This window comes from Furipterus horrens, unplaced genomic scaffold (assembly GCF_987537825.1).
Source record: "Furipterus horrens unplaced genomic scaffold, mFurHor1.1.pri manual_scaffold_4, whole genome shotgun sequence".
NCBI lineage: Eukaryota > Metazoa > Chordata > Mammalia > Chiroptera > Furipteridae > Furipterus > Furipterus horrens.
Window position 1 is genome coordinate 62,294,971 of NW_028327174.1, and position 144,179 is coordinate 62,439,149.

Consider the following 144,179-nt stretch of genomic DNA (forward strand, 5'->3'; position numbering starts at 1 on the left):
ATTATAATAATCCTGCCTAGGTTGGTGTGGCTCAGTGGATTGAGCACTGGCCTGTGAATCAAAAGGTTGCTGGTTCGAGTCCCAGTCAGGGCACATGCCTGGGTTGCAGGCCGGCCAGGTTCCCATATGGGGGCAAGTGAGAGGCAACTGGTCAATGTATCTCTTACACATGGATGCTTCTCTTCCTCTCTTCCCGTTTCTCTAAAAATAAATAAATAAAATATTTAAAAAAATTTAATATCCTTCTCTTCGTAAGTGTTCAACTTTTGCTTTTTTTTCTATTTAACTTACTTTGCCATCATTTTTCCTAGGCTTTCTATTCATCCCTCTCCCCCTTTTCCTATCTAGTCATTTGAATTTTTTTAGTTTAGTGGGTGATGGAATTTTGCTTGACTGTTTTTGACAACAACAGTCAGTGATAATAAAGTTCAAGGATTTGAAGCTATGTTTCCCAATGTCCAACCAACAATCATCCTCTGCACTTCTGAGTCCCTCACAAAACCACAGGAAGTTTCACAAGCAATGATGGTCAAGCTTGTTTGTCTGCTTCTCTCAGCTGTGTTACAACACAGTCCCCCTCCCCCCAACATTCTTCTTTCTGTCATACCCTGCCTGGTAGTTCCCAAATTTTGGACATTCGGTTCATATTTTGATGCATTATTCCTAGATTTGTTAATTGCCTAGTCACAGTCTGTAATTATGTAATTGTTCCATGGGGTATGTTCTCTCACTAAGTACATGAAAAGCTTTTGGGAAGCAGGGAGCCTAACACTTCTTTCATACCTTACCGGGTTTCCATGGTACTACACGTAATGAGTACTCACTGTAACTAAAGACTGGAGGTTGCAGAGTACCCAGGGAGAGCAAGGGAGCTCCAACTCTCCCTCAGAAGTCTCTCCATCGGCAATCCTCTTCTTGGATGTGGACAATGGGTGCAGCTCAGTTTAAGCTACCATTAAGACCTCCTCCACAGACGTTGTGAACCCACCATTAGGCCTCTATTTTCATCTATTAATAAAAACTCCAATCTCCCTGGAATGCCTTTTCTGAACAACAACAAGAAAAGCATTTCTGTTGGCCCAAAGCTGTCATCCTAAGACACAGATTTCAAAGTCAGTTATCTTGCTTGAGCTCTAGTACAGGTACTGTCTATTGATAAAGTCATCAGATCTCTGCCTTGCATTTGTGGTAAACGTTCCATATTTAACCACGGCCCCTCTCTCCTTCTCCATTCCTCCCTCTACCTCTCAGCCCCTCTAAGATTAGGGTTTAAATCTCAAGCAAAAATGGAGGAGAATGTCCTTTTATTCTTCATAGGTTACAAAATAAACATGTTCTCAGTGGGGAGCCACTTGATAAACAGACCCAGTAGTGGGTAGTGACTCCTGACTTTGAAGACAGCAATAATCTCCCAGTCACATCTCTGCTTCTAGAGACCCCTGTGTGCAATAATGACAGTGTGAATGGGGCACAATAATGGCGACTACTTTATGGCAAAATGAATACAGGTTCTCCCTATCCCCACTTAAAATAGGAGCCAGAGCCCTGGCTGGTGTGGCTCAGTGGATTGAGTGCTGGTCTCTGAACCAAAAAGTTGCTGGTTCAATTCCCAATCAGAGCACACACCTGGGATGCTGGCCAGGTCCCTTGTTTGTTGGGGGCATGTTAGAGGTGGCCACACATTGATGTTTCTCTCCCTTTCTCCCTCCCTTCCCTTCTCTCTAAAAATAAATAAATAAAATCTTTTTTAAAAATAAAAGAAAATAAGAAACAGAGAGCTAAAAGCCTTAGCAGAGGCACGGGGGTGTGGGGGTGTGGTGGGGACTTAAATTAGTCAGAAGGATTGATCAGAATAAATACTGGAAAGTTCAAGGTCCTGGTCAATTGGAAATAATCTTTTCTTGTTTAAAAACTTGAAATAGCAAATGTATCTCACACAAATACACTCTGTTATAAGCATTTCAAATCAATTCACTGCATATCTTTTCTGACCGATGAAATCTGGTTTTTCTTTGAGGCAGTCTGACTCTGCTCTCACCCCCAGGTGGGCTGGATTCAAAAGGCTGTGTAGTACAGTGGTTAGGAGGGTGACTTTAGTAACAAGTGGCTTCACAATGAGGTGGCTGTAACGGTTACCTATGCTTCTCTTTCATCAGGGGGACATTAGAGCTGTTGCGAGGATTAAATGAGTTAATACAGACCAAACCTTCAGAATAGTGCCCAGCATATAGTAAGAACTCAATAAATGTTCAATAATTTATTTTTTTCTTATCTGAGGGAGCCTCTTTAGGAATAGCTTCAAAATTAAAAAACACAATACCAGTTGCTTCCACTTTTCTATTTTTTCTATAGGATTTCTTTCATTGGGCATGAATAAACTAGTACTTTAATGAAGGCAAACAAAGTGTGTTTACTCAGTACAATTTCCAGCTATTCGAAGGACAACCCACCTAATTAAGCTTTAGTTTTACATGCTCTTTGGAAGTTCTGTATCTTTGCCAAAATGATTCATTTTTTTATTTTTTAACTCATTTGAGGGAAGCTAGAATTCTCTGCTGTTTTTTGTTGCCATGTATACATTCATCTTTTTAGCTTGGCTTGTAATATTAATTTTTAATTGACCTATGTGTAGTTAACAATAAGTGGAAATTACCAATGAACATCTTAAAGCCCAGTGGTGTTGTGTGATGTTTGTCGTATTTTTTAAATTTATGAAGCTACAACTTAAAACTACTTGGTTTCTCAACCGTAAACTGATTTTTGCTCTGGAATATTTTTTATTGTTTTTTGTTTTTATTTCCATGAAGAAGAAAATTTTAGATGCAGAAGTACTAACTTTTTTTCTTCCTGTCTTCACAATCTTCAGTTAATACAATTGCAACCCCCCAAGTGCCTAAAGGATCATATTAGATTTTTCTCCACCTAGGCTTTATTGAAACTATTCTAGTAGTCATTGCCATTTTAAAATAAAATATTTTTCAAAAGATCATAGTGAGATAGTCTGTTTTACTCTCATGACTTACATTTCCAGCTATTTTAGGGCTGAGGCCTCCTACTCTTTCTACAACCTATGGATGAAGTTCATTGGACTGTTAAAATGTTATTGTTTAAAAAATTGCAGTTATTATTTGTACTTTAGTTTCCTTCTAATTTTATAAAATTAAGAAATATTCCAGGCATACAAAAATACAGATAATACAATTTTTAAAATCTGTGTTTCCAATACCCAGATAAAACACCCATTAACATTTTGGCATATTTGCTTGAGTCTTTTTCTGTTTAAAGAAATAAAATGCCACAGCCACAATTAGAGACTGCTCTCCATTCTCCTTGGCGTAGCCTTCCCATCTCTCCTTTTTATTTCTTTATCTTTCAAAGGAGATAAGTAATTATCACTTGGTGAGAGTTAGTATTAATGTCAACAGCTTTGAGGATCTGAAATAGAAGGTAACATAATTAAGTATCATAATGATGAAGGAGTTTTTCATCAGATTCGTGCTTTCCCTTGGTCAGTTCTTATCAGGGTAATGAGGAAATGCAGAAGCTAAGATGAAATCTACTGAGACACAGACACCAAACTATGGGGTTCATGGAATTCTCACACTAGGCAGTATCCCTTGCACTAACTACATACTTTGGGTTGACAAGTCTAGTTATGGGAAAGGAAGTAATTTTTGTCCTCCATCTAGTCCTATACGCCTGAGTAATCTCCAGGCTCACAGATAGCATATCATTTTCTTGGGTACTGAGGATGTGCCCAAATATGGAACTATTATTCGTATATGTAATCACATAATTTTATTTGATTTAATCCCTGTAAGAACTCTTCAAGGTAAGTATTATTGTCCCCCATTTTTCAGATATGGAACTGAGGCCTATCCAGATGTGGGTCCTACCATCATAGCCTGCATTTCAAATTGGCAGTCTGACTTCTAAGCCCACAAACTTAACCACCAACCTCACTGCCTTTTAGTTATTATATCATTTATTTCTATTGTTGTCATGGACAAAATGGAAGTAACCAGAGTCATAGTCAATGCTGAGGCACTGTCTCTGTCAAAACAGAAGAGACAGGTTGTGCTGGTGCAGCTTCCCCACCGCACATCCTCTGAAATACCACCCTGGAATAACCAACGCCCATCATCTTAGAGTCTGAGTTCAGAGAATTTTTCAGAGAAATGACAGCCCATCTCCTTTTCTTTTTTTTAAAGCTATTTTAAAAACCAAACTTTGGGACAGTTTCTATTTGTCTCAATGTAAGAGAATGCCCTTTCTAAATTATTGTAACAGGAACAATTCAATTATCATTTTGAAAATCTTATTTGTGATTCTCTCTCTGTCTCTATTGAGTCTACCCAATGTTGACAGAGAACAAAAGTTGGCAGAAATATAATGAGAGGGACTTTTCCAGCAGAAAATACATACATATATAGTATACATGCATACATACATAAACATAGAAGTAAATAAATAATGGGAATACCAGTTAGGATAATATGGGCTGACTCAACTGGCTTCAACAACAAAGAAAATATGTTAACTGACATAAAGAGGAGTCCTATAATTAGGGCAGCCTCAAAGTTGGTTAATTCAAGGACCCATGCTGGTTTTTTGCATTATTATTATGCTTTGCCATTTTTGCCTGTCAGTTTTGTCTATACAATGGCTACAGAATTCCCAGGTACCATATTCAGGCAAGACAAGATCCAGTAGAAGAAGAGACGGTAATTTTTTTGTCACTTTTAAGGTGAGTACATTTTTCCCAAAAGCAGCCCAGCAGACTTCCCTTAGGTCTCCAATCTCAGTGGCCAGGTCTGTGAGACCTGTTCATGCTGGAAGCACTGCCTAGCAGTGGGGATGTAATCTCTGCAGCAGATGGCTGAAAATGAGGCCTTGCTGCTGGGATTGAACCTCCTTCCCCCAGAGGAGAGGATTCCTGAACCAAGTCCTTGTTTGGTTAACAAGGAAATGGGTTATGGATATTTTGTATGCAACAAGGTCTAATATTTGGGGCAAGAAAGACTAATCTTTTTTTGGTCTTTTTCTATGCCAAAGGCTTTACATGGATTTTCTTGCTTAACCTTATCGAAAACTAATGAGGGTAAATAGGGACATTGTTATTCCCATTTTACTCATCATGAACCTGAGGAACAGAGATGCTAATTAAATTGTTGCAGGTCACATGAGAGTAAGTCTCATTCTATGTCAGGTCTGCCTGACTTCCAAGGCCATTTTTTTCCCCATATGACATAGATATCAAAGTAACAATTGTCTGTTAACATGACCTTTTTTATAATATTCCTGATAATTTGTCTTATTTCCTCATACATCATGAGACTATTACCTACGATTATAATGTAGTTACACATATGTAATCACAGTATGCATGCTGTTTTATGACCTACCTTAAAGAATGCTTGCCAATCTCACAATGAAAAATGTACCTTGTTTTCATTTGCTACTTTTCATAAGCCTTAATAATCTATTCTCTACTAGCAATGAAAGGGTCCTTTAAAAATGTAAGTCAAATCATGTAATTCTTTTGTTCAAAATTTCCAGTGGTTTCTCATCTCAGAGTAAAAGGCAAAATCAAAGTTCTTATAACTGCTTTTGAGGCACTATAGGAACAGTAACCTCTCTGTTCCTGTTACCTTTCTGATGGCACTTCCTACCACTCTTTCACTCTCACCCACTTCAGACACACTGCCTTCTTATTTGAATATAATAGCACACTCCTGCCTCAGGGCCTTTGCACTTGCTGTTTACTCTGCCTGAAATGCTTTCCCCAAAGATATTTGCATGGCCAGCTCTGCTACCTCCTATACATCTTTGAAAAGTCACCTTCTCAATTAGAGCTTCAATAAGCAATCTATATAAAACATTCTTTATCTTTTTTCCATGATTTATGTAAGAATACTTATTACCTTCCAACATACTATTTAATTCCCTTATTCATTTTTCCTGTCTCCCTCTAATCCACACTGAAATATATGCCAAGGATTTTTCTTTATTTTATTCAGTGATGTGTCCTTTGTGCTGAAATCAGTGTCTGGTAGTTAGTATGTGTTCAATAACTATTTGTTGATTGAGTGACTGTTTTAATGCATAAGTGACTGATAAGTTATTTGTATTTCTCCTTTTATGAACTGATTTCATGTCCTTTGGTTATGTTTCTATTAGGTGTTCAAAGTTTTTATTGATTTGTATGAACTCTATATTTTAAGGGTATCAGTTTTATGGCAAATATTTTCCCGTATTATTTTCCTTATCTTCTACCACTGTGTGTATGTATGTGTGTTAAAAATATCTAACCTTTTACATAGTCAAATCTAGAAATATTTTCCTTTTTGATACTGTGTTTTATAAGAGCAAGTTGACAAAAGAAACACTTTACATCTAAATATATTTAATCAAAGGCTCAGCAGTGCCTAATTTTTTCTACATTTTTATATTCAAATTTTTACTATTTGTAGATATGTAGCACTTAAAAAATCTGAACAATGATTTAAACTTTTTGATATGTAATCACACTTATACAATTATATTTTTTCCTGGTTTTATCTGGTAAGCAAGAAGGGTAAACTGTTACTAAAGCCTCTCCTTTTACATTAATTTAAGGGAAATAATTTGATGTACAAGATGATTGAAATTATAAAACATTTATGCTTATAATAGTTGCATATATTTATTGTTTTAAATGTATTCTCCATTCAAAGAAAAGTTTAGCAGGCTATAAATCTAAATCATTAGGCTTTTGTGTCACTGGAACATTTATGATAATAGAGCCCACTTAGAAATTCTATTTTGTGTTTGACAGTAAGTCCTTTCAAAACTGAACTTGGTTGCATGCATTTATTTATTCCACCCCTTCAGTGAATTTCAAATGTTAAAAATGTCTAGTTGTTTAATGACATTTTGGATTTTTAAAGACAAATATTAATTTCATGAACCAAATTTTAAATTCATAATTTTTATATATTTATTTATTTACTCAAAAGAGAGAAAGAAACATCGACTTGTTGTTCCACCTAGCTCTCCATTCATTAGTTGATTCCTGTATGTACCCCATCTGGGGATCAGACCTGCAACCAACTTAGCCAACAGGCCAGGGCTAATAACATCAACATTTAAAAAATTAAGAATACTATGAGGCCCTGGCTGGTGTGGCTCAGTGGATTGAGCACTAGCCTGCAAACTGAAAGGTCACCGCTTTGATTCTCGGTCAGGGTACATGCCTGGGTTGGGGGCCAGGTTCCCAACTGAGGGCGTGTGTGGGATTGTGCGAGAGGCAATGGATGGATGTTTCTCTCCTTTTTCTCCCTCCCTTCCCCTCTATCTAAAAAAAAAAGAATAAAATCTTAAAAAAATATATGGAAATATGATTATGATACTGCTTTTAAGAAACAATACCAATTCTTCATTCCTTTATGGTGTTTGCTTTTTGTTGTTTAAAATCAGTGTTTCTACTTAGTTGTTCAATTATTACTTTTTTTTGTAACTGACTCTGATGATGCATTGACAGATACAAAAATTAATTAAATCCTATGGAACTTAAAAAATACCATGAAAAAATCCTTTTTATCAAGTGGTGGATCATAAAGCACTTTAATGTATTTCTGATTCTAATATTTTTCTTCAAAGTATGTAGAAACTGTTTAAAATAATGTGTTCTGGGTGGGGTTATTTCCCCCTTTTCATCTACAATAGAACATGTTATTTAAATTCTTTAACCTACACATTACTCTTGAATTCAATTATTTAATAAGAATTATGTTAATAAAATAATGGAAACCAAATAACAAAAATCTATTGTAAGTAAGCAAATTGTCCTATCCACTTACAGTAGGTTATGTGCATGGCATACACAGGGATCCACTTAGACTGTGCAAAACAATATGGAATTAGAATTCCTGGTTTCTGATTATTCAGTAGCTGTGTGGCTGGTATGGGGAAGGAAAAATAACTTCCCTTCTACCCTTCTAATTTTTTCTGGCTGGACTAAAAATCAAATTAACATGAGACAGATTAATAGGAGAAAATGACCAAATTTATTGCATATGTACATACAAAGGTTCCATAAGAATAGGGAACAGGACAGATTGGGCAGTTAAGGCTTATATGACATAATGAGCTAAGAGAAAGGGGAGTTACGGTTGGTACTTTAAAGGGGAGGAAGGCAATTCACGTGGAGATGGAAAGGCAAATGTTTCGTAAAATAGTGTTTGATGGGCCATCTTTAACCAAGGGACATAGAGAGGACTTTGACCAAAGGGGACTTGCTAGGCTCCTCCCTATGACACCTAATTCATATTAAACTAGTTATCTATGATAATTGCTCCTTTCCTGGAGCAGATCCTTTATCTAAACATTATCCTTTAAGCAGTTAGGGAGAAGGTTGAAGGTCTTCCCTGAGTCATTAAAAAAAATAACCAGCTTAAAATAATATCTAAAAAAAGTTCTATTTTGGGTTGGCAAACTTCACTTCCCCTCACCGGGAGGAGGCTTTAATGTTGCAGGACCTTTAAAACCGGCTATATCTACAAGGCCTGCCTCATGGAGTTGTATGAATCACTTGGTGTCATTCCCTAGTTTACAAACTGGATGTGTGAGTCGTCGTCGGCAGCCGTCCGTCTCGAGAGACGATGGTGTAGCTTCTTAAGTGTCCATCTGCACCGCCGAGAATGGCTGTGCAGTCCGACACGGGAGTGACACGCCATCTGTCTCCTCCCGTGTTGAATTGACATCTTGCGATGACGCTGGAGTGTCCTCTCCAGTGGAGCTGAAGCTACAGAGCCTGGGCAGGGTGATATGGAGGGTCTGCTGTTGCCCATGCAGCAGACCCCCCCTCTCTTCGCAGCTGAAGGATCCAAGGGAAAGACGGAGTCGATACAGCTTGGCTTCAGGTGCGCCGCAGGAGTTGCCGGTGTTGACTACAACGTCAAACCGCCTTAGGGACTCCGGCTCCGGATTTTCTGTCGGGGTTTACTCCCCTAGCCTTTCCCCAGAAGAGGTATGCCGCAAGGCAGCGGAGGTTTTTTGGAGTCAGAGTTTTCCTTCTCTGCTGTACCCTGACTGGAAGATCGAACCAGCGACACTTAGCTCGCAGGCCGACGCTCAATCCACTGAGCTAAACCAGCCAGGGCTAGATGTGTGAGTAAGTCTGAAGGAAGGGAGAGCAGGTTTGCAAGCCTTCTTTCTGCTGGGGCTAGGATGACTCATGAGCCAAGTCCTTCCTTCCCATCATCTCCAGACCAGCTCCCCCTCCCACTAGTCCACAAATGACCACGGCTGACCAGGGACCAAGCCAAGAACCCAGAAGGGTATCTGAAGAACTTCAGATCAGAATGGGCCCAGCTCTGCCACCTACAGCTACTTTTCTTTCTTTAAGCCTCAGGTGCTCTAGGTGTAAATTTAGCATAAAACAGTACTATCTACTTTATAAAGTTGTTTTGAGGATTAGAGACAATGCAAGAAAGTTTAGCTATAATGGGTGAAAAATTTGTTTCCTAATCCCTCTTTCCCTCCTAATGAAACCTCTCCAATCGCCTGCTTAAACATAGCAGTGCTGAAACTTCAAGAAACCTCCATTCAATCAGGATCTCGGCAAGGAAACTAGCGTTATTTAAATCAATTCAATAACAGAAAGGCGTGATTGACAGGTACCTACAGGTGGCTTGGAGGAAATGTTTGCATTTTAAAAGAGGATTACCCGACTGGAAGGATTTCAGAAAATATGGAACCTTTATTTATTCTTGGTTAGGGATGAATAGAAATCCCTGAACCCTACACTCCCGTCATTGAATGGTCGGTTTAAAGAGGATTGTGGGAGGGGACATTTAAAAAGCATCTTTAATTATTAAACTTGAACTACAGAACTAGTTCACGGCCTAACCACACCCGTACCTCCATTTGCACCAAATGGACTCTACAATCATAACGACCTTGGCTGTCCTAATCTGGGAATGAACCCTTGCTAAAGAGAAGGGCGACAGGGAAAGACCAAAGCTCAACTGAATTAACAGGATGTTTTCATTTGAATAAACTCAACCCAGTTGTTAGCTCCCCACTCAACACTGCTAACTTCCAACCCTCCAGGAGGGGCGAGCTGCGGGAGTTCGGCACAGGGCGAAACCGCTGCAGGACGCCCGAGGGTCTGGGGGCCCCTTGGCCGGGCATTCTCCACCGCCACCCGCTGGACCCCGGGAGGGGGCAGTGGGCTGAGCACAGAGGAATTAGCAGTTTCCGGGAGGTTGGGGAAACAACCCCCAACACAAGCACTCATTGAACCTGGCTTCCCAGGTTTTATAACGCTAGTAGGGCGGGGACTCAGTCCCCACCTGCGGCCGCACGGGGGAGTGTCCCGATCCCCAACGGGAGGAGTTCGCGGGGAGGGGGCGGGGCGCTTCAAGGTCCGGGCGGCGCCAGGAGCCCGGCGGGGAGGAGGTGGGAGGGGCCAGGACGTCCGGATTGAGCGGCGGTCACAGCTGCAGTGGGGCTGCTGGTCGGCGGCTCTGGGCCGCGCGCCGGGAACCTCACTGGGCGGGCGGGCGCGGCACCCCCTGCCTGGCCACCTGCGCCCCGGGGAGGCGGCCCGCGCGTGACGGGACCAGCAGCATGAGCAGCGGTTACAGCAGCCTGGAGGAGGACTCCGAGGACTTCTTTTTCACCGCCAGGACCTCCTTCTTCAGGAGAGCGCCCCAGGGCAAGCCCCGTGCCGGCCAGCAAGTGAGTGGTGTGCGCGGCGGGTGCTGCAGCCCGGGTCCCGTCGCACTCGGTGGTCCGTGGGCGGCGGGACCCCAAGAAGCCACGTGTCCGCGCGGGGCGGGGATGCTCGCTGGGAGCAAGGAGGGGGCTGCGGAGAAGTGGTTTCTGTCTTTTTGGGTCCTAGGGTCTTGCCTTGAGTTTGTGCATGTGGGCGTGCCGGCTTGCGCTGGGGGCGCCGGGGGCGAGGGAAGGAGGAGGAAGGGCGGGGAGGCTGAGGGCCGGCTCCTGCCTTCCGCGCCAGATGGCCTCTGCGGCTCCGCTTCGGGCTGCCGGCTGCGGGGAAGCACTTTTCAGCGAGGAGGCGTCTCCTGGCCACTCCCGGAGTTTTCCCTGCGACCCGGGACGCCCTTAGCGCCCACGCAGAGTCAGCGGTCGGGTCCCCTCTGTGTTGGTCAGTTCAGCGGCCTGTGGCCCCCTGAGCAGCTTGGAAGGCAGTGTAATAGCCTGGGTGGCGGTGGTGACCCAATCTCTCCTGTCTTCCCGGTCCCCGCGCCTCTGGTGGGGAGGGGGCGCTAAGAGAAACTCGGGGCCTGACGATAGTAGGCGCTCACTAGATAATTAGTTGCGGGAATCAAGGTTGTGCATTTCCTGTAAAGTTAAGTTTATAGGTGCTTCGAAGCCCTTTTGCAAACAAGCTCCTGTGATAGGTAAATGCTAGCGGGCGAGAGCTGATCCTTAGGCCGTTTTCTTCCTTTTTTGGAGGAAGCATGCCGTGGGAAGCATGACTTGGGAAAAGATGGTCGGGGAACTTGGGCCAGTTTCGCCGACCGTGGCCGCGTTTTGCAGCGAGGCTTTCCTCAAACGGGGCACTTGGGCTGCACCTCTTAAGTCTGGCGCTTGAGCCCGCGGCCTCCTGGTCCTGGAGTCGCACCAGGAAGCCCTGCCAACCCAGCCAGGCTCACATCAGATTAGAGAAGCCTGTAATGGAACAAATTGGTTGCTCTTAAAAAAACAACAGGCGTACACACCAAACATTGCTATCAAACTTAGTTCTGGAGAATAGAAGCAGAAAAAATCGTTCAGGGCTGGATGTGTCATGGGACGGGAGAGGACCGCGTAATATACAAAGGTTTCCTTGCCAGACCTTTTAAGTTTCTTTAACCACTTCTGAGGCCAGATTTCTCTTTATGATTCGGAATTCCTAATCTTTTCAACCTCTTACTCCCAAACCAGAAGAAGGGGGAGAAGGGCCCATGAAGGGCAAGAGTGAAGTCATATGCCTAACTTATTGAGTAGCAGGTGACCCTGAGTGAAGTCCTGGTGCAGTAGTTGCCCCCTCTTTATTTCTAAGGTTCAAGGCCACACTGTTTTGTAGTCACTTGGAGCGAAGTCTTAGTAATCTCGGGCTGCTGTAACAAACACCATGGACTAGGTAACTTAAACAAATACTTGTTTCTCACAGTTCTGGAGGCCGGAAGTTGGAGATCTGGGTGCTCCCATGATTGGGTCCCTGGACTTCCTGACTTGTAGACAGCTGACTTCTTGCATTGTCCTCACATGGCGAAAGGGCTTTCTTTCTTCCTCTTATGAGGACACTAATCCTGTCATGGGAGCCACTCTCATGACCTAATTACCTCCCAAAGGCACCCCCCTCCAAATGCTTTCACATTAGGGTTTCTCCGTATAAATTTTGAAGGGTCACAAACATTCACTCCATAGCACGTGATCTCTTGTTTTCAGTAGAGTTTCTTATAATTATGAGAATTTGCTATGAAGTTTGGGAATCAAATACCCTCTATTCCCCCCATGGGTTATGGAAGAATTGCCATTTCCTGGTCCTTTTTTTTTTCCAGTTCGATTTTCTTTCTTTCTTGGCTTCCTCCTTCATTTTGTCCTCCACTTTGTATTTTCTCCTTCCACTTAATGTTGCTCTCACCATTTGACACTTTGACTAGAGTTTGTCAGAGATGGTGCTGGTTTGAAGTCTATTCCAGATTGGTGGCTACTAATCTCCAGAAAACTTGCTGATTCTTGGATTCTCCAGGTGTAAGATGCTCCTTCACAAGGGCCAAGAGTATCCAGGTTGGAATAGTGTGAGAAGGCTTTAGTACTTTAAAAATAAAAACATCTAGCCCTCGCTGGTGTGGCTCAGTGAATTGAGTGCAGGCCTTCAAACCGAAAGATTGCTGGTTCAATTCCCAGTCAGGGCACGTGCCTTTGTTGTGCGTCAGGTCCCCTTTGGGTGTGCAAGAGGCAACTGGTTGTTTCTCTTACACATTGATGTTTCTCTCCCTCTCTTATCTCTCTTTTCCCCTCTTTCTAAAAACAAGTAAATAAAAATCTTTTAAACATCTATGTTTTTTGGTTTATACAGGTACAGTACAGTATTTGTTATGCTCATTAATTTAATATTCATCTAGCATATGTTATGCTCATATGTTACTTATTTAGCATTTAGAATTTGTCTAACATTATATGTATTTTGAAGTGTTTTGCTGAAGATCAGGACAGTAAGACCTAGTTCTTTGCTTGAAGAATTTAATATGTGTATTCTAAAGCCTGTGTGTTTTCCCTTCTAACGCAGCACATGCAAAGTGCCAAGTTGTAGGGCTTATTTGCTGGGTGGAGAAAATGTCCTAAACTCTGAATTTTCGTAGGTATTTTAGTTTATTTAAATAATTGATTGAATCTGTTAAATTCCTGGTAAGATTTGTGAGTTAAGGAAGTAAGCTTTATAAATATAAAGCAAGGCACTCTTAATACAGGACATTTTTACCTAAGGTTAGATAAATCTTTTTCATTTTAGTATGCTGCTGATTATAAGAATAAGGTAGGCACTGTGACATAAAATGTAGTAGTGAAAATTTATCTTTTCTCTAGAGAGGTATTGCCATAAGGATCTATTATCCATAATAGTGATTTTTTTTGTGTGTGTGCGCTGAATCACCTGGTAGAAAAACCAGGAACATAGAAACATGTAGTTTTAAAACTCTTGAAAATAACCAGAGAAAGCAAGATGTTTGTGGTAAATGCAGGATGGGGAGAAAGGGGGAGGGGGTGAGAAATGTCTTTCTTCTTTTGCCAGGCAAAGGAGCATAGCCCAACAATTTTCTGTCTCTAACAATAACAAAAATTTTACAGATATAAAGCAACTGTTACCATTTTCTTTCTTATTTTTATGTTGGTATTCTCTCTCTCTCTCTCTTTTTATTTCTTTTTTTTAAGTAAAAGGGTTAAAACCAGTATGGCAAATGTAAAGGGAATGGACATATAGCCTCTTTGTGGCAGCTTGAATGTGATGTTTATTGCTGTATTCACAGGGTTGTAGTCAGTACCTGACACAGTGGCTGGTCATTGAATACAGTATTAGTTGGATGAATGAATGAATGCTTTCCTCCTTTGTTTGTTAATGGGCTCTTTGCAGGTTTTAAAATGTAGCATATCTTAAGATTTTTCCAAAGAACCCTCTGGGGTATTAATGTGTTGAAAGGTAAGGCCTTATTAAGTGCTTTGACTAAGGGGCACACTTAGGGGAAAGGCTGGAACTCAAGTTTTCTGACACAAATGCCACTTTCCTTTTTGTTACTTCTGGTTATAAAAATAATTTAAAAAATTTAATTTCCCTTTAAAAATATGGACATCTGTAATTTAGGAGTTTCTTAAAATGTTGATCCCCTCCTTTTCTGCATGCATCTTCGTTACAGTGTAATTCATACTTGTGGGTTCACTGTATTGTTTCAGGCAGAACCAAGAATGTGGGCAGTTCCATAATTAGTCATTTTCTGAGTTTCTAACAGAATCAAACTACCTATAAATATAAACTTCCAAGAGTAGAAATTGATCAAAATTATTAATCTGTTGGAGTATATCTTACTCCATATCTGAGGTGATCACTTTTCTTCTGAACCTTTGGTGGTAAATAGGTATAAGGAGATGAGACATTTATTTTTGCTTAGAATAGCCAAGAGTTTTTTTGTTTGTTTATGGCATAATTGAATTAAAAATTTATTTCCAAATTATATTACTAAAATTTAATTGAATTTATTGGAGTGACGTTGGTTAAAATAAAATTATATAGGTTTCAAATGTGTACTGTTCTATGACACATCACCTGTATACTGTATTGTGTGTTCACCACCCAAAGTCATCTCCTTTTGTCACCATTTATCCCCCCTTTACCCTGTGCTACCTCCCTCCATCCAAGAGGTCTTGAAAATCTTGAAATTATCTTCTGAACCACTTAAAATTTTTTATTTTTTATTTTTATTATTCCACTTACATTTTAAAAGTTATACCAAAGAATGGTTTAATAAGGCAGGTCTGTGAGACTCCACATAACAGGCTTCAAGTTTGCCCTATGGTCTCTCCCCTTAGTATAATTTAAATATTTTTGTGGCTCTCTGGTTCTGTGTCTTTTTTTTTTTTTTTTTTTTCATTTCTACTGCATTTATTACTAATATAAAATGTTAAAAAGAAAAATTCACTTTTAGTTCTTCAACAGCTCTCATCCCTCGCTCTTGCCCAAACAAATCCTGACACAGTTCCTCAGGGCCAGTTCAAAACTGAGCCTGTTCACTGTTGTTTTCACAGAAAACAACCAGTGCCAGAGATATAGGGGACAGAGGCTGAGTGAGGATGACAGTACTGTCCAGGTTCCACCCAAAGATAGGTCAGGTGGAGATTCACAGAATTCAAACAAGGAGGCCTAATGGCCTCACAATGATGCAGTCTAACTAAAATGGGCTGTGGAAGGGATAGGGCAGGCCCACCAGAGGCTTTAGAGGACATCTCAAGAGGCCAGGAAAGTAGTCATCCTGTTGTACATCCTGTGTTGGGAGGTGGGGAAAGTCTAGAGGGCACCAAGAGCCTCACTCATTTTGGCAGAAATACTCCAGTGTTGGGAAGCCACAGAAATGCCATGGACACTGAGAAAGGCTATGAGGGGATGCACATTTCACAAAGCACAGTGATCACAGACCACAGCAGTGGAGGCTATGCTACTGATGGCGAAACTACAAAGTCCAAAAGCAAGGAGAATAGCTTTTCAGGGAGTGACTCTGTACCAGTCATTCAATATTAACCCCAGGTCAGACAACCTAGGATGTTTCACAGAGCAGCTGCCAATATTGGGGGTAGGAGGTATCACATAAAAAGGACTTAAAACAAGCAGCTAGAAGAAGGGAATGCTCCAGTGCTCAGGAATTGAGGGCAATACTGGGGGCTGGATGGACAATTGCACAAGAAACAGCACCAAATAAATTTCCTGTTCAGCAGTCAGCTGGTGAGGGAGAGAGGATCCAGGACGCAGTTGAAGGGAGCAAAGATGGGATCCTGAAGACAAGGCTCTGGAGGCTGATCAGAATAGTGCACACTATGCACCAGTGATGAAACACAACTCTGGACTCCAAATGCGAGAGGTGGTGGACAGGGGTGGGTGTCACTGGCTGGGGGTGGTGGGTGGAACAGCATCACAGTAGCTGTCACAGGGCCACAGGGAAATATGTGGCTGCTAGGTCACAGAGAGCTCCTTCCAGCTTGGATGGAAAGGCAGTCTCACAGAGGAGGTCCATTGACGCCTGGGTGGTAGAAGGCACAGAGGTCCTCATATCGACAGTGGCCCTTTTTGGCAAAGTGTCGGCAAACAGGGCGATCAGATTTGTCTTCCACAACCTGGGGTTCATCCTTGGGCGGACAGGTATCCTTGACAAGCGACCAGCTTTTGAGCCTTCGAGGATGTCTCTGTTCTTTGTGAAAGCCTCCCCTGGAGGGACTACTATGCCCTGACTTGGGGTCTCCAGGCTTTCCATTGGCCATGGGGGGAGGGCCCAGAAGGCTGGGTTGTCCCGTAGGACTCCCATCGTGTTCGTTTCTGGTCTCTTCCCGCTTTGGCACTTGGGGGTCCAGCGGCGGCGGCGGCTGCTGATTCTGCTTCTTTCGTTTGGGCATCGTGGTTGCTGCAATGGCTGCAGCGGGATTTGGAGGGCTGTCTGGTTCTGTGTCTTATTGCTAGAATCAACAGTAATGAGTTACCCTGTTGTTTTCAGCATTCCTTCTAGAAGTTTTAGTGACATTTTTGATGTTTTACAACATTGAAAGTATTTTGGCTATATGTACTAACTTTTTAATCCGTATATTGTTATTATTTTTCCCCATTTCCGATTTTGTTTATTTGGGTCCTCTTTTTTTCTTGATGACTCTGGTTAAAGGTTTATCAATTTTGTTTGTGTTTTCAAAGAACCAGCTTTTGGTTTGTTGATCTTTTGTGTATATACTTTTGGCTCTGTTTATTTTTGCTCTGATCTTTATTTCCTTCCTTCTGCTCACTTAGGGCTTTGTTTGTTCTTTTTCTAGTTCCTTTAGGTGTAGGGATAGATTGTTTATTTGAGATTTTTCTTATTTTTTGAGGTAGGCTATGAATTTCCCTCTTAGAATTGCTTTGGCTGTATCCCATAAATTTTTGGGTGGTTGTGTGTTCATTTGTCTCAAGGTATCTTTTGATTTCTTCCTTGATCTCATTGTTAATCCATCGATCTTTTAGTATCATGTTATTTAGCCTCCATGTGTATGTGTTTTTCAGTTTTTTTCTTGTAATCGATCTCTAGTTATATACCATTGTAATTGCAGAAGGTGCTTGATATAATTTCAGTCTTCTTAAATGTGTTAATACTACTTGTTTTGTGGCCTAACATGTGGTCTATCCTGGAAGATGTTCCATGTGTGCTTGAAAAGAATGCATATTCTGTTGTTTTGGAATAAAATGTTCTAAAAATATGAATTAAATCTGTCTGATCTAATGTATCATTTAAGGCCACTGTTTCCATGTTGGTTTTCTATCCAGATGACCTATCTGTTGATGTCATTGGTGTGTTAAAGTTCCTTACTGTGACTCTTACTGTTGATCTTTCCCTTTATGTCCATCAATATTTGCTTTATATATTGAGGTGCATAAGTGTTTACAAGTGTTACAGCCTCTTGTTAGGTTGATACCTTTATCATTATGAATTTTTTTTTTAATCTCTTGTTACATATAGCCTGTGTTTTAAAGCCTTATTTTTGTCTAATATAAGTATTGCTACTCCAGTTGTTTTTGTTGTTGTTTCCATTTGCATGATAGGTCTTTTTCCATCCTTTTACTTTCAGTCTGTGTCTTTCGAGTTGAAGTGGGTTAATCTCTATTATTGAATGTAAACAGTCCCAACAATCCTTTTGCGTGGTGCATAGTGATTTGCACCTCTCATCTCCATGTCTGATTTATTGTATTCTTTTTAAAAAATTGTCACTTTTTGCAGATGACCTTACATTATTTTAGGTATTTATTTATTTATTTATTTATAGAGAGAGGGAAGGGAGGCAGAAAGAGAGTAAGAGAAACATGGATGTGCAAGAGCTACATTGATCGGTTGCCTCTCACACATGCCCCAACTGGGGACCCAGCCTGCAACCCAGGCATGTGCTCTGGTCAGGAATTGAACTGACGACCTTTTGCTTTGAGGGACAGTGCTCAAGGAACTGAGCCACAGGTCAGGGCTATTGTGTTCTTACATAGTATTATTGATCCATTGGAGTTTTGTATTTGTGTGAGCAGGACTCTCAAAGAGTCATTTTTTAAACTGAATTTCAAAAGCAGATTAGTCACCAATGTCAGATATTCTCAGGCGTGAACAATACACTCTTTACTCCATTTTTTCTTCCAGTTAACTCAGAAGATGTGGAATTATTTGGAAAGCAGTGACACAAAATATTTATGAAAGGAAAAGCTAAAAATATCTAATAATGTGGTTATTCTTTTTAGACTTCCTTTGGCAGTCAGTGCATGTTATAAATGTAAACATTCATTTTCTGGGAGAAAAAAAATGAGGTTGACCAACTACTTTGTGCTGTGGCTTGATCACCAACTCTTCTTAGCCCTGAGCAAGCAGCTCTTGCTTATCCCAACTTCCCACATAAAGTAGCTGTCTTAATACAGACCCCAGTCTGAGGCTTGCTTTTTACTGCTAATTTGGCCCAAGGCCATTAGCTAGCCTGGCCCCTCTTCAGAAGGGATGGTAAAAAGACTCAATGGGATGCATGATGGATGCATGCAGAGGAACTACTGATTTAATTAAAGGACATGTCTTAGCTAACAGCCTGTTTGTGTCCTTGTCTCATTGAAGAGCTAATACACAGCTGTGGGCAAAAGTAGGTTTACAGTTGTAAGTACACGAAACAGTTTATTCTTGTATTGTTTATTTATTGTATTATTTTCCATGTGAACAACTGTAAAGCTACTTTTGCCCACCCCCGTATGTTGCCTTGTAATACAGGCAGTGTATTACAAGGCCCAGCTCTCAGATGCAACAACTTTTAAATAATAGCATGTAACTAGGACTCGAGTCATGCTCACTTTCTCCCGGTTCCTTTCCGGACCCAACTTATTACCCAACACAGAATTTGAACCTGAAATAGCTTCCTTCACTTTTTCTTCACATGTTGACTTCCATGACATCTTCTCAGAGAAGTCTTCCTGAACCATGCCTTCTGCTCTTTTCCTTCGTAGCAAAAATTATAATTTTTTGTTATATTTAATGAGGATTGAGACTAGCATGTTTATCAACACATAAAATAAATGCCTGGTACTTAGTAGGCAAATGAAAGCCTACTCTTTATGGATGGATAACCCAGTACTTGGTACTCTTAATTTTCCTTTATATGCAAATTAAACAAATTCTTGCCCTCACCCAAGTAGACCCTAAGTCTCCACAGTATCTTACATGTAGTAGTCATTTAAAAAAGGACGATATTGGTGATGTTATCACTAGTTAGATATAAATCACTCTGTAGCTCTGCTTGGTGTGGTTCAGTTGGTTGGCGTCTCATCCTGTGAACTGAAAGGTTGTGGGTTTGATCACTGGTCAGGGCACATACCTAGGTTGCGGGTTCCACCCCAAGTCAGGCACCTGTGGGAGGCAACCAGTCGATGTTTTTTTCTCTCTCCCTTCCTCTCTCTAAAAGCAATGAAAAAAATGTCCTTGGGTGAGGATTTTAAAAATCACTTTATATATTTCCCCTTTATTTATTCCATTGTTCATTTGCACATTCAACAATTTATTGAGTTCTTACTCTCTGCCCCACACACGTAAGTTTGGTTCTGGGGATAGAGCAGTAAACAAAATTAAGTTCTTGGCCTCATTTAGTAATACTTTTTAAAGGCTTATTAAATAGACAACGCATCTTTCTAATTTTCCTTTAAAGAGCTTGTTCCTTCAATGTAAAGGAATCTTTTCACTGTTCACAGCTTTTCAGGAGCACACCCATTGTGTAAAGAGTGGGTGGAAATGTTGACTGAGAAGTGTATCCCTGAAAAACTAATCACGTTTCCCTGCTGACACCTGTTCTGAAATTGTAGATGACAGTGCTCCAACAGAAATATAGTCATGCTGAATGACATAAAATGCATTAAACAGAGTTAATAGTCTAACCGGAGTTTACCAAACTCTTGAATGAGGTGCATTTTCCAGGTTTCTCATCATTGTTCAGTTCTGGTTTGGCTAGAAGTGGCTAGTCAAAAAGTTTTTGTTTACTTGTTAATTTTTTTTTTTTTTTTTTTTTTTAGTGGAGAGGGACAGAGATGCATTAAGAAGGATGTCGGAATTCATAAAAAATGATTAAAATGTGAAATACATGTAAAAATGTTACCAGTGATTCAGAAGTAGGAGTGACCATCATGCTAAAGCTATGCTATCCAATAGGGCGGGTACTGGCCACCCTTGGTGATTGCGCGCTTGAAGCGTGGCTGGTTTCCAGTACAAAGGAAAGAGACTATGCAATATATCACAGTCATTTAAAAATATTGATTACCTGTTGAAATGATAAATTTTGGATATATGAGTTAAATAAAATTCATTTTTACCTGTTTATTTTTTTAACACGGCTATCGGAAAACTGGAAGTTGCATAGGTGCTCACACTGCATTTCTGCTGGGCAACAGTTTGCTAAAGCAGAGCTGCTACCTCTTGCTAGTAGGGGTTTGAATCTCCATCATCTTGATGTCTGCAGGTGGGTGGCCGGAGGGCGTGCCAGCCAGGCGTGTTGGGTTGCCTTTTCTTTGTGAACAGGAACTTGACCTTTACTCTTGGGAATAGTTTCTTCTTAGCCTAGCTTGGGACACACATACTAGCATTTTGGGATTGTGAAACTTGTGTGTGGGAGTTTCCCTTTTTCACCTTGAGCTGATAGGATAAAACTCTCCTGTATTCAAACTGCAACTTCGTTCGCAGTTGACAGAGAAGAGGGCTAATTACGTCCTAGAGTAGTATTAAAACAGCAAGAGGAATATGCATTTGATGGCCTGTAATTGCTTACTGCTGCTACATGATTCAGTCAGCTAAGAATAATTTACTAATTATATATTGCAGCACTCAGTTCCAGATGCTAAACAAAGTGAGATAATTAGAGGACGAAAAAGGATGAATTTGGGAATTGGAGGCCAGAAGAATAGATTAAGAAGCTCTTGGATTTAAGAGATTTAGAATATAATCAGCGACTGTTTTCATGAAATTAATGCCAGTGGGGCAAAGTTTGTTTGTGTGTTACGATTGTGAAGGTAGTTTTCTAAATTTATTTCCCAAGTGTTTTATTGAATACAACAATGCAAACTGGTGAACAAAATGGATTGAAACCTGCTCTCATGGAATTTAGTTAGTAGTCTGTGTAGACCATCTCTCATCGGTTGTAAAGAGGAAGACCTTAGTTAAAAATTTGGCTTCCATCTTTTTTGCTAAAAATGTGAGTAATTTCTCAGAAGCATGCTTTTTTTTTTTTTTATTCTTTTTTCCTCTCTTTTCTTTCTGGAAGGACTTTAAGCTTTATGGATAGTTAGAGCAATATGTTCTTAAAATTTTTTTTAGTAACAAGATTGCTGTAAAAATCACATCGCAGTTTGGGGGACAGTGGTTCATTATCTTAGTATCCTAATCCAAATATAATTTTGCAGAATTGTTTCCTAGTTTTCTTCCTTTGTCTGTTAATCCTACTGTACTGGTATATACATAACAGAATATACATAATGAAATTTGCCATCTTAACCATTTGTAAGTGTACAGTTCACTAGGGTTAAGAATATTTACATTGCTTTGCATCCAATCTCCAGAACCTTTTTCATCTTGGAAAACCTCAAACTACCCATTAAACAATTCCCCATTTCTCTCTTACCCTGCAACTACCATCCTGCTTTTTGTTTCTATGATTTTGATTAGCCTAGATATCTAATATAAGTGAAATCGTACAGTATTGGTCTTTTTGCAACGGGCTTATTTCACTCAAGGTTCGTCCATGTTTTAGTATATGTCATAATTTCCTTCCTTTGAGTGTGAGTAATATTCCATTGTATGCATATAACACATTTTGTTTATCCATTTGTCAGTCAGTGGACATTTGAGTTGCTTCCACCTCTTGGCAACTGTGAATAATGCCCCTGTGAACATGGTGTATATGTACAATTATCTTTTAGAGACCTTGCTTTCAGTTCTTTCAGCACCTAGCCAGGGCTGAATCCTGCTATTTAAACTTAGAATTATGTATGAGGTGTTGCTGCATGATGTCAGCTCTCATTTTCAGGTGCACATTGTGTTTTCTTGAGTAGGCATTCATCAAATATTGGAAAAGTTGGATAGTTCTAATTTTTGCTACTGTGCATAACACTGTAGTGAACATCTCAGATTAAAATTTTAGGATAGATGTACAAAATGGAATTTTACTGAGCATGAGGGTGAGACCATTTTTATGGCTCTGAGGCTATATTTTTAACTAGTTCATGCATCCTTAGCTCCATTGGATATAGTCATTAAAATAGAGGGGAAAACTGTGTAAAGGTACCTCGTTGTTATTTAATTTGCACTCCTTTAATTAACAGGGAATTTAATATTTTGTATTTCTAAGTGGATCTTCCTCTTGGTGTGAACAGTTTATGCATGGCCTTGACCATGTGTCTGTTAGGTAAGTGGAAATCTTCAGAGCGTTGCTCTTGAGTCCTCTGCATACGTACTTTAGATGCTTCCCCTTTTCTGCGGTCAGCTGAACTTCAGGTTATTTTTTTGCTTACTTTGTTTGTACCTCAGGGACATTACATATTCTGGCATTTTGAAATACCTTACAGCGTGTTTCAGACTGACATCACTGAAACAAGGAGCAAAATACTTGTTCCTCCTGTAATTATATGACACAGGGATAATCGCTAAGAGAGCATCCGTGTCCTGTGCAATACACCATGGGATACGGAGGGTGGGGAGCTGCATGGTGTGTCTCTTACTAAGCGTGTAAGAAAGGGGTGACTGGAAGTGGCTGTTTGTCTTTCATTTATTTAGTGCCACTTTTTCAGCCACTGTGGTAGAATTTGGAGAAACCTAAGTTACCTTATAAATAGACTAGGGTGGGAGGACAAACAACTACAAACAGCACCTACTGAAGAGCATATTTATACTATTTACTTAGAAGCTTATTTTTTTGTTGAAAAATTGCAAGTAGATGGACTCTGGCATCCCTGTCTACTTTAGGCTTGCCTCTGATGAAAGTTGTTGCCTAATATCATACTCTGATTAACTCCTGTTTGCTCTGATTTAATTTGTTCTTCTTATAGAGTCATTTAAGTGGGCCTTTTAAAAGGATGTGAAGAGTTATTTCTGGCTTTAGACAGATTATGAACGCCCTTATCAATGACTCTTAGACAAGTTTACTCTGAAAATTTACCACAAATGTTTGTTTTGAGGAATATTTTTTGATATTTTGCCAGTTAAGGAATAGAAATTGATGTGTATATGATATAGTTCTCAAACAGCAAAACAAACAGAAACTGAAAATATCTTGTGAAAACAGAAAACAACATAGCTACATGCATTACGGAGGAGGAAAATACCACTAAAATGAAGTTGACATTCCATAGCGTTTTACAGTTAATAGAGCATTCCAAGGGCATTAAAATGCACTTGATTTCTTGGACTCTAATATCAGTGAAACGTTGAAATGAGAGATGAAGCTAACAAGTTATTTTTTTTTAAGTATATTTTATTGATTATGCTATTATACTTGTTCCAATTTTTTCCCCTTTGTCTCCCTACCCAGTACCCACCTTCCCTCTAGCAAACCCCCTCCCCCAGCCTTAATTCATGTCCATGGATTGTGCATATAAGTTCTTTGGCTTCTCCATTTACTTTACTATTCTTAACATCCCCTTGTCTTATTTTGTACCTACCCATTATGCTTCTTAACCTGCGCCATTTCCCTCTTTCGCCCCCTTTCCCCTCCCAGCTGATACCCCTCCATATGATCTCCATTTCTCTGATTCTGTTCCGCTCTAGTTGTTTGCTTAGTTTGTTTTTGCTTTTTAGTTTCAGTTGATAGTTGTGAGATTGTTGTCGTTTTACTGTTCATAGTTTTGATCTTCTTCTTTTTCTTAAATAAGTCCCTTTAACATTTTATATAATTAGGGCTTGGTGATGATTAACTCCTTTAGCTTTACCTTGTCTGGGAAGCAGTTTATCTGCTCTTCCATTCTAAATGACAGCTTGCTGGATAGAGTAATCTTGGTTGTAGGTCCTTGCTTTTCATCACTTTGAATACTTCTTGCCAGTCCCTTCTTGCTTGCAAAGTTTCTTTTGAGAAATCAGCTGATAGTCATATGGGAACTCCTTGGTTGGTAACGCTCTGCTTTTCTCTTCTGCTTTTAAGATTCTCTCTTTATCTTGAACTTTTGGCATTTTAATTACAGTGTGTCTTGTGTGGTCCTCTTTGGGTCCAACTTGTTTGGGACACTGTGCTTCCTGGACTTGTATGTCTGTGTCCTTCACCAAATTAGGAACATTTTCTTTTGTTGTTTTTTCAGATAAGTTTTCGACTTTTTGCTTTTCCTCTTCTTCTTCTGGCATCTCTATGATTTGGATGCTGGCACTTTTGGAGATGTTCCAGAGTCTTCTTACTCTCTCGTTTTTTTGAATTCTTGTTTCTTCATTCTGTACTGGTTGACTGTTTATTTCTTCCTTATGTTCCAATTCATTGATATGAGCCCCAGCTTCCTTCTCTTCAATATTGGTTCCCTGTGGATTTTTTTTTATTTAACTCAGTGTAGCCTTCATTTCTTCCCTTATGTGTTTGCCTTATCAGTGAGTTCTCTGAGCATCCATAGACCCAGTGTTTTGAACTCTGCATCTAATAGGTTGGCTATTTCTGTTTCATTTACTTCTTTTTATGGGATCTTGTTCTGTTCTTTCATTTGAGCCATATTTTTTTTTCCTTAATTTGGCAGCCTCCCTGTGTTTGCTTCTGTGTATTAGGTAGAGCTGCTTTGACTCCCTGTCTCTGGGCACCTGTTACGTTGTAAGGGGTGGAGCCTTAGGTATTTGTCAGTGCTAGGTGACCCATTTCACCACGTTGTGGTGCTGTATGTGAGGGAGGGGTCAGAGGGGGAACAATGCTGCTTGCTCAGACTTGCCCCTTTTCCAGTCACTTCACCCACTTCCCATATGTGACAGGCGCCCTCTAGCTGTTGCCCTGGTTGTGGTTCCCAGAGTGGGTGGGTCTGTGGACATTCTAGGACCATGGGGGCCCCTTTAACAGACTCTCCTGAGAGACAGGCAGTTTATTCCGCTGCCCCAACCCCCACTGGTTTTCACAGCCAGAAGCTATAAGGCTTTATTTTCCTGGAGCTGGAACCCTGGGCTGCCTGGTCTGGCCTCAGGCTGGGATCACTCCCCAGGTGTCTCTCCCAGTTTTTATCTGCCACGTGAATGTGGGATCACGTGTTCTGCTGGCTGCCGCCACACCATGTCCTCTCCACCCCTCCTACCCATCTGGATGAATATTTTTTCTTTAAATCCTTGGTTGTCGGCCTTCCATAGAGTTCAATTTCTGGCAGTTCTGGTTGTTTTTTGTTTTGAAGTGAGTTGTGATCCTTCTTATGGTTTTTCAAGGAGGTGAATCATGTCTATCCACGCCTCCATCTTGGCTGCAAGTCCGAAACTAACAAGTTTTAAATGGTTTAGGCCTTAAGCAGATCCAGGTTCACTGACCTCGCAAAGGTGAATTCAGGGGTACTTGACTGTAGTCACTGATTCCCTTAAGGTCTGTTTCTGTTTATTTTAAACAGGCTTGTGGGTTGCTTTTTTTTTTTTGGCCAGTTTTCCTTTGGGAGGAAGGTACGCCCTTTTAGATCTCTCTGAAGTTTGAAAGTGGCTTTCCTGCTTTCCCTGATGACCGGAGGTGGTGATGTGTGACATGGTGCAGTTGGAATGAGTATGGTGGTGCTGCTGTGCCAGGTGCGGCTCGATCCTTGGCTGTCCTGTTGGCCATTGCTAGAGGACATTTGTACTATAAACTGTACCTAAAGCATGATCATTCCTGCCATTTGATGGAGAGGATTTGGAGGTGGGGCATGTAGGGAAACGGGGGTATCCTTTCAGAAAGGCACACCTAGCATCACTATCATCAACTCAACTTACAATTCATTCCCGCCCAGCTGGTGTGGCTCAGCTGGTTGGCGCATCATCCTGTAACTGAAAGGTTACGGGTTTGATCCCTGATCCAGGTTCATATGGGAGGCAACCAATCGATGCTTCTCTCTCACACTGATAGTTCTCTCTCTCCTTGCCTTTCTCCCTTACCCTCTCTAAAAGCAATGAAGAAAAGTATCCTTGGGTGCGGATTAAAAAAGAAAAATGTTTTCCCAGCATAGGTAGTTCTGTACAGTTTCAAAATTAACATTACAATGAATCTTGCTTTCTTGAGGTGAGGACTCGTCGTCGTCGGCAGCCGTCTGTCTCGAGAGACGATGGTGTAGCTTCTTAAGAGTCTATCTGCACCGCCGAGAATGGTTGTGCAGTCCGACTCGGGAGTGACATGGTATCTGTCTCCTCCCGTGTTGAATTGACATCTTGCAATGACGCTGAAGCTACAGAGCCTGGGCAGGGTAATATGGAGGGTCTGCTGTTGCCCATGCAGCAGACCCCCCCCTCTCTTCGCAGCTGAAGGGTCCAAGGGAAAGACGGAGTCGATACAGCTTGGGTTCAGGTGCGCCGCAGGAGTTGCCGGTGTTGACCACAACATCAAACCGCCTTAGGGACTCCGGCTCCGGATTTTCTGTCGGGGTTTACTCCCTTAGCCTTTCCCCTGAAGAGGTATGCCGCAAGGCAGCGGAGGTTTTTTGGAGTCAGAGTTTTCCTTCTCTGATGTACCCTGACTGGAAGATCGAACCAGCGACACTTAGCTCGCAGGCCGACGCTCAATCCACTGAGCTAAACCAGCCAGGGGTTGGTGAGGACTAAAAACTCTCTTACTATTGAGAAAAAGAAAGGGAAGTGGATTTTATCATGGACTAACGGATGCATATCCTTAATTAATTGACAATTGACTGCAAGTAGCTGTCCTGATATCAGGCAGCTGTGTTATGTCAGTGCTGTTATTGTGGGCCAGTCGTTTCACCCCTTTAAGTCTCAATTTCCTCATGTGTAGAGTAGCAGCATGCCTGTCAAATAATAAGCAGTAATAAATATTAATAATTGTTATTTTTTAAAAGATTCTACTAGAAATGATCACATACTTTTCATTACAGGGTGCTAGGCTGAATTGAGAGCTGACAGTGGTTCAGAGAATTGAAGGGAGCTCATAATCCATTAAAGAACAAAAGATGGCAGGAAATTAGGTTGTATCTCTGACTTAAGTGACCAAAATGAATTGGGAATCTCAAGGTAATTGATCCAGAAAGAACTTCTGTCAGTCCTGGATGCTTAATTTTCTGTCTCTCTCTGTCTCTGTCTGCCTTGTCTCTGTGCGTCTGTCTCTCTGCCTCTCATGTCTCTGTGGTGCCTGTTTTTTGATAAAGGGGCTTTTGCCTTCTGACCAAGCCTGAGGCCACCTATCAAAGTCTTCACCAACTTCTGAATGAGCAGGCTTATTGAAAGTGTGGTTCTTTTTGCCCAACCCAATAGTTTATGTATTGAATATAAGTTAATACATTGTATTTTTTTTTTTTTAACTTCCTCTGTTTTCTCTCTTTATCTGCCTCTGGCTGCAGTTTTGCTCGAGGCTGCTGGCTTGACCCCTGACAACTTTTCTCCAGAAGGTTTAGATCACCGTGTGCTCATTATTTAGGGACTTAGTCACTATCTTGTTTCTGGTTTTTCTAAGATCAGATCGAGTGAGGTAATTTATGTGAACTATGTAACGCAGTGCAAAGGGAGACGCTGTGGCTGTCCGAGCCCAGTTCCCGCGCAGTGGCTGGCTTCCCGGCCTCTGGTCTCCCACCCAGTGTCCTGTCTCCTCTCTAAAGAATCTCAGCCTCGTTGGACACATCCACAGTTTGGAAACAAGCTTGCTTATGCAAAATTTGAATGCAGGCAAAGAAGCAGCTCAGTGAGTCATGTGACCTGCTTGGCTAACTCTTCGGAGTTCATTTATACTCTGTAAAACTGGCATGAGTGTTGGGATCTGGTGGGAAACCTCTTCCTTAAAGCCACGTGAGCCTCCTGGGATTTGCTCTTCCCTCTTCACTGCTATCCTCCCTTTCCTTTGGCTCTGTGTCTTACAATAAATTGGCTGTCTAAAACTGGCTTTATATTCTGAATGTCATTATGAATATTTTTATCACTTAAAATATTTTAAAATTTGAGCTGTAATATTACTGATATACTCTTATGTAAATGGTTATCATTAATTCATATAAAGGACTTGGAACATTATCTAGCATATGAGTGCATATTCAGTAAAGGTTAACTATTATTATTTCTAGTGGTATTAGCATTATTAATTAAAAGCAGTTTGGAAGGAGCTTTTTTCCCCTTCATTTTAACAGTTTTTAATGAAATTTGTATATAAGATTACTTTACTCCTGCATCTTCTCAACAGTTTCTTCCTTGTATTTGCCCCTTTCCTCTCCTACTTGGTGAGATTTGACTTTACGTTCAAGGACCACTTTGTGGTCTTTGTTCAGCGTTAGTCCAGCGATAACCACCTTGCTGGGGTGGAAGTCCACGTGGACAGGCGCACCATTAGCTTTCTCCCACTGCACTCGTTCGGCATCGATGACAGATTGCTTCCTGTGAACCTGGGCTGCTTTGCCCGTTCGCCGGCCTTTGCCGTGTCCTCCGCAACCTAAACTTCATCATCCTTTCGGATGGGCGTGGGTGGAACACTGCACGTCTGTCTCAGCTCTTTGGAAAGAGGAGACACAAGGTTTGCGAATGTGGGAAGGTACGATGAAATGCCTTTTACAGTTCTTGCCCCGGGCAGAAGTCACAAAAGACTGAACTTTATTTTGGCCTCTGGTGCTTCAGCGATGGTGGCAAAAAGGGAAGAGTTGTCAGGAGCTTTTTATTTACCAAGAGAATGTGGTTCAGTAGAAAAGCCTAGGGATCTATAAATGGGAGACTGTCTTGGTTTTGGGTCTATCAGTTACCAGTTCTGGGAGCTGGAGCAAGTTCTTTAACTTCTTTGAGTTAAAAAACTTCATTTTTAAAATCTTTATAACAGGTACAGGGGGGTTAAATGAGAGAGACAGTGTGTGTGGAAAGTATTCCGAGATTATAAATGGTTGCGTATACAAGCGTGACCGCCTCACAGGTGTGTTTATTTAGAGCCTCTGCTATAAAATATTCTACTTTTTAAAAATATTTTTTAAAAGATTTTATTTATTTATTTTTAGAGAGAGGGGAAGGGAGGAAGAAGGCGAGGGAGAGAAACATCCATGTGTGAGAGAAATATCAATTGGCTGCCTCCCACATGCCCCCACCTGGGGTCCTGGCCTGCAGCCCAGGCTTTGCCCTGAGAACTGGGGACCTTTTGCTGTTTGCAAGATGACGTCCAACTCACTGTCTCTTGTAACTTGATTACAAATTCTCAGTGATATTGGGGCTGACCCTTATTTGATAAATAATTGTTGAAAACGAGTTATTCCCCAAGCTCATTCATGTATGTTTATTTCTATATGCATAGTAGTGATTTGTGTTTGGGAACCTGAACAATTATACCTAAGCAGCAAGTTTAAATTACTTTATGAATTGATTGTGCTGTTGATTAAGCCCTCAGATGCTTTGGAGAAAGATGACAATCCAGCTCATAGGTGGATGCATCAGAGGACTTGAGCAAATTTCATTTGAAGCCTTCCAGGTTATCCTGTCTGTGAGCTTCACGAGGGCTGGCTACATCTGTCTTGCTCACCCCGGTATCCTCATTGCTAGTGTGCCTGGTGCAGGGCACAGGAGGGAGCCCATCAATATTTGTTATTGATCACGTGATTTCCGTTTGATCAGACTTGCATCGGAATTATAGTAAAAAAGTTGGTTCAGGGCAGTGAAGCAGATTTCTTTTGCTTTAAGGGGAGTAATAATAAAATAAAACAATGGTAATAGATTCTGTATTATATGAAAGTGGGAAATTCAGGTGAAATGGAAAGTGTTTTGGGCTGGGGATGTGGAGACCTGGGTCCTAGGCCTGCTCCTTTATTAACTAGCAGCGGTAACTCAGGAGAATTACTTAACCACTGGGGCTTGTTTCTTCCTCAAGGGCCCCTTCCAGTTCTGTGGCAGATTTATTCTAGATGTGAATTCCTGATTTGGGGGGAAAGTAACAGAGATAAGGCTTTGAAAGGGATTCCATGAAAAGTATTAAGATGCCACATGAATTTGTTTGGGAACAGCTATCTTAGGTCATAGCTGGTTGGATGGGGTTGAACTTAACTGAATCGATTAGTCATTAGTGTTTGAGAATAAGTACTGTATATGTAGTATATAAAATTATCTCTTTTCCTAAAGATGGAATGTCTTGGGAAAGAAACCAAAGGGGCATGAGTGGTGTATGTGCCAACAAGAATGGGTTTCATGCAAGCCAGAGGGAACACTTAATTGTTCTGAACTTGTATATTGCAGGAGTTACTAATCTAATGTCAAGGGGTATTTAAGAAAGCCCACCAGCAGTGTGACATTCCTCAAGGACAGGGCAGGATGAATGTTACCAGAGTCATCTGCTTACTGGGAATGCTAGCAGTTTAGTCACTGTCTCCTGGAAGGTTCAGTGCTTGTGGGTTGGTGCAGCATTTGGGAGTAAAGAATTATTCATTTCCTTTGGAAGATTTAAATTATTTTTTTTCTTTCAGTGTTTCCTTTGTTCCAGCTGGTTTGTACATACCCTTGCCCAGTAATTGTTCTTAGAAAACTTCTTTAGCAAATTAAATTCTATTATAAAACATCAGAGCCTATTGTCTAATACAACATATCCAGATGTGAGGCTTCCAGAGGCTGCTGCCCTCCTGCCCACATTCTGTAGAGTGCCTTACTTAGCCTCTCTATTCCCTGATTCTACGATATCCACCCAATTTAAGGCTCATTTCTTACCATGTCTTGTCCTGTGATTGCTACAGGTAAATTTTAGTATTGCCTTCCTGATATAAGTGAAAATTCTTAGGCGTTATAATTATAAGGACCTTTGCTTTATAGAGGCCATGTCAAATGATTCTTGAGTGTGATGATTAATTTTAATTCATCATTGAGACATTGTCTTTTCCGAGAAGAATTATTTTTAATCTGAGCCATTTATTTAGAACTTTCATATGTTTTAAATTTCCTTTATACTTCAGGGGTTGTTTCAGCAGGGTCCCTAAGGGGAAAGATATTTCTTCAAAATTGGCCTTTTAAACAGTTGAGGGATTATTATTTAAGATAATATAACTTTAACTCCAAAGAAATGGATTAGCTGGAATGGTTCCTTTTAACCTGAAGAGTCTGAGGTTTTCTGCTATTCTTTAAGCTAGACCAAACATGCTTAAGTGCTTGCTTCTTACATTTTGTATTTGAATTTGAAATGTTGGCCATATGAAAATGAGTATCATGTCGAAATGGTTTAGGTGAACTATAGTGTTGTGTTAGTATTTTGTGTGAAGTAAAGCACTGAGTGGCCAGATCCTAAATGTTACCGTTATTAAACGTTATTTGAATGATATCTGAATTCACACACAGGCATTCCATTCATTTAGGCACATAATTGATTTTTAGCCACTTTAGTGAACAGAAGGGAAAATGTGGGCTGAACTGTCAGGTGATAGATTTCCCCAGTTGTATAATTTGTCACCAAAAAGATAAAAATATAAAGTTACAAAGCTGCTTGGAAGTTTTGAACCTTTCTTTGTGGCTGTCAGAACACATATCCAGTCATGCCCACCTCAGGGGTGTGTTCTAGCTAGCCGGCTGTCAGTGGCTGTTTAGTGGTTGAGGTGCGGGATGAATGTGGTGACGTTGGAGTGACAGGGGGTCAGGTGGGGGAGTGGCCAAGCTGGAGATTGGTGAACTGGGAGGATTTGGTCGCATTGAATGTGGGTGTCGGGGTGGTGAGTGGGAGCAGTCAGGGAAGAGTTGTGGGTTTCAGGTTTACATGGCAGGAAGATGATGCTGTCACTCACCAAGAAAGGGAATATGGAAGAAATCAGATTTGGGAGGATATGCTCAGACAATGTGTTGATTCCAGGCAGTCAGTAAATACTGAATGAATCAATCTGGGCGTGTGTATTATTTGAGACATCTGAAGGGTATCAGAGTTTCCTGGGCTTGTCCAGAGATCGACAAGGTAGACCTGGTCTGGGGAGAGCGCTTTGGGATTTGTTGAAGAAGCCATGAGGTCTTCAGAAAGAAGCATGGAGGATACGAGCATTTAAAGGGTCGGTCTAGAATAAGGGTGTGTCCCTGGAGATAAGCAAGGTGAGTGGGCAGGGGGGTAGGAAGACAACTGGGACAGAGTGGGTGTCCTGGGAGCTGAGGTCAGGCCCCATCACAAGAACAAGGCCTTGGCCAGTCGGAAAAATGCTGCAGAAAAGTCAAGAAGTTGAGCCGCTGGCGGTGGGGTAGTCTCTGGAGACCTGGAGCAGAGTCTCTTCACTGAGCTGGAGGCTGGGAGTCTGCGGGCGGTGGGGAGAGGAGTGCGTAGCAGTGGAGGAAATGGGGAACATGAGTGTAGGCCGCTCTTCCGTGAAGCATGGCTGGGAAGGAAAGGACAGTAATAAAGGCAGGAGGCCATGAGGTGGAGGGAGGTTGTATGGAGCTGTCACCATTTTTAGATGAGACATGAGTGAGAAGAAAGAGCAGGTGTTGGGAGTGAGGATACAGGTGAGGAAGAGGGGAGTGTTGAAGGAGAAGGCTGCCTTCCAGTGAAGGGGATGGTATTTGAAGAACAGACGTGGGGATTTAAATCTGGAAACATGTACATGATACAAGCGGTGGGTTGATGACGAGGGGTTTGATGAGTCGCAGGTGGACATTGCAGGAGGAAGTGGGTGTGCGTGTGTGTGGAGAGAAACCCACAGAGGCAGAAGAGGGAGTGCTGGTTTTTCTGGAGAACCAGCTGGTGGTGCGGGTGGGGCAAATGGCATCACCCTGTGGGTGTGGTCTGGGTGAGGAGGAGTCATTAGGGAGAAGTAATGTGGTCAGAGTTATTTATGATTTTGAAACCGATTGCTATTTATGGCAGTTAGATGGAGGCAGGGCTTTTGTTTGGGAGGCTATTGCAGTGACCCGGCTGCAGGTCCTTAGATCTAGAAATGGGGCAGCTGCAGTGGGAGAGAGGAGGGTTCCAGAAGTTGGCACCTGAATGACCAGTTGGGGGGAGGGCGAGGAGGGAATAGAAGGAGAAGGAAGTTGGAAGGCACCTGAGAGGCTGGCGCCACTGCCTTTGAGGAAATAGAGGACCCAGGAGGAGGAGGGTGGAGGAGCAGGTCTAGTGAGGGGGCAGGACAGCTCACTTTCAGCCACATTTACAGAACCTTTGTGTAGCATTCAGCTGGCAACCAGAATCAGGGTCTGAAGCCCCAGAGAGTGGCCGGGGCAAGAGACAAAGGTTTGTAGCATGAGATCATCATCCTGGAATTGGAATTATCTACGATTTATTTGAAGGAACAAGAGAAAAATAAATCTTGATGTGACTATAGACTGTAAAAGTAAATTTCTCAAACGATTTCAGTTATGTTTTTAACTTTTAGAACAAAGCCTTTGATGACTAGAATGTGGATATGCCCCTTCCCTCCAAGTAGCTGAAAATTAGCATGACAAGATGTTAGGAAATAAATTCAATAAGATTTAATAGAAATGCTGTTATTTTAATTGGTTTTTCCTCTCGGGTTAAAATGTTTCTTTAATCCTTTTGTTTATTATTATTATTTTTTTAATTTATTTGTTTATTTTATTTTTAGAGAGAGGGGAAAGGAGAAAGAGGGAGAGAAACATCACTGTGTGGTTGCCTCTCACTTGTGCCTCCAACTGGGGACCTGATGTGCAACCTAGTCATGTGCCCTGACTGGGAATTGAACCAGCGACACTTGGCTCTCAGGCCGACGCTCAATCCACTGAGCCACAGCATCCAGGGCTTTGTTTATTATTTTTGATAAGAGACTTCACAAGACTGGTGGGGACTAGCTGGTTATATTTTTGCAGTCTTTGAAGATGAAATATACTGTGTTGTGTGTGGTATCATTGCATTTTAGTCCCTGGCTTTGGCACCAGTGGATACCTATGCAAAGTCCAGAGAAGAATTAAGAAACAAGAAGAAAAACAGAAACCCTAAATGGTTTCTATTTCTTTTTGGGAAATAGGCTGATTACAATTTGCATTTAGCTAAATACTGGTTTGTAGAGTCTTGCTTTGGGATTTCCCATAAAATCTACTTTTGTCTGCCTTCCTTCCTAAAATGTATAGGCAGGTAATATTGCTGTTCTGGGGAAATGAATACTTGAAATATGTGGGACTTCCAGCACGTTGGTGGACTTTCTAGAATTTGTGTAGGCATGTGAGTGTTCTCCCCAAACCTCTCTACTCTGTTGAACTATCTGTAGTACTTCCATTTTGATTTAATGCTGCAGAAGAGAGATTACTCTTTCTGCTTTAATGGTATCGACAAACGTTTATTGAGAGTGCCTGCTTTATTCCCAGTGGTTGGCTCTGGGGCTTCAGGGAGGAATAAGCCAGTACACCCTGCCCTCGAGAGCACGCTCTCTGGTAAGAAGTCACAAAGAACCATTGTGATGTTGTGATTTATAACAAGGAATATATGTTTGTTCCTGGAACAAAACTTCAAAAACCCTTGACATTTCCTAAGTGGTAAGGGCTATAAAAGTGAGAAGAGTGTCTTTTGGTATTCATAACAAGCCCCTTTCAACCACACTTCAGTTTGTTAAATGAGGTGACTTTTGAAAACTCCCTAAGTATCCAGAGGCTGGTTGCCAGGGGAACCAACCACATGATTAGAGGGTCTGGGGTGGGGACCAGAGATTGAGTTCAATTAGCAATGCCAATGATTTAATCAATTGTGTCTGTGTAATGAAGCCTCCATATAAATGCTAACTGAGGGGGTTTGGAGAGCTTCCTGGTGGGTGAACATGTGGGGGGTGCTGGGAGGGTGGCCTATGGAGGGTACATGAAACTCTGAGCCCCTTCCCATCTGCCTTAACGCTATACATCTCTTCCATGCGCTGTTCCTGGGTTGTGTTCTTAATAAGTGGGTAATAATAAATTAAGAAGGCACTCCCTAAGTTCTGCAAGCCATTCTGGCAAGTGATCAAACACAAATTGGGGGTCTTGGGACAGTCAGAAGCAAAAGGTGACAACCTGGACTTGGCCATTGACAACTGAAGTGGGAAGGCGGTCTTGTGAGACTGAGCCCTTGACTAACCTTCGGGGTCTGTGCTAACCTCTGGTAGATAGTGTTAGAACTGAATTATTGATAAATGGTAGAACACCCAGGTGATGTCTGCAGAGACTTGCTTGGTGGTGGTGGTGGTGGTGGTGAACCTCATGCATCTGGTGTCAGGACTGAAGTTTTGTGAGTAGTGGGTCAGGGAGTACAGAAAAAGGTTTTTTATTTCAGCTGTAAAGAGTGTTGTCAACACACGTGGCAGAGGCACACTGACTTTTGACAACAGTGATGACTCACGTTTATGGAGCACTTACAAGGCATTTTACCTTTGTAGGTTTAGTTCGTCCTCACACCCACGCAGAGAAGTAGGCAAGGTTTATTCTCTTTGCACAGACGAGGCACAGAGAGGTTAAATAGTAGCTGGTAAATAGGGGAACCAGAATTAGAGACTGAGCAGTCTGGTATGAGAACCCACAGTTTTAAGGAGTCGGGGGAGTGACGTCTATTTAGGTGATGCCCACATTAGCAAAAATCAGGATGAGGCACTCAGTGCTGAGTGCATGGAGCTTGGGCTGGGGCTTGGGAGACAATGGGAGGGAAATCATAAGGTTAAGCTTAAATGAAGCCGGGATGAACTAGTCTGAAGTCAGGAGGTGGAGAGGGATGAACCAATTCTGAATATAGGCAGTGTCTCCTTTTACATTAAGGTTTACCATGAAATCCCTAGAAATACATATTTTGCATGTATTGCGTATTTACTGTAGACATTCAGAAGCAGCCTAGGACATTTTAGTTTATAGTGTTCTCGTTTTTCATACTGATTACACTCATTGTCATCTAAAAAAGTGTGCATGTATAAATAACATGGGTGGAAATTATGGTGATTATATTGGAAGTGGCTCACAATTCCAAAAACGTTGGGGTTTCTGCATGGGTTATTGTAATTTTAAAAGAGCAGTCTTTAATTAGTAGGCTTTGGAAATTTGTTTCAAGGGGTGGTAAATGAAGGAGTTCTAGAAGTTGGCTGTATATTGCTGCACTTTTTGTTTACCTGTCAAATCAGAAAGAAGATTTAAAGGACTTAGGTGTGTGTTTCAAAAATTAAAACAGGTGACTCACAGCCTATTGACGCACTGAGATTACTTCAGTGTTTGCAGTATTACTGAGCAGTGAACATGCGCAGAGCTTAGTACTACATAGAGTTGGGTTTATTACAAGAGAGTCTGGGATTATATGGGAAGACCAACATAATATGATGCCACTTGTGAACAGTAACAGCTGTGTAATGAGCATAGAGCAACCCAGAAGAGATTAAGATAAATGCATTTAGGAGACCCATAAAAATGCCCTTGGTTTATTCATGGGCAGCTGTTGAGCAGTGGGAACCTGGAGTCTGAATAGAAAAAGGCACATCTAATTAGAAATACTGCCTGAAGGTGGTACAAGCTTGGCTTTGGATGTTGGAGGGAAAGAAGCTTAAACAATGACTGAGTGTCTTTGTTGAGAAGGTTTAGATTGGGTCAAAAATATGAGTTTTCTAGACTTAGTTTCAGAAATGTCACACGTGTCTCTTAATAGGGATCATCTCTAGGGTTAGATAGGTAGTGTGAGCAGTTACTTTCTGGAAGCAATCCCCACAGTATGTCTGTGAGATTGGGATAGCTCTTAATTTAGGATATTCCCTTCCACTCCTTCTTTCTTTTTTTTAAAATATGCTTTATTTATTATGCTGTTACAGTTGTCCCAATTTCTTTTCCCTTTGTTCCCCTCCACCCAGTGACCCCCCGCTATGTCCAGTTGTCCCCCCCGCCTTAGTCCATGCCCATTGGTTGTACATATAGTTCTTCTCAACATCTTCCTTTCTGCTCCACTCCCTCCTCCTATGCTTTTTAATTCCTGTACCAGCTCCCTCCCTTTACCCCCTTCCCCCTCCCTGCTGACCTCCCCCCTATAATGTTCCCCATACCTATAATGCTTTTCCCACTCTCATTGCCTACTTAGTTTGCCTTTGTTTCGATCCCCTAGCTTCTGTTGTTGGTTGTTGTGATACAGTTTTCATTTTAATGTTCATAGTTTTGATCCTCCTTCTCCTAAACAAGTCCCTTTAACATTTCCTATAACAGTGGTTTGGATCTGATGAACTCCTTCAGTTTTACTTTGTCCTGGAAGCACTTTCTCTGCCCTTCTATTCTGAATGACAGTTTCACCGGATAGAGTAATTGTGGTTGTAGGTTTTTGCTTTTTATTACTTTTGACTATTTCTTGCCAGTCCCTTCTCGCCTGCAGACTTTCTTTTGAGAAATCAGCTGATAGTCTTATTGGGACCCCTTTGTACATAATTCTTTTCTTCTCTCTTGCCGCTTTTAAGATTCTCTCTTTATCCTTAATTTTTGACATTTTGATTATATTGTGTCTTGATGTGGTTCTCCCTGGATCCAGTTTTTTTGGAACTCTGTGCTTCCTGGACCTGTAAGTCTGTTTCCTTCCCCAAGTTAGGAAAGTTCTGCCTATTATTTTTTCACATAATTTTTCAATTTCTAGTTCTTCACTTTCCGGCAACCCTATGATTTGGATGTTGGCCCGCTTATAGCTGTCCCAGAGGTTTCTGAGCTTCTCCTCATTTTCCTCACTTTTCATTTCCTCTTTCTGCACTGGTTGAGTGTTTGTTCCTTCCCTATGTTCCGATTTGTTGATTTGATCCCTGGTTTTCTTTCCCTCACCACTAGTTTCGTATCTGTTTTTGTTCATTTCAACAGAACTAGCCTTCATTCCGTCCCCATCTTGTTTAAGATCTGCTGTTAGGTCTGTAAGCATTCGTATAACCAAAGCTCTGAACTGTGCCTCAGAAAGATTTCCTATTTGCTGATGCATTAGATCGGATATTTATTGGCTGGTCAGCTGCGTCACTGGGATCTCTATCATGATCTCTACCATCCTGATAGTTTTGTGTTTACCTTTGTTTCCTGGGTGGGGCTCACACCTATGCTATAGGGGGCAGAGCCCTGTGCACTGATCACTACCAGGCGACCCTTCTTACCACGCTGTGGTGTTTTCTGTGGGGGCGGGGGTCCAAGACGGATTCCTGCCGTTCACTCTCCACTGAGAAACTGGGAGCTTCTTCCTCTGTCCCCACCCCCTCCAGCCTTCACAGTCTGAGGCAATGGGGATCTGCCTTCCCCGGCATTGGAATCGCGAGCTGAGGGGTCTGGTCTGCAGCCAGGGATGCTTCCCAGGTGTTTCTTGCCTCTTTAAATACAGATGTCCATGCTTACTGCTGTCCTGCTGTCCCGCTGTCCCGCTGCTGCCGCCGCTGCCAGCACAGCTTGACCTCTCTGCCCTGGCTTCACCCCTCCTACCTGTCTGGACAAGCACCACTTCTTTATAACTTCATACGGTGGACTTCCATGTACCTTTATTTTCTGGAACTTCTGGTTATTTCTGGTTTTGCGGTAGATGTATTTGTTCTTAGTTGTGGAGGGAGATGGAGCGGGTCAATCTAGGCCTCCATCTTCGCCGGAAGCCCCTTCCACTGTTTCTCTGTAGTTATCAAATCAGATATTTCTGCTAAAGAGTCGAAGATTGTAATAAAAAAGGAAATGAAAGGAAATTGTTTTTGAATTATTTTATTGTCAAAGTAAATATGAATTTCTTGAAACAGATCAAAATAATAAGAAAAAATATTATAAATAGTTCAGAATGCAGTAATTACGAAAAGTATTATGAATGCCGTTTTTATTACATCCTTTTAGAAGATACAACATTGCAGATACTGTTGAAGCCCTTGGAATCACTTCCTGGCCCCATTTTCTCCCTCTTTCTTTTCAGTACTTTTTAAAACCATTGCTGGCCATGTATTTTATACTTTCGCGGCGTGTGCCTGTGTAAGTAATGATTAATGGTGTTATTTTGCTGTTTTTTAAAACTTATAGAAGTGGTGTCATGTTACGTTTTCTCCTGTAGGTCGCTTCTGTTGGCCCAACCTTGTTTCTGAGCTTGATCCTTGTTGTTCTAGTTTATTCTTTTAAACTGCTGAACATACTAGAATGTATCCATTTTCCTGTTAATGGGCATTTAATTGTTATTTCCTCCCATTTTTCTCTATAACAAATGATATCGCAATAAACATTTTTATGTGTTTCCTTTTGTGCATGTGTGAGACTTTCTGTAGGTTATGGTCCCAGGAGTTGCTTAGTTGTAGGGACGGGAATGTATCTTCTTGTTCATTGGTCTTAGGGAGCACCTGCCTTAGGTGCTTTAGTTCCATCTTTAAAATGGGAAACTTGAGGATTAAGAGATTCTTTTTAACTTGTATGCTTGTATTTTCTTTTTTTTTTTTGAACATACACTGCACTTTAATGGTAAAAAGATACAAGTTTATAACATCTTATAAAAACTACCATTTAAAAGTGATCTTGTTCATTTGACATCCCCCTCCCCCATAGCAAAATAAGTATATTAAAAAAAAAAAAAAAGGGTGGAGAGAAGGGTAGGAGGGATTGTTAGGATAAAAGCCCCAGAGCTACAGCAGAGGCAGAGCATCTGGGGAGAGGGTTAAAAGTTGTGGCGGGACTGCGCCTTATTTAACCCTCCTATGTCAAGCCATGGGGCACAATCAGTAGCTAAGTGATGAGGAGGCTGTTGGGGGCGGACGGAAAAGACTTGGGATGCTGGGAAGGGCAGGGCTGGTAGGGCCTGGTACAGCAGCTCATCCAGGAACTGATGCTCTCTCCCAGGTCCCCAAATTCCACATCCTGGTCTCTGAGAACCTGCCCTATCTCCCTTTCCCTTCACTGCAAAGACACCTGAGGCATCCCTCCAGTGCTAGACCCCATCCCAGAAAATGGAGGGTGGGGTATTGGGCTCAGGAGCCTTTGCAGCGGTCTTAGTCTGTGATTTCCCTGGGGTATAAGTAGGGTTTCTGGGCCCTCTGGGCTCTTAAGTCACTCCTTTCACTTTCACCCCTTTGCTCCTCTCTTCTTACACACTGATGGCCGTATGCTTGTATTTTCTTGAACCTATAGTGGAACTATGAACACTTGTGATTTAGGGAAAAATGGGATACAAAATAATATATGTGTTAATGGTTTGTGAAGCCAACTGATGGTCATTGGCACCAATTCAGTGCCAGCAGGTATCCCCAATTTGGGGTGTGGTGAAGAAGGAAACTTTATTCAATACAGACAGCTCAGTTGTGACAGCAAGGCTGTGGGGAGAGCTCAGTAGTGTTAACAGCCCAATTATGAAACAGCACAGCTATGGAACAGCCTGCCTGTGAGGCAGCTCTGGGGCAAGACCCCCTGGGCGGGACAGCTCTGCTGTCCCCAGTCTGGTCCGCTTCCCTCTGCCCTGCTCCCTCAGGTTGGCTCCACTCTGCTCCTGCAAGACATCTTTGGTGTCTTTGGTGTTTTAGCTCCAGCCAGGGAAACACAGTCTTTAGTCTTCAATGGGAAGGGAAAGTGCACTCTCCAAGGCAGAGATAGGGTAGCTGACCTATGCATAGATAAGTCCCTGTTTCTGCTTCCTGATTGGTTTGTCTTCATGCAGATGAGGACTCCAAATCCTTGCAGTTTGATCCAGAAAGTACTGTCCTGATTGGTCCGAGTGGAGCCATTATGATTGGGTGGTAAGGGTGCTAATGGGAATATATCTGATTAGATAGGGAAAGACTCACTCCTCTTGGCTGAAATACAATTCCAGACTCAGTCACCAGAAACAGTGCAGGAGGCAGGCAGTTGAGTGCAGTCTACTTCTCCCTGAAGCACTGCTTGTGTGAGAAGATCCTGTTAGAAATGGCTGCTAAGCTCTTTTGTTTTTTGTTTTTATTTTGTTTTAAATTTGAGCCTAGTTAGCTACCAGGAGACCTTCCTGGTGTCAGTATCTTCTTTCTCAGGGTCCCCAGTAACTTTTGTGATTTATATAAAGTTCTATTTAATTGAAAAACATATGGTTGCATATCTTTTAGAACCACAATGAAAGATTTTATAGAAAAAGAAATTCCTAAATTGTATTTCTTGATTCTCAATGCTCACTTAAAGTTACAGTCAGGGTGGCTTGGTGGGGCAGGGAAGACTTTTGAATAAATAATAGTATTTTTATGGCACTTAAAGTTTTAAAAATTTTACTTGAAAATCTCTTTTAAACTCCCATTATGTCTCAAGGTGACCAACTAGAAGGGAACAGGTGCCTGAATTGTGAAGAATGGCATAAAGCACAACAGGCTTTGGTGTGTTCCCTTCGGGTGAAAGAGGGTTCTGTTTTCTTATCGTAGCCTTCCTGCTCAAGCTGCCCAGGCTTGGTGTGTGGGCTCCAAGATACCTGTCAGACTGGCTTAGGCTGGTAAGAGCAGTACCTTCTTATTTGCTCCACACGTCTTTTCAGGACTTTTACGTCACTTCAGTAAGATCCGAAAACCATTTGCTAGTAGAATTTAGTTGCTTCTCTAAACATTTATTTCCTTCTGGGAGGAATGAATAAGAGAGCCACTTCTCATGGGTCTTGGCCACAAGTTCCATGATGTGTCATTATTTTCAGACCTGTTGAGAGAATGCAGCATGAATGCTCTCCTTTCCATCTATGGTGAAGCGATAAGGGCTAAACTTTGCATTTATGTAGATTTAATATAAATCGCTAATGATTCACCTGAGGCTTCTGAGGGCCTTTCATTATTCTTCTCTATTCACTCTTTCTCTAATCTGGACTTAGAATTTTAAAGCAGGTGACAGTTCAAGTTGAGAACAAATGGGAAATCCTGTGGAAGTGGGTTCCTATGCGTCTGTACAGTTATCAAGATGGGGCTTGGAAAGTAAATGACTCTAAGGGACATTGAGGCAGTTAATCTGTTGGTGACCAGCATTTCTTTAGTTGTGTGCAGCCAGTATCCTTTGTGACTCTGCAGTACCAGTGATTCTTGCCCCTATATTTGTTGCAAATGATCTTTTCTCTACTGCATCAGGCTTCCTTGGAAGCTGATCAAAATGAGCTCTGGCCGCGGATAGCTAACCTGGTTATTTAAATAGTTTGCTTTATTTTCTGACCTAGCTATTCTATTCCTAAAAATTTATCCTGAAAAAAAAAAACAAAAAAAAACAAAAACAAGGATACAGGAAAAGATCTCTACAGGAAGACTCATCAAAGCATTGTTTTGGAAACAGTTTAAAGGCCCAGATTTAAACCTGTAGTCATAGAACTACTTAGAATTATTTGGAGAGTACAGTGGTTAAAAAAACAGGTTCTGGGTCCAGACTGTTTGAATTCTAATGCTTGTGCTGCCTTAGAGCTATGTGACCTTGGGCAAGTTTCTTTTTTCGTTTTTAATGTAACATATACATAACATAAAAATTATCATCTTAATCCTTTTCAAGTTTATAATCAAGTGGCATTAAATGCATTTATATTGCGTGGTTAGGTGTCTTAATAAAATTAATTGTAGCCCTGGCCGGGTGGTTTGGTTGGTTGGAGTGCCGTCCCTTACACCAAAAGGTAGCAGGTTCAACCCCTGATTGGGGTACATACCTAAGTTGCAGGTTTAATCCATGGTTGGGGAATGTATGGGAGGCAACCGATAAATGTTTCTCTCTTCCTCTCTCTGAAAATCAATAAATATATCCTCGGGTGAGGATTAAAAACAAAGTTGATAATTGTAACTAAGAGCTGTCTTTAGGTTATTGAATATTAAAGAAGGTAACACATGTAAGTAGCTTAGAAAGTGTCTGGTCCATAATAAATACTCAATAAACATTAGTGCTATATATATGCTTTAAAAAAATAAAAATTATGTATATTAAAATATACTGCATGTTTGATACATGTATACATTGTAAAATGGTTACTACAATCAAGCTAATTAGCTTATCTTCTCATAGTTATCATTTTGTGTGTGTGATGAGAGTATCTAAAATCTACTTATAGAATATTTCTAGTATTCAGTACGGTATTATTAACTATAGTAAATTGCTGTACAATAGATATCTAGATTTATTCATCCTATGTAACTGCAACTTTTATCCTTTGACCACAAACATTGGCTGTTGTTGTTATAAGTATTCAATACACAGGTAGTCATGAAATGTTTAAATGCAAAAGATTAAAAACAGCATGTATGGTTTATGATTAAATATTTGAAAAAACTAGAAAGATCTACCTCTGGTTGATATGATAACCTTTTTTATTCTGTTTTTTTTTTACCCCCTTTCCTATAATTGTCCTGTTTGCCTTTGTAATAAAAAAACAACACCACCACAAAGTTTATTCTGGGGTCTTTGGGTAAAAACATCCAGAGGTTACTTACTGGCAGGTTAATCCTAAAAAGAACAATTTGATTTTCACCTTATCTCAGTTTCATTTGTTCCCTGTGACTAATTATTTTTGTGGCATGCATGCAGTTGGGTCAAAAATACATGGTCATACAAATGAAACTTCTTAAGGGTATCCTTAAAAAATTGTATATACTTTGTTCATCTTACTGTGGTATTTTGTTTTTCTTAACTATAGTTTCCTGTTCATTCAACTTTGCATTTAACGTTGCTGAAAATAAATACGTTGCTTAGCAGGATAGTAAGCGAGATGGAGTGGTGTTTATAATTCAAGGAAATAGCCTAAACTGTCATCAGTTAAAATTGCATAAAAGCCAGCAGTACTTTGATTAGAGTTTCTTTGCCCATGCTGTTACAGCTATTCCTGAAATAAAGGTGGGGGGCACCGAGGAGGCCTTGGGGGTGGGGTGGGGGGAAGGGAGCAGAGAGCCAAGCTTGAAGTGGTTGGCTTCTGAAAGCTCAAGTTTTCTCAGCAGTCACATATTATCTTAGCAAATATTGTAGTTTTCTTAATGTCAGTTTAAATATAAGCATGTTTTCTTCCAAATTTTAGTTAAGATTGCCTCAGATACTTGTGCCATACTTGTTCCTACCTCCAACAAACCTGGGAGCGCCCAGAGGTTTGTGTATATGCTGGTGGCAGAAGCAAGACCTAGGCAGCTCCGCTGTTATGGGTGCCGGTGGAATTGTGTATGGTTTGCGTGCTTTGAGCGAGCTGCTATGTGTTTATGCAACAAATACTGAATGTCTAGCTGGGTTGAGCCAAAAGGGAGTGAGGAAATGGATAAATAATTATGTCAAATAATTATTAAGTGATGAACATGTACTGTATTAATGTATATGTGCTGAATTAATAAATTATTAAGTGATGGATAGGTACTGTATTAAGTGCTTAAAAAAAAAATCGTAGTTAATCATCATGACAGCAGCCCTGTAAGTCCTATTATCACTCTCATTTACAGGAAGTGTACAGTAGAGATAAGTTTATCCTTTCTAAAAAAATATTTTTATTTTGAAAGTTTTTGTGTGCTTTAGGTATCTATTCTGTTCAACTGAGTAAAACTTTTTATTGTTAGCTTTTGTCCTGTGTCTCTTTACCAAAAGAAAAAGAAAAAAGTATCATTCCTGTGGTAAAGAATGGGGCATATTGTATCTTCAGACATAGGATCTTAATCTTTATTTGTGTAGATATTTGAATTTAAAAAATCAAGATATAACTAATATAAAGTAAAATGAACAAATCTTTTTTTTTTCCTTGTGTTTTTAAAAAAAGATTTTATTTATTTACTTTTAGAGATAGGAAGGGAGGGAGAATAACAAGGAGAGAGAAACATCAGGGTGTGAAAGATCCATCGATTGGTTGCCTCTCACACACCCCCAACTTGGGACCTGGCCTGCAACCCAGGAATGTGCCCTGACTGAGAATCAAACCGGCAACCTTTCGGTTCACAGTCCAGCACTCAATCCACTAAACCACACCAGCCATGGCAAAATGAATAGACCTTATCTGAGTAGCTTAATGTGTTTCTCTCCTCTCCTCCTCTCCCCCAGCCACCAACTACCACACAGATGAAAGTATAGTACATTTCTGTGACCCCAGAAAGTTCTTTTTTATCCATTCCTAATCTAATCTTACCCCTTGGCTAGAACCAATATTCTGACTTAAATCACCATAAATTAACAACCCTGATCTTGAACTTCATATAAATGAAGCCATGCAGTTTGTAGGTTTTCTTTGTGACTGACATCTTTTGCCAAGCATAATGTCATGTGATTCATCCCCACTGTTGCATGTGTTAGTAATCCTTTACTGTTGTGTGGTATTCCACTGTATGAATAGGCTGTAATTTATCTAGTTTCTTGAACATTTGGATTGTTTTCAGCTGCTTTGAACATTCTAGAAGTGATTATTTTCAATATAAAAACTCTGTATAACCAAAGATAGAACACTCCACAGTAAAATGACAAAAATGGTATTTCATTTGCAACGCATGACAGGTGGTTAACATCTTTAGTCATAAATGAGCTCTTAGGAACTGGTACCCCCCCTGACACGTGTGGCTCAGTGGGTTGGGCATTGTCCCACAAACCTGAAAGATGGTTGGTTGATTCCCAGTCAGGGCACATGCTTTGGTTTCAGGTTTGGTCCCAGTCCGGGCATGTAGGAGAGGCAGCTGATCGATGTTTCTCTCCCTCTTTTTCTCCCTCTTTTCCCCTCTTCTCTTAAAATAAATAAATAAAATTAAAAAAAAAAGAAAGAAAAAAAGAAAAACCAGTAACAAAGACACTTAATAATCCAAGGGAACTGTGGGAAAAAGAAAATAATACAAATGACTATTAACTATTACGGATTAAGGATATATGATGATTGAACTGAACAATAACTGAAGAACAATTTTTCTGTAACACCACACCGTCAAAGATGAAAAACTGGTCTAACGTTTGTACTGTTTTGTTCAGTTTGAATTCTCATAAATTGTTTTGAATACCCTTGTAGACCATGACTTTGATGGACATGTGCTCTCACTTCTTTTGGGTACATATCTAGAAGTGGGTTGCCGCATTGTAAGGTGGGCATATGTTTGACTTCAGTAGGAAGTCCCTCGTTATCTGCAGTTTCGCTTTCCAAAGTTTTAAGTTACCTGTGCTTAACTGTGGTCGGAAAATAGTACATGGAAAACTCCAGGAATAAATCATTACTAAGTTTTAAATTGTGCATCATTCTGAGTACCTCACGTCTTCTTATCACGTAGCCATTGTATCTTCTCACAGCATCACAAGAAGGGTGAGGACAGCACAGTAAGACACTTTCGGAGTGTCCACATTCACATAACTTCTATTACAATATATTATAATTTTTCTGTTTTATTAGTTATTGTTCTTCATCTTTTACTGTGCTAATTTATAAATTAAACTATCATGAATATGTATGTATTGGAGAAATCATAACCTACATAGGGTTCAGTACCATCTGCGGTTTCAGGCGTCCACTGGGGATCTTGGGACAGCTTCTCTGTGAAGAGGGACTGGTGGGAAATGTATTATGTTTTCCAACGTGGTTTAGATCAGTGTACATGCCCACTGGCAATATATAAGAGCTCATTTGCTCAGTATCTTTGCCAGCAGTCTTTTGATGTTTGAATTTTCATTGCATCTTCAAATAGGGAGCTTGGGAGGAGGTTGTTGATTGGTGTGACTTGGATGGATTTATAAATTACAAATTACTGACATACAACTGGGTATAAGTCTTTGCTCAGCCACTTATTCAGATCTAAGTAGCTGTTTTGGTGACAACCAAAAAAAAAAAGTGGTTGGATCCTACCCATCCTCTTATTTTAAGGCAATTTTGTCAAGTCTAGTCCAGTTATGTTTGTTTTTCCAGGATAAGAGACTCATCATTTCCCATCTCATTTTCATGCTGAAGTATTAAAAAAAAAAAAAAAATCACTTTAAATCAAATTCTTATAGGAATCCTCATACTTCAGAAGGGATCATTGTTTGAATTCTCCTTTCTCTATTTCTTCTTGTGTTGAAATGGAGTTAAAGACCCAGTTGAAAATGCCTGTGATCCAGTAACAATTTGATGATCCAGTAACAATTGTTATGTGTGGTGAGGGCCTCCTTCGGGTTAGGCTCTGTGCTAAGTGAATTGTATTCCTTAGCTCATTTACTCCAGCACAAGGCATTGAGGCCTAGGTATTATTATTCCCATTTTAAAGATGAGGAAACTAAAGCCCTCAAGGGTTAAGGAATTTGCCCAGATTTATCCAGTAGCTGAAATTTTAATCGAAGTCTATCTAATCACAAAGGACAAAATTAGACTTCCTCAATGATTACTAGGTTATCAATAACTAACTGAATGAAAGATCTCTACATAGTCACGATTTACTAACACAATTTCTCTTTTACTGAACTTTCCCCTCCTCCAACCCCATCCTTCCAAACGGCAAATGAAGCTTATATTTGTTCTATTCCCAAGGTTAATTGTTTTTAGTACCTTCAAGGAGTATAAAGACAGTGAGTGGGAAATAGGTCTAGTCTTCCATGGTGCTATGTGTAATACTCAAGGTTAGAAATGCATGTGGCCAGCCATGACACAGTGCAGAGGACAGGTCCTGATGAAGTGCTGCAGCTGTCGTGCTCCCAGGCTGTATGTAGGAGCTATGTGACCTGTCTCTTGAAAAGTGGGCCCCAGTGGTTGGGCCATGGGGTAGGAGATGGAATCTGGGCCTCAAACTGCATATCTGATTGGTGGCGTGAAGCAGCCATCTGGATTTTAAAAAGTGCCTTGGCTTATTCCCATGTACTTTCCCTCCCCACCTGCAGGTACAAGCCAGAGATGAAAATGGGCCTGAGGTACCCCTGTAGGATGCATCTCAGGGTCAGGAGAATCAGAAGACAGAAATTGTGCTGTCTTGAAAGCCAAAGGAGCAGTGTTCAATGGCTCCAAAAGGTCTTGTTTTCAAAGTGGTCATGCTGTCCCTGCTTAAACCCTTCCAGACCAAAGAGCTTGCCAACTTCCCAGGCGGCCATTTTTGGACAACTTGGGGGATCAGAAAAGCTTTTTGGTGAAATAAGCCAACTGTTGCCTTGTATAGCTTTCAGAAAGAGGGCCTTGCTGGGGGCACAAGGCAAGTCCTTCCTGCATATGTTACTCTGTGATTATAAGGACAGTGTTCACATCGCCTACACTAAGCATCCTCAGTGTGCTCTGTAGTTTTCAGTCTTCATTCTGATCCCCTTGAAACTGTATCTCTTTGCCATGATTGCTCTTCAAATAAGGAATCCCCAGATTTAAGCACCTGACCAGCATAAAATAGAGTGGGACCCTGTAGTCCTCTCTTGCTATGTAGAGAATGCACTTCTGCATATTTTTTTTAGGAACGGGGAGTGGAGGGACCCAGGTATAGACTGTAAGTGTAGCTTTAATTCATCTTGGATTCATCCTATTCTTTGAGCCTGTGGGTCTTAACTGTGTTAGCCGGCCTACCCTTCCAGGTGTCATTTTGCCATTTTAATAAGCAAATCTGATCCTCTCCAAGCAGAAGAGGAAGCAGTGTCTGAAAGCCAGGCTGAGACAGCCCTGCCCGAATGTCTCTATCATATGACTGTCATAATGTGTTCAGTTATGAGCTGTCAGATAAGAGCAAATCCTAATGTTTAATCAATGCCTGACTGATGAGTTGTCCTCAGCATGCTAAAATAAGAAATTGCCTTTTTGCCCCGCAAGATGTTCACTAGGAAAGGAATTTTAGGGGTCTGGCCTTTTCCTGCACCCTAAAGAAGCAGTCACACTAAAGTGATTTGTTGGTTTGGATGTTCCGTGTTGATTCTCACACATTTTTTTGCTTAAAATATATCTCACTCATTGGAAAGTCCCTGCACTGAGTATTTACTTTTAGTCACTTCTGTAAACTTTGGGAATGGGCATGTGAGACTGTTTGCATGGTTGGTTCTCTGCCTTCTGCCTCTGATGCCAATAACACTGATTTATTATATGCTTATTGAGTAGCTTCCAAGAAGTATTTGCTATATGTGCTTTGCTGCAATTGATATAAATAGATTTGAGGTTGGTGTTTGAAAGTGCCATATAACCAGATACAGAGCTAACTTTTGGATATGTTACTGCAGTTCAGACCCTGAAGTCTAATAATAGAAAAAGCAGTCTCTTAACAAACTGTGCCTCTCTCTGGTCCCTCCTCTCTCTCTCTCTTCACTCCCTCTTTTTAAAAATTTTAAGTGCTGACTAAATGTCAGGAACTTTGGCACTTACCTAATTTAAAGCCCAGGATATATGGAGAGGCAATAGGAAGGATAGTAATGACTTGGGATGAATATATAAAGGAGTTACGTATAATTGTAGACTTGGGGATTGTTACGTATGTTGTTAAACATTCTTATTTTGAATTATTGAAAGTGCTAAGGCAGTTGTTTTGAAATTTACAGCAACAGGTTACTTGGTTAGATACTAGATTACCATGCTTTTCAAGGAATCAGCAGTTTCCTTTTCTTAATTGAACAGGGTGGTATCTTAGCTGTAAATTAGAAGGCTGAGGTTCTAATGGCAAAATAAACATTGTGATCATATAGTTACTTGAATGCTATAATTTTATGAATACATATTATTTTTATTTTGCTTTGTAGAACCAGATCTGTGATTTCTTTAAAAGACACACTGTCCATTTTTATTTATTTTATTTTTTGTTTTTAAAGATTTTATTTATTTATTTTTAGAGAGAAGGAAAAGGAGAGAGAAAGAGAAGGAGAGAAACATCAATGTGTGGTTGCCTCATGCGCCCCCAACTGGGGACCTGGCCCGCAACCCAGGCATGTGCCCTGACTGGGAATTGAACCTTTGGTTTGCAGGCTGGTCCTCAGTCCAATGAGCCACACCAGCCAGGGCTACACTGTTCATTTAAAAAACTTCTGTATCTTTCAGTGTGTGCTGTAGTACAGTCCTTCAGTCATGGCAGGCACTCAGACTTTTTTAACATAGCCACGGACCATGGCTTTACAGGCATTATGTCTGTTTTGTAGAGGAAACCGGTGAATTTATTTGCCCGGCTTGTGTTTGAGCAGCCCTCAGACTGAGGGGACGCGTCCAGTACTGACATGAATGAGGACTTCTTACTCTTCACTCATTGTTGTCTTTGCTTCCTCTGACTTCTAGGAGAGTTACTTGAATATATGATGGAATTATGTCAGGGTTACCACAGTACAGTAATCATACACTTACATTTCCTGGTTGTGTGGTACTTGGAAAACTTAGACTGTTTCAGTATGTAATTCTCAGTGTGATTCTCTTTACATTTAGTCTTAGTATCTTTAGCAATCAGCCAGCAGCACATCCGTAGAGCGGAGTCTGATGACCGTGACCCCGGCTCAGGGTTACCTTAGCATCACCAGGTTGGTGGAGGGCAGTCGTTAGTGGAACTCCTTCTCTGAACCATGACAAGTTCGCTTGGGGAAGGATATTACTGCTCCAGTGTCAGATTGCCAGTTCTCCCTCTCTCCTCCCCACTCTTACCCCATTAAAATAAATTTAGTGACACTGGATGGAGTCATTTCTACCTTATACAGTAATCTTGCCAGTAATCTAATTTTTAATAAAAAGTTAGGCATGGAGGAAGGTAGAAGAGGGCAGAGTGCGGGATAAATGGTGATGAAAGGAGACTTGACTTGGCATGATGACACAATAAAAGTTTGAAAAGAAATATTTAAAACAAACAAACAAAAACACCTCTATATTCCACTTGGAACCAATTCACCAAGATGGCCTTCTCTCATTTCCAGGTAAATAATATCAGTTATGTTCTTTTTTGCTGTTGTATTAACTTCTGTGAAAGCTGTTAAAACAATACTTAAAAAAAATTCTTGTTCTATTACAATTGTCCCATTTTTCCCCCCATTAAAAACAATACTTATGCTGTGTGATTCACCGATTATTAAGAACTAATGACACCAATACCTGTCCCAGGAAAAAATCTCTTCCAAAGAAATCATTAATTCAAAACTGGACATTCAATATACAGATGCTGTATTATAGAATTGTATACCTTAGACCTATATAATTTTATTAGCCAATGTCACCTAAATAAATTAAAGAACAAAACAAAATTGGACAAAGCACATGCCTTTCTCTAAGGAACACGGGTATTGATCCATAGAAGTTTTCATATGGACATAATGCTCATAAGGTTTTTATTTAGTAGTTAGCTCTCTGTGATCATCAGTAAATAATTTATCCCTTTTTTAAAAATGGGATATTCCAGGTAGATGCTATTGCTTCATTCAAGAGGACATAGCATCTGAATTACACACACACACACACACACACACACACACACACCCATACCTGACGGCTTTGATAGGAGAGAGGCAGGAATCTATAGAGCAGATGGCCACATCTAGTCTCCATGGCAGGGGACAGACAAGCAAGGCCTGGATGTGTTCTGCAGAATGTTCCTGTTTCAGGAATATACATCTAGGTTATTATTATTTTTTAAGCATTATAAATTCTTTTAATCCTAACTGCAATCTGAAATAATTGGAGGAGGACGAGATCTTGGGATATGCCTAGTAACAAAATTTCTGAACACAGTTTACTGGAGAGAATTATTTTCGAGTTTATTTATGATGGTGGTGATGGTTGTACAACTTTTTGAATATACTAAAACCATTGAATTGCACTTTTAAGTGAGTGAATTTTATGTTGAGTTGTAGTTCAATAATGTTTTTAAAAAGGGACCTTATTAATGAATTAGCACTGTAGAGGAGATTCCAAAATTGTTTCTGATTCCCCCATTCCTTTTTTCCATTCTCCACAGCTCCCAGAGTAATTGAAATGAAAGATTACCCAAACACTCCTTATCTCCTGGTGGTGGGGGAAAGTTGAGGCTGAAAGTTGTTCACACACGCCTGAGTCTGTAAGCCCAGAGATAAGAAATATCAGGCTGTAGGTGGTCCACTCAGGCAGAAACTGACCAGAAAAATGGGCCTGCCTGCTTGCCTGATGGGAAGTCTGGGATTTTCTGATGGTGGTCCCTGAATTTATGGACCGTTCTAGGCGTTCAACAGAGTGGCAATCTAAGAGTGCAATTCTGGCACGTGCTATAAATGGGTCAACCTTGAGGACATCACTGAAGGACAAATATTGTATGATTGCACGTAGATGAGCTACCTGAAGTAGCCAGATTCATATACCGAGTGTAGAATGAGTGGTGGTTGCCAGGGGCTGGGGGTGGGGGGAGTGGAACTGGAAGAGGCATTGCCTCATGAATACAAAGTTTCAGGATGAGAAGATGAAAAAGTTCTGGAGCTGGATGGTGGCGATGGGTGCACAACTGTGTGAATGTATTTACTGCCACTGAACTGTACACTTAAAAATGGTTCGAATGGTAAATTCTGTGTTATGTATATTTAACCACAATTAAGAAAAATAAAGTAAGAGTAAAATCACAGAGGAAAGGGGGATGGGACAGGGTGTTTGGATTCTCTGCCAGACTGGACACCTTTTTTGGTGGCCTTGTGTCTGGGCTGTCCTGTCTGTGTGTGAGGGACAACCAGGATTCTCATTGAGGTCCCTGCCAGCTCCATCTTCATTCTAGTCCTTCAGCAGTCACGGACAGAACATCTCCTGGGTTCCAGAAACCGAGCTTGGCCTTGGGAGGTGCAGGGACATGCATTTGCTTTAAAAAAAAAAACCAAAAACCCATCACATGGTGTACTCCTCTGTGCTGGGAAGTGTGGGTGGCTCTGTTTAGGTTGTATTTGGGGAGTGACAGTGACATGTCTGGAAGCCTCATTTAAAGTAGTAAAATCAACATGTGGCTGAAATCTGATACCTGCAGATGTACTCTTTAAAAAGACAGAGCATCTCTAGAGGAATAAGGCTTGTCTTTACCCTAAGAATTCTTTATGGGGAAAAAAGTCCTTGTGGTTCCTCAGGAACCGCTTTCTTCGTGAGGAGCTGCCAGGATGAGGATGAGGTAAACGGGGTGTGGCAGTTTCCTGAGGCAAGGGAAGATAGACAAAGCTAGTTCCTTAAGGAGCTGTTGGGCTACTCTGTGGAGGAGAGACTGAGATACAGATGTGTATTTTGTTTGTACACGGGACATCATGTTTACTGAGTGTCTTAACCCTTTGGGCTGCTAAAACCATGTGCCATAGACTGAAGAGCATATAAACCATAGAAATGTATTTCCTACTGCTCTGGAGGTTTCCTTTTTTTTTTTAAAAGATTTTATTTATTTACTTTTAGAGAGAGGGGAAGGGAGGGAGAAAGGGAGAAAATCAGCAATGTGCAAGGAATACATCGATCAGTTGCCTCTCGCATGCTCCAAACTGGGCATGTACCCTGACTGGGAATACCGGGAATAGAACCAGGGACTTTTTGGTTCACAGGCTGGCACTCAATCCACTGAGCCACATGAGCCAGCGCCCTGGAGGTTTTGAAGTCACAGATCAAGGGGCTAGCAGACTTGGTGTCTGGTGGGGGCCCACTTCCTTGGTCACAATATTTTTGCTGTGTCCTCCTCACATGGTGGAAGGTCTCTTGGCCTCTCTTCTAGAAGGGCACGAAGCCCTTATGACCTAATCACCTTCCAAAGGACCCACCTCCTTATACCGTCCCAAGGGGGCTTAGGATTCAACATAGGAATTTTGGGAGGACACAAACATTTGCTCTATAACACAGAGCAGTATTATAAATAAGAAAGAATTAGTTTATTAAATAACTCATGGAAGAGAAGCATGAAAGTCAGGTGGGTTAGTGACCATGAGCTCAGAGACCCTATTTTCAAAACCTTTCCTAGTCCTGTTAATGTTTTCACAGCAGGATCATTCTCAGAGGCAATCTTTTCTGTTAAATAAGTTCCTTAAGGTGGGGGTGGGGTGGGAGGTGGAGTAGAGGTGAAGTCAGGGCAAGGATGTGATATTTTTGGAACAGTTTGAGATCCAAAGGAATTTTCTGATAAGATTTATTTTTGCCCAAGTTAAACCTGAACTGTGGCCATTTTCTTACTAATGAGAAAGTCCAAAAGCAACCTGGACAAGCTTGGAAAAACTGGGTTCCTCCCTCTTGTGCTGAATTCCGAGTTGGGAGCTAATCATCTTAGAAAAAAGCTGGTTTTAGGATGGGGAGGGGGATCCGTTTTTGTGGAGTATCTTTTCTGATTTGAGATTTGTTTGTGAATTTCATAATAAAAGTAAGTCAGAGTCTTTATTTTCCTGTCACTTTTCCACGGGGGGGAACAGTGGGATGGGGGTTGCACCAGTTCAGATTATAGCGGATTTTGAAAGGAAGTTTAGAAAAATCAAATGTTAAGAATTCTTAACAAAGTTTCTGGAGGTAAATTCTTTGGTTTTTGTTTTGTATTGTTTTGTTTTTCCTGAAAAGGAAAGCTAGAAAATAATTGCACTAAAAGTGATACTTCTTTCTTTCCATTATAATCAGCCCTGGCTGGTGTGGCTCAGTGGACTGAGCGCCGGCCTGCAAACCAAAAGGTCACAGGTTCAATTCCCAGTCAGGGCACATGCCTGGGTTGCAGCCCAGGTTTCCCCAGTTGGGGGCGTGCGAGAGGCAACCACACATTGATGTTTCTTTCCTTCTTTCTCCCTCCCTTCCACTCTCTCTAAAAATAAATAAATAAAATGAAAAAAATTCCATCGTCATCAACCAATTACACGTAGAATCCATTGTATTAGGCATTTCCAGGAAACCATTAAAGAGCTCTCTCATTGTACTGAAGGATGTGAATGCTGAGGCGTTTATGTTGGCTGGTATTGTGAGAAAGCTGCTGTCTGAACCTGCCTTGGTGATATTGGGGACAGATACAGCTTCACATATTCTAAGTAAGGTTAATGTTTTGTCCATAATCTAATTTCTTGACCTTTAAAGAGTAGGATGAATTTTTAAAAAATAAAAGTTGGGGACACTGTCATTTGTTTTTCCTTATAAAAGCATGGAATTTCTTTTGATTTTTTTTTTTTTTTTTTTGACAATGACTAAACTAATATATATTCAATGCAGAAGTCCTGGAAATTAGAAAATATGGAGCCGTTTCTGGAAAACCTCTTCCTTTCAGGCAATCTCTTTCAAGATCATTATTTGTTGTTTGTGCAAGCTTTGTCCCTGTGACTTGCCTTTAGCCATCATACCACTCCTCTGGTTTGGGGGACACTTTTGTGGAGCACTTGTCAGGGACAGGGGAGGCAGATTTTTTCCTGGCTCCTCTCTGGTCTCTGATCTTGGAGGTGGGGGTCAGTCACCTGGCCTTGTCACGCCATCAGCCTCCTATCTTTCACAGGGTACTTGAGGAGCTTTGCCTTGTCTTTGTTAAACATTAAATCCTATAGTTCTGCTTAACCAAACATCCTGTGGCAACCCCTTTTTCATGAACGTCTGTTCCCAGGGTTTGTGTCAACATCAGCGGCTTGAGAGTCAGAACGCTGTCTGTGCAGAGGCACTGGGTTCAGATCCTGAGCCATTATTCAGGGCAGTGGTGTCAGGGACAAGTTCAGCTGGGTTTACTCATATATCCTTGGTGATAACGTTTCTTAGAGAAAATGATCTGATTTACGTGATGCAAAGCAGGCGCTCAGAAAGAGTTCTCTCCATAGATGCTCTGCACACAAAACACCAGCTTGCTGCTTTCATTCAGAAGTGTTTCTGAGCCCTGCTGTGTGCCAGGCCTTGCTCTAGGTGCCGGACGCCAAAACAGAAAAACCCCAGCCCTCAGGGAGCTCAGATTCTTGTGTGGGGAGAGGGGGGGAGGCAGTAATAAACAAGATAAGTGCCTAAAATATGTGATACAGTAGAGTGGGAAGTACTAAGCATGGAAGAAGGGGTGTGGGGTACGTGCACCGTGTGTGTTTGTGTTGGGGGAGAGGGGACATTGAATCATTTAACCTGCGTGTTGTTTCCTTGTGTAGTGGGTCTTGACTGCTCCAGCTGGAGGCCAGAACTCACCCTATGTTGAAGTGATTGCTGCCCCTGTCATGGTGTTTCTGGCTGGAAATGAGGGCTCTTAGTTTCCTAGTTTGGGGGGGGGGGGGAGAGAGAGAGAAAGAGAGAGAATGTGTGTGTTGGGGGGACTTTGGCTCTACAAGGAAAGTGTTTAGAATAGTGTCAAACGTTCAATAAATTTTAGCTATTATGTTAGTACTGTTTAGCTATAACATGTCTTCTGTTATAAAACTCAAAGCTTTAAATAGAAACCGGAGGGGCCACTTTCTTGGAAAAAGTGCCCAGGGCTAGAAACATTAATTATACATAAGCACCAAATTTGGACCATAGACTTCATGCTGACCACCCTCCTCCCAAGCTTTCCCAGGCTGGTGCTACTTCCTTCAAATCTCTCATCCCCTTCTGTGCACCCCCTTCATCCCCTGGGGCCATTTTGGAGGAATAGGTTTTAAGGCCCAAACCTGGATAATGATTTAACGGGCCATCTTGTGTCATTATGTAGTGACTCAGGCAAAAAGAAGAAACATTCGCAAAGCAGAGTCAGTTTTCTAAAATGTACATGGATGAAGGGAGGAAGATAAGACATCCGGTAATGGTGTGGTATATACTAATTAATGGGGTGGGTGGTGGGTGGGAATACAGTGCTTACCTAAACTCTAGCCATATTTTGTTTAGTGACTAAATTTGAGTTTTGGAAAGTACAGAAATTCATTCAGGGATTCCAGCTTATTCTTTGTGGCTTATACCTGCAATTTCTTATTACCTCCTACTGATGCTTTTTAGTTTAAGGAATGTGGATTTCAATACTGGCATTAAAAATTACACTTCAAAATCTTTGTTGAAGCTTTTGCTAATTATTTCACTTCCCTGTGCAGTTGTGTACCTTAGTTTAACAGAGGTCACTAAGTCACTTTAATGGTGGGTCTCCATTGAAAATATTAGAAGTACCTCTCTTCCCTAAAAAAAAATCAGAGGTCCAGAATTAAAAAGCACGGGGTTCTTTCTCTGTTGGCTATGGTATTTTGTGAGCTAAATCATCTAAAATGAGAAAAGCAATGAAGTATAATGGCATGGACCTGGGTTAGAATGGCAGCCTCTCTCAACTAGTTGTATAAAATTTGGGTAGATTAGTCTTGCCATCTCAGTTTACTCACATGTGAAGTAATTATTCTTACAAAGTTGTGATGATTAAATGGATTAATATACGTGCATCTGGCACAAAGTAGATGCTGAAATTAAATCTGATTTGGCTTCTGTCAAATAGTTTGTACATTCCTAATAATTGGTTCTGAGAGCCCTCAGATTGCCCAATTGATAAACATTAAGTTTTTTTTAAAGACTTTATTGATTTATTTAAAGAGAAAGGGGAAGGGAGGGAGAAAGAGGAGAGAAACATTGATTAGTTGCCTCTTGCAGGCCCCCAACTGGGGACCTGGCCCGCAACCGAGACATGTGCCCTGACCAGGAATCCAGCTGGCAACCTTTCTGTCTGTGGGACAGTGCCCAGCCCACTGGGCCACACCAGTCAGGACAACATTAATTTTTAGTGTTAGATTTTAATTTAATGTTGTTTTTAAACACTAAAGTTGGTGTTTAATAATAACATTAAATAGTGAGACAGGCTAGTAAGCCAGGACAAGAGGAATAGGGAAACTGAGACAGTTCAGTGTCCTAGCAGTGTATAGCCATTTAGTAAATTGCAAAATATCCTTATACTAGCTTTCCTAACCAGGGACACTTAAGAGTACGATAAATGGTTTACACTTCTCCTCACCAAGCAGAGGGAGATAGATAACCACAGCCAAGGGCAGATGAAGTCAAGGGAATAAATCTCATTTCGTGCACCAGCATAAAGCTGATGACTATTCTGTTGAGGTCCTCCCCTAAGCTCCCAGCCTTTAAACCCTCAAGATGAAGGGCCCACTGTGCTCTGTCCCTCTTGGAGCACACCCGAGCCCTTCCCTTCCTCCTCGCCTACCGCCAAGGCACGTTACCTTTGTCTTTCTCTCTTCTAAGCTCCAAGGGCCCTTTTGCTTCAGTGACTTGTTTCTGAAGCTTGTGTAGAAACTTTCTTTTATAACTTGAGCTGTTGGCTTTGAATTCTTTCTTTGCTGAATTCAACAACGAGGTCCAATTTTGCCACCAACACCATTGGCAACAGTAGTAGTAATAATGATGGTAGCCAGCCAGACGTAAAGTGCTTTAAGTATGTTATCTCAGTTCCTCTTGGCTTGGAGGAGATCCTCCATTACCCCTCTGAGTTCTTGTGGCTGGGTTAATATTGAAATTGACAAAAGACAGGTTAATAGGAGAAAAACCAATTTAATACATATGCTTGGGGATCATAAAATGATGCTGAGTGCCCCCAAACAGGCAGCTTTTATAGCCTTTACACAAAGAAACAGTAAACTTGTGAAGACTTTACAGGACAAAGAAACTTAGGTCTTTGGTGTTCATTAGCGAGGAATCCAAGCAAAGTTTGGGCTTGGGTATTAAATTACTAAAGGAGTCACAAATTTTGTTTATGTATGCTTTATGGCCCTTAGTTCCCTAACTGTGGTAATAAGGATGTCTTTTCCATTAGCGTCCAGGTAGCAGGGAGGGCACCATTCAAATGAGATTTATCTCTTGCTTTCAGAGTGATATGGAGAGGTAAGAGTGTTCTTGCATTGGCAGTTTCTTAAGTAACTTTAATTAAAAATAATCAGTATGCCATTGTGGGCTATTTTAGGGTGGCCTGCCATGTTCATTTTGCTGACAAGAAACTGGAGCTTGAGTGAGATTAAGAGATTTAGAAAGTAATGAAAGAAAAATGTTATGTTAAAAGATCACTTTTCGTTGGTCAAGATAACCTGAATTGGCCCTGGCTGGTGTGGCTCAGTGGACTGAGTGCCGGCCTGCAAACTGAAAGGTCCCCAGTTTGCTCCCCAGTCAGGGCAAACGCCTGGGTTGCAGGCCAGGTCCCCAGTGGGGAGTGTACGAGAGACAACTGATAGATGCATGTATCTCTTGCATATTGCTATTTCTCTCCCTCTCTTTCTCCCTCTATTCCCCTCTCTCTAAAAATAAAATAAATAAAATCTTTTTTAAAAAATCAATCAATGAAAATGTTTATTAAGAAAGGTAACACGATTTCGAAAGTCATGGGAGGTTGCTTGTAAAAGATAGCAGTAAGAGCTTTATTTTGGAACTAGCTCAACGTTTTGCAAAACAGAAGGCAAGTCTCTTGTTGACCTTAAAGAAATGGACTGCCAGATATTTCTCCAGCAAAATGAGTTTTTGGGGAACAACACAGAATTGCAGTGGGGCACATGCAATCTAACGGCAAACCATGGCCAGCCCAGAGAACTAAGGAGAGGAACTTTCTTTTCCAGAAGAAATGGGGAGTTCAGAGGAGCTGTTGCAAACAAAAGAGTTCACTGGAGTAAACTAGGAGTTTGAAATGTAGTGGCATTTCTTTTTTTTTTTTTTTCATTGAATTTATTGGGGTGACATTAATAAAAGTATGGTTTCGGGCATAGTGGCTTTTCATTGGCTGAGTGGTTGCCAGTTGAGGAAAAGATCCTCCATCCTGCTGGAGTAGTAAATATCTTCCTCTCAGAGAAGTCAAGTACATCTCCGTTTGGGGTAATTGACAAGGAGTGGTAGGGCACGAGAGCGCCCCCTACAGGCCGTCAGAACTCTAATTTAAATAAGGTTTCTGTTCCTTCATCTTCATACCCATCCTTACATTACTACAACATCTAACTGTGTTTTATGAATACAGTAATGAGCCCTTCGAATGCCGATTGAATGGAATCCTAAAAGTCTGGTGTACAGCCATGGGACTGCATGATGACATTCCATCAACCAAGGATCACATATATGAAGGGGTCCTATAAGATTATAATTAATAAATGAGTATGTTACTGGTTTATGTATTTACTGTGCTATACTTTGAAATTATTATTTTAGAGTGTACTCTTTATACTAATAAAAAAAGTTTGTACCCTGACTTGGTTGCAGCCAAAAGGTTGTGGGTTCGATTCCTGTTCAGGCCACATGCCTAGTTTGTGGGTTTGCTGCCTGATTGATGTTCCTCTCTCACATAGATGTTTCTCTCTCTCCCCCACCCCTTCCTGCCTCTCTCTAAAATCTTTAGACCTATTCTCAGGTGAGAAATAAAAAAAGTTTGCTATAAATGGTATGCTGCGTAATTATACTGGCAGCAGCCTCACACCTCTCCTGTTTACTCTGTCTCTTGATGGCATCATTATTTGTTTGATTAATCTCATGTTGTTTTGTACTGTAACATGCTGTACTGGCTTGTAGCCCAGGAGCAACAGGCTATACCATGTAGTTAAGCTGTGTAGTAGGCTATAGCCTCTAGGTTTTTGTAACGGGATGTTTGCACACCGACAAAAATACCTAACGACACATTTCTCAGAACATATCCCCCCATTAAGCAGCACTGGACTGTATTTGCATAGTTGCCTTGAAAATTCCCAGGAAGTTTCTAACTTTGCTTGCCTCTAAGTTGCTATGTTCACCTGGGAAGAACTGGCTTACCGCTGTTTGATTGTTCGCAGTCCCTATAGGAATGCGAATCCAGCCAGTCATCTCTGTTTGCAGGGAAGGGAACAGGCTGGGAAACCACAACCAATAGTTTGGTCATCAACACCCTGGGCAGGTTGTGAAATGTTTGTCATATGTGATGTGGATCACAGTCACCTTTCCTTTGGGATTCCTGATGTGGGTGGAGGCTGTCCTGGCAGCTGGGAGCTTGCAGTGAACCAGCAGTTGGCCGTCCTTACACTTAGCAATTTAGAATTTTTAATGTACCCAATACTCCAGTTAACTGGAAATGAAAAATTAAATTCTAGAATGCAACATTACTCCCCCCCCTTATATTTGTGCTTATTTCCTCTCTTTGAATGTTGACATTTTAGTGAATACAGAGTGAGTTATATTGATTTCAGTATTTTAAAGTAAGACCAAAACGACTTAGCAAACCAATGTAAGAACCTTGATTGGATCAAAAAAACTATGAAACATTTTTTTGGGATGGATAGGAGACTCTGAATATGGGATGGGTATTGGATGATTTTAAGAAATTATTGGTTTTTAGGCATGATATGGTGTTTTGATGATGTAGGAGAATGTTTCTATACTTTAGAGATTCATGCGTAAGAATGTAGTGGTAGAGTGTTATGCCTGCAATTTAGAAATGGTTCTGCAAAAATAAATAAAACTCATTCCTTACACAGGGATAGGATTAAACCCACTGAGGGCAGAAACGACATGGGCCCTAGTGCCTGACACATAGGAAAGACACCAGCCAGCACTCTGACCTTTCCTCTACGCTTGTTAGCCGTCCAAGGTCCCTGTGCCAATACTTTGAAAGGCAAAAACTCAAAATGTCAGAGTCTGAAGTAAGTTAAGCTTTATTGATCAAGAAGATGCCATCCACAAAGATGGGGGGAACCTTAATTCTCAAATCCATTTTTAAAAAGTACAGAGTTCAGGCTGCTTTTATGTCAAGAGAAGGGAAACTGGTGGTGTTGGTGGGGGGTGCTGTTCTTGTAAAACCTCCAGCCCCAAGCTGAATTCCTCTAATGATTCAGGAGTCTTAACGCAGGAGCTACTACCCCAAAGGCCCCGGGAGCTAAGCAGGCGTGAACAAGAGAGTCCTACAGACTGAGCACTTCAGTTTGTTACCCACCGAGCTCCTTAAGGGCAGGGTCGGTTTGTGAATCTTACCAAAGCACCTTGCGGAGTGCTGGCCCTCATTAGTCTCTGTTGAATAAATGGGAAAAAGGTGAACAGCACAACTAGTGTAATAGCGGTGAGCAATTTGAAAGTGGGATGTTTGCTTTCCTTGCAGACTTTCACTGACTGGCAGCCCTCCAAGGACGAGGGGACTCTGGTTCCTTGGGAGTGTTTTCAGGAAAATGAGGTCGAGTTAGTAACAGATCTAGAAAGAAGTGGCAGGGCATTGGGTGATGTAGCCAAGATCTCAAAGACTGACGAAATTTTGCAGAAGGTCAGTAGGTGCCATTGTGCATAGTGAAAGCTGAGCTTTCTGGAACCTCTTATCCCAAACTTGGGGATTTGGTTTGGTTTCAGGCTTGGCTAGTCAGATAGATTGTCAGAGGCTTGGGTAGGTTTGAGGTTGCTCTTGAGCCAGGAAATGCTGGAGCCATTCTTGGGTAGTATTGGAAAGGGAAAGAAAAAGTTGTGTGTTCATTTATTGCCTGTTGCTCTTATGTTTTCTCAAGATATGCAGTGAGGGATAACAGCTGTAGGCAACTTTCTTTCCCAAGTACAAAGCAATACTTACGGTGTTTGGGCACAGAATGGAATTAGTTACAGGATGCCAATTGCTTATTTTTTGTTTCAGGATGAAAAAAGCAGGCACCAAGAAGGAAAACCATTTTTCCTTGTCATACATTTGAAATAGTTTTCTTTTTCTTTTTTTCTTTCTTTCTACTGAGAAGTTCATAGTGGTGAACTGCAACAAACTAAAAATACCCTTAGTAGCATGTTATAGTATTTTCTCTTTGTCCAAAATTAGTTGATTTGAGCTGTCTATTCTGGTTTTCTAAAACCTTCCATTAGGTGCTCTGGCTACTAATCTGGTTTTATGAGATCTGGATGCAGGAGAAGGAAGCAAACTAGGAAATGGCTTGATCTTCTACAGAAGAATGTACAAATATTGGAGGCAGGTTCCGGCTTAGATCTCACCCCCTCCAGGGTGCCCAGCTGAGGTTTTCCTCTGCTGTGCTCCCTCTGTGCCCCCTGTCACTTCATTCTTAGCACCACTCTTCATTCCCACCCTGGCCACCAAGGGCAGAGCCTGTGCTGTCTTCACCGTTCTGTCCCACTGCGTCACACAACTATTTGCTAAACATTTAGGCGCTTAACAAGTGTTTGTTGAATGCCAGAATTGGCCCTCTTACTGGAGAGAAAGGAAGGAAAATATAATTTATTAGTGGTGTACACAGAGAGACCTTTTCACATGAAAAGTAAGGAAGTAGGGACAGAAAAGAAAGTGGGAGAGAAACTGGTTGAGAGGGAAGTGTTGGGGAAGCCAGAGTGTGGTGGTGGAAGCCTTTGGCCTGGCAGCCAGATAAGAATGTCTCCGCCAGGTGGGGAGGGTGGCCGCTATGGGCCTTTTCTCTGCTTGAGTCCTAGAGGGCATCAGACATTTCTAAGGTGTGTTTTTGTTTTTAAAACAATGTCTGTGCTTTCAAAAATGTGTATCTGCCTCAGTTGGGGAACATTTATTTTTTATGAAAGTAGGTACACTTGTTAACAGTTTCCATTTCTTAATGTCTGAAAATGTTTTTCAGTTCAGTGTGTATGTATTTTTCCTATTACAAGTTCCTTAAGAGAAGGGAGTCATAACTCTAGTTTGGACTAATAGAATTTCTGTCTGAGAAATGTCTGCATTTTACAGGTATTGGAGTATTCAGGGGGGACCAGATTTCATTGTTTTTCTGCCAGAGTTTGAATCTGTTGAGAAGGAAGACAGGAATAAGGAAGACAGAGACCAAAATTTACCTTTATTGCTGATAACAGGTAGGGTTGATGGGGGAGAATGTGGCTTTTGTCTCTTGTCTGCAAGTGGCCTTCTTCCTGAGGTTAACCCTAACAGTGCAGTCGTAAGGAGAGCTCCCTCTACAGGTTAGTGCAGAATGTTGGCCCCCAAGTGAGGCCAGAGGGAGGGGCTGGCCATGCAGGCATGCCTCCTTCCTCCTTTCTCCTTCTAGACCTACTGATCCTGTCCTTGTGGAGGAGGGAGGCTGATGGGTGGAGACAGGAAGCCTTCCTATTCAGAGGTTGAAGAACAAAACAAAACACCTGTTATATACTCTCCTGATGTCACAGACTAGTTGGCAGCAGATTTTTCTCCTGGGCTCTAGAGGCTATTTGGTATGACTAGAAAGACCATGGTTTTGGAGTTGGCCAGGCCTCGTGTTCATATTCTACTTCTGTGACCTTAGCCTTGGTTCATGCATCTGTACAACGTGGTTAACATTTCTGCTTCAGGGGCTCTTGGAAAGGTTGCATTAGATCACCTGTTGTTCAGTAACCTGGGCCAGTGCTTGGTCTCCATCTCCTCATCAGTAATTCAGATATCACCCAGCCAGCCTGAGGCATTTACCAGTCCTTTCGTTTTTGTCTTTTCTTTAAAAGAGAGAGGGGAAAGGAAGGAGAAAGAGGGACAGAAACAATGATAGTTGCTTCTGGCAGACATTGCAAGTGGGGACCAAACCCTAGACCCAGGCATGTTCCCTGATGAGGAATTGAGCTGGTGACCTTTTGCATTGCAGGTCGATGCTTAAATCAACTGAGCCACACTGGCCAGGGCTGTCCTTTCTTTTTCATCTAGGCTTGGAGCCTCAGAAAACTGGGTGACGGGGGGGTAAGGGGGTGAGGGTGGTGACTCTTAACAGAGGGAGACTTGGAAATTGACTATTTTAATTTTGATCTTTTGGAAGGGGGAAAAATATTCCTGAGGAAGTAAAATCCTAAGTTGAAAGACTTCTACATGCCAAAGATGCCCTAGAAAAACTTACAAAAATGTGTGTTACACCTGGAAATGATTTTGTGATCAGGAGTTGAACAACGTGGTTTGTGAAGCCTTGGAGGAACAAATACCTTTCGATTCGAAATAGTCTCAGTTATTTTCTAGGACATCATTTCAGTGGCTGTTCTAAAAGTTTTGTGACACCAGTTAGAGGACCTTATGACAAAGTGCCTGTGCAGGGGAATCGGTGGCCTAAACATTCGCATCTGTGAGTGAGGGATCTGGCCCAGCACTTGTAAAATGTGATGAGGCCCCGTTCGTCTTCAGGCCTCCCAAGATGTACGAGTGACTCGGGGACACTGTTGTTCCAGCCCCGCCCCACCTGTGGCCAAGGACTCAGCTCCAGGAGGTGCACATCCTGTGGGACACTGGCGTTGACCCCGCTTTCCAGTGTCTGCCGCCTGCTTCCTGTCCCGACCCTTGGTTGAGGGAAGTACAGCTGTGAAGCAGTGTCCACACAAAGACCCCTGATGCTAACACATTCATTAAACTCAGTTTCTCTTTTTCCGTTCCACAGTACATCAGACTTGACTTTTAGCTGGTCTCCAGCCCATCCTTCCCAGCTGAGCTGCCCCTCGCCCCTCTCCCGCCACCTCGCAGGCTGGACTGACCCGCCCCGGGCTGTTGAGGGTGGGCCCTGCAGATCTCTGACCCCCAGCCCTGAGGAAAGGTGGGGCGGGAGGGAGGGCACTTCCTCCAGGGCTTGGACTTCCTTTGCTCGCCAGGAGGGAAACAGAGCTGCAACCCTCAGGTTAAACAAGCAACACAGACACTCCTGCACAACAAAGAAAATGTAAATCCTGTAAATTACACCAAAACCAGAATTACTGGGAGGTCAATTTCCAGGGCAACTGTAAGGTGGTAGCTGTTATCTATGAATTGATAAACTGATAGGGTGATGTTTAATAAAACACACACACACACACACACACACACACACACAACATACCTTTTTTGGCAATGGCAGGATGATTTTTAAAAGAAACACAACTTTTTTTATTTCCCAGATTGCAAAGGCCTATTTTTACCAAGGAGCTCCCTGGCTTGCTCTCCAGCAGCCTCATACATTGATTTCTGTAAGGGCCGTTGGCTGTCCAAGTGAAGGAGAAGGGATGGCTTTGCCTCCTTGGTGCCTCTGTTCTCCGCGTGGGAACTGTTTGGTGGGGGTAGCTCCCCGGTCTTCCATCTGCTGTCGGCACATCAAAGGGTGTTCAGTTATCCTGGCAAAGTGCTGAATTGCTTTCTGTTTACTTTGTTTCCAAGGCTGTTTTTTAATTTTATTTTTTTATACATGAAAATCTCTTTTTTTTTCTTCCTAGAGTTTACTTTTTTCCTGATTCACAGTCACACAGACTTTGGAGAAGTTTGGTACAGAAAGAGAAAAGTACCATCTCAAACCTCACCAGTCAGTCATAAAGACTTAACATTTTGGAATATTTCCTTCTAGTCTTTAGGCACCTAGTTTGTCCTACCTGATTCACAGTTTCTGCTTAGAGTGTTTTCCAATGAAAAACCTTCTGTAGGCTTCATGTAAGCAGCTCCCGTATGGGTCCTTCTTAAGATCTGAAGGCATTTATTACTTACGTATTTCCTTAATGCTGGTCATACAGTTTCTAATTGTAAAACTAATTCTTTGTGGCCCTGGTGCGATTAGTAATTCTCTAGTAAATTGCTAGTTGTATTAGTACTTCACCCTCCAAAATTCAGGCTGAATATTGTGTATCAGAACAACTAAGCCTCCAGAAGCCAGCTGGGCACAACCCCCAGGGTCTTGGCAGCTTTCCCTGTTCTTATCTAAGGTTCTTTCCTCCTCCTCCTTTGCTTAATTGGCTTTGGATCAGACAGACAACCTTACTTGGCCTCTGCTGTAACTGCAGGTCCTCGGCACATTAATCCTCCTAAGCCCCCATTTTCCTATTTACAAAACAGAGATAATAGTAATGCCCAATTACAGGGTCCTAGTAGGGATTCTGAGTCAGGTTGTGAAGGGTGTGGTACTGTATCTGGAACTTGGCCACTATAAGAGTCACTAAGGGCAGCTTGTCTTCCTCTTCCCGTCCTCAGTCCCTGTCCAGGGAATTGGGCTGGCTAGTTCTGCCAGTCTGGGTTGTGGAAGAGGGACCAGAAAGGAAAGAGAAGCTGAATGGGGGAGGTGTATTGAAGAGATATTTTTCCCCTTTCTAAGTATAAAGTTTAATCGTTTCTTTGGGCCCTGCCAGAACCCAGAAAGGTCTGGGCAGGGAGCAAGCCCCTGGCTGGGTTCAGCAAGGTGGCAGAGGTGGGCCTTGGGCACCAGGTCCATGGGCGTTCATGGGCAGAGGTCTGCCTTCCTGGTCTCTCCCTGTGTCTCTCCCCTTTTGATCTTTGCCTTCAGCCTGACTCACCCTGAGCCTCTGACTGACCAGCCTTATGCCCCTGACATTTTCCTAGAGAGTTTATGTTTCTCACCCCATCAACAACGAAGCTGGAGGGCAGGAGACAATTTCTGTAGAAGAGTACTTTTAGAAATTGCCTCCGTGGAGCTCTTTACAGTAATTCGCCTGATTTTTACAAGTTAATTAATTGATTGATTAATTTTTAGCGAGAGCTGGAGGGAGGGAGAAAGAAAGGGAGAGAAGCATTGATGTGAGAGAGAAACATCGATTGCGTCCCTCTCACCCGCATCCCAGCCGGGGGCCCTGACCAGGATTCAAACTGGCGACCTTTCCCTTTCAGGATCGACACTCAGCCAGGCCAGACTGGTCAGGGCTCCACCTGATTTTTATTTGAATTGCTCTGACATATCTTTTAATTACCCCAGAGTACTTTCACCTTGGTAGGAAGGAAGGAGGAAGGTGATTCCTCAGATAAACCCAGCACCTTGGGCTGCACCTTGTGAAGGAAATGGCCGCTCAGGTGGATTTGGCTGTGTAAGTGTTCTCCACGTGCTCGCTTGTTGCATATGTCTTGGAGTGCAGCAGCCGGTCTCTCTCGGTTCTTCATCACGTATTGCCTGTGACAGAAGAATGAGCCCTTGTACACTTGGTACTTCAGCTATGCCTTTTAAAGGCTATGAATAAACTTAATCGAAAGAGCCATCTTGAGTGGGGTGTGGGCCAGAGGGGAGGAGAATTCAGGAAGAGGGAGTGGGTTGAAAAACCCACAAGATTTAACAGATTATGCAGTTTAACTTCTTGTGGCCCCTTTCAGACTTTCAAATTTGTCTATTTAAAACAAACAAACAAACAAAACAGTTCATGGTCTGGACATCTGACTTAGACGTTTCTGCCTGTTGTGTCTCTCCTCCCGCGGTGGCACCGCTGCGCCTCAGATGGTGTGAGAGAGCTTTACTGATGTGTGGACTAGTGCATTGGGAAGGCCGCAGTTGGTAAGGATTGGGGGTTTACAAATCCAGGTCTTAAGGGAGTTACTGTGACTGTCTCCCTGGGCATTGCCATCCCAAACAAGTAAGTTGCCATCTGCCCTTTTAAACTTGGTGTTGCTGCAAAACATAGAACCTAAGCGGCTTATAAATCTTTTATGATGTGGTGGCAACTTAGACTCCATATTCTAATTGGCAAGGAAGAAGATACCAAATAATATTTGGAGGAATTTGCTTTTGATCATTTTTCTTGGAGTGCTGGTCTGCAGACATTTCTCATTTTCCGGAGATTGTCCTCTGCTCACATTAGGTTTCAGCTGGCAAGGTGATGAGTCTGTTGGTTTGCAAGCCTCTGCCCTGATTTCCAGATTCCTGCTGCCGGTGGAGCTGGAGCAGCGCAGAGCCTGCGGAGTTGCCCAGATGGGCCCCACCTGTGTGCTCCTTGGTTGCTGCGGCATTCCTTTGTGCTTCCTGTCTGGCTCACCTCCAAATGAGCAGGCTCATTTCCTGTCTCGGAGCTGGCCCTTAATGCCAAGGTTCAGAGGTTCCATAAAGGATATGGTGGGCCTGACCTTCAAACTTCGACCTTTGTAGGAGCCTCTGGTATCCCTGCGCTACCCTAAATTAGTGGACGGTGACCCCACAGTTGTAATTGCTGTTAGCCTTGAGCAGTGAGATGTTTCCATCTAGAGTTTAGGGCGGGCATTGTGTCAGTGCTTGGCATTGCAGTGTTGGTCTCACTTCCCTCCTGGCTTCTCGGCCATTTCTTGTATTTACTTCTCCAGTTAACTTTCAGAATGTGCAGTGGGCTTACTTTGTAAGTACTTGATTTGGATAGTGTTGCAATTGGTATAGAGTGTTAGAAAACTTATTGCTGAAAGTACAATGCCCTTTAAAACTTTCTTTTTTAAATTCATTGATTTGAGAGAGAGAGAGACGGAAACATTGACTTGTTCCACTTATTTATGCATTCGTCGATTCCTGTACGTGCCCTGATGGGGGAGCAAGCTTGAAACCTTGGCATATGGAGATGCTCTAACCAACTGAGCTTTGAAAACCTAAGAATCCATTGGTTCTGAGACCTCAAGAGAGGTGGGCTGAGGTAGAGTGCTGACTCACCTTCGTCTAATTGTCAGAGCCGATTGGCTGGGTTTGGATGTGTTTGGCTCGGAGGCCTCTAATAATCTTTCCTTTCTTTGTTACCTCACTTACTAGAATTTGAAGAAAGTTAAATCAGTCGTGAACTGTATCACCTTTCAGAAATGAATAGCATCTTAATTGACTGCCTTTGAAAACATGTCAAACTGGGATTTCTAAGTCTGGGTGTAATCTGGTATGCCTTGAGGTTAGAACCTCAAGCCGGGGCACTGTGGGGAGACTGGTCCACCTCCAAGTTTGTTTTCTGGCTCCAAACAAATGAGTGGCTGTTTGACTATTGGCACGCGACCCAGTTTTTAAAGTACAACCATATAGGGTATGGCGGACTGGTAACCAGGGGGTTTGAAAAGTGAGGTCATGCGAGGCCCAGATGAAACTCCTTTAATGTGTATCACAACTGCAATTAATCTTATTAACATGCTGGGCCCGTGCCTGCTCTCACTGCCCCGGGTGTGCGGGGGTATTGAAGGGGCACGCTTTGAAGGACTATCTCCTTTGATGGTGCAGATGGATAACAGAAGCGTATAAAACTTTGTATCTGGTATTAGAAAGGCCTTTTGTGTGCCCTTGCAGATTCACTGAGTTTTGAGAAGCAAACAAAAAACTTCATGCAGATTGATAAGATGTACAAAAGAGGATTGATTGTAAATGCAGTCTTGTAACTGTGGGCTCTGTGGCCAGACAGAATCATTGAAAAGGAGTGGAGCGCCTCCTCTGTGCACAGCAGTGAGCTAGTTCCAGCACAGCATTTGGGAGTGAAGATTTAAAAACTGTTGGTTTGTTGGGAGGCAAGCGTGAACACAGAAACAGCAGACTGGGAGCGGTGCTGCGGACACTGAATCTGCACTGATGAGGTAGCGCAGGGTTCCTCAGGTAGTGAGGGAAGTGAGGGCTGCTGTGCTTGGGCCAGCACCCTGGGTGGGGTGGGCCTTGGATTGGAGGATCACCAGGTGAAGAGCAGGGTGGGGAGTGGGCATGGGACCCTCGGGGAGAGTTAAGCGTGACTGGAAGGGCAGTTGTACGGGAGAGGACGAGGCTGGGAGAGTGTAAGAGCAATAGATGGCACACTTTGACCTCCTTCTCGCACAAGTGCCTTTGAGAGAAGACTGGTACAGTGTTGTGTCCTTCTAAGGTGCTGCCTAGTTCTATTTTTGAAGTCCATTTTTTAGAAGTTATCTAAAATACCCACCTAGACTCCTTTCTGCTGTTCTCTGTTGTTTAACAAGTAAACTTGGGGACAAAGAGATTGTTTTTAAATTGTCAGGTTCAACATATGTGCTTTGGGTTTGCTAATGTCTCCTAATGCATACAGAAACCACTCACTAAGTGAATAATTAGTAAGAAAAGAAATATCTGTCCCTGTATAATGTACCCATTTGCTCATACATAATGAATGAATGCCGTACTTGTAACATTATTAAAGTTTCCTTGCTGCGTGCTTGCAAACGTTTCTTACCTGCAGGACTTATCAGAGCCTTCAGCAGTGGGAGAGGAGGAAGAGGAGGAGGAGGAGGAGGGCCCTTTGTGTCCATAGAGCACCTTGAAGGATTGGTGTCCTGCAAGGCACTCTTTGGGAACGTGGTGCCCTTTGGTTTATCATTGTTGTGTGCGTTGCCGGCTTCCTCTCAGCTGCCCTCCGTTTTTCCATTTACTTTTTCTGCCCTGGCATACCTCTGATACAGCTCTTTGATAGAGGAAGATGAGGGAGCTGGTACATTCTGCCCTACCTTTTTCTTTGCTACTGGAACCATGAACAGCAAACCTGTGGTTCCATGGAAGAGTTGCCTGCAAGCTGAATTTGGGCAAGATGAGTCCCTGAATCCTTACATAAATGGGAATAGAGCTCTAGCTCTATATCCTGCCATTAAAAAGAAAGAAAGAAAGAAAAGAAAGAGAAAAATCTTCCCCATCTGGCAAGGAAAAAAACCCTAGAGTGGACAGGATGAGTCAGCATGCCATGGCCAGACACCAAGATAAGCGTCTCTAGACAGGGCACCGGCCATGGTCAGTGCTGGTGCCGTGAGAACACAGCAGCCAGCAGCACACTGTGCTTTTAAGGTCAAGAACAGCAGCGCCACTCACCCAGGAAACAACTGGTCTGGTTCCTTCCCTCCAGGAATAGAATCTTATTTGCTCTAGAACAGTTCTTTTTACTTTAATGTAGCATTTTACATTGCTTTCTTCTGGGGTTTTCTTTCCACATTACATCCGGGGTTCACACTGTCCAGTAGAGCACCATGAACCACCTGTGGCTGTTTACTTTTAAGTTATTCAAAATTAAATAAAAACTGAAATTCGGTTCCTCATTTCAGCTCCTCAGATGCCACGTGTCTGTGGGCGGTGGCTCCTCTTTGGACGGCATAGATTCAGAACATTTCCGTCACTGTAGATGCAGAAGTGCTGCTGGATAGCGCTGTGTATATCAACAATGCAGATCCTTATTTGGGGACACTTTCTGGGCCCCCTCAGCACCCCTGCCTGCTTTAACATCTTACGGTACTGAAAGTGAAGAATGCCTGACAAGACACCATTGACTGTATATACAGACCTGTGCCCTGTGGCCCTTCCCATGCACGCTCATCAGGGTTGAGCAAAATGAGCCCCCAGTCTAGAATACCCTCTGAGGGCTTTGCGGGTTTAGCTCTGCGTGACAGCCCTTCCTGTATTTACCACAGGGGTTCCACATCTAAGATACATCTCAGAACAACTTTTTCATTCTAATCATACTTTAAAATCTAATTCAAGAGTATTTAACTTGTTGACGGTTTCTTCTGAGCCCGCAAACAGCTTGCTCTTGAGCTCCTGAAAATTACTTGCTTGATATCATGCTACAGTGCAAACCTGTGTTAGTGTGCTTATAGGTCCCTCCCAGATTGCAGTGGAAAGACATCTCCCAGAGGAGATTTTTTTGTTTTAGTTAGTCCTCAATACTGTATTTTATGCCTTTGTTGGAACAGAGCTTCAAAGGACGACCTTGAAAGGAGTTATTCCTGAGACTCTATTCCACTCGAGCTATCCCTGAATTCCACTGGCAGCAAGGGCCCCCTGCTCCAGGGACGTGCAGTCTTAGGGTGAAGGATGCTGGATGCTTTATTCTGCACACAGGACTGGCACATGTTCTGTGTATATTGCACTGGGTTCCAGTTTCAAACATGAGTAGGAGACTGCCTAATTCTACGACTAGAAATTATGTGTAAAGTTGGAATCCATGAGTTTGGAATCCAGCCTCACTTAGAGAAAGCGCCAGCACCTGTTGGCTTAGTAAGGTCATGCTTTCCCACTGACACAGGCTGACCTCACAGCTGGCCAGGTGTCAGAGCAATTCCGTATGAGAGCTGTGGGACCACCAGTGGGGAGATGATGACGCCATTTAAGCGTATCTGCCATGCCCCTGTTACCAGGCACTATGCATGTATTGTCCCCCACTCAATTAGGGGATTTATGCTATTTGCATTAAAAAATGGGGGGGGGGGTTGTCAGTAGCTTTATTTCTTAAAGAGGTCTGTAGTGCAAAAACAAAAAACAAGCCAAAGTGGGTGGGTTGGTAGAAGCAGACAAACTTGACTAGGCTGTCAGCCAAGAAAAGTTGGAAAGACAGGGACCACAACTGTCTTTCCCAGCTGTAAGCATTGGCACAGAGCCAGGTACCAGTAGGCACTCAATAAATGACTGTTGAATTATAGATTCTATTTTCATAACAATTCTATGAAGTATGCATTGGTTTGCACATTTTAATGAGATGTGAAAACTGCAGCTCAGGGAGGTTAATAACTTGCCTTTGGTCACACAGCTAGAACATGGCAGACCTGTGATTCAGACCTCATGATGTCTAAACCATGGTCCACGTGCCTTCAGTAAGCTGAAGTAGAAGGAAGGAGTGGTAGGGACATGTTCATCTTCTCACTCGCTCTCTTGAACATGCTCACTCCCAGTGGCTTTGTGTTTGTTGTTTGCTTGCTCTTGCTATATTTTTAACTTTAATTTTTTTTAAGTTTTGACATAATTTCAGAATTACAGAGAAGTTAGCAAGAATATAAATAATTCTCAGACCCCTTGCCCATATCTGTAGAGGTATATTCTTGGAAGATCTTGATTTGTGAGTTGCTCTAACATGAGGTCAGGCCACATTGCAGGAGGATTCCTGGCTGGCTGTGACGTAGGGTGTGTCTCTTATGAGAGAGTTTACTGGGGGTGGAGGAACAGTGATGTGACCCCACCCAGGAACTCAAGCTAACCCAAGAGCAGCCCTCAAGGGCTTGCTGGATGAAAACATGAGAGAAGAGTCTAGGGTTTATTTGCATAGAACCCCCCATCCCCCACCCCCCTGCCCCGAGAAACTGGAGGGTTTGGGGAATATAAAAGAAAAGTGGCTTATTAAAAAAAAAAAAGATGACTTCAGCTTCCCAAACGGACACTGTCAGCCGTGGCATCATGCCCTCTAGGGCTGCCAAGAACAATAACCGATGCGTTCACAGACGGCTGCACCCCATGCCATTTCCTCTTCTCACCATCCAATTAAACATTAGTGTTTATACTGTTTTATCTGTTCCACGCCCGCCACACTGTTTTGTTTTTTTTTAATTTCTTTTTTTAATCCTCACCCAAGGATATGCTTGTTTATTTTAGAGAGAGAGGAAGGGGGTGGTGTTGGAGGGAGGTGAGAGAAATATTCGCATGTACCAAGTCTGGCGATCCAGCCCACAACCTAGGTATGTGCCCTGACTGGGGTCACACCCACAACCTTTGGTGTATGGGTTGACAATCAACTGAGCTACCCGGCCAGGGCTGAAAGAGGGTCTCCTTTAAAGAGGTAAGTAATTTGGACGTTTTCCAAATCACAATTCTGACATAGAATGAAACCAGTGACTTCCGCCCCAGGGCTTGAGTTTGTGACTCCTGTGTCTTCCCTCCGTGGTCACACTCCTTCACTCGGAGAAACCATGCTCAGTTACTCCTTGACATTGCTCACCACACTCTACCTATGCTGGGCAGTGAGTGCCGTGAGGGTGGAGGTGGTGCCCTCAAGCTCAGGCAGGGCCTGCTGCTCAGTAGAAGCCCAGCGGATATTTGCTCAGTTGAGCAGGCCTTGGCCTGTGGCTGTACTGTGCAAATGCTACATCAGTTGACTTAAAAATACAGGATCATATAAGAGTAGATCTTAAAAGTTCTCATCACCAGAAAAAAAAATTATAACTTTGTGAAGTAATGGATGTTGACTAAACCTATTGCGGGGGTCATCTTACAATATATACATATATCAAATCCTCATGTTGTACACTTAAAATGAATATAGGGTTATATGTCAATCGTATCTCAGTAAAAAAAAAATACAGGATTACAACCTTTTAGGTTTTTGCTGCTGCTCGGAATTACTTTCCAGTTGCTCTTTTAGTAATGAGGGTTCAGCCTTGGAAGGGCCCTTCCTGGGTTTGTAATCTCTGAGAAGGCAAGAGAGTTATTATACAACGTGTGTCGGTCGTCCATAGGTGGACAGTCCAGAGAAGGGTTCTCTTCCCACGCTGGCTTGCTCCTTTGGTTGTCTTTGGGCTGCTGGGAATGCTGATGTGAGGGGCGCAAGGATGGGTGCTAAGTCCAGAAAGCATTGGCCAAATCTGATCACACTGATGCTCAGTGAAATAACTCAGATGCAAAGACAGGGACCATATGATTTCACTCATGTGTGGGATGTAAAGCAAAAAGCAACAAATGAACAAACAAAACAAACTCATAGACAGACAACAGAATGATGGGAACAATGGGGAGTGGGTTGGGGGAGGCTGAAGAGGGTAAAGGGGGTCAAATACATGGTTACCAAAGGAAATTTGATTTTGTGTTGTGAGCACACAATTGAGTATTTCAGATATTGTATATAAAATTGTACCCTTGAGATTTATGTAATGTTATCAACCTGTGTTACCCCAGTAAATTTAATTTAAAAAAAAGACCAAACTACTTGACCTTGCTCTATGCTCTTTATTGCTCCCTCCCCCTTCCCCCCTCTCATCATTCCTAGACTTCTGATTTCTTCAGGTAAATGCAGTACAAATACCTGGGCTGTATATAGGCCACGGCATTCCTATGAGTAGCTGTTGTGTAAGGTTTTAAATATTGAGTCTTTGGTTTCTATGATTCCTCAGATGGGACCGTCTTGCCCCGTGCGTCACACCAGTGAGGACAGCATCAGCTCTTTGGAAAATGATCCACTTAGGCCAGGAAGCACCTTCACGATGAGGGAGCAACCCGAGCAAGGTTAGAAGCCCCAGCACAGGATTAGTTGGCCTCAGCCTTGCTGGCCGGGGCACTTTCCACAGCTCCTTGCCCGCCCGAGTCACAGCCGACACCTTGGAAATGGATCGGAAGCAGGGCAAGCAGAGATATGGCCTGCGTTTTAACCCTCCTTGGAAATAGACATTGAAGCTGCTGGAAAGTTACTTCAATCCGTACCACCCTAACCAATGACACCATAGCATACGCTTGCTTTGGGGTTCTGCTTTGACAGAAAGAAAGCTCCCATGGGAGTTGGAGGCTGGCCCCGGAACCTTGGAAGGACCATGCTGTCTGTGATGATCCTCTGCACTATTTATTGTCCAGCGCTGGTCCGCCAGCCTCCACCAGGGCGGCGTGGACACGGAACAGTGTCTGAGTTTAGTGATAGTCAGCACACCCCTCTCAGGGTCTGGGATCAAAGGACTTGAGGCCTGAGGGGATCAGGAGCCATGCTATCGTCTGCAGGGTCAGCAGGTGCAGAACCAGCCTGCCCGCACATGCAGTGGATCACACTAGTTCGCAGGGAGTGGGTGGGACAAGTGCCTGCCTGGAGAGTCTCCAGCGGTGAGGGTGGTGTGACGTATTCGGCTGGGAAAGGGGCACCTCTTCACAGGGTTCTCCTGTGGGAATACATCATTCGATTTTCATTGCACTTCTTTTGTCTGGAAGATGGTTAGATCCCTTCATCTCTTCCAAGTTGCTACTCTGGTTCGAATCTGATTCCGCAGCCTTTCTTAAGTTTTCAGACACCTACATGGGAACACAGGACTTGGATTAAAAGTGTGGTCTCTAACTAGTTGGGTTGTCCCCAACCAAGCCACTTGACTTCTGTAAGTCTCAGTGTCCCTCTCTGAAATGGGTGTGGGTGTGTGCTAATTAGCCCATTGCCGAGGAACAAATGAGGACGCTTAGTGGTTTCAGTAAACATTTGGAGTTACTTTGGGATCTGCCTTCAGATAAATTCCATCACTTCTGCGGAATAGTTAAGTTTGTATTGGCAGGTTAATTTACGTCTTAGAACTTGATCTCATCTGTAAGTTGGAATAACAACACCTTACCTGTTAAATTGTTGAGAGCGGTAAATGCAGTACAAGTTAGGTGCCTGGCTTCGTGGGGTCACAGTAGCTTGGTCATCTGTCATATGGTAGCCGTTGCATTATGCCACACACTGGTTGAGCTCTTTTGAGACAAGAAACTGTGAGTGAATTCTTCACAGTGATGAGAGCAATATTGTTCCCTGCAGAGAGTGAGTGGGGAGGCAGGGGTGGGATGCGACGGGAGCAGTGGGGGATGAGAGTGGGTGGGTAGGGGAAGTCTGGCTACTGTATCTTGACATGTGAATTTGTGTGGAAAATAAATTTCCTTCTGGTAATTGTGTGTAATTTGACAGATCAGCGATTAGTGCCAATTAACTTTCTTTAACTACTGTATAATACTATAAAGCTCCAAGATCATAAAGGTCATAAAATTTACTAAAGAGAAGATTTTGGTTTGTGTCTTTAAATATCATTTAAAATGGAAATAGCCAATCTAGCAGGTGCTTTTAGGGAATTGTTTTTTTGCAGAAGGGAAAGTTAGCAAAGACAGTTTTGCAAAATAATATTTAATGAAGTATCGCTTTTAGCGGCTGACATTAGTTTTAACCTATCCCTCAAGAAGTCTGCAATCTGAAGGAATGAGATCGATAGTTGTGGATGAGAGTTTGGAATTGAGAGGAGGAAATGTGTGGGTGAGTGAGTGTGTGTGGGAGTGTGTTTCAAGGTAAAATGCTCCATAATTAGTCATCCTGGTCTCATGTCAAGAATTCTGGCATATCTGCATTTTTTTTTTTCTGTGATTGCTCATGTGTGGCATGCCTGTTTTTCTCCTAGGATGTGGAGAAAGAGAAGGAAACCCACACTTACCTCAGCAGAGAGGAAATCAAAGAGAAAGTGCATAAATACAATTTAGCAGTCACAGACAAGTTGAAGATGACCTTGGTAAGCACCCACAACGTTCCTTAGGTTGACAGAGGTCTAAGGACAAATACTAAGTTGTTGCTACGACAATCTGTATGTTTTAAAATCTCTGAATTACACTTGCAGAAGTTTAATGGTCACGGTGTTGTAGGACAGGAAGACATTTCTGCATCGTTCATATTGAAGCTGTATTTTGAAGTACCTTTCTTTCAAAAATCACTTAAATGAAGTTAAAGTTTATTTTAAAAGATTTTTGTCCCCCCCCCCCCAACCCCAAAAGACTTAGCATTGAGCATAATCATTGCATGTTTAACATATGGGCATTAACTCAGATTCTAATAAGACCTTAACATACATTTTATCTTGTGTAAATAACTTTGGAAGTATCAGGAAAAGGGTTTTATTTTGTGCCAGTGGATTGGAATATAATTGAACTCAGACTTTCCTCAGCTGGTTGTCTAGAGTAAATAAGACTTAAGTATGTAATATTCAGCTTCCTACCCATTGTTGATTCAGGCTCCTGCAACATTGTACCAACAGTGTTTGAAGCTCAGTTGGAGGTGAGGGTGCAGGGGCGGGAGCACAGAGCCTGGTGGAGAGGAAAGGGGAGCCGACAACAAAGCTGGAGTATTTGTGTTCCTCTAACCTGGACTGGCGTCTGTACCCCCCCACCCCCACCCCCCTGCCTCGGTGACTGTCCTCCAGGCACCTGCCGTCCTGTGGTGCTGGTTTCCAAGGCCCTTGGACCCCTGCCTCCCAGTCTATTGACTGTGAACTGACAAGAGTTCAGCAAGGGACAGGGTGACCTGTTTCGAACAGGCCCTACTGAATTCTGTGATCCTGGGGTAGGAGCTTTTAAATATAAACCCTTTTGATAAAAGATTCCTCCCTAGTGGGACTCTGCCAAAAAGGGGAGAGGGGCAGATGAACCCAAGATTATTCTTCATTATCTCAGCAGCGATGGTTCTCCTTTTCAAACAGTTTTCATCAAAGTAGAAAAATTCCACCCCGCACCCCCCCATGGAGATTAAAACAGATGCAAGTGTCCATGTTGTTTCATAGATGAAAAATGGAAGTTCATATAATACTCTCCACAGGACTGAACAAGTGAATTACTATTGTAAAGTGATCTTGTGAAAAGGAAGAAAAATAATGGCCCATAAAGAGGTTTTTAATGTCCTACTTTAACTGTGTCATTTATACGTAACACCTGAGGATTTATTTAAACAAAACACTACAATAAATTTTTTTCTAAAGGTATTGAATGTAAAATAAAAAGTGAAGGCAAGACAGTTACTACTATTTTTGGCAACCAAGAAATAGTAATTCAACCCTAACTTAAGACAGGTGCTAAAACTCATCAAATTGTGTATATTAAATGTATGCATTTAAATTTTTTTAAATTTATTTTTTATATTTATTTTTAAAAATTATTTAGAGACTTTATTTATTTTTAGAGAGAGGGAAAGGGAGGGAGAAAGAGAGGCAGAGAAACATTGATGTGAGAGAGAAACATGGATTAGTTGCCTCTCATATGCATCCCGTCTGGGGATGAACCCACAACCCAGTCATGTGCCCTGGCCAGGAATCAAACCAGTGACCTTCAGCTTTGCAGACAACACCCAATCAAGCCACACTAGTCAGGGCAAATATATGCATTTTTTTTTTTATTTTTTTGTATAAAAGTTACACCTCACTAAATAAAGCTAATAAAAATATATGTATACATAGAAGGAGACATAAATACCATGTTAAAACAAAAAAAGACAAGTGCTTATGTTATATCTATGTTTCACACTGTAGCTTGAATTTTTTTTTAAAATATTGCTGCTTGAAGCACCTGAAATGTATCATTGAGTATCCCATGCTACATGGGATACATTTATATGAAAGTTTCAGTGACATTGGTAATTACTACATATATACTTGCCAGTAGGATTGAAAATAGCTTGTTTTCCTACTGTTCATTCTTTGTTGGTTTAGGTATTCCAAAGTCCTAATTGCAACCTTCCTTTTTAGTGTAATAGCTGGTCATCAGTTACAGATGCCATTTCCTTTGAGCAGTTAGCCTAGACCTAGCCCCCAAGCTCTAATGAGCCCTCTGGTTTGGCCAGCATCTGCTCCAGTGGATTGTGACCTCACCAGCGGGCCCTGACCTTTCACATGCGCTTCAGAGGCGTGAGCTTGGACCTCAGTCAGCACCGCTAAAGCGTCTCCTGTGGCCACATCTGCCCTACAGACCTTGCCTCTGGAAGCACTTTGCTGGGGTGTGCTAACCTCACTCAGAGGTCATTCCCTTAGGGCCAATCTCTAGTGAAGTTCTGCCACAGAGCTGTGGAAGAAAAGAGAAGAAGAGTGTTTAGCCCTGACTGGATAGCTCAGTTGGTTGGAGCATCGTCCCTATGCACCAAGGTTGTGGGTTTGATCCCAGGTCAGAGTACATGCAGGGAGCAACCAATGATGCATAAATAAGTGGAACAGCAAACAAATCAATGTGTTCTGTCTGTCTGTGTGTCTCTCTCTCCCATCAATAACAATAATAATAATAAACGTGTCTCACCTCCTTGTTTTGTTTTAATATGATCCTTTCCTAAAATGGCACCATCAGCCCAGCTAAGTGTGTGCTTGTCTTCCTGCTTCAGAATTCAAATGGGATTTACACTGGCTTCATTAAAGTGCAGATGGAACTCTGCAGATCTCCGCAGACTTCTCCGGACTCTGGGAAACCCTCGCCCAGCAGCAATGGTTGTATGAACACTCTCCACATCAGCAGCACGAACACTGTTGGGGAAGTGATCGAGGCCCTGCTCAAAAAGTTCCTCGTGACCGAGAGCCCTGCCAAGTTTGCACTGTATAAGCGCTGTCACAGGGAGGATCAAGGTATATGCCGCGCTTAGAGTGAACGTGGTCTCTGCTTTCATTTGTGTTTTGTCCTCAGGAGCAGAAGGAAGACTAGTGGGTGGATTATCTCTGTCAGTTACAGCAGAGCCAAGGGCAGACTCTGGAAGGCATGGCGATCATGACGTGAGCTCCGTGCTTCCTGGCTGCCGATCTTTTCCAGTAGGACAGTTGTGCACCGGAAGAGCTCACAAGCATCCACATGAGATAGGCTTTTATGTACATGGGGCGGGAGGATGGCTTGATTTGTTTGGTTGGTTGATTTTTCTTTTTTGTTTTTTGGGTTTTTTTTGGTAGCTTTGACTTTAATGCTCTTCAGGACAAAAAAGGATGTCCCTGTGGTTAAACTTTGCAGTAGCACATCCCATGTTAGATGTGCATCAGAGGATGGAGTGGCCTGGTGCACTTGTGGCCTCAGAGACTGTGAGGATGGGGAGGCCCCTGTGTATTGCTGCTCATCTCAGACCTACTGACGTAACTGGCATGGCCCCGGGCTCTTCCCTTTCCTTAGCTTGTCTCTCTGGCCATGACACTGGAGTGTTTTGGTACCCGGACCCACAGTGGCACTTGGAATGGGTGGATGACATTGGGATCTGGGGTCTTCCTGTCTGAACTTAATACCCATATTCAGTGGATAGAAAGAGAATATTACATTTCTGCATGAAGCGGAATAAGATACTCCAGGTCAAGTATTTGAGCAGAAATTGGTACCAGTGATGGACAACAGTGACTGAGTGATTGACTAAGTGCTAATTTGAAAATGGTATCTGTGCCTGTGTGTGAGGAGTCAACTATTGACGTTCTCTGGTTTTTCTGGGGAAAGCCTAACAGCTCCAGAAGAAAATACTACTAACCTGACATGATAAAGGTGCCCTCAGTGGCATGGGGATGAAACCCAGCTCATTGCTGGTGTGTACATGTTTTGAATACATGTCATGGGCTGGGCCTTGCAGAATACAAGGATGAATGGGCTGAGGTTTCTGCCCTTGAGGCCACAGGCTCAGTGGGCGGGGCAGGTTCCATCTGTACGGAAATCAGCGCCTGCAGTGAGTGCAGTTGTACCTGGAGGTGCCAAAATAATGTAGATAAGCTCAGATGGCATTTTTATCTTGCCAGCCTCTCTGCTGGCTCACCTGGACTTAGCTGTACAGTCCTGTTGAAATAGTACCTTCAGGGCTGGCAAATCATTTAACACTACAGGCAGTGCCAGTACTGTGTGTGTGAGGAGACACATTTCGCTGTGCTTACAGCCACCAGAGCTTGTATTCCAACTGCTCAGTTTGTTCATGGCTGCTAATTCTCAGATAATTTGCAGAGGGATTTGCTCCTAGAGCTCTGATTTTCATGTTCTTTGGATGGTATATTTTTATTGTTTTTAAAGGGGTTGCATAGTCTTTTAAAAAATTTTTTGTCTTGCTTTCTCAAGGGAGGAGCAGAATTAATTATAAGCCCATTTGGAGGATGAATATCCATTGAAATTCATTCATAAAAATAATTTCCTTTTTGATCAAGGCACAGTTTGTATTGTGTGGCTAGAAAGAATAGATTTCAATTCTGCTGTGGGCTACTGGTGATAAGATGAGGAGGACGTTGCCTTGATCTGGAGGAGGGACGGTGAGGGTGTGCGTGGCGTAGGGAATGATGCAGTACTCTGCCCGACTTCCTCCTTGTTTCTTCCCCCAGTCTACGCCTGCAAGCTCTCAGACCGGGAACATCCGCTCTACCTGCGTTTGGTGGCAGGGCCCAGAACAGACACGCTTAGTTTTGTTCTCCGTGAACATGAAATTGGAGAGGTAAGTGGCTGCACATTATTACTGCTTTACACTATACACACCAGCTGGTCCTGTTTTATTGCTGTCGTCTAGTGATTTTACCCCTGGAAAGGAGGAAGAAGGTGGGTGGGGAAGAGAGGGAGAGACTGTTTGCTGTCATGGAGGAGGAGGGGTTAGTCCTGTTGAGGGCAGCTTTCTGTGTTGTGTGTGCTTGAAGTGCTGGAAATTATAGAGCTAGTCTATAATATAATTCTTTTACAACACTCATTATATTGGTCTGCGATTTTCAGAGGTGGAGGAAATAAAACTCTTACTCCACCTTCACCCAAAGAGTCATTTTCACTCCTTCTACATCTGAATTCCTCTAATCCAGCTGGACTTTGAAAGCTGACACTCTCCATATGTTTGCTGCTAACCAAGTCTCCAGGCTAATTTGCTCCAAAGGGAAATAAAAGGGAATTCAATCTCTTTACCAGGGAAGACATTGAACTTTGCAGAATCCTTTTTTCTCCTCTTTGCCCAGCTGATTAAGAAATTATGTTTATGTATATAACATCATTTGCCGTTTTCTCTCCGGGGAGGATTGTATTTAGGCCAGTTCAGTTGAAGGAGAAAGTGCTTCAGACTGTCCTTGAAGATCAAGTGTCAACTTTATTAAAAGGACACTTGAGCAAGTCTCTCAAGCTCTGGGTTTCAGTCTTTTGTCTGGGGCAGGAAATGGTACCATTGCCCATTTTGTGATGCAGCGAGAATAGGGTTTCTGGGTTAAAAAGTTAGGGAACCAGGACTCTGCTTCTGTTAGTTGAGTAATGTGACCTTGGGTAAATCTGCTCTTTTCAGTCCTCGGTCTTAAAGTCTGTGAAGTGTGGGACTGAGGCCTTTAAAAGGTGGTTTTAAGTCACAAATTAGAAATGTATGTAAACATGCTTTGTAAATACTGTGTTGATGTCAGGGTAAATTGGAACTTTATTTGGAGAGTTTTAGAAGCAGTGGTTTTGTTCACTTGATGTTTCTTTCGATTTTGGTGTTCTGAAGTTTTTAAAATTTAGCGTCATTCTGGGGAGAAAACTAGGTCTGGCCTTTTCACTGACACAGGGCAGCATTCCCTCAGAAAGCTCAGCTGGTGGTATCAGCACAGTCTTGCCGGTGTTTTATTTTCCTTGGTACTGGTCTTTTAAGTATTGCATGTAGTTTAGTGTGATGAGAGCTGCATTCATTGTTTGGGAGGGGATTATGGTTTTGAAATTTCCATTCTGTTTTGATGTTCTGAATTGCTTTATTAGACTTCTGTATGGTGTTCTTGTTGCTCAGTGTTCTAAGGTTAACTGAACTAAGGCAACAAAGAAATACAGCTGTCAGAGGGAGGAACTTACTTTATTTTGGAGAGCATATGTGAGAAATAAAACGTTAATTTTAAATATTTAACAGAATATTCCTACGTAGAAAGTTTTACTCTCATTTTCTTTAATAACCAAGATTCATCTCCGGGAACCTTCCGTCATTGAGCCCACTTGGTGGTTTTATTCCTTCTTTGCTCTGTTCACTGCGTTAGACCATCTCCAGGCTTTTCCCTGCCCCACGTCCCTGGGAACTGTTCATCAGAATCAGTCCTGGCCTTCGCAGAGATTTGCAACCAGGAGACAGGGCCCCTTTCTGGAGGGGGGGATGTATAGTTTGAAAAAACACCTAGGTGATGCCATATACCCTTCTTGACATTTACTGTTCTAATGAAAAAATAAAAAGCAACCCCACAAACATTTCTTTTGTGTCTTCTAATTCCAAGTGCTTTTAGGGAAACAGAACTCAGAGCCTCTCAAGGGCAGGAGACAAAACCCAAATAGTGAGAAATATGATAGCTACATGTAGGTGAGAGAGATACTCAGTAAATAGTTATAATAACTTTTATATCTTTAAAAAAATATTTTATTTATGTACTTTTAGAGAAAGGGGGGGGGAGAGAAGAAGAGAAACATTGGTGTGTGATTGGTTGCCTCTCGCACGCCCCCCAACCAGAGACCTGGCCCAGAGCCTAGGCATGTGCCCTGACCGGGAATCGAACTGCTGACCTTTTGGTTTGCAGGCCAGCACTCAGTCCACTGAGTCAAATCAGCCAGGGCTTTATATCTTTTTTGATCATGGTTACCAGTGCGCAAGTGAGAGCTTTCTAATAGTCTTAGTCCTGGGTGGAAAGGGAGGGGAAGAAATGATGGAAGGCTTCTTAGAGAAAGTGGCATGTAAGCTGGGACTTGACAGTTGAGTAGGGGTTCACCAAGCAAAATGGAGGAGGGAAGAACATGTGCAAAGCCACTTGGGGCAGTAAGTGAGGGGGGCAGTGTAAGAGAGGTCTTCTCCTACACTTAGCAGAAACAACCAAGGGAAGCCATTGAATCATTCTAAGCATGCGAGGGTCAGGACCAGATTTGCATTTTACAGAGTACAATAGTCCCCCCTTATCCATGGTGAATACATTTTAAGACCCCTAGTGGGTGACTGAAACTGTGGATAGTACCAAACCCTTTTCACTTAAAGGAAGCACTTTTACAACTTTTCTTCGTTGTATCTGAATTGCCAGCATCACTACTCTTGTGCTTTAAAGTAAAATAAGGGTCACTAGAACACCAGCACTGCAGTATTGGGACACTCAACCTGGTAACCAAGACACTACTAAGTGACTAAGGGGCAGGGAGCATATACAACATGGAGACACTGGGCCGAGGGGTGATTCACGTCCCAGGAGGGGTGGAGCGGAAGGCTCGGGATTTCCTCATGGTACTCACAATGACATGCAATTTAAAACGTACGAATTGTTCATCGCTGGAATTTTCCATTTAATGTTTCTGCGCCATGGTTGACCTGGGTAGCTGAAACCATGGAAAGGAAATTGCGGATCGGGGGGACTGCTGTGTTCAGGCTGGCTGTGTGGGGACCAGATTGGGGAGCACGGAGGCCAGTTGGGGCCAGGCAGGAGGGTGTCAGGGTGGGGGACGGTGGTGGTGGCTGGCACCCGCAGATCAGAGAGCTGTTTAAACTGGACCTGATTAAGTGGATCGTGGGAGGTGAGAAAGAAGACAGTGACAATGATGACCACAGGAGGAGGGAGGAGACGGAGGGAGTGTGGAGTTGTTCTAATGTTTCTGGGGGTCAAATCAGGAGTGAACGTGCCTAGTGGACTTGGGGACACGGAGGCCCTGGTCTTGTGAGAACCGTTTGGGAGGGCGGTGGGAGGACGGTGGGAGGACGGAAGCAGCTGAGGTTGGGGTGGGGGTGGGGGTGGCAGGGCTGGTAACAGGGCTGGGCTCTTGTCACCGTCACCGTGACCTTGAGGGGAGCGCAGCCACTCCGCATGTGCTCACGAGCGGCGTTCCTGAGCCCTGACTGAACTGAACACCTGGCACTTTTCTTTTTTGCCTTCTCCTAGTGGGAAGCCTTCAGCCTTCCGGAATTGCAGAATTTCTTGCGCATCTTGGACAAGGAGGAGGACGAGCAGCTGCAGAACCTGAAGAGGCGCTATGCAGCCTACAGGCAGAAGCTGGAAGAAGCCCTCAGCGAGGTGTGGAAGCCTGGCTAAGGGCTCCTGTCGCTCAGGGCGGCACAGGGACCGCGGACAAACCGGCAGCAAGCGTCTCTTCTCGGAGGGCTTTTCCTTGCCCTGTGATGCGAAGCTCTTCTCCCTTTATCTCTAGAGTTAGTTCCCCAACATGGGCACGTGTCACCTGCGCCCTTGCGGCCTCTAGAAGGGACTGTGCGCGCTTGTCCTTACCGCGCCGCGGCGATACCTCCTGGCAAGCTGCGACTTGGGAGCGGCTGCAGCGCCTGGAAGCATGGACTCTGGGTTTTTGTTTTCCCATTTTCTTCTAGTTATTTTAATTATGTGAGGATGATGTTAAGCTTGAGGATGTACACATGATTTTTTGAAAGCTTAACAAGGAATCTATCTGGATATTTGTCCTATGTTGAAACTACCTGTTTATTTTTTTTGTTTTGTTTTGGTTTTGTTTTGTAATATCAGAGGGAACGGCCATGTGAATTGAAAGGCACAGGAAGCTAGGAACTCTGAAGACTTTGTGAAGGATTTTGGAGGAGCTTGACATTTTAAGAAAGTAAAGAGCAAGTTTGGAAGGAGGCGTGAGTGGAGGTTGGGGGAGTCTGAGGGGGAGGCTGGTTTGGGTGAGGAGTTGCTGGTGGAGAAGAGAAAGGTTTATTTGTTTGTAAAGGAGTTAAAAGCATTCAGTTTTGAGGTGTTAAGCCCATTGTAGGATTGCTTGATTTTCTTGGTCAGTAAAATGTGGGAACAGAGCCAAAGAAAGTGGGAGCTACACCAAAAAGAGGGGCTTGTAAGTGCCGCTCATGGGAAAGGCAGCATTCAGGCAGGTGGGTCTTGCAGAGCTGGGCAGAGCCTGGTGCCCCCTGGGGGACCAGCCCCGGACTCTGCCTTCCTCCTCGAGTGGAAGGTCAGCTGGTGCAGCTTCTGTGGGCAGGTGGAGCAGGGACTGTTCGCTAAGTCCTGTTAAGTTATAGCTTTTTCCTGAGATTGTTTTCAAAGCTGAAAAGGAGTCTGGGTAGGGCTACCGGTTTCCTCCTGATAGCCAGGAGATTTGTCCAAGAGCTCACAGCACACGTTTGTGACAATCACTCCCTCCATTTCCCTTTTCCCTCCTTCTCTCTCCCTTTCTCTTCTTTTCCTTCTCCCTTTCTCTCTTAGAAATTGAAGTCTGTTCCTGCATAATGGAGAACAGGGATGTGGATGAAAGACCTAATACAGGGAGGCAAGTCCACCCCCAGCTAACCACAAGAGGGGCTCTTTATGGAAACATTTTAACAAAAGTGCATATTCCTGCCAACCAAAGAAATGCATGTGCAATAGAAGCCCTCCTGAAAGCAGGTTCAATAACCTCATTTTATGCAGCAGTTAATTTGAAAACAGTGGGAAAGGTTTGCTGTGGTTCTAGAGGGGGATATACAGTCTATTTTCTGTCTAGATATTTTTGTTGTTTATAAATTCCCAAGGAATTGTTAATGCTTTGGTGACACCTAATGGATTCTTTGTGAAATTCCAAGGTGCTTCAGTTCTTCGCCTTTTGAGTGAACTGTGCCTTTTATTGCATTTCTGTGTCCCTCTTGGTGGCTCTTCTGATGGTCAGAGAACACCCATCTTGTTGGAGGCAGATGGAAGTGTTGGTGATGCTATGCCACATGTTACTGAGACAATTATATCTTTCTAAGCTTTTTAAAAAGAAAGTTGGAAAAAAGAAAAGTAGAACTAGCTATAAAATATGTATGGCACATCTTGTTTAATTTTGCATGTAACTTCTTTTTAGTATATTGATGAGGTTTGAGTGTCCTTGTCATCCTACACTTTATTGTTCAGGGAATGCCTTCATGGTTTTTATACTAGTTTTACTATTCAGACTATAGCTTGGGTTTGAGTATAGTGTTATCAACCACCTGGTCTTTTAATTACCCATCCCAGTAAGCGTATATTTTGTGAAGCATTTCTTTCTCAGATTAAGATAAGACACTGTTAGGACCTAATGTAGTAGCTGATGGGTATCTGTGAAATTTTTTTTTTTTTTTTAACTTGAAGCAGATTTGTCTAAAATAGGCTTCCTTGCCTGTGTTATCCGGAACCCTATTAATTGTTTTGTGCACTACAAGTTTCAATTCGGAAAACTTACTGTATTGAAATTCTGTCAGCTCATGGTTCTCCAAGACTGATGTTCTCTCCCAAACACTGGTTACTGCAGCAGCATTGCTCATGTATAACGGAAGAAAGGCACCTGAGGCCGCTGAGTTTTAAAAATCATTGTGCAAATTCTTAGGTTAAATTAAACTATCTTAAGCTTTGCTGTAATACTGTTTTCTCTTCAGTATGTGATGGTACAGGAATGATGTTCAGTGAAGGGGTAAGTATTGCAGGGGAGCATTTTAAATCGCAGACGTAAAAAGTTATAATATTTATAATTTTGATGAGTTTAAGTTTTATTTTTATAGGGAAGATTTTTCATCCCTAAAATTGTTTTTGGAATGGCAATTTGTTTTCATTATTAAAAGTTGATGTTGGTTGATGTTTGTGTGTTTTTATTTATGACACGGCACTGGATAAATGGAGGTCACGGGAGTAGAGAAACTTCTTTTGCAGATACCTGGGGACACATGCTGGAAGGAGACAAGTTTACTAGGTTTGAGTGGGGCACAGCTGTTCTTTCAGATGTCGTTTTTCCTTTGCCTTATTCTTTGGGGAAAATAACCCCAGCTGAGCGTGCCCATACCATCCGTTGCTAAAGCAGTTGTGTTTATCGTGATCTATGCACACATTCAAAGTGTACAAAGCATGTGAACAGTTTATAAAGTGGGGCACCCTGTGGCTACTACCAAAATAGAACCTTGTAGGTGCCTTAGAAATCTTCTTCCTCCATTCTCCCCCCACCCCATTCTTACCCCTCAGCTCCTTAAAACAGAGACTTTCAACATAAAAGTATTTGTATTTTTTAATTGACCTGACTGTCACACATGGGTGAGCAGTACTTGGTGGCCAACAGTGGTGACTGACGGTTTACCTACGGCCCGCGCTCCTGTGCGCCGCTGCCTTCAGTCTTAGGCCTCCAAGCCTGCCGTAGGTCAGTGATTTTACTACTGCACTGCCCCCTAGTGGCACTGATGACCTAGCGAGGCTCCACCGATGGCGGGGGGCGGGGGTGCATTTCAAATGCTATAGCGGCTTCACAAGTGAAAGTATGACAAAATGGTGGCTCTGTATAGTGTTTCCTTTTCACTGAAATGTCCAGAGGAATCTAATTTGGGAGGTCAGCCTTGGTTATTATACAGGGTACAGGGGTGTGGTTTGAAATTTTTATTCTTTAAAGGGATTTAACTTCCTGCCTTAGGCTTCTCTTCAAAATCTCTCACTGATTGATAACTTATTTAAATAAATATTCATATGGTACAAAATCAGTTCTCAAGAATTGTACACTGTGTTTGGGGATCTGTCAGATGATCCCAGTTAGGGGTTTTGTATTTTTGAAAGAAGAGGGAAAGTCTCTATACGACATTCAAACAAAGTGCTTACTGTGTGCCAGGCATTATTCCAAAAAGTTTAACATGTGTTAACTCATTTCCTCCCCCCTTCCTCATTTTGCAGGTGAGGAAAGAGGCAGCATTGGGGTCTGGCTTGCCCGCGGCCCCTCTGTGAGGGGTTGGCAGGGCTGGGTCCTGCCAGTCCAGCTCTGCCTCTCCACCCTCCTCCTGGGAGCACATTCCAGCCTGTCAACGAAACTGCCTATTCAAAGCCTTTTTGGTTGCCTCTAATGGGCAGTTCTTCTGAGAGCAGGTCTCTGGGTGTAGTTGGGATTTATGAGAAATGAAAGGACAGCCTTGATGGCACAATTCTTTAGCATTCTTTTTGTTGTTCGTTTAGCATTCCATTTAAGTGATTACACGAAGTTACATAGAGTGAAACACCTGCCCTTGTATTCGTTTACAGGTTCTGTGGCATGGGAGAAACTGGCGGGGCAGGTGACTGAACCCAGTGTTCTTACTACAGTTAGCAAGATAATCCCCTGGAATCACAGAATAGCTTCAGAGTTCAAAGTTTTGGAGGAGCCCACACTTAAGGCTGGAGTTTTAATTCCCATCAAGGATGATCCTCTTCAAAGGAACATAGAAAGCTAACTATTTTAAGTCTTGAAAGTGTATACTTGTCTTGTATGAATCACTGCTTGCTTTATTAAGTGTGCAAGAAAGCAGCTTTTTATAAGGATGGGGGGGATGGGGCAGGGAGAGGGGAGTGGGCAGCGATAAATAATAACCATAAAGTTTTTTGGTTAATGTTTTTTTTTTTTGGCAAGTATTTCTCTTTAATTCTGCAAGGTGAGACTGGAGAGGTAGAGGGCAGACCCTTTTTGATCTTAATAGTTTCCAAGGACAGTTGTGATTCTCAGGTTTGGGTGAGGTAGCCCTTGGCAGCAGCTGGACTCCAAAAGCTCCTCTCTTCTTCCTGTTCCCAAGAAATGATTACACACACACACACACACACACACACGAACACAAACATAAGGGCTTATTTGGGGTTTTGGCTTTGTTTTGGGAGGGAGTTCTTTTAACCAGGATGGTTTTGTTACAGAAACAGGGGAGTCCAAAAACAAACCCCAGAGTTTGCAGCTGGGAGATAGGCAGCAGGAAGCAGCTTTCAGGATGCCCTTGCATGCCTGGAGCTAGTGGCTGGAAACATTGTTGCAAAGATCTGCTTCACTCCCAAGACTCAAGAAGATGGGAGGGATCTTGGACTGTGGGCTGGTAGGAAAGAAGCAGACAGACCCTACGTAGGGTTCTGTGAATGGTCAGGACGGTTTGCAACACCCACTGCGTGAGAGGACGCAGGGAAAGAGAGGAGGCAGGGAGGAAGAGAGAGGAGCTGCGGACAGATTTTGGGCTGGCTCTGGCTCTAGGAGGCTCGCTCTCTCTGGCCCTCACGCCCTCACTCTCTGACTCTTGTGGGCTCCCTCCATCTGGCTTGGAGAAGGGGTCTCCAGGCTGCTTTAAGAAGAGGCTCTTGCCAGGCTGCTTTGAGAAGGAGAGGAGATCCATGCGGTTTGCAGGAAGAAGGCAGTTTACAAGGAGGCTGAGAATCCAGGCGGTCCTGCATTGAGAGCTGGAGGGCACCACAGTACAGAAAGGACCTCCCCAATCAGAACTGAGTGATTGGCAGCTACTGGTAAAGCTGAACTGTGCCTAGGAAGTAGGGAAACGGTGTTTCTGACTTTCCTAAGTCTGGCCAGGTCTGGGAGGGGGAGGCAGGGCTTTGTGTAAATAAACAATTCTTTTCCTTTTCACCAAACTCTGGTATTCAGAGTTATGATTCTGGCGGCGGGCAATCGGACCCCTAACTAAACAGCCCGTGGGTTCTGTTTCAATCGGAGCAGCCCAAGGGTTCTGTTACAGTTTGTTTTTATCTTTCTAAACAAAGAGCCTTACCTTTAATGGGCCTTGATCTTGAGTGGCACAGATGGTGGTGTTTGCGCCCTCCCCTCACTTTACCTGCCCTTGATGGGCACATGGGATTAATTAAACCCTGCGCAGCTCCTTTTCTTTGAAGTGGAGATCTAGGGGGGCTCTGCTCTAGAGGGCTTTCTCATTTTCAAGTGCCATAAAATTTTCTTAAATTCTCAGCATTCTGGAGCAGCAAACTGTAGTGTCTTGCCAAAACTTAAGACTCCTTGAATTATTACAATGGTAGATGGGGAGGCAACAAACTTATATTCCAGTTTTTTTTTAAAGCATTTTTATTCTCTTGATTTTGTTTCTAGTGCTTTAGTTATTATTCCTAGCTACTACTATCTACAAATCTTTTTTTTTTTAACTTTTATTTATTTATTGATAGAGAGAGGGGAAAGGAGAAAGAGAGGGAGAGAAACATCACTGTGTGGTTGCCTCTCACTCACACCCCCAACTGGGGACCTGACATGCAACCTAGTCATGTGCCCTGACTGGGAATCGAACCAGCGACACTTGGTTCACAGGCCGACGTTCAATCCACTGAACCACAGCAGCCAGGGCTTATATTCCAGTCTTTTAATCTTAACTATAAATAGTGTCTTCATAGTTTTTTTCTTGAACATGTGCTCTCTGAAGGAAAAGGTTTACAGTCAATGGTGCTTAGGTAAAATCAAGTATGTCTTCTAATGCCTTATCAAAAAAAGATGCTTCTCTGAGAACACAGCTATAGATATCGAAGAATTGGGATCTCAGCCTTCAGAAAAGTCCAAGTTCCATTGCTTTTTTTCTTCATCTTCTTTTTAAAAGATTTTATTTACTTATTGTCAGAGAGAGGGGAAGGGAAGGAGAAAGAGAAGAAAAGAAACACTGATGTCAGAGAGATTGTATGCACCCCAACTGGAGACCAAACCTACAACCCAGGCTTGTGTCCTGACTGGGAATTGAACCAGTGACCTTTTGCTTTGCAAGATGACGCCCAACAAGCCACACCGGTCAGGGCGCCTTTTTTCCAAATACACTTCCTATGGGAGTTTGTGTGTGCTGGGGGAGGGAGTTGGTGAGGCCATGAGTGATATTTCTGTCTCCTGTGTCCCCTCGAACTTCTCTCTGTTTGCTTTTTTAAGTTTTGTTCTTTTGCAAGTAAGATGATTGGTTAATCGAGTAGGTCATGTGAACAGTTACTTGTTATGAAGCTGGTGGTTGGGAAAGGGCGGTGTTTAGGATCCGTGGGAAGAGAAAATGAGGTCCTTGCATTGAAATGTTTCCTTAAAAAAACTTAATTTGTACAAAATAGTGGTGAGTTCTGCATATTTCTAATTTTGCCTAGTTTCTGAAAAGCTTGCCAAATGACAAATGCTGATATTGCTGCTGGTACCAACTTCTTGATTCCCTGAGGAATTCACAGTTTACAGTTACCTGCCTTATATAGCTTTGATGCATAGGATTAATAATATTCTAACATTTAAACTTTCTTTCATACTATTGGAAATGCAGTAAGGTTTATGCATATTAAAATGAGAATTATTATATGGTTCCTCCCTCGCCCTTCCCTCCCTCTTCTTTTTCTTTCCTGGCCAAGGGCTTGAAACTAATTGTAATCATATTTGAGGAATGAGTGTATCTGGTTTACTGTCAGGCTCTGTTATATCTGTATTATAATCATCCTTTTTTTTTCTTTTAACCTTTCACTTTATGTTAGTTTGTTCTGTTCATTGCACAAAAAGAGACTTGAGTAGCACATCAAGTATTTAATTTCTTTCAACAAATATTTACAAATCTCCCTGAGGATGTTAGGTACTGGGTAGATTCCAGTGAGAGAGAACATCATGACCCTTGTCTTCTTGGAAACCAGAGTGCACGTGCAATGCAAACTGGTAAGTGTAATGAAGATAAAGTACAGAGGGTTCTGTGGAGGTTAGAGAAGGCCTCCTGGAGGAAGTGAACTAGAGCTGAGATCTTCAGGATGAGCAGGAGTTACCAAGCAGAATTTGTAACTTAGATGAAAGTCTCCTACATTGTGGGAAGTGGTTTCTGAGGTCTTTTGGCAGCACGTTCTGTCGGCGTCACTCTTGCTGTTTTTCTTCCATTATGGGAAAAGAACTAGAGCTAAACTCTCCTCAGGTTAAGGGTTCATCTTCGGCAAGAGCAGAGTTAACACTGACAATGGCAGTTGCTGTGGATCAAACCAGCTTTTTTTCTGTATAACGCGTTTGCCTCACAGGGCTGATGTGAGGGGCACACAAGATGGTGACTGAGAAGGTACTTCGTACACCGTAAAGCCTGATGCCGTGCAGGGTGGCGTTATTTTCCACATTCTTGTTCCTAGGGGGGTTTTCATGGCTGCTCTGCCACTGGGCCAAGGTGCTGACACAGACGTTCATCGGGAAGCATCGCCTAGGATGCAGTTTCCAAGAGGGACGTTTTTCTAGGCAGAAACTTTGTTTCTTAAACTCAGACTTAGGGAAGGAAATGGAGTTATAAGCAGAACACTCAAGATTCTATGGTCACTATTCAGTGGCTCCCCTTGTGCTTCCCATAAATACTGTTGTGGCGTGTTGTCTCTCTGCTCTGACAGGTTAGAGCCACATGCTCAGAGCAGCGGGGACTCGGGGACGCCCGAGCTGTCATGTCACTGTGAGGCGAGAGCCATGCTGATAACACCCAGGCCTGAGGGCTGCGTGAGGGTGCAGTCGGGGGGTGGGGGGGAGCCTTCATCCTGGTTTCTGGACTGTATCCTCAACTCACTTCGTATCTCCCCCAGCTGCAGGGCACATCTGTGGGACTCGACATTTCAGAGACCTGTGTGGAAATAGGAAGGGGCTCCTCTGTGGGCGGCCCTGAGCTGTAGCCTCCTGCAGTCAGTGCTCTTCCCTGGCCGAACTCTTTAACAAGGGCCTTCTGTGGCATTGCGGAAGGAGAAGGGGGCAGGAGCACCAAGGCCTGTTTTGGTTTCTCCTGCTGGGCAGAGAACCTGAGTTGGCATCTGGGCTTCATTTTCTGGGGCGGCACCCAGGAAAGCATAGTCAGAGGCTGAAGGCTGTCCTGCTAAACTCAAAGTCCTTAGTCCCTCATTGCAGACTGAAAGAATCCAGGTTGTCACGCTGATCTCGGACCAAAGGTGGCTGCTCACCTACTCTGGGAGGTGCTGGGAGGTGGGAGGGCAGGGGGAGAGGAGTGCATGAAGCAGCATTTTCTTAGGGACTTAAGAACAGAACGAGTTGTGCTTCTGAGCTTTTTCTAGCTTTGGGACAAGGCAGAGGAGGAGTCGACTGGTCATTTTGGTTTGGACAACAGGTGCCTCAGAAACCAAGCCAGAATCCTGACGTGCTGCAGCTGCTGAGACCTGCTTTGGCCCCACGTTCTGCTCTCCCCACTAGATTTTGTGAGTTACGGAGACCCCTGGAGAGAAGACTTGGATTTGTGACTGGAGCCTGCCAGTCAAACAGAGTCCATTAAAATACTTTCCACTATGTGCTGAGAACATTTTAGCAACCATTTCAACAAAGAAGCTTCCACTTGGTTTTAGCAACAATCGCTGGGAACCAGTGTTTATATTCTTCAAGCATGTAATGTACATATGACTTTTTCCCCCTCCCTTTGGAGATAAGTTGAGCCTTTTCCAATAGACAGCTTTGCTCTTTCCCAGGTACCTACGATTGGATAGATTTTGACAAAGGCATGGCCCAGGTTTTCTCTTGGTAAACCAGCAGTGGTCAGTTTATTAGTCAAATATTGCTGTATAACAAATTACTCCAAAATCAGCAGCTTGAAACAACATTTACTATATCATGTGGTTTCTGTGGGTCAGAAGTTTGGAACAGCTGATGGTCCTGGCTTGGAGGTCTCTCATGAGTGAAGATGTTGGCCCAGGCTGGGTGCAGTTATATGAACTTGACTGGGCTGGGCAGTCTGCTTTTTTTTTTAATTAATTTGTTTGTTTAGAGAGAGGGGAAAGGAGAAAGAGAGGGAGAGAAATATCACTGTGTGGTTGCCTCTCACTCGCGCCCCCAACTGGGGACCTGACGTGCAACCTAGTCATGTGCCCTCACTGGGAATCGAACCAGTGACACTTGGCTCGCAGGCTGACACTCAATCCACTGAGCCACAGAAGCCAGGGCATAGGGCATTCTGCTTTTGAGATGGCTCACTGCTGGCTGGCCAGATGACGTGGGTCATTTGCAGTAGTCCTCAGGTTGTCACCACGTCGTAGACCTGACCCTAGGGCTACTTGTGTGTCTTCATATACTGGCAGGTTTCCCCCAGAGTAATCCAGGGGAGAACAGTGTGGAAGTGGCTTCAGAAGTCGCACCATCACGTGTGTCCTGTCCCATTGGTGGTGCGGACCAATGCTGATGCATTGCAGGAAGGGACTGACCACACAGGATCATTAGGTGCCACCTTGGACATTGGCTTACCACAGCCATGCTAGAAATAGGTAAATGAGGTGTGAAGAGAAGAGCTGTTTTTATTTCTTTTCTAATGGCTATGACAAGAAGCCACTTGAATGGTAGCGGCACCTCCTGTTCTTAGTCTGAAACTGTAGTTGCCTTGTAAATAGAGATATCAGGGACAAGTTCTCTTCCTCTTTTTCAGTCTGTTAACATTTGCTTTATATATTAAGGTGTTCCTATGTTCAGTGCATAAATACTTACGACTCTTAAGTCCTCTTGTTGGATTAATCCCTTTATCATTATGTAATGTCCCTTGTCTCTGATTACAGTGTTTATTTTAAAGTCTGTTTTGTGTGATATAAGTATAGCTTTTTTTGGTTTTCCATTTGCATGGAATATCTTTTTCTATCCCTTCACTTTCAGTCTGTATGTGTCTTTACATCTTAAGTGAGTCTCTTGTAGGCAGCAAGCATATAGATGGGTCTTGTTATTGTGATCCATTCTGCCACTGTCTTTTGATTGGAGAATTTAGGCCATTTACATTTAAAGTAATTACTGAAAGATATGTATTTACTGCCATTGTTAGTTGTTTTCTGGCTGTCTTATAGTTCCTCTCTGTTCCTTTCTTGTCTTGCTTTCTTCCTTTGTGGTTTGATGATTCTTTGAAGTAGTATGCTTAATTCCTTTATCTTTTGTGTATATATGTACAGTACTATAGGTTTTTGCTTTGTGGTTACCCTGAGGCTTACATAAAACAACTTATAACAGTCTATTTTAGGTTGGAAACGACTTAAGTTTGAATATGCTACACTTCTTATTTTTATTCCTTTTGTTTTTGGTATCACATTTTACATCTTTTATCCTGTGTATCCCCTAAGTAATTATTGTAGTTATAGTTACTTTTCCTTTGTCTTTTAACCTTCATACAAACTTTACAAATGATTAACCCACTACTTTTCATTACATATTTACCTTTAGTTGTGAGATTTATACTTTTAAATGTCTTCTTGTTACTTAGTAGCACCCATTGTTTCCAGCTTAAAGAAGTTTCTTAAGAACGGTTTAGTGGTGATGCGTTTTCTTGCCTGGAAAACTTGCTCCTTCAATTCTGAATAACTTCACCAGATAGACTACTCTTGGTTGGAAATTTTTTTCTTCTCATTTCAACTTACATAATGTCCCAATGGGTCAGGAATAGGACATAACTAGCGGGCAGAGTAGGCACTCAGATATATGATGGAGGGAAAAATCCTTCATAAATCAGAGACAGCAGATTTTAACAGAAAGATGGCTTTGAAGCCAGATCTTCTTTAAAGTCCTGACTAATTAGCTTTGTGAGCTTGCATAAATTAAACTGAGGGGAAAAAATCTATCCCACACAGCTATTTTTATCCCAATAAATAATAATTATAAGCATCCTTAGTATCTGTCTACCCTTCGAAGACCTACCAGCACAGTCAGAGGTGCAGCTTAAGAGGATGTCAGTGGGTCTCAGGTTTCCTGGGCAGAAGATGGTCATTGCACACTTCCTCTTAAAGACCAAGATTTAGACAGGTTAGCTGCTCTCCTGTACTGTCATGTTTAAGTCTCATCCTACATCATAATTCCTAGGCCATCGTAGCAGTCTCAGCACAGTACTGTCAGCCTGGGGCCTCCGGGTTCTCTGGTTGTCTGCTTTTGCATCAATAGACTTCAAGGTACACATATGACCAGCCCTTTAAACACACTGCTAGTAGAGAAAGAAGATGAAAGACTAATTCTGTAGGGAATATTTTTTAAAAATATTTTATTTTTAGAGAAGGGAATGGAGGGAGGAGAGGGAAAGAATCAATGTGTGGTTGCCTCTCATGCGCCCCCAACTGGGGACCTGGCCTGTAACCCGGGCATGTGCCCTGACTGGGAATCAAACCAGCGACCCTTTGGTTCGAAGGCTGGCTTTCTATCCACTAAGCCACACCAGCCAGGGCTCTGTAAGGAATTTGGTTCTAGAAGGCAGGAAGTCTCAGTGAAAATAGGTGTGAGAAATTAGGAAAATGGATCTGGTCTAGTCGGTACTTGACCTCGCTTTTTGAGGATGCAGGTAAACCTTCCCCTTTTTCTTGTTGATGGCTTCACACTGATACACCCAAATTGCCTGCTTTTCTGGTAGTCATCTGACAACTTTATGGGAGTCTCCTAACATCTTGTTTTTCTACTTGGCCTTCATGATTTTTAAGGTATGAGGCAACTTTCTAGGTCTGGGTTTGCAAATCATGTCCTACTTGTTTTTGTAAATAGTTTTGTTGGAATACAAACACTCATTGATATAATTATTGATTAGGGCTACTTTTGTGCTACAACAGCAGAATTAAGTGGTTACAACAGAGACAAGGCCCACAAGCCTAAAACATTAACTTTTCCTTTTAGAAAAGATTTTCAACTTCCATATGAAGTTATTTGGGGCAATGGACCACATGACTGGTCATCAAGGCAAAGCTCCTAGGAAGGTGAGCCTAGTTTAATTTAAAGCCAGCCAAGGTATGATTTTTCTCCAAGGCTATAAATGCATGAAGATTTATCAGGAAGGTTTCTCTGCATGGTGCTAAATTCGGGGACCTCAGGCAGCAGGGACCACGTGTAGGGGAACTTTCCAGGGATGGACAGACTGTAGCACCCAGCGCAGAAATTCCCAGTCTCCAGTACTATGTGAGTGATGGGAACATGAAACAGCATTAAGGAAGAAAGCACCTTGTCAAAATTACTACTTGTGGACTAAAACAAAGGACACATTTCCACTAGAACAGAAATAAATTTTAATTTGTTGAAAAGTGCAGCAGTGAACAGGGTCCTTTGAAGGGCACTTTCTAAGTCAAATGACTGAAATGTCATTGAACCAGGGCAGAATAACTTCTAGGAACAGATGATGCAAACAGAGAAATTCACAAAATTCAATGGGATGTAAATGGTGGTAAAACTAAAGAACCCAAACATTCCCATCTAATTCCACTGGTGGATCAGATGAAATACCCTTTGCTGTCTCATACTAAGGATGCTGGGACAATTCTTTTGTTAAAAAAGCACTAAGTTAAGGGACTTAGACACTTAAAAATAGGTTTAAGAACATTTTTTATAGATTAAGGTATAACTTCCATGGCTATCATTATTTTGTACAAAAACCCAAGTGTTGTCAGTTTGTATTGACAAAAAAATGTATTGGCCAAAAAAGAAAAAAAGTCAAAAAATGTATTTTGCAACAGCACCATTGGTCAAATTCAAAGACGTTCAAAAGGTATTTCATACTTGGTAACTGTATTTGAGGAAAAGCTTTGTAATAGATTTTTATAAGGCAAAAATTATTCATTACTAATGGGTATATAGTTCTCTACGCTGAAGAGGACCAAAAGATCAGACCTGGCCTTCTTAAAATGGAAAATAATCAAAGTTATGAGTATAAGTAAGAGGGAAACAAGGCAAGCCTCTTGCAGTGGGTCCCTCGTACACAAACCTCTTCAGAAGTTCAGTGCATTTCATAGTCTGCTAGACTATATAAGCTCTTAATGAAACATGACTTCAGCACAGATCCAGAATGAAGCCTTCCAAGGGAGAGTCAAGTTAGAGGCCATTCACCAGTTAGGCAGGAGCTGTACCAGCAGAGGGCCTCACTGCATCCCCATCGCCCCAACAGAAGTCTGCTGGTTGCAAGAGAAGTGTGACGGGGATGTGTCAGCATCTGACTTGTGGATCACTCTATGACTTTACCTGTTTCCAGAAACCAGCATCATCAAATGAATTAAATTAGTAAGATGACATCACAGTACAAGACCTGGTAAGAGTTGGTTTCTTTTTATTGGGCAATAACTATGGCATTGATTTGGAAGTTGACTCTGAGTAATGTTAAGAATCAGAAGTGTAGAATAAAGCTGATACCATGTTCAACATTGTACTTCACTTTTAGTTACAAATTTTTATAAATTCTTTCCCTAAAACATTCACAGCAGAGGTGTTCATTTCATTTGCCTACTTCACTTCTAAATACCATGAGGTAAAAGAATAAACCCTATGGCTATTAACCCACCATGGCTAGCTGGCATTCTAATAGAAAAGTTGCTTATGACCATGTCTTACAAAGCTAACATCAACTATTGCCTGAGTTGAACAGGTTAGAAACCACAGCTCTTCCTCCTTCCTTGCTGTCCCTCCACAAATTAGCCTTCTTGTGAAGAAAACGGTGGAAACAGGGTTGGTCTTTGAGCCAAGAAACATTAAAATATAGGTGTTCTAAATAGTGAGGAAACCTTAACAAGATCTGGTTTTGACAAGAATAGTGAATTGGGCCCAAATTACACAAGACTCCAAAAACTGAGAAGGTAGGGCGAAGGAGCTGATACTTTCATCAACTGTAAGACATTTTTGTATCTTAACAAATGAACAGAATGTCAGCAAAATGCAGAGTCAAAACAACTTCACATGTGGGACTGAAACCCAGACTCCCTGCTGTACAGGTACTTACTGCATCCCAACTAGAGCCCTTCAACCTGCCAACTAGAGAGCCTATCTGCAGAAGGCCCTCACACACTCAGCCTTCACCAACCCTTGTAAGTTCTTTTTCTCTGCTGAGCTACCTAAGCCACTTTATTTTCCAGGGCTCAGAGGGGACAGTATTGAGAGAAGAGACACTCCCCTCAACACCACTGCTGTTAACTGGCACTCCATGTGGTTAGCAGCCACCAGGAAACAGATGACTCTCGCTGTCAGCAGCCAGGTGGAATTGGCCTGTACCAAAGCCTGCTGTTCTCTTTCAGTGTAGTACCAGCCTAGACTTCCCCCCAAAGGAACAGCGCTTGGTTCACACGTTTTGAATTTGCGAGCTTATCACATTGTAATGGATACATTATTATAAACAACATAGTTCTGCTACTCTAAAAACAATGGTACTTGTTCTTAATCAGATTTAGCTCTGATAGTTATTCTTCAAGCCATGTGATATTAGTATTTTTTGATGGTGAAATGTTCAATCTGAAATGGTGTAAGATCCTTTGATTTTAGTTCGAGCTATAAATCAAAAACATTTTCGCCCTAAAGCATTGCCATTTATCTGAATATATTTATAAATCCAGGCTTGGACCATGTGGGAAATAGTCAAGAACTGTAGCCCCAGGACAGAAAGGGGGATGGTGAGAACAAAGACCTCGGGAGCAGTCGGATCAGCTGAACGAAGGGACCAGGGACAGCTGCTCTGACAAAAGGGCCGAGTTCACAGTTTAACACATTGCACAAGTTGATCAGCTGACTGGGTTGCTTTTTAAAACGATTTAAAATCAGTCCAGAAACTCTTCCAGGTGTGGTCTTGAAGACTAGCTACAGACACTTAACTACAATCACTTCATCAGAAAGAGGTGTGTGGGGACCCAACTGCAGAGGTGGCTACAGAAGATGCTTTGAAAACCTTCGAGTCCTGCCACCGCCGTAATTGTTGAACATGAGACGAGGGTCAAACCTGTATCTGGGGAAGAAAAATAAAAGGATGTCACATTAACTGTAGTTAGCCACCCAGTACTTCTTTCAGAATGTTGGGTGGAAAGGATGTCAGGAAGATATCAAAGGAACAATTAAACCACCAGAGGGGAACTCAGTGGTCAAGTTTGTGTACAAAACAGGAGTACTTAATATAAAGGCACTTCCATCGCAAGTCAGCCAGCAGAAAACAGTGCAGAGAGAGAGGAGGGGAGAAAAGAAGCAGAAGTCAGGGCATTAGGAAGGAGGCAAGATTTTTTTTTTTTGAGGGGGAGTGGTGATCTGTAAGGTATAAAGCAGCCTGATGGATGAATCTAACTCCTGCTGAAGGCCCTACCAGCCACTTCAAAGCCCTTCTTTTACAGTTAAGTCCCTGACTGCGGTGGGTAAGAGCACAGGTGTACCACAGACATGTGTTTAAATCTGGCTCATTAGGAGCTTAGGTAAGTCATTAACCCCACCGGCCACCAATAAAACAGTAAGGAAATTTATGTACAATGCCTGGCATGTAAAATAACTTATTTTACCACCCATGGAAAAGGTACAGTGAATGCCAAATGGTAACTTGAGCTGAGGCTTGGCAAACATAAAGAGACAAGTCTGTGAAACCTAGAAATAACACTGTATTTTAGTTTTTCTTGTACCTGCTATCTTTTGGGACAAATGAATTCTTACTATTTTAAAGCAGGGGCTGGCGAATTTTTTAAAGGGCCAGATAATAAATATTTTAAGACTTTGTGGGCCATACAGTTTCTGTCCCCACTACTCAATTTTACTGAAGTGTAAAAGCAGCCACACACAATATGTAGGTGAATGTATGTGGCTGTGTCCTCATGTGGGGGACGGACTGGGCCTCTGGGGATTCTACAGGCCTGAATGTTTAGTAGGAGAGAATAAGCTACGGCTAAGGAATTTTTAAAAAATGAATTCTAAAACTAGAATCCAGTTTCTCTACTCATTCACATACAGGGTTGGCTAAAAAGCTTGTTTTTTTCCTGTAAGATGGCTCTCATAGTGCTTAATTGTCTTTAACTTCATTTGAAACAATTTTGTTAGACTGTATTGTGATAGTTGTCAAAAAAACAACTTACCAAAATTGGTGAGTTTTCGTGTAGCCATTTTAATACTGAGGATGGAAGAAAAAAGGCAACTGAAATGCAGAAAGAGATTTGTGCAGTGTGTGGAGAAGGTGCTGTGACTGACTGAACGTGTCAGAAGTGGTCTCTGAAGTTTCATGCTGGAGAGTTCTCACTGGGACACGCTCCCCCACTGGGTAGACCAGCTGAAGCTGATAGCGATCAAATCGCAACATTAACTGAGAACAATCAACATTATACCAAGTGGGAGACAGCCGACAAATTCAAAATAGCCCAATCAATAGTTATTGGTGAAAATAAATGTCTTTTATTTTATGGAAAAAACTAAACAGACTTTTTGGCCAACTCAATACATTCCTCTAATTTGGACTGAAGAATCACTTCATATGAAGATGGCTAAATAACAACATTACTACTTTCCAATGACTTAGGACATTCTTCCTTCTGTCCTACAATGAGAGTATAGGGACAGAAATAATCTTTTCCCAGTGGAAGTTTAATTTTATAATTTTCAAAGATGACAGGTTGGCCACAGGCAGCTCAAATGCACAGTGTGCTGAGCCCAGTGTCGGTGGTGACAACTTACTGTCCCAGAGGAATAAGCAGGAGGAGCAGGGCTGACTGAGTAGGTGGTAAACATCTTTCTGACCTTTGTGTGCTGCAGCGGACTTACATATTTTAGCACCTGAGAGTTTACACCTTCTATTTATGATCTGTATTTAATACATTAAATTTCCTGGCAGGTATTCTCATTTCTGAGAAATGAAATAGAAGGCATATGCTCTTGGAATTGCTAGGAGACAGGGTAGCACATGGTCAGTTACTCTCAAGAAGCCCCTTGACAAGAACCATGGCCAGGAGGACGGCAGAAGAGCCCCAGTGGTGAGGAGTGGATCCATGCCTCTATCTAACTCAAGCACCAATCAGCACCAAAAACAGAAGTTTCCAAGAGCTTATTTTCCTAGCACAACAGGCGGATGCACTAAGACACGGTATTCCCACTTTAAGGCAGAAGAATGAGAAACACAGCATGGCTCAAAGCAAAAAGTACCCCTCAGGCTCCTCTTGCTTTTAAGAACAGCAGAACTGCTAGATAACTTGGTAAAGTCACTGAAGAAAACGGAAACTTACCCGGGGTCAAAAACCCCCGGAGTGCGACAGGTTGGTCCTGAACAGGACTGTAACATCATTAGCCGATAGTTCATCTTCCCTAAAAGCTCTGGGTCTATACTTTTAGCAATGTTGGTGATTTGGTGTGGGTCTGCAGTCAGGTTATAGACTTCTACGAACACCTACAGGAAATGAAAGGATGGAGGAAAGAAAAGAGCAAGGGGTTACATTTAAAGAAATACTCGTGAACTATTTCTAAATGGGGAGGGAGGGCGTAGACAACACCCAAGGCCCAGGAGAATATCATCTGGTCTCAAGATTCTCAAAGTAAAAAAAAAAAAAAAAAAATTCCTCCAAGAGCCCAAGGATATACATGACACAATGGAGTGTCTGTTCTGGGGCTTAAATTGCTCCAGTCTATGGCACACATGTTGGAAAGGGGCCTGTTTCCGGCAGAGTTGGGAGGGGCAGGTATTGCTTTCTATAATTAAAGCAGACAACAGAAGGCATGACCCTCAGATGGCAAGGTCTCAGAAACTACACTTAGTAATGAAGTTACTGAGTGGGAGTTGACATTTGAAGGTTTATTTTTGCCTTAGAATTGTAAGGACAGGAAAGTTCTCAAACCTGTGTTATAAAAATGTTACGTTTCCCTGTTTTAAGAAACAGTTTTGGACACACTGAAGGATACAATACTATTATTTCTAACATTAGACTTGTCTAATATCGCTGTTTCTCCCCAATCTGCATGTACTTTGTTCTTCAAATTGGAGTAAAGTGATAGATTAGGAAGATGGTAGGTAAATTCTGCCTATAATGGTTTCAAGTGGCTGCCCTTAGACTATCACTTATAAAGTAGTTAGCACACTGATAAAGATTATGGGGCAAGGGGAACAGAAATTGAGTTTGACGGAGCTCTCCTGCCTGCTGTCTGAAGTGTTTATGAGCTACAAGCAAATGGCGAGTGAGTCAGCTTGTGAGAAACATGATCACGATGCGCATTGGCTCCATATGGCGAAATGTGGGTTACCAGATGGGGCAGGTTAGCACCTGCTGAGAATAATATGAAACCACAAAGGACAGGAGTCCACGTGATCTTTCAGATAATCCACAATGATCTGTGCTGGCTGAGTGCCACCTTCCAAGAATGGTGCTTCTGGTCCTGCCTCTGACCCCCACTGCTAATCTTCGAGTAGCACTGGATTATGCTGTGACAGGGACAGAAGTTCTGAATAAGTTGAGGGTGTCTGACCCTTGGCCCAAACTAGTGGGGAAGCAAATGGACCAGGCATGCAGCATTCTGAAAACACGACCTGCCACATTTCAAATATATGTTTGGGTGGTGGTGGGAGTGGAGAAAACCTCATCCAGAAAGGTCACAGCAAAGTAAAGAATGGCCGTGGGGAATTCTATTTCCTTAGCTGAAGAAAACCTAAGTGGAAGTACAGGTAAGAAGCATCCTCCCTAGAGAGCATCCTTGGACCTGCTCTTCTGCCACCACGTCCAGCCGACAAAGTGCTTGCAACAGACGCAGGGTGGGGGAGGTGGCCAGGCATCTCACCTCCTGGTCATCAAACTCGCAATACTGTAAGTCCCACAGTGCTGACAGGGTCCTCACACAGGCATAGGTGTTGTTAAAAGCATCTTCACACACACAGTCTGGGAAACATTGCTGTAGGGATATTGCAAAAGTTAAGTGAAGACAGTTCTATAGTAACAACTGCTGACTGCCTACAGGAGCAACCAAATTGACAGAAATGAAGAAACCTTCCACAGAGAATCAACCAAGAATAGCTGAGAGGCTTTGTTCCTTACCGGGATGATGGCTAAGTGACTAAGGAACGTGGTTGTGGTGGTTCTGTTGCCATGCCCTACTTGCTTATCTCCTGATAAGGGTTAGTTGTAATAAGCCCCTGTAAAATGTATGGTTGGTAAGGAGAAGAAATCAATACTCAAATGAGTCACTATTTTAAGGTTTACTAGGAACTGCCATCCTAAATGGTTGGGAAAAAAATGCTAAAATGTACTTTGTAAAATCACCTGCAGGTAAGTTACTTATGAGTGTTCTTATCACCAAATAGGACTTAGAATTTTAACTTACTTAAGTCTTCCATACCAACTTTTGGTTGGTTCTTAACTGTATCATAACACCATGGTATTAGGGGAGTCAATTCCAAGTGGAAGCCTATTTTCCATTCTCCAAAGCGAGGCCAGCATAGCTGTAACCACCCCCACGGCCAGCATGGTGCCACCAATGCCAGACACTCATGATAGCAGTTACAGGTGGGAGCCCGATCTCTCTGCCGGGTGCCACTGAAGATACCCCTAATAAAAACCAGTACTGCTACTGGGAAGGGAGGGAAAACATGAAGGGGTATTGATTGATACGGTAAGAATATGGGCAGAAAGATATGTGTACTTGTTACAAATATTGGAAGAATTTGAGTGCATATTCTGACAATACATGGGCAATGTAATTTTCATGATTTTTTTTTTCATTTTCAGGATTATTGAATCACCTTTGTGCATCTACTAATCTTTCACAATCAAGTGACAAAGCCAAGAGACATGGAAGTAGGACTCAGATGAAAGGTTTCAATACTTGATACCTGTAAACTAATGCCTTGCTGTGCTGACAGTGAGAAAGCTGTCCAAGCCAACTCAAACTATTACTCACAGATACTCCAGGACTCAGGGAAGGACATGTTGGGTCAGTGACATTACGACCTTCTCCTTGATATTCCACCAGGACATCCGATCGCCAAGTCACATTACTGGCACCTCTCTAAAAAGAAGAGCAAAAGTGGTTCCTGTGAGGCATCTAGGCTGTGAAAAGGATCACAGAGTTATTCATCTACTGTGAAAGGGAACCCGGCAGTCAACAGTGGTTGGACTATTCAGTAACTAAAGGCAATGACTAAAATTTATGTGTATGAAGGCTACTGAGTACCATGCTTGGTACTTCTAGAGTCCTTGCAAGTGATGGTCAAATGCTTTGAGCATTTTATAGTTATTCCCCAAGATTACTTCTGTGAGGCAGGTCAGGAATGGAAACCAACAAAGTAGCTAATCAAGAGCCAGTCACATGCAGGGTGCTGGAAGTCCAGGCTAGAATAAACAATCCTGTCTATAAACGCTATGTAAGAACTATTCTAAGCTCATACTAAGAAATTTATAGCTTAATACACACAAGGACAAGAACTCACAAATATTAAAAGGACTGGGCTAATAAGGACTGTAATAGGTACTTCTTGATGGTCAGAATGCAGATACCATACATACATGAACTTGTGGGTAGGGAGAGAATTCCCTCCACACCCCTTTGGTTCTTATGGCTGGACTAATAAAAAAATAGTGAAACTGACATAAGACTAAGTTAATAAGAGAAAAACCAATTTAATATGTATGCACAGGATAATCACAAATATAATACTTAGCTCACAAAATGAGCCTCAAAGACATGACTGAACTAGGCACCCTTTTATATTTTTTAACAATAACTTTGTAAGAAACTGACAGGACAGATAAAGTTAGTGCTCATTAGAAAGGATTCTAAGCAACGTCTGGGTGTTCATTAGTGAGGAATCTAATGAAAGTTGGGGCCTGGGTAGTCTATTAGTGAAGGCAGTACAGGGCTTTCGACTGGATTCTTCTACAGGGCTTTCAACTGGATTCTTCTAACTCCAGTGATAAGGTTGTCTCTCAGGCCTCAGGAGCAGGGAGCGCAGCTATCACATGGTATCACATGGGAGATTTCATCTCCTGCTCTTGGGGCAGAGTGCTCAAGGTTTTCTTCTCACACTGGCAGTTTCTTAAGTAGCTTTAATTCAAAATAATATGCCACTGCAGGACATATTAGGGTGGCCTGCCCTGGCTCCTGAGAGTATAGAGTATAAGACCTGTCTGGAGAAAGTTAAAGGAAGTAAATGTCCCTCTAACTCATCTATAGATTCAATGCAATTCCAACCAAAAGCCCAACATGATTTTTTAGGCAACCTGAAAAGATGTTTTTAAAGTTTATATGGAAGAGAGATAGCTAGAATCCCTGTAAGAATAATGAGAAAGGTACACCCATACAAAGATTTAATTATATAGCTTTATTACAAGACAAAGTGATACTGGTACAGAGACAGATCTTTGGAACAGCAAAGACAATTGAATATTTGTAAAGAAAAAATTGAAATTGGATTCCTGACTTATACCATAGAAGAAAATCAATTCTAGACACAATGAAGATTTGAATGTAAGCACACAATTTTGAGGAGAAAATCCAAGAGAACTGTTTTCTAACCTCAAGGTTAGGAAGCATTTTTATAAACAGGACACAGAAGACACTAACCATAAACGAGATGATTTATACATTCAACTCCTGTGATGTCATACGTTAACGCAAGGAAAAGACAGGTCACTGACAGGGACAAAAACAGGCATTTCACAAGGGAAGCAGCACAAAAGGCGTAAATGAAAAATGATTCACCAATCAAAAAGAATATATGCAGCCCTGGCTGGTGTGGCTCAGTGGACTGAGCACCAGACTGTGAACCAAAAGGTTTCCAGTGTTGATTCCCAGTCAGGGCACAAGCCTGGGTTGCGGGTCAGGTCCCCAGCTGGGGGCGTGAGAAGAAACCAATCAACGTTTCCCTCTATTTCTCCCTCCCTTTCACTCCCTCTAAATATAAACAAAAATTTTAAAATATTGATGTTTTTCTCTCTAAAAACATCAAAAATCAATAAAAAAAAATGGAACCCTTGTATACTGCTGGTGGGAATACATAAAATGGTCTAGTTGCTTTAGAAACATTATGGCAGTTTCTCAAAAAGGGAAATAGGAAGCCACCATATGATCCAGCAATTCTCCTGGGTATATATACAAGAAACTGAAAAATTTGTCCACCAACAACTTGTACACAAATATTCCTAGTGGCATTATTAATAACAGCCCAAAGGGCAAGCAACCCAACTGTTCATCGACTGATGAATAAATAGATGTGGTATACATCTGTACAATGGAATATTTTTCAGCAATAAAAAGGAATGACGTACTGATATACGTTACAACGTGGATGACCCCTGAAAGTGAAAGAAGCCAGGCACAAGAGGCCACACGTTGTATGACTACACAAACTGTCCACAATAGACACATCTACAGGGACAGAAAATAGATTAGTGCTTGTCTGGCGCTGGGAGAGGGAGCAATGGAGAAGTGACTGCTAATGTTCTGGGGATGATGAAAATGTTCTAAAATTAGATTATGGTGTGGTTGCACCGCTATGAATATACCAAAAAAACCTGACTTACACACTTTAGATTAGTGAAATGTACAGTAAGTTAATTAAGCTGTAAAAAAATATTTATCTCATTAATACACAAAGAACTGCATAGTAGGACAAAATATGATTTTGGTCTTTTCACATACTAAATTGGCAAAAATTAAGTTGTCTGACAGTTTCATATAGAGCAAAGGGAACTGACACACACTGCTGGTGAGAATGTAAATTGACGACCATTTTGTAAAATAACTCAGTAATATTTGTAGAAATGAACATGGACAGTTTCTGTAACCTTGGTATGTAGACACGTGTTCACTGGGAAACATGTACAAGAATGCTATTGCAGCACTGTTCCTAAGACAAAACTGGAACAACACAAATGTCACTTGACTGACAAGAACAGAGATAATTAAGTGGTGAGTGACATATTCATACAATGAAATATTAGGTATGTGTGAACAACGTGCATTTGGAAACAATGCTGAATTTAATAAAGTTCCAAATGACATGCAGCAGGATGTCATTTTCGGAGGGCAAAGCAAAATAAAAACTAGGTATAAAAACTAGGTTGTTTAGGGATACATACATAATAAGCCTAAAAAATAAAAGCAAGAGAAGGATGACCATGAAATTCAGAAAGTGAGCCCACAGGTAGTGACCAGTAATGGGAATATTTCAGTTCTTAAATAGGATGATGGGTTCACAGTATTTCTTATATTTCGTAACTAATGTGAGTTACATATATTCTCTTGTAGAAATCATATACTACCTAATAATAAACTGTAACAGATTCAGACAAATCAATGAGTAAGATTCACCTATAATGAGTCACCATAAATGCTTAAAACATTTTAATACTGATCAGTGCAAACTTGTTTATGTTTAAATGTATTAAAATATATATTTTTGCCCTGGCTGGTGTGGCTTGGTGGATTTAGCACTGGCCTGCGAACCAAAAGGTAGCTGGTTCGATTCCCAGTCAGGGCACATGCCTGGGTTATAGGCCAGGTCCCCAGTTGGGAGCATGAGGTAACCGATGGATGTTTCTCTCACACATCGGTGTTTCTTTCCTTTTTTCTCCCTTCCCCTTTCTCTAAAAATCAATAAATAAAATCCATTTTTAATGAAGAAGAGATGCTGTTGTGAAACCTCCTTTTCTCCCTGTAGTACAGTGGTTCTCAACCTTCCTAATGCCGTGACCCTTTAATACAGTTCCTCATGTGGTGGTGACCCCCAACCATAAAATTATTTTTGTTGCTACTTCATAACTGTTATGAATCATAATGTAAATATCTGATATGCAGGGTGTATTTTCATTGTTACAAATTGAACATAACTAAAGCATAGTGATTAATCACAAAAACAATATGTAATTATATATGTGTTTTCTGATGGTCTTAGGTGACCCCTGTGAAAGGGTTGTTCGACCCCCAAAGGGGTCGCAACCCACAGGTTGAGAACCGTTGCTATAGTATGTGGTAGGCATCCTTCCAAGTCAGTGTATACAGATCTGTATCATTTAGTATTGGCTTATGGTGCAACAATTTAACCAATTCCCTACTGGATATTTAGATTTTCTGTTTTTTTCTGTTAATACTACATGTACATTTTTTATATTTAGCTCTGTATGGTGCCAGGAACATAGTAGGTACTCTTGAATGAATTTTGTTTTCTTAGAATAAATTCTCAGATGGAACTGCTTGATGTGTTTGTTCTGAAGTGGTATGTGTTGATAAATTGGCCTCCTGGTAGCTTATACTGACTACGCTTTTATGAAGACAGTCTTAGTAGTTTCCATTTCTCAGACCTCTGAAATAGTGGGTATCATTGCCAGTTCTGCAGGCAATAAAGGCCTCCTTTAGTTAAGCATTTCTTTGATCAGCATTGATGCAATCTTTTTGCATTGACTTTGGCCACTTCTAATTCCTCTGTGAGTTGATTAGTTACTTCTTTTGCCCATTTTTCTACTGGGATATTATTCTTTGCTTTCTAAGAGCTCACCTATTAGGACTGATTACCCTTTTTTACATATGTTACAAATATTTTCCCAATTTTGCACCTATCTTAATTTTGTTTACAATTTTTTGGGGGGAAGGGGGATGGGAAGTAGGGAGGATACAGAACTGTTTATACGTGGGTCAGTCATTCTTTTTTAAAGAAAACTCTGTCCTATCAGAGAGAGGAGAAAACCTATTCTCTCTACCCCCAATTTCATAGCTTTAAGATTTAAGTCTTAAAGACTAAATTTATATACAACCTGGAATTTATTTCAGTCTTGGCTCAGACCTGACTGAGGGTTTTATACTCACCAAAATGGGCAATAAAGACATCCCATCCATCTGTGTCTTATTCAGGCTGTAGCCAGCAATGTCCAAAATAGTAGGACCCAAGTCAATGTTGGCAACAAGCATCTATGAGAATGAGGAAAAGAAAAACGTTTTCCTTTTTTATCTATACTTCCCCACCCCATCCGACCCATGAGACAAATAACATTTATTACTATCTTCTGTATAGCCCATACTTACTCAGGTCTTACTGGTTCATATATTCAAATATAACTACAGTAATTTAAGAAAATAAAACAAAGCCTTATAAGGCTTCTAATATATGCCCCTGGGAAGTTATATATTTATTCATCCATACTGTTATTGGTCAAAACATTTTTAAAAACACTTTTGGGCCCTAGCTTTTGGGTGTGGCTCAGCGGATTGAGTGCCAGCCCATGAACCAAAAGGTCACCAGTTTGATTCCCAGTCAGGGCACATGCCTGGGTCACGGGCCAGGTCCCCAGCTGAGGGCGTGCAAGAGGCAACTGATCGATGTTTCTCTCACACACCAATGTTTTCTCTCTCTCTTTCTCCCTCTCTTCCCCTTGCTCTAAAAATAAATAAAATTTAATAAAGAAGCCTTTAGAGAATTAAAATAAACGTTCTTTTGGGATTGCCTAGAGTCTGTTATGAATCATGAGAAAAATGTTGGTTTATTTTATACAAAGTGTTCCAACTTGATTATTCTTACTAGTTTACTAAATTTAACTTCAAATGGACTCCTGACAATTTTGAAATCCTCAAAGGTTGAATGCTTACCACCAAGAGGATATTAGGCCTTTTTAAAATTTCACAAAGTGACAACAATACCAAAAACTGTTTCCAATAGGCTTTGAAGAATGCAGAAAACTTACTCCAACAATCCATCAGTAAGTTTCCTTAAAGAGCACGAAACCTAGATTTTTGTTTTGTTTTGTTTGTTTTTTAAATATGGAATGCTTCATGAATTTGCGTGTCATCCCTGCGCAGGGGCCATGCTAGTCTTCTCTGTATCGTTCCAATTTTAGCATATGTGCTGCCGAAGCGAGCACGAAACTTAGATGTTTTAAACAAACATTCTAAATATTAAAGATACTGCCCTGAATTTATACCTTTCCTTATTTTCTTGGTTTATTAGATGATTTTCCCTCTGTATACAACGCCTCTTCAGGACCTAAACCAACACAATCTAATAGAAACATAACAAAACCATATACATAATTTAAAATTATATAGCGACCACATTTAAGTAAAAGTCAAATTCATTGTATATATTTTATCTAATTCGATATATAAAAAATATTACTATTTCAACATGTAAGCAATACAAAAAATTAGTAAGATTTTATGTTTTTATTTTTGAACCTAGTCTGAAATCTGATATTTTAAAGTATAACGCACCTCAATTTGGACTATCTCATATGGTCTATTTTTGGCTCAACAACGTGGCTGGTGGCTATTATACAGTAGTGGACAATGCAGGCCTATACAGAACCTAAGCATACACCTAGAAGTCACTTTGGTCATAGGTTAGAAAAAGCTTTAGAGTGGTGACAACTAGGGGAAACAAGAGGGACTAATGTTTACTGAGCATCTACTCTATGCCAGTACTTGGCTTTTACCCTCATTTAACCCTCATCCCAATCCTGTGTTGCAGTATTGCCCCCATTTTACAGGTGAGGAAATGAAAGAGAAGTAACCGAAACAAAGTCAATAGCTGGTAACTGGAAATGCTATCACTTACTCAAAGGAAATAACAATCTTCAGAATTATTCAGAAAACTTACATCATCTGAGAGGAGGCCAAATGAAGATTTAAAAGAACAACTCCTCCTAACCATGGTACTTTTAATTTAAAAAAAAACCAAAAGTACAGGCAAGACAGGCAAGAAAACACCTTCAGATCATTGTTCATCAGGGGTCAGGCTTGCTGGTAGCTAGGAAGACAGATATATACATATCCTGGCTCTGAATCAATTAGTGTAACTACAGCTGTCAGATACGACCACTCAGTGGCAGGCAGCTCAAAAGAAAGGCAATCCACCTGTTACTGAGAAAAAAAAACCCACAGCAATGTCTCTAGGGATCATATGACACCTGAGTTAGAGACATCTTGCCTGGCTCCAAGTCCCCCTGGCAGACTGGGCAGCTTGGAATATGGTCAACAAGAGTGGGTATGACTATGAAAGAGATCATGTCAGGAAAGGAGAGAAAAGCAGAGACACGACCTCCAGGATCAGATCAAGGCAACAAGACCCTGACTTGGAACTAACAGATCTTCAGTGATGTCCAGAATATGCATGAAGCTAAGTCCACAGGTAGTACTAACATGCCAAGGCAGTTTTATAAGAAAAGAAACAGGGTTAAACACCAAAAGAGTAAAACCTACAGAGATATAAAATGGCCACTGCCAGTCCCACCAGGAATTAAGAGCCATCAGCTGTATGATGGGAGGTTCTCTTAACAGTGGTTTGCTCTATGAGGCGAAACGTTTATAAGTTCCAATACAAAGCAAATGGCCCTAAGATTCGGCACAAGTACCATATACACTGTCCAGGATTCTTTGTTCCCAGATAGCTACAATGCTCTCTCTCTTCCCTTCTAGCGTTTTGTTTGACTAACAAGAAGAGTCTCAAAATGAGCATGCTATGTCAGAAGATGGTAGATTTCTAGTGGATACTGAGTATGAGTAAAGAATTCACCTGAGAATTATATCTGTCTTCGGTATTTGTACAACCAAGAATTAGACAAAATACTATGGGTCTGTCATTGTAATGACTTCTAGAAACATTACTGTTTTAAGTTCCTAAAATGGTACAGGTGCTCCTCCACTTACAATGGGGTAACATCCTGATAAAACACATCATAAATTGAAGATATCATAAGTTGAAAATGCAATTAAGATGTCTAACCTACCAAACATCATAGCTTAGCCTAGCTGATTTCTATTGAATGCGTATTGCTTTTGCACCATCACAGAGTGAAAAAAAATTGTAAGTCAGGACATTGTAAGTTGGGGACTACCTGTACTACTTTTTTTATTACTATGTATAAACTCAAAGATTCACTTATGGATTTAACCAAAAAAGCTTGGACAAGACCAAAAGTAGATTATTTCATAAATCATAGTCTCACAGTTTGAGAATGTTTTTGGGATTTAAATATACAGACACTGCAATCAAATAAAAGCCCCTAGAAGACTCAGAAATAAGGGGTATCATGCCTTGAGACTGCTTATATGTTAGCTTTGGAAGAATGGCAGTGCTGCAGAATCAATGAAAATAGTAAGAGGGCCCTGTCTGGTGTGGTTCAGTGGATTGAGTGCTGGCCTGCGAACCAAAGGGTCGCCGGTTTGATTCCCAGTCAGGGCACATGCCTGGGTTGCAGGCCAGGTCCCCAGCTGCGGGCATGTGAAAGACAACCACACATTGAGGTTTCTCTCCCTCTCTTTCTCCCTCCCTCCCTCATCTCTCTAAAAATAAATAAAAATCTTAACCAAAAAAAAAAAAAAAGAGGGCCCTCAGAGGATACAACAGGTTTCCTGACATTTAAGAATTCATGTCGGGCTATCAAAGCAAAGACTCAAAGCACGCCAGAGAGCACCCAAACCCACTTAATGGAAAGTACTGGAACTGCACAAGCAGACAGCTCCCCACATTGTGGGCTGCTTCACTGGATGTGCCCCTCAGCACCAGCTAACAAGGAAGAAGCCCCTAGTTGCACTCAGCATCCTCCCAATTTCACAGAGGGAAACCAATGCTTATTTTGTCCAAAGTCATAAAGCCAGTACGTGGTCATCCTGACTCCCAGTTCAGTTCTATTTCTCCTGGGTCATCCTGTGTCGTGTTAGTTTTCCGACTAACCTTTTCCTGTCTTAAAATCCCTTTGAAGAAAATCTACCACCAAGCTAGATTAACTTCTAGCAAGAGGAGAAAAACTTCAACAGACTGTCTTGGACAACCACACATCCCGCCTTGCTCTCCTAAACAGCTAACACAAAGCTAAAACCACTGGTCGAACGTGCCCTGTTTTCGCCATCAGGCTGTTGACAGCTCAGCTCATTACGCCCAACTCACAGCCCTGTGCACTCACGCAGAACAAGTGGCACTGAGACACCGTGCTGCCAGCACACGATGAATCACCTACCGTCTCTGACACTCTGCGCTGGATGAAAGCCAGGGCATTTCATACTTCTCAAATACGCCTGTCAGCACAGCAGTGTAAAAAACCATGGATTTTGAAAACAGGCACAGTACATTTTTAGTCCTGGTTCTGCCACGTACTATGTGACCTCAGTAATAGCCATTAAACTAATGGGGATGTCTCCCAATGTGTGTTAAGGGATGGGTATTCCAAGTTTAGATAGTGCCTCTCTTCTAGGAACCCCTTGGAGGAAAAAAGACAAGCTCAGTAGAGTGTGATAAGTGAGGCCAGCTGGGAATCGGGGAAGGGCACCTACCCCATGTGGGGACAGGGGTCTGTAGTGATGTCGCAGAGGTGACCACTAAGGGACATGAGATGGGCATTCCAGACAGAGAACAGTCAGTCAGTCGTAGTTGGCAAGGAGGTGAGAGAGAAGGTTTGCTTAGGAAGTAAAAGTAGTTCAGTACAAGGGCCAACCCTCAGCCCCTGGAACAAGCCAAGCTCATTCTCATATTTGCGCCTTCACATTTACTGCTCTGCTCAGAACACCCTTCCACAGACCTCTGGGTGACTAAATCCTTCTCAACACCCAGGCTCTGCTCAAATGCTTCCGAGGCTTTCACTGACCACTGTAGTTAAAGTATCAGGCGCTCCCTGACACAGGGAGTTGAGAACTGATCTTCCCCAATTGCTCGCCGCTGTGTACCCTGGCACACTGTGCCGGCACAGACACTCCGTGAATCCTTGTTGTCTGAGCTGTGGTGTAATTGTTAAGTGTATGGACTCTGCAGCCAGACTGACCAAATTCAATACAGGGCTGATATATTTTAGCTACATGATTTTGGACAAACCACTTAACTTCTGTACCTCAGTTTCCTCACCTGTAAAATGGAGCTAATAGTAACTGAATCTCATAAGACTGTGAAGGTTAAATTAGTTGATACAGGTCGTCGGCAGCCGTCCGTCTCGAGAGACGATGGTGTAGCTTCTTAAGAGTCTATTTGCACCGCCGAGAATGGTTGTGCAGTCCGACTCGGGAGTGACACGGTATCTGTCTCCTCCCGTGTTGAATTGACATCTTGCGATGACGCTGAAGCTACAGAGCCTGGGCAGGGTAATATGGAGGGTCTGCTGTTGCCCATGCAGTAGACCCCCCCTCTCTTCGCAGCTGAAGGGTCCAAGGGAAAGACGGAGTCAATACAGCTTGGCTTCAGGTGCGCCGCAGGAGTTGCCGGTGTTGACTACAACGTCAAACCGCCTTAGGGACTCCGGCTCCGGATTTTCTGTCGGGGTTTACTCCCTTAGCCTTTCCCCTGAAGAGGTATGCCGCAAGGCAGCGGAGGTTTTCTGGAGTCAGAGTTTTCCTTCTCTGATGTACCCTGACTGGAAGATCGAACCAGCGACACTTAGCTCGCAGGCCGACGCTCAATCCACTGAGCTAAACCAGCCAGGGCAACAGGTAATACATTTAAAATAGCACCTGTCGCATACTCAGCATTCAAAATTGTTAGTTGTTATTGCTCAAATGGCTTCCTAGGAAGACTGTTTAGAGAAGGTCCAGGTTGTAATTTTAACCTTTAGACGGCACTGTTAAGCTGAAGAAAAAGGACTGGTCTGTTCCATGCGCAGCTGACCGACACACTGCACTCTGTTCTCACTCAGCCTCCTTCCCCACACAGGTTAGCAGTGGCTCTTGCTGCCCGGCTCCTTGGAAGTGCACACAGCTGCCAACATATCCCACAATCAGCTCTCAGCACCAGATCAATAAAATGCTTTTAAAATTTAATGATCTTCCAAACTTGCCTATCTCCTTTGTTAGGAAAGGCCTATTTGGAGGGTACAGAATTTATAGTGGAAATGACTAGCTTTAGGAATATGGGTCTTACGAGAAAAAGGAAACTCAAAGGCAATTATGAAGACCATTTTACTTTTCTGAGAATTTTAACAGAATTCCATCAAGAGTATTGTAAAAGAAAATAAGTAAATGGCAGACATTTAAACAAAGTAAACATTAAACCCCCAAATTAAACTAAAGTATACCCAGAAAGTCTGGCCCATTTTCCCATTTTAGCTTACATAATATATTTGCTCATTTTCTTCTGTTCCACAGAAGACTGAAGTTGTTAATTAGGAAAGAGAGAGGACATAACTTGGATCAATCCTGAGGATAATCCTGAGGATCAGACCAAAGTGTTTTGGATCAAGGTGCCCATGACCTCTAGAAACAAAGTGCCTTAGTATTAGGTACCAAGTTGGGAAAAAGACACTGAGGCTCAGCTACATCATGAGGGCACACACAACCCACAGTGTTGCCCCTGGAGCACCTGGTTCAGGTGACCATGAGGACTGTGATATTGGGCCCCACATGACACCTACATAAGGTCACTCTTTCAAGACTCGGAGACGTATCAGATCTACCTAATACACAGAACCAAACACAGAAAGTCAGTGAAATGAGGAGACAAAAATAAATGTTCCAAATTCAAGATGACGAAACTCCAGAAAAAGGACTAAACAAAACAGAGACCAGCAATCTACCAGATAAAAGAGTTTGAAACAATGGTTATAAAGATGCTCATCGAACTCAAGAATACAAGAACTCAGTGAGAACTTGGACAAAGAGATAGAGAATATAAAAAAGAACTAATTACAACTAAGAATACAATAACTGTAATAACAAAAAAATACACTAGGGAAATCAAGATGAAGCAGAAGAGCGAATCAGCAATCTGAAAGACATAGTAGTGGAAGACACCCAATCAAAACAGCAAAAAGAAAAAGAATTTTAAAAAAAGCGAGACCCCTGGGACAAACTCAGGCATACCAACTTTTGCATCATAAGCATCTCAGAAGGAGAAGAGAGAAAGAAAGAGATAGAAAAACTATTTTAAAAAATGACTGAAAACTTCCCTAAGCTGGTGGAGAAAACAGACATACAAATCCAGGGCACAAGAAGCCCTCACCAAAAACACATCATAATTAAAATGCCAAAAGTTAAAGACAAAATAATCTTGAAAGTAACAAAATAAAAGCAACTAAATATGTACATGAGAGCTCTCATAAAACTGTCAGGTGATTTTTAATCAACAGAAACTATGCAAGCTGAAAAGATTGGCATGATACATTTAAGGTCACGAAAGGGACAATCTACAACCAAGAATACAATACCCTGGAAGATTATTATTCAGAATTGAAGGAGAGAGAATTTCCCAGACAAGCAAAAGCTAAATGAGTTCATCACGACTAAACGGGATGATAAAAAATGTTAAAGGGACTTCTTTAAGCCTAAAAGACTGAAACTAAAAATAAGAAAATAGAGGAATAAAAAGAACTCATTAATAAAAGCAAACACTTAATAAAAGTAGTGGATCAACCAATTATAAATCAAGCATGAAGATTAAAAGACAAAATTAGTAAGATCATGTTTAAATACAATAATAAGTTAAGGGCTATATTAATATACAGTAGTCTCTCTCTGTATTGCAGTTCACTTATCGCGGCCTCACTGTATCGAGGGATTTTAAAAAATATTATATTTAATTATCGTGGATTTTTCGCTGTATCGTGGGATTCTGCGGTACTGTATACGTAATGTTGTTAAAGTTACGTAGGTTTAAGAGTATAGAATATGTTTAAGAACATAATTAGTGTTTATAAAAGCGTGGAAAAGGTTAATAAGGAAGTGGGAAAGTTAATAAGGGACAGGGAACGGTTTATGAGTATGGGGGAAGTGTTTATAAAACCTTAAAATATATATAAATACTAAAATAAATGTAACGTTCCTACTTCGCGGATTTTCACCTATTGTGGGGGTGGGGGGGTCTAGAAGGTAATACCCGCAATAAGTGAGGGAATACTGTACGCAAATACAAACTTAGAGAAGGTGAGTAAAATATGTTGTGTTTTTAGAATGCATTTGAATTTGAGCAACCATCAACTTAAAAGAGACTGCTCTGAACATAGCTTGATATATATAAATCTCATGGTAACCACCAAAAACCTGTAAGGGGTACACAAAAATTAAAGAGAAAGGAATTCAAATAAATTCCTACAGAAAGTCATCAATGTACAAGAAAACAGTGAAGAACCACAAAAACAACCAGAAAATATAGAATAGCAAACTATGTAAAATTACTTTAAGTATAATGAACTAAACGTTCCAATCAAAAGCCACAGAGTGGCTGAATGGTTAAAAAGTGAAACAAGACCCATAGATATACTGCCTACAAGAGACTCACTTCAAATCGAAAGATACACATGAACTAAAAGCAAAAAGATGGAAAAAATATTTCAGGCAAGTGGAAACAAATAAACAAAAAAGTTGGGGTAGCAATACTTGTATCAGACAAAATAGACTTTAAAACAAAGGCTGTAACAAGAGACAAAGAAGGGAATTAGTAATGATAAATGGGCCAACCCAACAAAAAAATATAACTCTAGTAAACATCTACACAACCAATATAAGGGGGTACCTAAATACATAAAGCAAATATTGACAGATTAAAGGAGAAATCGACAGTAATACAGTAGGGGGCTTTAATACCCCACTTACATCAATGGATAGATCATCCAGATAGAAAATCAACAAGGAAACCATGGCCTTTAAAGATATTAAATCAGACTGACTTAACAGATTTTTATACACCATTCCATCCCAAACAGCGGAATACAGTATACATTTTTCTCAAGTGCACACAGAATATTTTCCAGAACAGACAACATGATGGGTCACAAAAGAAGTCTCAATAAATTTAAGATGACTTAAGTCATATCAAGCAATTTCTCTGATCATAACAGTATGAAACTAGAAATCAATTGTAAGGAAAAAAACTGGAAAAAACACAAACATGGAAGGCTAAACAACATGCTACTAAACATTCAATGTGTTAAGAAATTAAAAGAGATGATTAAAAGATACCCTGAGACAAATGAAACTGGTAACACAATGACTCCCCAAAATCTATGGAACACAGCAAAAGCAGTTCTAGAGGGAAATTCATAGCAAAACAGGCTTACCTTAAGAAACAAGAAACATTTTACATAAACAATCTAACTTTCTACCTAGGAACTAGAAAAAGAAGAACAAACAAACCCCAAAGTTATTAGAAGGCAGGAGACAATAAGGATCAGAGTGTAAATAAATGAAATAGAGACTAAAAAAAAAAGAAAAGATCAATGAAATAAAGAGCTGATTCTTTGAAAAGATAAACAATGTTGATAAATCTTTAACTGGACTCATTTAGAAAAAAAGAGCCCAAATAAATAACAGCCAAAATGAATGAGAAGTGACACAACTGACACCACTAAAATACAAAGGATTATAAGAAAATACTACAAAAAGTTTTATGCCAACAAATTGTATATTTGGAAGAAATGGTTCAGTTCCTAGTAACATGCAATCTTCCAAGTATGAATCAGGAAGAAACAGAAAATCTGAATGGATCATGGATCAATTACTAGTAATGAAATCGAATCTGTAATCAAATCTCCCAACATACAAAAGTCCTGGACCAGACAGCTTCAGCAGTGAATTTTACCAAACATTCAAAGAAGAATTAATAACTATCTTTTCAAACTATCCCAAAATACTAAAGGAGGGAAAGCTCCCAAACTCATTAAAGGTCAGCAATATCCTTATACTAAAACCAGACAAAGACATTACAAAAAAAGGAAATTATAGGCCATTATTCCCTAATGAACATGGATGCAAAAAACCTCAACAAAATATTAGCAAATAAAATTTAGCAATACATTAAGAAGATCATACTATGACCACAATCAAGTGGGATTTATTTCCAAGGATGCAAGGTTGGATCAATATCCACAAATCAATCAACATGATACACCACAAACACAAAATGCAGGATAAAAATCACATAATCATATCAATAGATGCAGAAAAAGCGTTTGACAAAATCCAACACATATTTATGATAAAAACCCTCAGCATAGTGGAGATAAAAAGAATATACCTTAACATAACAAAGGCCATGCACAATAAACACACAGTTAACATACTTAATGGTGAAAAGATAAAAAGCTTTTTCTCTGAGATCAGTAACAAGACAAGGATATGCAGTAATCAGACATGAAAAAGAAATAAAAGGCATCTGAATCAGAAAAGAAGAAATAAAACTATCACTATTTGCTGATGACAAGTATATACAGATAACCCTAAATATTCCACCAAAGAACTAGTAGAATAAATGAATTCTGTAAAGTTGCAGGGAACAAAAAATTTTAAATTTTATTTCCATGATTATGCTATTACAGTTGTTCCAACTTTCCCCCTTTACCTCCCCACCAACCAGCACCCCTACTCTCTCAGGCAATCCCCACACCTTTGTTCATGTCTATTGGTCACAGTTGTAAGTTCTTTGGCTACTCCATTTCCTACACTGTACTTTACATCCCTACAGCTATTCTGTAACTACCTATTTGTACTTCTTAATCCCCTCACCTCTTCACCCATTCCCAAACACCACCACCCCAACTGGCAACCTTTTTCTTAAGTAAGTCCCTTTGACATTTCATATAATGGCTTGGTGATGATAAACTCCTTTAGTCTTTTTCTTGTCTGGGAAGCTCTTTATCTGCCCTTTGATTCTAAATGATATCTTTGTTAGGTAGAGCAATCTTGGCTGTAGGTCCCTGGTTTTCATGACTTTGAATATTTTTTGCCAATCCCTTCTGGCCTGCATAATTTCTTTTGAGAACTCAGCTGACAGTCTTATGGGAACCCCCCTGTAGGTAACTAGCTACCTTTAAGATTCTCTCTTTATCTTTAACTTTCGGAATTTTAATTATGATGTGTCTTGGTGTGGTCCTCTTTGGGTTCAACTTGTTTGGGACTCTCTGTGCTTCCTGGACTTGTATGTCTATTTCCTTCACCAAAGTAGGGATGTTTTCTTTCATTTTTTCAAATACATTTCCAATTTCTTGCTCTTTCTCTTCTCCTGGCACCTCTATGATGTGAATGTTGGACCTCTTTAAGTTGTCCCAGAGGCTGCTTATACTATCCCCATTATTGTGGATTCCTTTTTCCTTCTTTTTCTGATTGGTTGTTTGCTTCCTTGTGTTCCAAATCATTGGTTTGATTACCAGCTTCATGCACTCTACCGTTGTTTTGCTTAAATTGCACTTTATTTCAATTAGTGTATCCTGCATTTCTGACTGGATCTTTTTTACGCTCTTAAGGTCCTCAATAAGTTCCTTGAGCATCCCTATAACAAGTGTTTTGAACTCTGCATCTGATAGATTGCTTATCTCCATTTTGTTTAGTTCTTTTTTTGAGTTTTGATCTGTTCTTTCATTTGGGCCATGTTTCTTTGTCTCCTTATTTTGGCAGCCTCCCTGTGTTCGTTTCTGTGTATTACACAAGCTTTTATGACTCCTTGTTTTGGTAGTGTGGCCTAATATAGTAGGTATTCTGGAGGGTCTAGTGGCACAGTCTCCCCTATCACTCAAGCTGGGCAACACAAGGTGCACCTTTTGTGTGAGCTGAGTACACCCTCCTCCTGTAGTTGATTCTTGATAGCTGCTGGCAAGTCAATGGGAAGAATTTACCCAGGCCAGTCAGTTGCAAGAACTGGCTGTGACCACTGACCACCAACCTCCACCCTCTGCGGAGGATCAGCTGTGCAGGGTTAGGGTGGCGATTCTATGATGTGGTCTGTAGCTGTTCACTGGGTGTGTGGGCTCTGGGGTTTCCCATGTGGGGCAGGCCAAGCTCAGCCCCCACCCGTGTTCTACCTGGGGCCATCCTGCCTGAGCTATAGAGCAATCTGAGATGGCTGCTACTTATGCTGGTCTTGGAGGTTTCCAGGTGAAGACAAGCCACAAACCTTGGCTGGCTGCTGCTAGTGATGGGCCTGAGGCCACTTAGCAAGAGGTACAGGGGCTAGGGGCTCACTGAGGCTGGTTGTTGCTTGTTTGAGGGGATTTAGGAAGTTGTGAAGCATGAGCCAAGACCAGCCATTCACATGAAAAGTCACTGTTTACAGCTTGGGTGGGATAATAAATTGGGTGGGATGGAGCATCAGGGGATCTCCAGTGTAGGGTATGCAGTGTTAGCAAGGTTACTGGAGTCTCAGATGTGGCACCCGCCTGCTGGTGCTATGGGTCTGTGGTGGGGAGGGTTTGGCGAAGGGAAAATGGCCTCTGCTTGCATTTCTGCCTAGGAGAAAGCTGTCCCCTAGCTCTCGCTTTGATGCCAGACACTTAAGTTCCTCCCTGTATGGTTCCAGTGCCTTCTAAGCTGCTACCCCAGTGCTGGAGCTCAAAGGGAGTGAGTCTGAGTTAAGTCCATGTGTGGGTTCTCTAGAGGAACTGCTTGGGACTCCAACCCCCACTGGTTTTTGCAGCCAGAAGTTATGGCGACTTATCTTTCTGGTACTGAAATCATGGGCTAGGGGGTCCTGTTGTGGGGCTAGGGCTCCTCGCTCCTGAGATACCCTTCCTGAATTTTTATACATGACGTGTGCATGCGAGAGCAGCCCGTTCCATGTTTTCGCCCCTCCTACCAGTCGGTATGGATGTGGTTTCTTTAACTCTGTAGTTGTCGGACTTCCATTCAACTCTATTTCTGATGAATCTGAGTGAAGATTGTTCCATATTTTAGTAGTAATTTTGATTGGTTGTGTGAGGAGGGGATCTGTGTTTATCTACACTTCCACCTTGACTGAAGTCCCAAGATAAAAAAATCTGTTGTGATTATATGCTAATATTGAACTATGAGAAAGAGAAAAAACAATCCCATTTAAAATTGCATCAAAGAGAATGAAAAATATAACCAAGGAGGCAAAAGATCTGTAGTCTGAAAACTATAATACACTGATAAATGGACAGATATACCAAGCTTATGGACTGAAAAGAATATAGTTTTAATGTCCACATTACCCAAAGCGATGCACAGATTCATTTCAATACCTATCAAATATCAACAGCATTTTTCACAAAACTAGAAAAATAACCCTAAAATTGTTTTGGAATCACAGAACATCCTGACTAGCCAAAGCAATACTGAGAAAGAAGAACAAAGTTGGAAGTATACACTATGTAATTTCAAACTATACTACAAGGTTATAGTAATCAAAACAGTATGGTATTGGCATAAAAACAGACATATAGCTCAATCGAAAAGAATAAATACTCCAGGAATAAAACCACGTTTATATATCTAATCAGTATATAGCAACAGAAACAAAAATGTACCAAGAATGTACAAGCAGGTAAAACAGTCTCTTCAATAGATGATGCTGGGAAAAACCAAACAGATACAGGCAAAAATGAAGGTAGATCATTTTTTTACATCGTATACAAAAATATACTCAAAATGGATTAAAGTCTTATACATGAGAACTGAAACCATAAAACTCCTAGAAGAGAACATGGGCAATAAACTCTTTGACAATGGTTTTAGCAGTATCTGTTTTGGATATGTCTCATAGGACAAAGACAATAAAAGCAAATGTAAGCAAATGAGACTACATCAAACTAAAAAGCTATTCCATAGCAAAGGAAGTCATAAATGAAACAAAAATGAGAGCTACTGAATGGGAATATATTTACAAATGATATATCTGATAAAGGGTTAATATGCAAAATTTATAAAGAACTCATAGAACTCAATGTGAAAAAATAAACAATTCTATTAAAGAATGAGCAGAGGACCTGAACAGACACTTCTCCAAAGAGGACATATAGCTAGCAGGCAGACACATGTAAAAATGCTCAACATCACTAATTATCAGGGAAATGCAAATCAAAACAGAAGAATGACTATCATCAATAAATCAATAAACAACAAGTGCTGGTGAGGATGTAGAGAAAGGTGAACCCTAATGCACTCCTGCTGGGAATGCAGATTGGTACAGCCACTATGGAAAACAGTATGGATATTCTTCAAAAAGGAAAAAACAGAACTACCATATGACCCAGCAATCCCACTTCTGGGTATTTATCTAAAGAAGCTGAAAATACTATTTTGAAATTAGTGTTCATTGCAGCATTATTTATAATAGCCAAGAAATGAAAGCAACCTAGGTATCTATTGATAGACAAAGAGATTATGTGGCATACATATGTAATGAAATATTACCCGTAAAAAATAAATGCAATATTGTCATTTGCACCAGCATGGATCTAGAGGGTATTATGTTAAACTAAGTGAAATAAATCAAATATTGCATGATTTTACATATATGTGGAATCTAAAATATAAAACATAAGAACCAAAATACAAAAACAAAAACAAAAAAAGGAAAGAAAAAGGAAACAAACTCAAATACAGAGAACTAACTGATAGTTGCCAGATAGGAGGGTGATAAGGGGAAAGGTGAAAAACGTAAAGGGTACTGTGAAACTGTCAGTTATAAAATTAGTCACAGGTACGTAAAGTACAGAATAGGCAATATAGTCAATAATACTGTTATAACTATGTATATAGTACAACCACTGTGGAAACCAGTATGGAGATACCTCAAAAATGAAAAACGGATCTGCCTTTTGACTCAGTGATCCTACTTCTGGGAATATATCCAAAGAAACCAAAAATATAATTTGAAAGAACATAAGCACTCCTATATTCATTGCAGCGTTATTTACAATTGCCGGGTGTCCATCAGTAGATGAGTGGATAAAACAATTATGGGATATTTACACAATAGACTACTACTCTGCCATGGAAAAGAAGAAAATTTTACCCTTTGCGAAAGCATTGGTGGGCCTGGAGAACATTATGCTAAGTGAAATAAGCCAGTCAGAGAAAGACAAATAACAGCATCATCTTGTCAGACACCTACCTTGCTGGTCTGATTTGGTTTGATCCCAGGCCCTCGAACCAACAGTGGAACTTTGATATCAAACTCATACAACTGCCTTTTGTCTATTGGCAAAGAAAACTGTCCTGAAAATAAAATGCACAGGGTAAAGATGGAGCCAACATGGAAATATCACACATACATTTATTCCTTTAATCAAGAGCAAAACCAAAACAACTTTGTTCCACTAATTATGGTGTTTTAATGCGAGGTTTAAATTTGCCTGAGTCTCATTACTTTAAGGCAAATTTAATAAATTCCTAGGGGGATCCCCTGGTCTATGAAAGGACAAATTCAGCAAAAAGAGTGACAGGGAAGTATTGAAACACAAATACATAATTAATGTATGAAATTTAACCTGATCATAATTGAATGAGATTATTCTGAAAAATGCTAACAAAGGGGACAAAAACATTTATCTGGCTTTTCCTGAATAAAGTGAATTTCAAGATCACCAAACAGTTGATGAGGGACAGTTCTTCCAGATAATGAATGCAAAGGGAAGGAGAGAGTTATGAAGTCAACATTTAGCAATTTCTGAGGGAAAAACGGACTTAAGCATCAATGGAAGGTTTAGCTACAAAAGGTTCACAAGACAGACAGACACCAAATGGGCCATTAATCAATACTATCCTGAAGTGGGGCAACCAGACTCCATGGGCGTCATGAAGTAATACAACAGGACGTACACAGCAGGATCACCAAGAGAGCATTCTTGCTGAAAACATGAATTTCTCTTAAGACTCTAGATCTGACTACCTATCTATAGGAAAAGCTGAGTATAAACAAACAAGTAAAGCCAACACAAGACAGCAATCAGTCAAAGCCAAAACATGAGGTATTCTAAAGGACAAAAGACCAGTTTTTCCAATAAATCAGTGACAACAGCAGCTTTATGACACACAAAAAACATAGCATGTGGACTTGGTCTACATCCTAATAAATAATAAACTAGTCAGATGCACAATCAAGTGTTGATGTATGGAATCACAATTTCTGGAGTTTCTTTAAAACCTAGCTAAAAAAGAAAAACATAGGGAGAGTAGGAAGAATTCAAAAGACTGGCCACATCCAACTGAAACTGGATAATGGGGGTTATTTTAGTACTTCAAGTGCTTAAAAATACTCATAACAATACATTAAATGCCCAATCAGTTTGCTTTATGCAAGCATGCTTCAGGTCAATTCCACTCAAGTTTGTGAAATTTATAGGTGGGAAAAGAAGAAAACATTGGTTTTTAACTTTAGAGGTTCAAGTAGAAAGGATGAAACTCAAAGATAGGACACTGACTTATACTGCAGTTTTAAAGACAACAAAACAACCCCCCCTCCAAATAAAAATAAAAATAAACTAATTTCACAATTTCATAAGAAAGAGTTTTTCCCCCCAAAACAACCTTCTCTTGATCTTACCATGTAAAACATCTTACTTACCTCTATTCTGTAGGGTCTATCTGTCCTTGAAATCTAGTTCAGTTTCCTACCTCCTTCATAAATCCTGCCCTCCAAGCCACCAAGCTAAGGTCACTCTGCTCCCGACTCCCAGAACACCATGTAATTTAGCATATGATGCAGATAATGAAATCTGGTCTCTCCATGTGGGAATGAGATGGCGCTTTATCTGGAGGGGTCCTGAGGGTAAAACCCTCCCTCTGGCTTCTAAACTGTTATAAAAGGACCAGAGCTCCCTGCCAGTGCTAGTGGTTGGGTGAAAAAGGAAAGGCACCTCACAAGGTCATAGGATACCTAACCGTGCAGCTTACCTGTGTGATAGCCATTATCAGAGGTATAAAAGATGTAAGTGTTGTTGAGCTCCCCATTGAACTCCAATCTCTTGATCAGTTTCTCCACAAGGTCATCAACGGAGAGGAGAGTCTGCCACCTGGATGTGAACAGAGGGCAGCAATGGGACCTCAGAGACAAAGGCTCAGGGAAACCTGCAAACCATTCTCCCCCAAATGGGAGAAATTTCCAAATTTCCTTTCCTCACATGCCTCATGGCAAGAACAAAAACACAAATTATAAAGTTTCAGAACACTTAGCTCAGGTCAAATTTAACTGTTTTCCAGAGAAATGAATGAGGCTTTCTATAAACAGCTTTATTATTTATTATCACTGGTGATAAGAGTAGAGACAATTGGAAGGGCAAGCTGTCAATTCAGCACTGATTAATACAGATCAATTCAAACAGACCTGTGCCACAGCGGTGTTCAGGATTTGGCAAACTATAGCTACGGGCCACAGCTTGCCCACAGTCTATTTTTAAATTGTGGTAAAACACAAATAACATAACATTTACCATCTTAAAATATTTTAAGCATACAGGTCAGTAGTATTAAGTCTATTCATACAGTGAAACAGATTTCCAGAACTTTTTCAGCTTACAAATCTGAAACGACCCACTAAACAACTGTCTGTTTTTATATACACATAAAGTCTTATTAGAACACAACCATGCTCACTCATTCACGTACTGTCTATGGCTGCTTTTGCATTCCAACAGCAGAGCTGAGCAGCTGTGATGGAGACCATATGGCCTGCAAGCCTGTAATACTATCTGGCCCTTTACCGAAAAAGTTTGCCAATCCCGGTCTAAGCTATATACTCTTTAAATAGTGGAGTTCTTAAAAAATTGACTTTAAAGAATTCCTGAAAGTTCCAGACAGCACAGGTAAATATTTTGCTCAAGTCTAAGCCTTTTGGTCTTATGCGATATTGGGTGACCGATCTCTAACAAACTGACCTTTCCCCTTTTAGATACAGGAAACTTAAAAAAAATCAAATGGTTCTAGTTTGCAATGTTTGAACAAGTCATAAAAATGGGTTAATTAGTCCTGGGGTCCAAAAGCCATCTCACACACCCAAATGTAAAGGAATCTTTGCCTGCTTATCTAAGGCAAGAGACAACAACCCCACCCCCCACCCCACCCCGCAAAGAATCTCTCCCCATCAGCTTGTTTCCCTCTGATTTTGCCTCAAAGATAACCATGTGATACAGTTCTCTGTTCACAGACCACACAGATTAAGAAAGTAACAGCTCTTACCTTTTCCTAAATGCATTATCTAAAAACTGTATTGAAGAATTAGTCATTGGGGTCTTGGCTTGCCTAATTAACCAGTGCTTGTTCTAAAATTTAGAAGAAAAAAAATGTTAACACCAAGTCACCCAAATAAACGACTCTAGTAGATAATAAAAGGGATCATTTTATACTTCCGTAAAGAGGAATTGGAATCCATTTAAGCAACTTCTTTCCCTCCTCTTCATTTCCCTTCCCTGTGTTCTTAAAAAAACCTTTCTGTAGATTATCACTCATTCTTTAGATCCTTCCTACCACCTTCCTAATGGCAGAAGGCCTGGGCTCCTCTGTCAGCAGCATTAATAAGAGATTTAGTGAAAGATATTAGGAAAACTACTGGCTAAAAGGAGGTAAAATTTATAACTCTTGAGTCTATGCTTTGGGTCTACTACCCAACCTACAAAAGGGTAAGAATTAACATTACCTTCCTCTAAGTTTTGCCTAATAAGTCAACATTTTATTGTTCTCAATTTTCTTAGCCAAGATATCGATCATCTTAAATCTTGGGAAAATCTCATCATAGCAATTTCCTAAACTTCAAGTCCAAATCTGGAAGGTTCTTTTCATTAAAAAAAAAAAGGCAGTTTTAAAAAACAAAAATATTCCCATACGTCATTAATTATCTTCTTCCTCCCCATTCTTAAAACCCAAAGCTGCTATGTCCCAAACTATGATTCTCAAAGCGTTCTTCAGTTAATATGTTTGAGAAATGCTATATAGCATGTTGCCCTGTTGGAAATTCATGTTAGAACATGAATAACTGTGAGAAATCCTGTAGGAGTGACTTGTTTAGCCTGAAGTTTCTACAATTACTTGATCATGGGAACTCATATCAAAAAAATTTTTTGGGGACACAGTTTGAGAATGGCCCTCTAGTTTAAAAGCTCACTCAGCTTTAAAATCATATTTAACATGTTTACAATATTCTAGGCAATACACTACATGTTTCTGTATGCTTTAATACATAGAATAGTTGCATGAAAATTGGAAGTTAGCGTCTGGCTCATTGGAGGGTCACTAAGCTAGAGGGTGACAGTGCTCAGTCTAACTTCAAGATTCAGTCTTTCTACCACTTCACAACCAATTAAGATTTCTGGGTACTGGGCATGAGGCAGTAGAGGCCTTCTGCTTTTGAACCAGTGAATTGCCAATCTCCTGTGCCAAGGGAAGGATAAGTAACTGACATGAGTCAACTATTTAGGTTGTGGCCCTTCATTATATTGCCTGCTTTGGTTAATTTCTCAATTTCCCTTTCCAATCATATTGCACTGTGTCATCCTTCTTCTCCCTGTGCCTCAGGCCTGGTGAAGGCCACCCAGAGGAGGGTGCTGTAGGCCTAGCTTAGCCCCAAGGGACATGTCTCAGCCACTGCCAGGCAGAGGAGAGCCAGCACAGAGGTTATTGGGACAGCCTGCAGTCAAGAAAGATGGCATCTCTTTAATATTCCCTCTGGACTCTCTAGCTGCTCACTGGATGTGTGGCAAGAACCTTAGCTGTATTTCTGAGGCAAGTTTATACTTTCTATCCTACTAGAGATAGGTGTAATTACCTTTAAAAGATCTGGAAAGAAAACCAATTATAGAGCTCAAGGGCTCTCTGACAAGTATATTATACAGTTAACTATACTGAGTATGGCTAAATCCAAGGATTAGGGAAGCTACCATTCCATGGATGTTGAAGTTCTTGTTCCTTGGTGCAAAGACATTCTGGAAGGTCTTCTGGTACTGAGGTGCGGCTGTCCAAGGTGAGTGAGGCGCTGGAGTGGAGATCATCATGAAGAACGGTTCAGAGTTGGACTTGTAGTCCAAGAAGTCCAAGGAGACATTAGCCTGACATATACAAAGATTTGTCATCTCCTACCCTACCCACTAATTGCAGACTTGACAGATACATGTTCTCTGGTGAACAGAAGGGACAGGATTATATTAGCTTTTAACAAATATCAGCACACAATCTACGTCATAGGCAAATGACAAGCATGCTGTTGAAGTATTTGGCTTTTAGTTAATAATTACAATAAAAAATTGAAAAGCACACTATCCTAATAGGCAATTAAGATGTCGATGATTTTACATGATCAAAAAAGTGTTATGGCTCCCACTGGAAAGAAATAGTAATTTGGCCATTTTGGTATTAACTTACATTAATGCAGATTAGAGTGTATACATTTGGTGCCTTAAAGAATATAGAGTCAATTTAATTCACAGCAGTGGGACAGGTGGATTAAATTACCTTACTCTCACAAAAATATGTAGACAGCAGATATGAATCATAAGTTATGTCCAAACAAATCACACCAAGGCTTTAACTGATATGGACTTATATTTTTCATTGGCTTATTTGGAGATGAAATACGAAAATGAAAGCATCCCATATACATGTTATGTATTTAGTAAATCTAGTTGATTTATATCTTCATTTATTCCCAACACTAAACTCCAACAGAAGTGACTTCATGGATTTGCTATCGCCACCCTGCCCAGCAGCTGACTCCTGCCTTGTGAGAAACCTGCACTGCAGCATGCCGGGCACACTCTGCCCAAGGCCCCGGCAATGACTCCTGCTGTCTGTGGCATCTCCCCCAATCTGGACTCACTTCCACCTACTTCAGGACTGTGCTTAAGTGTAATCTAAGTAACCCCCACTCCCTGCCTTGTTTCTCTAATTGATCATCATCTAATAAAGTAATCAATGAATGTGTGCGCGTGCACACAAACACATGTAAATAAAATCTGCCCCTAAAAAGTTACCTTCCACAGAATCGAGGACTGTGCTTCATTTAGGGCCTAACACCCAGTATCATGGGTGCTAAAACACTAGGTGAAAGAATGCTCTAGGGAGGCCTGTCATTAGAAACACCTTAGATAGGAAAGTCCCAAATTCACCCCATTTTAGTATTTTTTATATACAATACCTGAAGAACTCCCATACACCTGTCACCCCCACCCTCATGATGAAGCTGCTATCTTGTAGCTTGTAGGTAAAACTGGGGTCAAGAGTAGGAACCCTTACAAAGTAAAACGTCTTCAAATAATCTCTACAGTCTCAGACAGTAGCCTCTGAAAAAGGGATTTGTTGCCAGAATTTCAAGAACATTATCTGAGCCTGGCTTATATACAAAGAAAAATAATCCCAGGAGTTTTTAATCAGTTGGAAATAGTCCCTGACAGTTAGATCGAGTTATTATTCATTCACATTACCCAACATGAACAAATACAACTAAAGGTTTCTAGGCAGAGTCTTTAATCAAATGTGAGCCAAACCTGTAAGGAGTTTCAGTAACTCACCAAAACATCTGTCAAGTAGTCCACACTGTAGTTTTCACCATGCTTTCGTGCCTTCCCATTGATAGAGAGTGTGTAATTATAGTATTTAGAATTCTTTTCCTATTAAAGAGAGGAAAGTAAAATTCATTATGATATCAGCAAACAAAATGAGAGTTAGAAATCATGCTAGGCTAACCTATGCTGTTTAAATAGTGATTAGACATTAAAAAGGTAATTACTCAAGTCATATTGAATTGGATTTTTTGACTAAGGCTTTAATTAACTACTAGCATAGTTTCAATAATATGTCCTACTTTAAAAAAAAACAAAAACAAAACAGGAGTGGATCAGGTAGAACAGTGAAAGAGTTTTCTTCAAGGAAATAAAACAGTCATAAAAGCAAACCAAGTTATGTCAATATCAAAGCCTAATCATAAAGTAAATATATTTTGCATCTGTAGGGCTATGTACAATTGTCATTGAGTTTCATAATCACTCACCAAGGCATACCAGTAACTCCATCCCAGAGGAACATGTTCTAATCCACCTGCATCTGGGGCGCCATACTGAAAAGCAAGACAAGCAGGGCATTAGGAGTCCTTAGACATGACGAGGTCACAAAGAAACAGTAAACTTGTAAACTTTTTCAGAACAGTCCCTTAAACATGGTAGGTGCAAGCTTTTCCCAAACACATAAACCAGCAAAAAATAAAGACCACTATAATCCTAGGAGCTTCTGAAGCAGGAGTTAGCAAACTATGGGCCAAATCTAGCCTGCCAACTGTTTTTTTTTTTTTTTTTAATATATTTTACGGATTATGCTATTACAGTTGTCCCAATTTTTCCCCCTTTGCTCCAGTACTGCCCAGTACCCCCTTCCCTCCAGCAATTCCCTCCACCTTAATTCATGTCCATGGGTTGTGCATATAAGTTCTTTGGCTTCTCCATTTCCTATACTATTCTTAACATGCCCCTGTCTATTTTGTACCTACCAATTATGCTTCTTAATCCCTGCACCTTTCCCCCTATTCTTTCCCTTCCCCCTCCCAGCTGAAAACCCTCCAAATGATCTCCACACCTATGATTCTGTTCCTGATCTAGCTGTTTGCCTAGTTTTTTAGGTTCAGTTGTTGATAGTTGTGTTTGTCATTTTAATGTTCATAGTTTTGATTTTCTTTTTCTTAAGTCCCTTTAACATTTCATATAATAAGGGCTTGGGGATTGCTGTGGACCAAGTGCGAGAACCAAATGGTTGGAGACAACCAAATTAGAATTTAAAGAGCCTTTATCAGCTGGCTAGCGACTACCCACTCTCACTCCACACAGGGATTCAAGTGAGTAGCCCTGAGCCTCAGTACAAAGCTGCTTATATAGTATAAACCTATATTGTGGGTTGCTAGCTGGGGTAGTAGCACAACACAACCGTTATAACTACGGGCAACTTAAATAACAAAACTATAGAATATAACATCTGTTGTGAAGCCAGGTGAGGTGATGTTGTTCTAAGGGTGTCTATGCTTGGCTGATACACGACTTGTTTGGGGGCAACTGTCCCCATGGGGTTTGCAACTACAAAACTAACATTCTGTACTTGTTTGGGGGCAACTGTCACGGGGGTTTTGCAAAAATTTTCTACTCTAGTTCAAGCTCCAGCACAGTGACGATGAACTCCTTTAGCTTTATTGTGTCTGGGAAGCATTTTACCTGCCCTTCCACTCTAAATGATAGCTTTGCTGGATAAAGTAATCTTGGCTGTTAAGTCCTTGCTTTTCATCACTTTGAATATTTCTTGCCAGTCCCTTCTTGTCTGCAAAGTTTCTTTGGAGAAATCTGCTGACAGTCTTATGGGACCTCCATTGTAGGTAACTCTGCTTTTCTCTTGCTGCTTTAAAGATTCTCTCTTTACCTTTAGCCTTTGCCATTTTAATTATGATGTGTCTTGGTGTGGTCTTCTTTGGGTCTAACTTGTTCAGGACTCTCTGTGCTTCCTGGACTTGTATGTCTATTTCCTTCACCAAATTGGGGAAGTTGTCTTTCATTATTTTTTCAAGTAAGTTTTCAATTTCTTGCTCTCCCTCTTCTCCTTCTAGCATCCCTATGATTCGAATGTTGGCACTTTTGGAGATGTCCCAGAGTCTTCTTAGTCTCTCCTTGTTTTTTTGAATTCTTGTTTCTTCATTCTGTACTGGTTGACTGTTTATTTCTTTATGTTCCAATTCATTGATTTGAACCCTGGCTTCCTTCCCTTCACTGTTGGTCCCCTGTAGATTTTTCTTTATTTCACTTAATGAGTCTTCATTTTTCCCCTTAGGCTTCTGCGATAGTCAGCAAGTTCTTTGAGCATCATTATCACCAATGTTTTGAAGTCTGCATCTAATAGTTTGGCTATCTCTGTTTCATTTATTTCTTTTTCTGGGATTTTGTTCTGTTCTTTCATTTGAGCTATACTTCTTTTTCTCCTCAATTTGGCAGCCTCTCTGTGTTTGTTTCTGTGTATTGGGTAGAGTTGCTTTGACTCTGTGTCTTGGTAGTATGGCCTAATGTAGTAGGTGTCCTGTAGGGTCTAGTGGCACAGCCTCCCCTATCACCCAAGCTGGGGGCTCGAGGTGCGCCCTTTGTGTGGGCTGAGTACACAATCCTCTTGTAGTTGAGACTTGATTGCTCTTGGCAGATCAATGGGAGGGAATCATCCCACTCTATTTCAACAAAGTTTAATACTGCCCATTTGATGCAGAATCTAATCCTTCAGAACTAAATTTTTGTTAAAGAATTTCTAATTTTATGTATATATTAGATGATCTTTAATATGCAAAGTCGTGTAAGTTCTCTTTATGACCCATAGCCTTAACCTAATAATCTAGTACCTGTACTTATTTCTCATGATCTTTATCAAATAAGTCATGTTCCTTCAAACCCACAAGGTTGCAAATTCCCCTAATTATTGTGGGAAGGGCGAGAAGTAAAAGAAATTTCAGATCAGACATTAAGGTCTCTAGCAAACACAGATAAAATATGTAAGAAAATGTACATCTCCTCTTTGTCCTGAACTCCCAATTTTACTTTAAGATATTACTCCAAACACTCTAAAATACATCATTTCCTTTAAACTTGAACTCTTGACTAAAAGCTAAAGCCAGTGTGGTGGATGTGAGGCCATGAACCTGTCCTTGGCAGATCACAACAAGATATCTCTCCATCCAGGCCCAAAAGGTCAGCACATCAACCACTCAGTCACCTACTTTAGTGGCCTGACTGTCCCCAGCTCTGGGTGCTTTCTCTTTATCACTGATCTGTCCACATTTTGTTCCCACTTTTCAGGTTAGAAAATGGATTAAGCATAAATTGTTGTAATTCAGGAAAGATACTATGAGGAAAATATTTTTCATTCTGATCCCAATAAAGGGGTAATGGAAACAAAGATATCATGACAGCCACATGACAAGAATTGAGTAAAAAGGGGAAAATGAATCACACAGCAGCAGTCCTAGGATTTTTCAGTAAGTGATCCTGAGATGATTTAAAAGAAAAATAACTACAGTACCCTAATGATGTAAATATGTTCATGTAAGTTCTTATTTACGGACTAGGAAAAACAACATTTGCCAAAAATCCCTTAATGTGACTTGAATGGATACTTATCAAAAAACAATTAACGTGAATTATAGTAATTTAGATTTAAAAAGCTGTTCTTTTAAAAGGGAATAACGAGATCATTCAACATACCTCATTTAAGTATTTTCCTGCAAAAAAGGTTTGATAACCACACATTGATCTGAGAATCGCTGGGAAAGTATTTGGTTCTTGGATCTTCTGCCAAGACTTACTACTGCAGTTTCCCTCCAAAGTGTTGTTAACAACATGATGGTTATGTGGATACTTCCCTGTCAGGATACTGGCACGGCTTGGGCAGCAAAGAGCACTTGGCACATACTGTAAAGGAAACAGAAGCAAAAAGGACCAAGTTACACAAGAAAGATGGGTTTCTCATCATTTCTAAAGAGAATAGAGAAAGCTGCTCAATACTCTTAACTTCAAATTCTAGTTTCCCATGGAATATTTTCTTTACACATGACACACTTTTGTGTTGCTTTAAGTAACATAGCAGAGATAGTAAAGCAGATTAAAAAAACCAAGAGAACAGATTTGTTTTCACCTAGCTTGTTTCTACAGGATAACATGTTGTTCTAACCTCATCTCAAAGAAACTTTTACATGCAAGGAGCACAGTGTGGTGGGAGCCAGGTATTAACCAAAGATAAAGAATACTACTTGAATTTAATGTAGCTGAGAAGTAGGGCAACATTTTCAGGCTGATTTTGTAGCTTTATATAGTTCCTATATCACTTTATACATGGAAGACAGATTTTTTTCTACTTTAATTATGTTTCTCTTAGCTATTATCATCAACAGACTTACCCCTTTCTACTCAATAAGATTTATATAACTTTTAATACACATGGTCAAGTCAGTTTTTAGAAAGGTAATACAATACTAGCTTATACTTGCACACCAGCAGGGAAGGATCATTTGAGCACACCTTTGCCAGAATTACATATTATCCCTTTTAAATACTTAGTATTTATTTGGCTTTTCATATCGGATTGACATTTTTAAATATTGGTGAGGGTGAACATTCTTCATGCGCACATAGACCAACTGTGTTTATGTGAATGGTTTGTTTATGCACTTTGCACATTTCTTCCTCCTGGGCTACTGGCTTCTTGTTACATAGAATCTGAGTTAAGGAAGGATTCGGTCATGTTACAAATACTTCCCATTTTTTATGTTTGCCTTTTAATTTTGTTAGATGGTTGACTTTTGTTATTTTTACATTGGTAACTCTTTTAATTCTTCCCCTTTTTTGTTTCCTGATCTATTTTTTGGTCAATACCATATTGTTTGCTGTATCTTCATATTACATTTTAGTATCCTGTAGAGCAATTTCTTCCTCGAAAAAAAGAAAATTACCCTAATTGTTCTAACCTACTTATTATCCAAATAACTTTGGATTTACTTAATTCAGCATAAAAAAATCTTATTGGGATTCTGATTAGAATAAATATTTTATAATCTTGTGTCTTTTCGTAGAAAGTAATGTGCATGTCTTATTAAGTATTTTTATTATATCATCCACAAAGTTTTGTAACTTAATTTATATAGGTCTTAACCATTACTGGCCACCACCAGCTATTCCTAGAGTCTGTATTTTCCCACTATGTGAATGGGATCTTTTCTCCCCACATATTTCTCTAATTGGTTATAAGGAAGAAACTTTTTAAAAATTTGTTTTTCCATTTCTACCTTACTAAATTCTCCTGCTTTCTACATAGAAAATCCAAACAAGTGGGAATTAATAATTTTGTCTTTTCCCAATATTTACTTAATTCCATAAGACTATGCCAACAACAAGACAGTTCAGAATAACATTAAGTGAGAGGTATTATGCCTTTACCTCATCTCTAATAGTGGTGACCTGAGTCTTTTGCCTGAGCTATAGGTGTGCTACTTGTCTGAAGTATTCATAAGGATGTATTCCTCCAAACAGTTAATAAATTACCAGGAAAGGATGCTAAAATTTCAGGGGATTTTCAAGCATCTCTTGAAATGAATATTATATATAATTATCAATCTTTCAACTACTGATTCCACATTGGAGGACAATATAAAAACTACGATTATGTCATACAGTCAGCCTCTGTATCTGTGGGTTCCGCCACAGATTCAACCACCTGTGAACTGAAAATATTCAGAAAAGAGAAGTTATGTTGTTGCTGATGTAGACTGTGTAGTTAGATCTATGATGTGGTTGCATCTGTACTGAACATGTACAGACCTTTTTTCTTGTCATTATTCCTTAAATAATACAGTATAATAACTATTTACATAGCATTTACATTATATTAGGTATTATAAGTAATCTAGAGATGATTTAAAGTATACAAGAACATATACACAGGTTACATGCAAATATAATGCCATTTCATTTACGGGACTTGAGCATCCATGGATTTGGTATCTGAAGGGGTGGGGGGTGGTCCTAGAACCAATCCCTCAACATATACTAAAGGATGATGGTACTTACTATAAGTCAGGCAATGATATAAGTGCTTGTTTTACATGTGTCAATTCACTTAACCTCACAAAAACCCTAAGATAGGTTTTAGTACCCCCAAGGGCCAGATAGGTTTATAGCTTGCCCAAGGTCACACAACTAGAAAAGCAGCAGAGAGCATTCAAAACTAGGCAATCTGGCTCCAGAGTCAGTGCTCTGAAGCACAGCGCTGTGCTGCTGTTCGGTGGATTTCCTGATATTAAGCTAGGCTACCGCTTGCTTGTGTATGTACATGGTTCTTTAATTTGTTAGTATTCGGAGTTTTTGCATCTATGTTTAAATATATATACATATATTTATGTTTTACACACACACACGCACACAGAGTTGTTGTTGGTTTTGTTTTGTTGCTATTATCTTTGTCAAATTTGGCTATTAAGAGTTAACTGGGCTTTGTCAAGTGGCCTGCAAGCTTTTACCATGAAACAGTATACATAGCATAAATGTTATTTGTTTCTTACAATCTATTTTCAAACCTCAGTCAGGTTTGAAATAAAATTCCCTGAGTTGTAGATCAGACTGGCTTAGAAAAATACCTGCAGTTAATCTTCAATTGGTGATAAATAATATTTCAATTAACAGACTTTATATCATATTAAATAAAGTCCTTCCTTCAGAGCAGGCATTTAACTAGGAAAAATTCCACAGAGACTACCCAAAAGAGAGTGTTTCTTCTTAGAACACAAACACAATTAAGGTCTAACAAAATTAAATTAGCTTCAAAACTTACAGCGCTGGAGAAAGTCATCCCCATTTCTCCAATGAGAGCCTTGGTTTTCTTCAGTGGTGTCTGTAAAGTAAATAATTATCTGTTAAACTATTTCTTCCAGTAAAGTACAAAACACAAACCAAAATCCGTGGGTTTTGCATATTAACTCAACCTCTTACTCCCAACCTATCAGTTCCATCTAATACTAAGAAATAGCCAAGAGAGTGATTCTGGAGGTGAAACAAACAGGTTTAGTTAGTCAGTTCTTTCCCATGGAAAGTTCAGCTTTTCACAATGCTTGCAGGAAGGGAAAGTTCACAACCTAGGGCTCTGTTTTAGCAATGCTGATTTGAATGTAATGAAATGTTGTGCCCTTGTCTCACTTGTCACCAGCCCCCTTATGAGAGAGGGCAGAACCAGTTCCATTAATTCTTCTTTAGAAGCAGGATGTGGGAAATCATATAAAAGGAGCCTTCCCTCTTTCAAAATAGTTAAAACACTTAGGTTCTGAAAGCCAGCAAGGCCCTGAGGCTCAGAGACTAATTCAAATATCAGACATTCAGTGGTGAAGCTCAGATGCACACTTCCACTATAAACTCATGGTCCTCTCTGCACTAGACAAATCATTACCTCAGGTAAAGACTTGAAGCAGGTGGCAAACAGGTATACACAGAACCCTGTCAAGCAAAAGACTAGTCAGAAGTTACTTTCTTTATATCCTTGCATTTATCTTTTGTTTAAAATCTAAGACCCTGACAAATATAGAGAATACTTAATATCAAATCCTAGAGTGAGGAAAAAGGTGTGAAGATGGTCATTTAAGTACAAATAAAAAGGAACATAAATCTGAATAAATAATCTTTATTAAGCAAGAAAAACCATTGAAGAGGCTCATTTTAGTTGTATTATGAGTCAGTAAGCCCCTATTGAATGCAGCTTTAAGTGTATTTTGTTGTATAATAGTTCCTTAAGGATAATTCAAACATATACCTGTACTGTGTTAACAAGAGCCTCATTTTCAATACTGTATAAATGACTTTTCCATTGTTTTACAGATAGTAGAAAACCTAAGGAACCCACAAGCTCAGAAGGATAAGAATTATAACTTATTCAAGAGGAGCTTTGATAATTTCATGGATGCATAACAGGTACCCAGGAAATGCGAGAGATACATAAGGTCTTTGGTACCCTTCAGAAGCAATGTTACCAGCCATAATCTCCCATAAAACATCACTAGGTACTACCCTCAGATACAGAACAACTGGCTGAATAAAACATGAATTGGATGAAGAATATGAGTTACAGCGAGGGCAGAGGGAGGGGAAATAAGAAAGTAAAGTGTAAGGTGAGGAAAAGGAACATGTGAGTTGATGATATCAGACTTAATCATCAAATAGTCTGGTAAAAATGCAAAGTTACTGACGAATATCTGATTTACAATAAGACTATACCGTATGATTATAAAACATCTGTTAAACACTTAATGTGTGCCAGGCACTGGTCTTGGGGCAATGGTGGACAAAAGATAGACGGTCCCTGCTTTGATGATCCTTGTACTCTTGGGGACTTAAACAACTAATGGGTAAATAAACAGTCATTTTGGGCAGTGAAAAGTGCTATGAACAGAGTAAACTAGGATGATGTGCTTACAGAGAGTGGGAGGAAAGGTGGAAAATACTTTAGATGGTGGGTCAAGAGTGGCCTCTTTCAGGAGCTAACCAGTACTGAGAGTCACGTGATGAGGAATCAGACATGCAAAGGTCCAGGATAGACGCTTATAGGAGTGAATAGCAAATAGAAAGGCTGCGAGAGAAGGAAAGAGACACAAGTGAGGGACAGAAAGGGCAGTGTGTCAGAAGCAGTGCAGTAAGTAAAGGGGAGAATGGGATAAAGCAAGGTCAGAGTTAGGCAGAAGCCAGAGGAGGATGTGGGGCTGCACAGCAATCTAGAGTTTAGTGTAAGAGATTTATATGAATAACCTTAATCTAAATTTAGACTACAAATAGTAGTACGAGTGATAAATATAAAATCTGTGCTTAAAGTCCCAAACGAGAGACCACACTGCACTAAAAATGTGTATGTGTGTCCATGCTAACATGGATCCTTAGCAAAGCTGATAACGGGTAAGGCTAAGGCCATACAACATTCTTTATGAAGCAGCCAGTCTTACACTTGCAAAGCAGAATCCCTTCAATAAAAGTCCTAAGGAGTCATTTACTTTCCTAGTTCCCAGGTATATATACCAGGGCTCTGAAATAAAGTTTTGACAATTCTGATAATTCCATAGCTAACTTTTCCTTTTTCAATGGAAAAACATTTTGCTTTAAGCAGACATAATGTATTTATTCTTCCCCTACATTTCACTTGAAATTTTTACCAAATATTACTTTTTCTAGAATGAATGATTTTACAAAGAGCAACCTGTGAAGAACAGTATGTCCATCACACCATAATCACTTCAAATAAAAGCAATAAATAAATAGATAGGAATAATTCCCTGGGCAAAAACAAAAACAGAGAACTAAATATGAAGTCTCACAGATGATACCTGTTAAAGATAATGTTAACACATAAAAGACTATTTCAGAGATGAAAGATTCCACATTAAACCACAATCATACAAGTGTTATAATCCTTTGATCTGAGTTAGTCTGGGGGATTGACTACTATTTATTTTGCCAGCAATAGTGGCAATTCATAATCTTAGGGGGTAATGGACCTCTCTCTCTTCACAAAAATGAAGATAATAAACACAAAGTATTACATGTAAATTAAGGAGTTCCATGACCCTACTGGTGCTCCTGAATGTCACCTGAAGAATCTGATCTATGGTATAACTATGCTGATGTGGGCATGTGGAATGACACCTTTAAGTCAGTATTATTACTGTATGTTACCCTGGCTGGTTTGGCTCAGTGGATTGAGCGTCGGCCTGCGAGCTAAGTGTCGCTGGTTCGATCTTCCAGTCAGGGCACATCAGAGAAGGAAAACTCTGACTCCAAAAAACCTCCGCTGCCTTGCGGCATACCTCTTCAGGGGAAAGGCTAAGGGAGTAAACCCCGACAGAAAATCCGGAGCCAGAGTCCCTAAGGCGGTTTGACGTTGTAGTCTACACTGGCAACTCCTGCGGCGCACCTGAAGCCAAGCTGTATTGACTCCGTCTTTCCCTTGGACCCTTCAGCTGCGAAGAGAGGGGGGGGTCTGCTGCATGGGCAACAGCAGACCCTCCATATCACCCTGCCCAGGCTCTGTAGCTTCAGCTTCACTGGAGAGGACACTCCAGCGTCATCGCAAGATGTCGATTCAACACGGGAGGAGACAGATACCGTGTCACTCCCGAGTCGGACTGCACAGCCATTCTCGGCGGTGCAGATACTCTTAAGAAGCTATACCATCGTCTCTCGAGACGGACGGCTGCCGATAATTACTGTATGTTTTAACAGGAGAAAAAACATGGGGTTCTGAGATCATAAGACACCAGGCTTGGTCTCTCTTTAGCTATCTGAACTTTGGCCAAGTTACTTAACCCCTCTAAAGTTTAGTTTCCTTTTAAGACAAGGACAGCACCTACAGCAGAGGACTCCTGTCATGACTGAAGCACAAGCAGAAATCACCTCCCACTGGCTCCAAGCAGAATCTCAAATGCTGTTATTGTCTTAGTTCTTCCCCTTCAAGTTCTATGTGACAACCAATCATAAAATATTCTGGAGAAGTCTACAAGAGAAGCAAAAATTCTCTGGAGTTGAAGCATTAAATTCAACTTGTTCCCTCCACTCAACGTGGGCTCTTCTCTCCAGTATAAACTGACACCTATAAAAAAGAGTCTGCTATGGTTTAAAGCAGCAAATATGATTAACACATTAAGGGGAAGAAACCTCAAATACATATACAGTACACAGACCACATCTGTGGTCTACAAAAATTAAAGAAACTGAATTCTGAACAACACACCTTATATTTAAGTGATGAGTTTTGTTTTCAACAGAGATGTGAAAGCTTTACCTTTTAATTATGCTATAACCACTACACTATTATTAATTTTTGATAGAGGTGGCTTGTTTTGTCTGGATAAAATACCTTTTAAGAACAGAGAAGAGCTTTTCTTTTTTTCTTTTTTAAAAAAACAAGTAGTTTTGTGAGGAGGGCAAGTGTAGCTGTTGGAATGACGGGAAAAAAACAAAAAAACACAAAATAAAATCCAGAAGGGCAATTAAGTCAAGACTCTTCAACGTCAATGTGGCCGAGTAGAAACTAAAAGGCAATGAGGCATATGTGGCAGGAAGTGTGGAGTCAAAAATGCAAGCATCTTAAACATCAGCTAGAAAAGATTCTCATACTCTTGAACACAGCCCTGAGGAAGAAATATTTCAATTCACATCCCAGAAAGATAAATACAGATATATGGATATGCTTACTTTTACCGTCCGTACCACACAGATATTTTCTATTCTACTCCATTTCACGGGAAAGTGAAAATGCTGGTAGTTACTCACCAAACTGATTTCACAACTCACTTATGGGCTGAAATCAGCAGGATGAAGGGCACTGAGCTGGGGTGTTACCACACAGTAAAAGTTAGGAACCTCTTGCCTGACTTGTTTTCATAATCTCAGCATTTTGCTGAAAGCAAAGAGAACTGAAAGGAAGAATGTAATAAAGCACTTGTTCTTAAAAAGAGGAATACCATAGCCATGATCAGAGCACTAGTCAGGATTTTGACCTGACTGCCTCAACTACACGCCTTGGGCAAGCCACTTTTTGGGCTTCCATGAGTAGACGTCTGGGTGGATACTCCTGAGGGCCATAAACTAAAATAAAGAAGTAAAATTAACTCTGGGAGAAAATGAAGTCCCACGACAACACCCATTTGATATAAAATACAACACTATTAGTCTTTAATGCATCAGCCAGGTGTTCAATTGAGCTAATTGGATTTTCTTGATTCTTGTGTGGCAAAGCACACCCTGAATAGTTCGACAACCTACCTACCAGATTAGTTCATTTCAGCACTCATTTTATAAATATCAGGCACAGACATTGTACCCAGGGGCAAAGGCAGAGGTGGCCTAGGTCCTCACACAGGGGTCTGGACTTGTCCTCTAATCGAAAGATAGTCAAGACTTGCATACTCTTAGCCAACACCTGCTCCTCACTGGTTCAGCTCATCCCTAACTGGCGTCCACCTGTGTACCTTGCGATACTAACGCCAAGTCCGCAGCAGTCAGGTCCAGACGCCAAACTCTGTGTAGCGCGTGTATGTGTCCATCTAGAAGACACGCCGGAGTGATAAGAGGAAAT

At 41.4% G+C, this 144,179-nt stretch overlaps 2 protein-coding genes, 1 non-coding gene and 1 pseudogene across 3 annotated transcripts in view; 1 reads left to right on the forward strand and 3 right to left on the reverse strand.

Moving 5' to 3' along the window:
* The first annotated feature begins 10,468 nt into the window (after positions 1-10,468).
* Positions 10,469-86,696, forward strand: RASSF3 (Ras association domain family member 3). Its single transcript, XM_090273556.1, has 5 exons — positions 10,469-10,725; positions 77,342-77,449; positions 80,071-80,308; positions 82,010-82,119; positions 85,517-86,696. The coding sequence occupies exons 1-5, from the start codon at positions 10,615-10,617 to the stop codon at positions 85,664-85,666; spliced, it is 717 nt and encodes a 238-aa protein (XP_090129682.1). The 5' UTR covers positions 10,469-10,614; the 3' UTR covers positions 85,667-86,696.
* LOC150012082 (proline-rich protein 3 pseudogene) lies at positions 15,580-16,684 on the reverse strand (annotated as a pseudogene).
* A 12,590-nt stretch (positions 86,697-99,286) lies between the features above and the next one.
* The window catches only part of GNS (glucosamine (N-acetyl)-6-sulfatase), a 45,403-nt gene continuing 510 nt past the window's right edge, over positions 99,287-144,179 (reverse strand). The window contains exons 2-14 of the mRNA XM_090273557.1: positions 138,903-138,962; positions 135,785-135,991; positions 132,562-132,627; positions 132,083-132,181; positions 130,457-130,624; positions 128,763-128,845; positions 127,482-127,600; positions 125,701-125,804; positions 110,760-110,861; positions 105,858-105,965; positions 104,742-104,852; positions 103,202-103,362; positions 99,287-100,962 (exon numbers count right to left, since the gene is read on the reverse strand). Coding sequence (XP_090129683.1) covers positions 100,884-100,962; positions 103,202-103,362; positions 104,742-104,852; positions 105,858-105,965; positions 110,760-110,861; positions 125,701-125,804; positions 127,482-127,600; positions 128,763-128,845; positions 130,457-130,624; positions 132,083-132,181; positions 132,562-132,627; positions 135,785-135,991; positions 138,903-138,962 — 1,467 coding nt within the window. The 3' untranslated portion in view covers positions 99,287-100,883. The remainder of the gene's footprint in view (positions 100,963-103,201; positions 103,363-104,741; positions 104,853-105,857; positions 105,966-110,759; positions 110,862-125,700; positions 125,805-127,481; positions 127,601-128,762; positions 128,846-130,456; positions 130,625-132,082; positions 132,182-132,561; positions 132,628-135,784; positions 135,992-138,902; positions 138,963-144,179) is intronic.
* Positions 111,702-111,808, reverse strand: LOC150012084 (U6 spliceosomal RNA). The gene has a single exon (XR_016510872.1). It is a non-coding gene; the product is annotated as a U6 spliceosomal RNA (small nuclear RNA).

Excerpts from the sequence above, each read along its gene's own strand:
- RASSF3 (XM_090273556.1), top strand. The coding sequence starts at position 10,615 with ATGAGCAGCGGTTACAGCAGCCTGGAGGAGGACTCCGAGGACTTCTTT. Across the intron at positions 77,450-80,070 it reads ACAAGTTGAAGATGACCTTG|AATTCAAATGGGATTTACAC; the intron begins GTAAGCACCCAC and ends TTCCTGCTTCAG. Across the intron at positions 82,120-85,516 it reads GTGAACATGAAATTGGAGAG|TGGGAAGCCTTCAGCCTTCC; the intron begins GTAAGTGGCTGC and ends GCCTTCTCCTAG.